The sequence below is a fragment of the Arvicanthis niloticus genome, chromosome X, assembly GCF_011762505.2.
Source record: "Arvicanthis niloticus isolate mArvNil1 chromosome X, mArvNil1.pat.X, whole genome shotgun sequence".
NCBI lineage: Eukaryota > Metazoa > Chordata > Mammalia > Rodentia > Muridae > Arvicanthis > Arvicanthis niloticus.
This window is the reverse complement of record NC_047679.1, coordinates 61,794,173-61,938,351: the sequence shown is the minus strand read 5'-3', so window position 1 is coordinate 61,938,351 and position 144,179 is coordinate 61,794,173. Positions and strand designations below refer to the sequence as shown.

At 37.0% G+C, this 144,179-nt stretch overlaps 1 pseudogene; it reads right to left on the bottom strand.

Moving 5' to 3' along the window:
* Positions 1–72,537: 72,537 nt before the first annotated feature.
* On the bottom strand, positions 72,538–133,166 carry LOC143435592 (transmembrane emp24 domain-containing protein 2-like; annotated as a pseudogene).
* Between the last annotated feature and the right edge of the window lie 11,013 nt (positions 133,167–144,179).

Here is a 144,179-nt window from a genome sequence, read left to right as displayed (position 1 = left end):
AAACCTGGTATGTCAGTTATGGAGTTCAATCAACCAGCTTTTGTTTTATTGCCCTGAGTATCACAGAAACTTGGTTTTCTGAAAAAAAAAAAACAATTTGCAAGTACTAGAAGAAGTGAGTTAGGCTTTAAGCAGAAGCAAGGGGGTAGTGGTTTTGATTATTGTTGGTATAACAGCTTTAACTACATTAATTGCTAGCACCACTGCTTTCTGCAATTACTTTGACATAAGAAGTTAAGATAGATAATTTTGTTAATCATTTAGCAAAGAAAATGTTACTAATATGTTGAATATAAAAGAGGATTTAGATAGAAGTTTGGAACAGAAGAATGATGCTCTCTATCCTGCTCAAATTATTGGAAGGAGGTTCAGAGTTTAAGAGTAAGGAGCCATCTCAAGTGTAGTGCCAAGTACCATTGGATTTGTGTTAGTTCTAAAATTTACAGTGGTAGTCATTTTAATTAGAAAAAAGTTTAAAGACCCTTGCATGTATTTGGCATAATTCTAACATCTCTCTGGATGTTTTAACTTTGCATAGTGAGCTTATAAATTTAAAGAATAATGCTCTGCTGACTGTTGATGAAAGAGATACTGCTAATAAAATTACTCATGGACTGAGGTCAGTATTGTTATTTTGATCAAGCTTCAAGAATGGCACGTATAGCTTGATCATGCTAGCCCTTTTTGTCCTGGGAATACTTTTATTCCTGCCCACCATGTTAAAGCTTGTCTTTAACAATATCAACATGTTGTCAGCCAAACTACATGGCTTGAAACTGAAAATGGACCCCCAGACAGAATTATTAAATTAACAGGCTGGCAAGCCAAGAATGGGTAAGATTCTGAACATAGTCTTACCAACCTAAAACATAAGTGCATTGCTTTTGATAATGCATATTTCATGCTGGGTAAGAAAGGCATTCTTGTCAGAAAGACCTAAGACAGGCTCAATCTTGTTTATAAAATAAAAAATGAGGAGAGGCAGCAAGCTTTTGGGGTTGCTTGGTAAGAATCGGCCAAGGAAGTGGGCTTCAGGCAGGAATCTGACATTAGACTTGAACAAAGAAGTACTTTCAGGCAGGAATCTAAATGTTAGGTTAGAACAAGGAAGTCGGCTTCAGACATAAAAATGACTTTGGGCTAGGATAGGGAAGTAGGCTCGGATATTTTAGTCATCCTGATAAGCCCTTAGAAACAGTGATCACAGAAGTGTTCAAAGAATATTTTTTATTGTCTTGCTTTTCCTTTGACTATTTGTTTTATTGTCTTGCTTGTTCCTTGACTAATTGCATCTATTGTATTGTTAGTTCCTCAACCTAGAACTGACCTTAATACTTTCATGTAATTAAAATGGTATAAAAGCAAATAGGAGAAGTGGGTATGGGATAGGGGGTTTCTAGGGAGGGGAAATAGGAAAAGGAGATGGCATCTGAAATGTAAATAAATAAAATATCCAATAAAAAATAAATAAAATGAGGCACAAAACACCAAAAAACCAACCAACAAAGAAACAAACAGACATGTGTTCAACTTTGTCATATGGTTCTGTAAATATATAGACATGATCATGTAATATTTTTGTCCATGAGTTTATTTTATGGTATACTATATTTATTGATTTTTATATGTTGAACCAACATTTTACCTCTGATGTGAAGGCCAGATTGGTCATTATATATTAATGTGTTTCAGAATTTGATTTACAAATAAATTGTTGAGTTATTTTTTTAGTAAGGGGAATTAGTCTGTACTTTGTTATTGTTTCTGTTATTGTGATGTTTTTACTAAGTTTTGATATGAGGACAATACTACTTTTATACAATGAATTTTGAAATGTTTAATTCTTGAATCAGTTAAACATATTAAAATAGCTTCAGAGGCACCAATATGCATTATTTTCACACTAAGGAAAGAATTCACAGCACTTTTTGTTGTAGTAATATTCAATCTCAACCAGGTGTTTCTACTCACCATTGATTATTAAGTTCCCATATAAAAGACACATACAGCAGCCTTTATATTTAAAATGAGCCTTAGTCAGCACAAGAGCTGAGCAAATATCTGTTTTTTATGCTATTATGTCTATTTCCCAGCCAATGATCCCATTATATAATTTACCATGTTTCTTCTGGGCTGTTCTTAGCTTCAATTAGCCACACACATAGATATTATTTCATGACTCACCTAACCTATGGCACCTTCCTTCTCTATTCGTCTTCTTCTCTCCTTCATGGTTCTACTCCAGTCCAAGCCCAGCAACTCAAAACCCTGTCTATGTCTTTTATGCCCAACTATTGGCTGTCAACATCTTTATTTACTAATCAGAAATAATTTAATAGCAAGGTCACATAGTATCACTTGTGTCTATGTGTGGACTCTAGTTTCTGAGGCAACCAGATCTTGGGGGCCTACACTTAGCCTTACAATACATAGCAACAGACCAAACAACTTTCCCTTGAGTGAGGCCAAGTTTGAACTTTCTACTTCTCTCCTTGTGAGTCTGCCTGTCTGCAATTTGTGGTTTCTGGCTTGTCTGTAAGCTGTCCAATGTGGGGATCTGATTTGTTTCTCTTGTCTGTTCCTTGTCTTTATACATACCTGTATGACTCTCCCTTTCACTGTATGTTTATGTGTTGTGTAAACCAGTCTGATATATACCTGTGAATCTGGCTGTCTAAAAGAACTTTGCACTTTTGCAATCAGCACAGAAAACAACACATGGGGAAGAAATGAGACATTCCCTATAGAAATCTTTAATAAAACTTAAAAAAAATGAGTTATTTACTCCTACCAGTACCATCTCCAAGGCACTTAGGACTGCAAACAAACTCTTGGCAAGTAATATCTATATGCTGCTTTCATCACCTATATTTGTGGCATAAGTTCACTTTTATCCTACTTGCTATTTTCAGCAAATGATTATCATAACCCATATACATATATACACACATGTATTGTGTTGGGAGCTGACTTTTAGCAGAAAGCGGCTATCAGTTTTGCAGACATTTTGAGCCATATACCCTGACATGAGACTTGTATTACAATAGCCTAAATCAGCTGAGCACACTCTGATAACAACTTGCTTTAGATACCCAGGACTTTCCTTGGATGTGTGAGATTAAAGGTGTGTGAGATTAAAGGTGTGTGACTTAAAGGTGTGGCTAGAGATCAAATTTTAGAGACAAGACCTAAGGGCATGACTTAAAGGCATGACCAAAAGGCATGGCTTAGAAGTGAGACATATAAAAGGCGAGAGGCAGACATGAGAGTTCAGAACAATTTGGAGTAACAGAGATTCAGACACTAGGAGTAGGAGTAGACATCAGACTCTTGGAAGAAAATAGAAGGAGTACAACTAGGAACTAGAAGGAGTTCAACTAGGAACTAGGAACTCAAGACTTGGGACTTGGACTAGGAAGAGAGACTGAAGAATAAATGGGATTGAATCACACTCTGTCTGGTCTCCATTCTTCAAGTCTGTCCTCATTCTCTCTCTTGCTGAACCCTGACCTGAAGACCGGAGCAGCAGCTTGGGCCGGGAAACAGTGGCTGCCAAGCATGGAGTGGAGAGGGCCACAACATTTTTGGCCACCCAAAGTGGGCCAGCTCAGGCCTCAACACTTTTGGCCACCCAAAATGGGCCAGCTCAGGCCTCAACAGTATTGCTCTCTGAGTCAGGGCCATGCAAGCATACATATCTTAAATTTGAAGCTTATGAATTAGCTTGTGTTGTAAAATCTGATTATATCTTAAATCCAAGGCAAGTAAGGTTGGTTCTCCTAAAGAAGAGAGTAACCAAAAAGGCTGAGTATATAGTACAGCATCAGTCTTACAGCCTCAAATGACCTCAAGGTGTTTTATCAATGCAGCTATAAGGTCCAGTAAAAATTTTCAGTCTATTTGAATATAAGATATATATTCATAAATTGCATCACCATACCTTTCCCCTTTCTATTTTATGAAACAAAATTAGATGTATTGGTGTTAAATATTCCTAGGATGTTTTTATAGAATTAAGCAATGAATCCATCTAGTCCTAGACTTTTCTTTCTGGGAAGAGTTTTGGTTACAGCATTGGTTGCCTTGTTTGTTATAGATCTCTTTAAGTTTCTTATGTGCTCTGATTTAACTTTAGTAGATCATGTGCAATTATACAATCATCAGTTTAATAGAGGTTTTGCTAGCTTTTTGAAGTATAAGTTTTCAAACTATTCTCTGATGATGCTCTAGAGTTTCTTAGAGCAAGGTGGAATGGCAACCATTTCATATCTAAGTTTGTTAAATTGGCTCTTCCCTTTCTTTCTTTTGATCAATCTGCTATTTCTACTTTTGTAGGTGAGTTGTATGACCAGTATCATTCCAGAAGTATTTATTCACACGAATTAGAAGAGAAACTCCACAGGGAACTAAGGGATGCAAGATACCAATACATACATTTATATTTGTGTCTATAGATAGTCAGACATAGACAGATATAAATTTACTTCCTCAAAAAAGGAAAAAAACAAGGACAAAAATGACTGTTCTGACAAACAATATCTTTGAGACAGGTAGGCAAACATGTTTTTGTTCATCTGCTCTCTGGAGTACCCCACTATGATTTCTCAAAACTACTATTTACCCCTGTGGGGTTTTTTCATTTTGTTTCTATTTCATTTTTTATTGGATATTTTCTTTGTATCCATTTCAAATTTTATCCCCTTTCCTGGTTCCTCCACCAGAAAACACCTATCCCACCCCCTTCCCTCTGCTTCTATGAAGGTGTTCCCCCACCCACCCACCCACCCACTCCCATCTCCCTGCCCTGGCATCTGGATTCTTTCCAGCTTCTGGCTATTATAAATAAGGCTTCTGGGAACATGGTAGAGCATGTGTTCTTGTTATATGTCGGAGCATATTTTGGGTATATGCCCAGGAGTGATGTAACTGGATCCTCAGGTAATACTATATTCAACTTTCTGAGGAACTGCCAGACTGATTTCCAGAGTGGTTTGTACAAGCTTTCAGTCCCACTAACAACAGAGGAGTGTTCTCTTTCTCCACATACTTGCCAGCATCTGCTGTCACCTGGGTTTTTTTTTATTATCTATTTATAGAAAAGAAAGTGGAGAAGAGCTTAGAACACATTGGCACAGGTGAAAATTTTCTGAACTGAACACCAATGTCTTATGCTCTAAGATCAACAATAGACTAATGGGACCTCATAATGTTGCAAAGCTTCTGTAAGGCAAAGGACACTGTCAATAGGACAAAACGGCTACCACAGATTGGGAAAAGATCTTTACCAATTCTATATCTGATAGAGAGCTAATATCCAATACATACAAAGAACTCAAGAAGTTAGACTCCAGAGAATCAAGTAACCCTGTTGAAAAAATGGGGTACAGAGCTAAACAAAGAATCCTCAACTGAGGAAACTTAATTGGCCAAGAAGCACCTAAAGAAATGTTCCATATCCTTAGTCATCAGGAAAATGCCAACAAAAACAACCCTGAGATTCCACCTCATACCAGTCAGAATGGCTAAGATTTTTTTCATCTTAATTACCAAAAATTAACCCAGGAATTTTCATTTTAAAACATAATTCATACATTTTTTATAATTCTTAATTTGACTTCTAATTTACTTTGGCGCTTAATTCTTATTGTTGTCTTCTTGAATTAATTCTTCAAAAGCATTAATTTAAGAATAGTATATTTAGAAGCATCTATTCATTTCATTATCTCATATTTAGATACATTTAGTTCATTGTATGAGTTCCCTATGTTGGCATAGTCAAATCAGTTTTATTGCTTCCTTTTGTATCAGTAAAGAGGTTGCATTTTCTTTTTTTTCTGTTTGTTCTTTCCCTCTAATGGTTCTTTTTTTTATTAGATATTTTATTTACACTTCAGATGCCATCCCCTATCCCCATTCCCCCCCACCCCCCTTAGGAAACCCCTATCCCATGCCCCCTTTTCCTTTTTGCATTTATACATTTTTTTTTAAAAATGTAAATCATAGGCTTTATAAGTTTGGAATTGTTCAATCAGAGGTGTAACCCACTGGCCAACCTAGATATAACAACTATCTTTGACTGGTGGAGATACATGAATATCTGCCTCCCTGTCTTCCCCCTCTTTCTCTCTTTCATCACCTAGCTTCTCCTCTCCTTCTTCTTCTCCTCTTCTTACTCCTTTTCTTCCTCTCAGTACTCCTCCTACCTTAGCTCTTCCTACACATCACCCTTCCTGTTAAAATGAAACTTTTCTCTCAAAATACAATTAGAGCATAATTATGCCAATTTGTACCAGTGAGGTACAGGATAGTCCTAATACCCAGTCCATCCTTTTGTTGACTAACCAGCTCCTCTGTCATCTAGTCTAACTAGAACATTTAGTTCTGAACCTGGCTTTAGGATGAATGTCAGCTGACGACCATCCACTCAAATCTTTTCTCTTAAGGTCAATAGCTATATATGTTTTCAACCCCATCAGAAATCCAGAATGACTGAGTTAACTATAATTGTGGGAAGCACAAAGCATAGCTTCTAAAACTTAGCCAATTTATAGAGACCTCTGAACACCTGGACACTCGCTCTACTTCAATACGTTGTTGGAGCATCTGTTCTTCTGCCTTCTGGCCCAGGATCTTCTGACAGACCTTAGTGATGCAGAATTATTAAGGGCTGATTACTCTGTCTAGGCAGATATAATCAGTCGACTATTCTGCAAGTGTGTCCTTTTCTGGACAGTAATTTGTCTGTAGAAGGAAAGTGGCAATTCTTGCCTAGTGGCTGTCTCACCACAACTGGAGTAACTCCAAGGATGCTCAATTTCTTCTTAGAATTCAATATAGGAAGCTGTCCGGAGCAGACAGGTCTCTAATGAAAATGAACATTAATACTGAAATGTTTGTCATGCCAATTCTAAGGATTTCTGATGTTTTAAAAACCAGCTATCCATGTAAGGTAATCTGGACTGTTGTCTGTTAACTCCACTCAGCTATTTCTAAATAAAACATAGAGAACACCCTTATAATAAACTCCAAGTCATGAATTTGCTATAGTCCCTTAACTTACAGGCTGACCATCTCAAATCAGTTTTAAAAAGTTAAAGAAGGACTGGGTCTAAGCTTTATATTCCTAAATGTGTTATACTGGTACAATGCCTATGAGAGTAACAATATTCGTCTCACTCTTATATCACTAAGAAGCTCATGCCAATGAAAACCTTAAAATTTGTAAACAAAGTAAATTGGTGCCATTTAAGAATTTATATCTTCATCTTGATATTAATTATACAGATTTCTACTAATAGGTTATGGCTATGCAATAAACCCTAGCTAATCCTCTCTATTCCGACAAAACCCACTACTTTTCCCTAGAGAGACAGCCCAACATTTACCACCTTAGTCCCCAAGCCCAGGGAATAGGGGTGCTGACTCTTCATTAGCTTCTTCAAGCTGATTATGGGCGTTGAGATATTAGAAGAGGAGTGTATCATATTTAGATACATTTAGTTCATTGTATGAGTTCCCTATGTTGGCATAGTCAAATCAGTTTTATTGCTTCCTTTTGTATCAGTAAAGAGGTTGCATTTTCTTGTTGCTTTGTATATATTGTTATTTATTGGGAGTAAATAATTTTAGATTATTTCTAGATTATTATTCAGTTACATCAAGCCATCAAAGGGATTGTTTATTTATTTATTTATTTATTTGTTTGTTTGACTGAACTAATTCCATTAGTATATTTCCCCACTGTTGTCTATTTGATGGTTTAAGAACCTGTTTTGTTTCTGTCTACTTTTTTCTTTCATTCACCCTGGCTACTTAAGGATTTCCTTTTTATCAACATAAACCATATTGGTTCAAAGTTTAGATTAAATCACTTGGCTAATTATATTTCACCCTCTAATTTTATGTGCATAGGTTACTTAGAAACTGTTACCATAGTTTCAAAAAAATTTATTTTAACTGCACACCCACACAGACACAAGTAGCTTGGTGAACACTTCTAGGTCACTCCTAATGTAGTAATCAAAGGAACGTGTATAGCATTCTAGAAATTCTGGTATTACTACACTTATTTTGAAACTTTAATTCCTAGGATTTAACCCTACATCAGAAAAGATTATTATCTAATCATTATTTTGTCATATATAGGATTTAAGCCCATTTTCCCAGTGATACTTCCCCTCTGTGCTGATGAATCTATATGCAACTGGAAATGTGTTCAAGTTACTGCTACATTTTGTTCTAGTTACTTCTTATTTGGTATAGGGCAACTTGTACCTTACATTCTCTTGATCTTCAGAATTAACTGTATTCACAGAAGAGCTCTTCCTCTAGATTTTTTTCTTAAACTTCTTGATTGTTAATTTGTTTATTCTGGGAAATTGTCAGCCTCTTTCAAATTGGTTTGCTAACATATCCCAATGTTTTAGAGCACTACTTCTTATGAAATTTTCTAATATCTATTTCAAGTAATTCATTTATGAACTTCTCTTTAATCTTACAATGTGCATCTCTCCTGCTAACTTCATTCTTGGCAAGGAAACATGAACTGTTATTCAAGAACATGGGAAAAAGGACTTGAATATCACCCTCATTCTATTAATGGGTTTTTCAAGGACAGGTATCAACATCACCATCAAAGCTCCATACTCTGATCATTCGAGAGTAGAGGAAAACAGCCAAGTTATCACAGTTTGTACTTACTAGAAATTCATTCACTAAGGATTAACCCAGCAGTCCTCTGTCTTCATATTCCACAACACTGGAGTTATATTGTCTTCATGACCACACCCAGCCTTTAACGCACGTATGAGTATTTGAATTCAAGTCTTCATGTTTGAAACACATATTCTCCAATTTGGATACTTTCACCACCTACTTACATCACACCACCCTGGTGTTCCCCTACACTGGGGCATCAAGCCTTCACAGAACCAAAGGCCTCTCCTCCCACTGATGCCAGATAAGGCCATCCTCTGCTATGTATGCAGCTGGAGCCATGGATCCCTCTATGTGTACTATTTGATTAGTGGGTGGTTTAGTCCCTGAGAGCTCTGGGGGTTCTGGTTGGTTGATATTGTTGTTCTTCCTATGAGGTTACATAGCCCTTCAGCTCCTTCAGCCCTTTTCCTAACTCCTCTATTGGGGTTCACATGCTCAGTCCAATGGATATGTGGTTTGCAGAGAGTAAAATGGGAAAGAGGATAACATTTGAAATGTAAATAAATAAAATATTCAATAAAAATAAAATAAAACAAAACTTAAAAAGAAAATCAAGATGCAAAAAGAAAAGGATATTCTTGTACATACTGAGCCAGTTTTACAGGCTGTGTTCTACATCATTCTTATTTATTTCCTTCTTTATCACATATTCAAAAGGCTACTTGTTTTGAATGATAGCTATAGTTCTTGTCATATTTTCTTCCAAGGAGCACTTTCTCTTGTGTTTCTAAACACATTTACATCTTGATCTCAGATATATAAGTTCTTAAAGGATACAGCTCATATCTAGTGACCAATCTCAGTTGTGATAAATCTTGACACAGGATTTTATTGTATTGAGATTAAAATTAATTTGCTAATATGTGAAAAGGCCTCTTAAACATGCTTCTACAACAAGTTCTAGAATATACATATGTCTAGCATTACATAAGTAACAAATTTTTTTTAAAAAGTATGGTATCAGGTATATTGTTAATATCATTGTTATTATCATTATATAATGAGTTATGAGTCATGTTGTGCTGAAAATAATTGTTAAATATATGATGCTTGGCCATATTTCAACTATATAATTTACCTCAAGTCTAAACTCATTAACTGTCATTAAATTGGTATGTAGCTTGATGGAAGTAAAGAATATCTAGACAAGTAGAAAAGCCAAGGCTTTATATGTATCCCTTATTATGGTGTGATATATCAAATTAATGTTAGTCAAAATTGTTAACAGTCATGATGATAAGTTAACAATGGTTATATAACTTTACCATAGTAACAGAAAATTTCAAATCCACAATGACAATCACTATTTCTGAAGAGTAGGATTATTTCAGCAGATCAAAATCCTAGTCAGTATTTTAAAATAATGACTTAATATAATTAATCTTAGATTCAACTGAAGACTCCAAAATTTGAATGTTTATTTAACAAGTTAGATTTTCATGCAAAGCTTCAACCAACCTTCAACATGGATGGTTTTCAGTCCAGTTATAAATTAACTGCACTTTTACTCTTTGGTTTAATGCATTAGAACTTAGTTGTTAAGCATTTGCTTAGCATGCATTAAAGTGATGGGTTAAAATTCATGGCCATAAATAAAATTTAACTGTCATTCAGGGCAAACCATACACATGATTTTAAAAGTATCTCCTTCCAAATCTGAGGGTTTTATTATATACATATATATTATATACATATATATTTTCACTTTATCTCCATCAAATTATCTCCATCAATTCCTGTCTAAGAGATTATTTTTGATTCTGAGACAAGGACATACTTTTAACAAACACATCACAAAATATCTCATACTCACTAAACCAGTATCTCCAAACTGATGTTTGTGGATCATCTCCAAAGAACCAGCACCGCCAGAAAAAGCCTTCATGATGGTAAATTACGGACATTTCTTCATAGTCTCTCATGTCTTCATCATACTATGATATAAAATATTTAAAATTTTAAATTATGACCCTACATATGACTTGGTTTTACACAAATTGTACAAAGTACTGAAATATCATTTATGACAGCTTAAAAATGCATTTTTAGAATAAGCTTCTGGAATTTTGTTTAATCCAGTGTTTATTTCTAAAGTATACAGCTAAAGATCTTGATGACTTGAATATTTGAATTCATTTTGTCTTAGTAGGTCTCATTATTCTGTCATTTTGAATAAGCATATCAGTAATATCTTCCCTTATAGTTAGTAGACATTAATTTGAATAGTAAAAAGTTATATTTCTTTAATGAAAAAACAGAAAGTGATTAGTATTTTTAAAGTTTTGTGAGATGTTAAGGAGTGATATTTATACATGTTTCTCAAGCCTTATGTCTGAGCTTATCAAAATATTAAATGATGAATAAAGTAGGTGTAGGGAGTATGATAGACAAGGAAGGGGTGGGGGAAGGGCTAACTAACACTGAGGATAATTTTAAAAACCACGTGGAAACAACTATTGTATAAATGTCCTATAGCCACATGTGCCTGAAAGCTCTCTCCCTGTTGACTAGCTTTCATAGTCCCAGAAAATGACATAAAAGATACATGGGAGAAAGGCCTTAACTAGCTGTTCCAAATATAATGGTCATAACAATTGGACTGAAAAGAAAATTCCCATGAATTACACTAGTGGCATGGATATTTTACAGGTAATCAACTGTTCTCTGATTGGATTTAAGGCCTACTCCTCAGAAGGAAATACATGCCTAATACTATAAATCTGGCCAAGCACCCATGGTTGAGGAGCTCATACATCTTAGATATGAACTTACTACTAATTTTTACTTAATGGGCATAGTATTAAACTTATCTCTAAATAATATTCTATCTCCATAGTAATAAATTAGTGTAATTTACAGTCCTCATCAAAAAAGTGTCTATATACTGGATTATGACTAACACAGAGACTCACAACTGGTCAAAGTGAAGAGAATAAATGTCTTTGCTGTGCTCAACTACAAACAAGACATCTATATCATAGCCCATCCTACAAGACTTAGAGAATATTGCAGAAGAGGGATCAAAAAGATTGTAAATGCAATTCATAGAGGAGGTTTGGGTTGGAGCAGTGTCTTCCAGACATGACAAGGCCAGTGTACTAAAAAACCCATGTGGTTTTCTGTATAGAGAAGTTTAAGCTAGTGAACATTCTATCGTGGATGAGATATGGGTAAATTAGGTGTCATCTCCAACACACACCAGCTGAGGCGCTATTGACAGTTGATGACTGTTAGTGGTGAGGAGAGTTAGTTTCCTTTAGTGATATGGTCTCAATATGTTGATCATGATTCAGAGGATATTCCTACATGCATGTATACATGGGTAACAAAATTTGACTTTGGTGGGTCACTTAGAAAAAAAGGACATGAAGTTTGGGCTGGAAACATGGGGAGAGGCATATAGAAGAAATTAAAGACAGACAGGTAAGTATATATGACAGAAATACATTGTTGTGAATACAAGTCTCTTTGATTAGTTGTGCAGCATAAGAAAAGCATGTAAGCAGAAATAGTCAAGGAATATGAGATAAAGTAATAGCTATAAATCAACACTTTTTCTCTGTATGTGTTCTAATTTATGCTTATTTAACAAGATTATAGTATATTATTAGGATAAGATGAAAATATATGCTTGCTCATATAGCTAAAATACAGTTTTTTTCATCCTATGTAATTCTATATCAAATAACATAAACAAATCCACTGTGACCTAATAATTTACTATTTTTAATTCATCATTTTTTATTTGTAGGCAGTCCAACAACAACTACCTCAACTAATCTCAACATGGAAATATTATAGAGAGTGTCCAGAGTAATAAGTAACAGCATCATTCAGAAAGACATTTTTATTTATTTAAATATGAGTTTACTAATATACTAATTAAATCCCTTGATGGTGACTATATGTCAGTATTTGTTAGTAATTTTCCCATGAATGTAAAAGAATCATGATGCAGTATATGCCTAGAAAATAAAACTCATTTTCTTTTTAATAGTTAAGTACATATACTTTTGATAACTTACAAATACACTATTATATAGATAGAAGAAACATTAAATAATTAACAGATTCACTAGTAATTAGATCTTGTTTATGGACCATTGAGTCTAGATCTAATTTTTGCTTTGTTCATACAAATATACAATACTAAATATATCCCAAAGTAATAAAATAATGAAGAAATGCTGAGTAAAGCACTAGGCTATGAAAGAAGAAATTCTAAGCTTTGGCTGCTTCTCAGTTTCATGTTCTATGAGTTCAGGTAAATCCTTTACCCTTTGGAACACCAATATATTCTATGGTAAAATCCATTTGGTAACTAAAACTCATTTCCAGCTACATTTTAGTCCACGTGCTATGTTATAAATGTCAGATGGATTTTGTAAGCAATAGAATAATCCTACTGTGATTAAAAATTAGTGAAATAATTTATACTTAATACTAGTTGAACTAGTTGATTTCAAATATGATACCCAGTTATAACATTCTATTGGGCATCTGCAAGAGTTTCTCATGGCTGACAATTATTATTTCCTAAGAATTATAAGCAATTTCTATCTAATGACAGTTTAAAGGGAGGATATGGAAGCCTAAGTAATATTCTATAAGGGAAACCAGGAAAGTATCACTCCAATAATGTCTCCCTAGTTAAACAATTTTTGTTTAATAATGAATCCATCATTATAAACATATTTACTTCGAGTCAGTCATAGAAGTTTCCACTTGTAATCAGAATAAAGAGACATAGGAAAGAGGATCACGAGTTTGATACTAGCCTGGGTTGTACTATGATATTATATTTCAGGAAACAAGAAGCAAGAAAATAAAAGTGTATACCAGGATCTCTTTAGAAAGAAAATACCCTTAGAAGTGGTTTCACCTTAAAAGTAATGCACACTGAATAATCAATAATTCTGCTGTAGCATTAATCCTAAAAGCCATTAATAATGATAGATGGGATTGTGACAAGTGCATAATAACTAGAAATTCCAGAAATGGAAGATCCTTGCAAAGATAAATCATACAAAAACAAAGAATTATAGCAGTGGAGGTCAAATTGAATTTTTAATAACCAGGTCTGGTATTAACACAATCTCTATCCACACTATTTCATAGTGAGTCATACTCCGGTTTGGTTTTTTTTTTTCTGTTTGTTTCTTTTTGTACTTTGGTTTTTTTTCATTACTGGAGAATTGCTTTAAATGGTAAAGTGTATCTTGAATATGAAGACATTCCAAGGATAATAACACCTTTTTAACAGTGGGTGATGATCAGTTTTATAATATGATTGCATTTGAATTTTATGAAATAGAAGTTGGAGCAAAGCTTTTGGCTCCAATGTAAGCTTCTCAATAAAATAGCTTTTCTTAGAAGACTACAATTACAACACAGCAGTGAAAATGACATATGTCAGGCCTGAAGTGAAAATGATTTTTTTCTGAGCACTCATCTGAAGAAATGTCTTTAAATCTATGAAGTAGACCAAACTTTTGAGTTGTTTTCTCCCTCAAATTTCTACAGTACTTTTAAACAGCAAAATGATTTAAAAGTCAGAGGAAGGACATTTTGCAAACTACTCAACCCAATTAACATGTTTTAGTATGAGAATAAACCTGCAAGAACATCAATTCAACCTAGATTCCTTGCTTCTCAGGTTACCCTGGGTTTCATATCTCTAATGTCTGAATCAACTCAGAACAAAAACTATTAAATTTAAAAATAAACTTTAAGAAAACTAAAACCGAAAGAATCGCTTTAATATGTAAAATTTTTCAAAATATGACTCTCTTTAATGGGTAACTAAAGTCCCACAAATTTTAAAGAATACATTAGATTTCTGGTTACCTCTTCTTCAGTCTCCAAAGTTTCATTGTTAGACGCAAAACTTCCACAAGTCTCCGTTGCAAGTAGCCAATATTCAGTTCCAAATGCTATCAAAAAGAGGATAACGCCAATAGCACCAACAATTCCTGCCACAAGAGCAGTAGTTCCAATCTTCATTATAGAAGTATTATATTCTTTGCTAAAATTGCATGCAGACGAAGCACTGAAATGACCAGTTGCTAAAGCACAGCCTGTGGGTCTCAATAGAAGTCACTATTTTAAGACTAGGATTAACATCTTTTTGTGGTTGGTCTAGATTTCACCAGGCTGTGGGAGAAGAGCTATTAAAAGCAGATGACCTGGTTCAATTAAGCCAATGGTTTATCTAACACAAACCTGTTCCCCCTACACATACAGATAAGCATATACACAGACAGATGAGTTCCATAAAATAAGTAACAGTAGAGGAAAGTAAGCTAGTAACTTCTATCTTCCATCTAAATGAAATTGGTGATATCTATAAATAAGTAATTACCCTGAGGAAAAATCATAGAATGTAAAGATTACCTGGGAAGTTCTAATAAACATCACTGAGTAATAAATGTGTACAAAGAACTACATAATATATAGTATAGAACACAGCACATACATATTGGCTTGGAAGACTCAGCAATACATCTATGAACACAACTTTGTACTAACAGAAGGAAAACTTTAAATTTCACAGTTAAAAGAGGTGATTACCATTTCTCTACTAATAACCATCATTTTCTAACTATAATTTGGTGCAAGAACTAAACTATGCAGATATTAAGAAAAATATGTAAATCAAATTATTGTTTATTTATTCAACTTTTAATTGTATTTGGAAAACAGTTCACAGAAAATCAGTGAGATCAGAGGTCCTCTTTATTAACAGAGATAGACCAGTGTGTGGCAAGAATGTCATAATATTAAGAATAATCTGTATAGTTATCTGGATTTTGAATCTCACGTATTCCACTTACTAGATAATGGCTTTGAACAAGTCTCTAAATTACAATATCTGTACTATTAAAATGCTGATAGAAATAATGCCTTCCATAAATTTGACTAAGTTATGAATCAAATAATATCTGGCACATGATAAGCAAATGATAAATCTTTTTCATTGACTTCCTATGAAAATTTTCTATGTAAGAATGCTGGTTAGCATAAAAGGAAGAATAGCATATTTTATCTGTCTTTATGGTGCCTATTATTGATTAGAAAAAGTTGTTCAATATGCATCAAATAAAATGTTATAGAACATATTATAAAATATTAATAATTATTAGCAAGATAAAAGATAGAAACTGAATTATTTATCATGATGAGTAACATGCGATCAGTTCTGGGTCTAGAATGTTATATAAGAACTAATACCTGAGCTGGATCCCAATTTGGGTCTGTCACTGAGCCTCTTTTCTTCAGGCTCTTCTTCATTTTGGTTCCTGTAGTTCTTTCAGACAGGAACAGCTGAATGTAGGATGGCAACCCTATCCCTCCTCTTGATGCCCTGTCTTTCTACTGGAGGTGGAGTCTACAGGTTCCCTCTCTCCATTGTAGGGCATTTTATCTAAGGGCCCTCCCTTTGAGTCCTGAGAGTCTCTCACGTCCCAGGTCTCTGGTACATTCTAGATGGTCCTGCCACATCCTACCTCCTTAGGCTGCCTGTTTCCATTTTTTCTGCTGGCCCTCAGGGCTTCACTCCTGTTGCCCCTCTCCCCAGTACCTAATCTTTACCTGACACTATTACTGATGCTATGGTATGCTTACAAACAGGGGCCAATCATGACTGCCCAACAAGCAGCTGAAAGAGTCAGATGCAGATATTTACACCCAACCAGTGGACAGAAGTTGATGACCCCTGTGGTTGAATTAGGGAAAAGCTGGAAGAAGCTAAAAAGGAGGGTGACACTAGAGAAAGACCAGCAGTGTCCAACTAACCTGGATCCCCGGTTCTGTCAGACAGTAAGCCACCAAACAGGTACCATACAACAGCTGATATGAGGCCCCCGACACATATACAACAGAGGGCTTGCCGGGTCTAGACTCAGTCAGAGAAGATGCACCTAACCCTAAAGAGACTTGGGGCCCCAGTGTGTGGGGAGGTCTGATGGGATAAGGATGGGGGTGTGGACATCCTCTTGTACTCTGAGGAAGTTGGGGGAGGAGGTGTGGAATGTAGAACCAGAGGGTGAACCAGGAAAGGGATAAAGTCTGGACTGTAAAAAAGGATTAAAGAAAAAATTAAAAAGAAAAAAATCTTATTATAGTTTAAGTAAATTAAAAAAAATAAGGAACTAGTAGCTCTTAATATTTACAGAGAGAGGTAGAGAGAGGAAAAAAGAGACAGAGAGAGAGAGCACAGAAATGTGATATAGAGATTCAAAGAATGTTACAACAGCTCAGAGAACCAAGGGATATGAAGGATTTAGACAGGTGGCAGAATAGAGATGGAAGGATTTGTACAGTTGTCCCAGGAAGACAAGCATTGTCTAAATGCCCCAGGGGACTTGCTATTCAACTTCAATTTCTCATATGATATGAAGAATGCAAACTTTTCCCAAAATTTCCAGGCTGGCCATCTGAAAGCATTTTCAAGTGAAAAGCATTTAGGAATGCCATGTACGAAAAGAAACAATCTAAACCACCTTCAATTAGGAATGGTAGCTTCTATTTTCAGGCCAAGAAAGATTCTTATTGTCATTAAACTAAAATCTTATTACAGAGTCTGTGAAAAAATTTCCGGTAATGAAGTTTATAATTTTCATTATTTCTTAGTATATACTCATGCTGCTTTTAGAGGCTGCTGGTCAAAGTAAATGAACCGAGCAGTAGATTCTTAAAGAAATAGAATATGTGTAAGTGAGGATGTGCTGCTATATGGAAGTTACTTAACCCTTTTTATTAAAAAAAAAAACAACTTACATCAGTATCAAAGTACAGGCAATAAAAGTAAGACAAGAAATACTAGCAGCATGTGAGGAACTTTCTACTGAGATTTGAGGTTTCTTGGGCTTTAGAAATGAGGACTGGCTTACTGTTAAAATTAAAATAGAAATAGTTTGATTGTTGAAAGATGAACCCCAACCTAAGCTGTAGATTCAATGATCTGGTTACCATGTTGAGTTAAAGAAATAGTTTTCCTCTTACCAAAATTTCTCTTTTATACCATTGCTTCTCTTAATAATTTTATCTTCATGGGCTGGAGTAATGGTTGAACATTTAAGTGTACCTACTGCTCTTGCAGTGTTTCTGATACTCTTTTCTGACCTATGTGGAAGCCAGGCACACATGTAATGCACATCCAGGCAAAATAGTACACACATAGAAATAATTTTAAATAGTTATATCTTTAGAATTGGCAATACTGAGTGGGATCACTCACATGAGGAAAGAAAAAATCATGCTTTAAAAACACAGAGCAGAGGCAGCAATTTGTCTCAGTACCAATTGGGGCTTGCAAAAAGGTTTGATGACCTGAGTTTCAATTGCTTTCTTATACCACTTACGACCACTTCCACAGGGGGCGGGGGAGTTAAAACAGACACAGAAGGATTGCCCCTCCCATATCAATCACTAATCAAGAAAATATCCCACAGACTTATCTACAAGAAAACCTGATGGAGGCAATTCTTCAACTGAAGCTTCCTCTTCCCAGATAACTAGTTTGTGTCAAGTTAACAGAAACATTTAACAAGCACACCTAATTGGTTATTGCAGCAGTTTGAAGAAGAATGCCCCCCCACACACACACACACATACACAGACTCATAGATTTCAATACTTGGTCACCAGAGAGTAACACTATTTGAAAAGATTAGGAGGAAATATTGTAAATGCTTTTTATTTCCTCAGAAAAAATGATGAGATGAGACCAGTACTCAAGATTTATGAGTATATGACTTGGGCTGATCCAAGAGCATTCTTTTCTTGGCTCTAAAATCTAATCTTCAGCAAGCTCAGATATTGAAGGCTTCAGCTTCTATCCTCCAGCTGTTAACCTATATCTAGAAAGTTTCTGCCTCCCAGAATAAATTGCTTAATAAACTCACCCTTCTAGTTCTTTCTGAACTATGGCTGGCTGGTTCAACTCAGCTGTTCTGGCTCAAACTTCTCTCCAAGCTGGCTAATTCACTTGGCCTGGGACTGAAATGATCTGCTTGGAAAGACTGCCTCTTTACTTCACAAACTCAACTGTTCTGCTCTGAACTGTGCTCAACTGCATTGCACCAAAGTGAACTACTCCAAACTGAACACCTGAACTAAACTGAACAGAACTGACTCAACTCCCAACAACATTCAACTGCTGTTTACGTAGATTCTCTTTTCTGTGCTGATCTCATGAGATTTGGGCATATCCTACTCTGTCAAATCTTTCTCTGATTCATTAGTTTGTGAGCCTCTCTATTAGATATCACTTTCAAACATGGCTGTTTCCTGTCTGCCTGTTGCCATGCTTCCCCTTGTGGTATAATGTACTAAACCTCTGGAACTGTAAGTGTAGAGTGAAAAATTATAAAGGCCATTTTATGAAATATGTGTAGATTTTTCGCCTTACAGAACTCGGAACTGAAAATAAGATTTCAGGCCTTCACATTCCAGGTGAAGGACACTTGCTGGATTACATTCCCCAAGCCTCGCCCAAGGCAGGAAGGCATTCCTGACTACAGATAAAGATGCTACCACCTAGGTGGGGCCATAGCCCTATAGCCAGAAAAAGTAAAGATAGTAATCTGAAATGGCAGGATAGAACACAATAGCATGGTGAAAACCACATTTTTGAGAAGAATGAGTGTGCAGAGTGATCTCACATGACTAGATCATTTGGGCTGGATTCTCTGAAATGTTCCACTGTTCTTGGTTACCCCTCCCTTGGTCTTCCCAGTGCTATGTTCAAAATTTGTAAAACAACCAATCATGTGTAAGCGCGCGAAAATGCAACCATTCATGTGTAAGCGCGCGAAAAATGCCTTCCTCCCCCCACCCCATGCTATAAAAGACCCTTTAACCCACCACACGGGGCCAAAACCCTGCTCTTGGAGCTAAAGAGCTTGTCGTTTTGACCACGGGCTCCTCCCCTAATAAACCTCTGCTGATTGCATCCAGGTATGGTTTCTTGTGATTTTTGGGTGGCCGCAATGTCCTAAGACTTGAGGAAAGGAAAGGAATCCGGAGTTTGGAGCTCTTCATAAGCAAGTCCAAATTAAATGCGTTCTTTCATAAAAGTTGTAGTAATCATGGTGTCTCTTCACAGCAATAAAGCACTAAGACATTTATCCAATATGTCAGCTATCAGTATATGTAAACTTACACTGACAAAGCAGGTTGGTTTAATGTATAAGTTCTTATGTATACTGTGGTGGTATAAAGAAAAATGGCCCCTATATACTCATATACCTAATAGGGCCATAGGGAGTAGCCCTATTAGGAGGTGTGACCTTGTGGGAGTAGGTATAACTATTTTGGAGGAAATGTGTCACTAGGGGGTGGGCTTTGAGGTCTCAGAAGCTCAAGACTGTCTATTGTGTCACTGTTACTTCCTGCTGTCTGAGGATCCAAATGTAGAACTCTCAGCTCTTTCTCCAGCACTTCTGCCTGCATGCCTCCATGCTTATCACCATGACAATAAGAAACCAAATCAACAACTTGAAAGTATAACTGAAAGCTCCAGAAAAAAAGAAGCAAGCACACCAAAAATGAGTAGAATGCAGGAAATAATCAAAATCAGGGCTGAAATCAATCAGATAGAAGGAAAGAAAACAATACAAAGAATCAACAAAACCAAGAGCTGATTGTTTGGAAAATCAACAAGATAGACAAACCCTTAGCCAAACTAACCAAAAGACAGAGAAGAAAGACAGTATCCAAATTAACAAAATCAGAAATGAAAAGGGAGACATAAAAAGAGACACTGAGTAAATTCAAAGAATCATTATGTCTTATTTCAAAAGACTATACTCCACAAAAGTGGAAAATCTTAATGGAATGATTGATTTCATAGACAGATATCACTTACCAAAGTTAAATCAAGATCAGGTAAATACATATCCCTATAACTTCTAATGAAATAGTAGCAGTCATCAAAATCTCCCTGAAGCCCCCCCAAAAAGCCCAGTGCCAGATGGTTTTACTGAAGAATTCTTCCAGACTTTCAAAAGAACTAATTCCAATACTAATCAAACTATTATACAAAATAGAAAGAACATTGCAAACTCATTCTATGAAGCCACAGTCACCCTGATGCCAGAGTCACACAAAGATTCAACAAGGAAAGAAAACTTCAGACCAATTTCTCTTATGAACATCAATGCAAAAATAATCAATAAAAACACTTTCAAATCAAATCCATCAAAACCATCACCACCATGATCGAGTAGATTTCATAACGTGGAAGCAGGGATGGTTCAATATACAGAAATCTATCAATGGAAACCACCATATAAACAAACTGAAAGAAAAAAAATCCACATAATCATCTCATGAGATGTTGAAAAAGCCTTTGACAAAATCCAATACCCCTTCATATTAAAAGTATTAGAGAGATCAGCAATACAAGGCACATAACTAAACATAATCAAAGCAATATACAATAAACCAATAGTCAACATCAAACTAAATGGAGAGAAATTTAAAGCTTTTCACTAAAATCAGAGGCAAAACAAGGTGGCCTACTCTCTCCCTATCTATTCAATATAATACTTGAAGTTCTAGTAAATGCAATAAAGGAGATCAAGGGAATACAAATTGGAAAGAAAGAAGTCAAAGTATTGCTATTTGCAGATAATACGATAGTATACATAATCGACCCCCAAAAGTCTGAGATCTCTTACAGCTTAAGCACAGTGGCTGAATATAAAATTAATTCAAATCATTAGCCTACGAGCAGAGAAAGAAAATAGGGAAACAACACCTTTTACAACAGTCATGAATAATATAGAATATCGTGGTATAACTCTAACAAAGCAAGTAAAAAATCTGTATGTCAAGAAATTCAAGTACCTGAAGAAAGGAATTGAAGAAGATATCAGAAGATGGAAATATGTCCCATGGTCATAGATAGAAAATGGCCATCTTACCAGAAGCAATCTACAGATTCAATGCAATCCCCAACAAAATTCCAATACATTTTTATAGACCTCAAAAGAGCATGTCTCAGCTTTATATGGAAAAGCAAAAAACCAAGGATAGCCAAAACAGTCTTGAACAATAAATGAACTTCGGGAGGAATCACCATCCTTGACCTCAAGAGGTGCTAGGAATTACCATTCCTGACCTCAAGCTGTGCTACAGAGCAATAGTGATTAAAACCACATGGTATTGGTACAGAGACAGACGTGGAGATCAATTGAATTGAATCAATGGCCAAGAAATAAACCCACACACCTATGGACATGTGATTTTTGACAAAGAAGCCAAAACCATACAATGTAAAAAATGAAAATATTTTCAACAAATTGTGCTAGTCTAACTGGATTTCAACATGTAAAACAATGCAAATAGATCCATATTTATCACCCTGCACAAAACTCAAGTTCAAGTAGATCAAGGACCTCAACGTAAAAACCAGATACACTAATCTTATAAGAGAGAAAATGGGAAATATCCTTGAACGCATTGGTACAGAAGACAATTTCCTGAACTGAATATGAATAGCTCAGGCTCCATTATCAACAATTGATAAATGGGACATTATGAAACTGAAAATTTCTCTAAGACAAAGAAAGGTCACTGTCAATAGGACAAAATGGCAGCCTACAGATTGGGAAAGGATCTTCACCAATTCTACATATTACAGAGGGCTAATATTCAAAATGTATAAAGAACTCAAGAGATTAGACACCAACAACCCAAAATACCAAATTTAAAAACAGGGAAGATAAGTAAACAGAGAGTTCTCAATAGAGGCATCTCTAATAGCTGAGAAGCACTTAAAAATACTAGAAGTCCTTAATGATTGGAGAAACTCAAATCAAAACAAGATGCTGATATTCTCTCTTATACCAATCAGAATGGCTAAGATTAAATTTTCAAGTGATAGCATATGCTGGTGAAGATGTGGAGCAAGGGAACTCTATTCCATTCCTGGTGAGAATGCAAACTTGTACAATCACATTGGAAATTATTTTGGCTTTTTCTCAGAAAACTGGGAATTGTTTTACCTTAAGACCAAGCTATATCAATACTAAGCACATGCACAAAAGATGCCCCACCATCCCACAAAGACAGTTGCTCAACTATGTTCATAGTAGTTTTATTCATAATAGTCAGAAACCAGAAACAGTGTACACATCTTTCAACTGAAGGATGGATAAAGAAACTGTGGTACATCTACACTAAGGAACACTATTCAGCTATTAAAAACAAAGACATCATGAAATTTGCAGGCAAATTAATGGAACATGAGAATATCATCTTGTGTGAGGTAACCCAGTGACCCCCCCCCAAAAAAACATGTATGGTATGTATTCACTTATAGGTGTCATTAGCCATAAAATACAGGATACCCACGCTGCACACCATAGACCCAAAGATGCAAAACAAAAAAGAAGACACAAGGGACAATGCTTGAATCTCACTCAGAAGGGGGAATAAAATAATACTAGGAGGCAGATGGAAGGAGGGAACTGGAAGGGAAAGGGGATAGGAAGGAGAATGAAGGATATAAGATCACGTGTGGGGAGAGACAGGAGAGATAGACAAATAGCCAAAAGAATGAATGGAAATCTGAAACTGATGAGGTATGGAGTTGAGAAGCATCTCCAGGACAAGACAAAGGCCTGGTGTAAGGGAGGCACCCAAGAATCTCTGGGTGACCTTAGCTGTGAGCCACAGCTTTGGAGATATACAATCTGAAGAGGTCACTTCCTGTAGCCAGGCAACAACCCCAGTGGACTGATGAAGGTACAAACTGATCCACAATACTTTCAACCCGAAATTTATCCTATCTACAAGAAATGCAGTGGTGGTGGATGAAACCGAGCCTGAGGGAATGGCCAATCATTAACTAGACCAACTAGAGGCCCATTCTGGGGGCAAGTACCAATCCTTGACACTATTAATGATGTTCTGTTATACTTGCAGACAGGAATCTAGCACATCCTCAGAGATTCCATCCAGCATCAGACAGATACAGAGACCCATAGCTAAACAGTGGATGGAGTTTGGGGACTCTTATGGAAGAGTTGCATGAAGGATTTTGGACACTGAAGGGTTTAGGAATTCCACAAGAAGGCTATCAGAGCCTTGGGACCCTCAGCGTCTGAACCACCAACTAAAGAGTACACATGGGCTGGACCTTTCCCCCTCCCCTGTACATATGTAGCAGATACACAGCTTCATCTTAATGTGGCTCTGGATCAACATAAGTGGAGGCTATCCCAAAAGCTGTTGCCTGTAGGTGGGATATATTCTTCTAGCTGTGTTGCCTTGTCTGACCTCATTTTGAGATGATGGACTTAGCCTTGCAGAGACTTGATGTGCCAAGGTAGGGGGAATATAACCAGGGGCCCACCCTTTCAGAGTAAAGGAGGAGGAAGAATGGCAGGTAGGATTGTGGGGATGAGTGAGTAGGAGGAGAAAGCAATGAGCAGGATGTAAAGTAAATTTAAAAAAAACATAAAATTACATTGTTGCATTTTGGTTGGGATTTAGTTGTGGTTGTTTTGTGACAGGGTCTCACAGTATTGCCTATGCTGGCCCACACCAAGGCCACTATTTAGGACAGGTTGGCCTTAAATGTATGTCAAACTGATTGCCTTGGCCTCCTAGCCTGATGCATGTTAGGATCATAAGCATGAACCATGACCAAATAAAAATTTCATTATTTGCAGATGTCATGTATACAAAACAAACTAATGTAGTAATGTATCTGTGTCCCTGTAGTCCATGTTCTGAAGAGGCTGAGTAGAGAATATTGCCAGAATCCAGGCTATCAAGACAAATATAGGCAAAATAGTAAAGCTTTCAATAAAAACAAAAGCAAAAAAAGAAAAGAGTATATATTGTTAAGATTAATATATCAAATGTGGCTAATTATTATATTAAAGGTTAGCTTATAAAGTTGACTTAATTTTATGAATATTCAAGCTATGCAATTTTCATTCTTCATTAAATTTTATCAGTTAATTATGCAATTTCTTATACATTTTTGCAGATTTTTTCATAAATATTTTAAATGCATATTTATTACTTATCCACTACAGTAAAATCGACTTTGTCAACATAGGACCTTATTTAATCTGTTAATTAAAACTGCAGATGAAATGCAATTACAAGTATATCATAACAAGTCTATCACTCAGTTTACACACTTCATTCAACATATTCTTTGAGGCATTCAAACATAGAGATTAAACTGTCTTCTTTACTATTAATTAGGCCATCTTTGTTTATGACACAAATTATAAAGGGATATATGTCATAAGGTGATATATTATTATATTGTCTTATCTTTAATCTCATATTGGAATTAATTTTTGGTTATAAGAACTTTTGTTGTATTATAGCTGTAGTTTCATGGGAAATTGTGATTGAGTGCATGAAAATAATTTTGCTAGCTCATTGCTCTTAGCATCTCTGGATAAACTGATAAAGGAAAAAATGAGCTTCATGATAAAACTGACCTGCTCCAGATACAAATAAACAATCTAAGTGTGCCCTTGGAAAGAATCTCCTCTCCAGAAGCCATAGAGGTCAAGTTGCCTATTAAGTTTATAACAAGATGTTTGAAGTGATCAAGAAATGATGCCTCGATTTTCACAGTAGCACTTTCTATGTTTGCTGCATCTTCAAGCTGAGCATAGTCAAAGAATATACAAATAATTGTCATCTTGTACAACTTTAGTCTTCACCATTGGCAATAGAAAACAAAGGAAATGAAGTTTCTTTTGTGCTAATTTGAGCCACATAATCAACAATTTATTTTATTACGACAAGAAAAAACTTAATATAATACATTATTTTCCTTCATCCTATAGAAATTTAGTGAATTCAAATGTAAAAGTTATCATTTTTCCTCTACAAGTTTTAGATTCAGAACTAAATAGTAGTAATAATTATTTTTTTAAAAAAAATTTAAAGGACTTAAGATAACTTTAAATGCATTCCTTGGAAATCTTCCTTAACTATAATGCTCTGACAATTTCATAAATATGAATAATAGGTAAGTGGATTTTGGCATGCTATGCAAGCTAAAGGCTAAATCCAGGCTTAATGCCTGTTTGATAAGGTAACTGCATCAACTGATAAAGGTTATTTATACATATAAGCTTGATAAAACTTGAGCACTCACTGGAACTGGTGATTTGAGCCTTTTATCAAGGATTTTTAATGCAAGTAGTATGAAATGCATCATGAAACCTCCTCATAACTTTAATATTTTCAACTACCTCTATAGTATCATTTCTATTAATTTTAATAATTTTCCATTTCTTCTGATTCTTTTGCCTTCCTTCTCCCTAGGCCTTGCATTCCAAACCAATTTTGCTTAAATACACATATTTTCCTGCTACCATACATTTATTCATATTGTTCCTCAGGAGAAGCTGAACATTCTCTTCTTAGGGCTCTCAGAAATGAATTTACTATGAAACTTTACAATTAAGTTTATAATTCTGTCTCACCCACTAAAAGATAAAGTCATTAAAATATTTAAATTCTGAAAAAGGGAGGTTAAAAATTATACAACATACAATTTGCTAATAAATACAATAATGTACATCCAGGTCTATATAAAAAAAAAAAACCCTCAACACTTCTGACTATCTAGTTCTAAAGAAAATTATTAGATAAGCTCCTGACAGTTATTTTCTTAAAATAAGTAGGTACAAAGATTGTTTCATTAAAATATGATATATTTCTGAAGTAAACTGTTAGTTTCCTTCCTGTTGAAAATGATCTAACTCATTTCCTTCTGATTTTCAAACATTCCATGCAGTGTAATATGGTTCCCTAAATTATATCCCCTGAATGTATGACTCTATCAGATGTTCTAAATATTTATATTGAGTATCATATACATTGGGGGAATCTAGTACACTTTAATATCAATCAGTTTTTAAATTGTTCATATTTGTCATGAGACCATAACTGTCCTCTTCTTGGAATCATACAGCCTTAGATCCAAGGAATTTGGGATTTTCTAAGTAAACTGACCTAACTAGTGGAGAATTAATGAGCAAACAGAAATAATATAAAATTTTGTCTTTCCTAAAACAAATTGAGAGGGACATTTTCATTAGTGTTTTCAACAGCAACATTTTATTTCAAATTCCTCCAACCAGGTTTCCCAGTTCTCTATTTTTCTTACATTCAGTTTTTCACGTTTTTTCCCTTATTCATCCTTCCTATAATTTCTTCTTAATATAACTTCCTGTAGTTCATTATTTCATGAACATTAGAAGACCATCACTGGAGTAAACATGTTATGAGTACTGAATTTTCAAATTTACACTAAAATACTTTTGGTCAGTGAGAAAACAACCCCATTGTTCTCAGTTCTCTGTAAAATAAATCAAGCTTCCTACAAGTATTTTGTTTCTGGAAGCACTGTGTCAAATTCTCCTGGGAAAGCAGCACATATACTTCAAGAAAGGCAAATGCTATAGTGCCTTGTTCATCCCATATTTTTTTAATCACATGGTAGAATTGCTTACATATGGTTTCTCTGCAGTACGATTTAACTAGGATTGGAAAGCATAAATGATGAGGAGTCCTCAAACTTAGTACAATACAGTGAGTATTGATTTATAATTTTTGAAGATTTTACAGTGTGAAATGATAATTTACTATCCATAGAAAGGAAGCAACAGCTTCAGTTCTCTGGGAATATTTTTTAAAAAGGATTTTTTTCCATCTTTTATTGGTACTTGAACAGAATTGGGTTCTGCCAGTGAAATAATTTCCATTGCCTTGTGCAAGATTTCTTCAATATGGTCTGAGTTATGTGACACAAGGAACTCCTTCATGAAGCATCAAGAGTGTAAGCTTGAAAATGTATACTTTAAATAGTTCAGTATCTGTTTACCTTTCTCTAGTTTCAGTCCATAAAGGTACAGGGTATGGAAATATATATATATATATATATATATATATATATATATATATATATATATATATATATTCTCTTTTCTAAACCTTTTCAACAATTCTCTTTTATGTTTCTTTTTATACAAATTCATAAATTTTTCCACTATGTTCTAAATAATGTGCCTTGTCTTATTACTAAGCTGTTATTCTAGTATTGAATTCCAATCAACAAAAGTATCCCTAGCATTTTATTGGATCCCTAAAAAGCAACCACTTTTAAAGTTCGTATTGTGAAACTTGTATCAGAATCTTGTCATAGTTTTAGTTATTCACAACTCACAACTGACATCCCAATCTCCCTAAGAAGAAGTGAAATTGTCTTATAAAAGAATGCTTAAATATGCAAAGGTTAAAATGGCAAGAGAAAGACAAAGAATGAGGAAAGAGGGAACGAAAAAATGCATTAAATAGGGCAGGAGAGTTTTTGTGGGTAATCTTTGTGAACTGCTTACCAGAATAAAACTATTAAAATATATTTCCATAAAACCATGCAATGTACAATGACAGCATGAAAGTGTGTTTCAAATATTTTTAAAGAACTGGAACTCTGCAAAGAATTCATTATCCACGCTCAAGCCCAAGCATTTAACAGTTTTCCACTCAGCCGTAGAGTTTTCGACCACCAACAATGGACTTTAACAAAAACAAATGAATAAGTGGAGTTAAAAACGTTACTTGGAATTGTATTAGAACCAGAAAGCAACTGGAAAACGCTTCATGATATTATCCTAGATGTAGTACTTTGCAACAAGGAAAAACAAACATTATTTATTTATTTATTTATTTATTCATTTATTTATTTCCTATCAACCTTAACAATTGGGAGTTTAGATACATGGAGCAAAACTTTAGAAAATTAGATTAAAAAAACTGTTTTTGCAGGTTTGGCATTAGTATGTTTTAGATATTGTGTGTAGGTGTAGGTGTATTTGTATGTGTCAAGTAACAGTTGTATGAAGAACAATGCCACATTTTGAAGTAAGAATATGTAGAAAATTTTATAGATCTATTAATATATTCCATTACTAAAAAGTAGCAAAAACCTAAAATATACCAATAAAAGAAAATTCTATGTTTTACTTAATGACTTATCAATTTTCTTTAATACTTCCTAAAATTCTGAAAGCACCGATTGATTACAACATTACCTTGGAACTCATTTAATGGAAATGTGACTTACATTTAAATGCTGGAAAAGTTCTCATATGTTCTTTAATATAATTTACACATCACTTATTAGACTTAAATTTTGTAACGTATTTTTATTTATGAACTGGTATTGATATTAAGCTATCATATACAAAAGCATAAAAACTACAGGTCAAGAAAACAAAGTAACTTAACTAATCTTAGAGAATGAGAAAATAAAGTAATATAGTTAATCAAATATTCATAAAGATGCATACACATAGACACACAAACACACAGCATTTATTGACATCACCATGACGATGAATTTAAAGCCATTCATTGGCAAATCTAATTCTCAAATTAATAATACCCAAAACCATTAACACATCACTTTTCTCTTGGAGGCCTGCTCTTTGCTGGAGGGAAACAGAGTGGATCTGGGGGAAAGTAGAGGTGGTGAACCTAAAAGAATAGTGAGAGTTCAAACTGTGATTACAATTTAATTGTAAGAGAGAAGAATCCATTTTTAATAAAAATAAAAACGAGAAGTGATTATTTCTGCTGTTTTATGTACATGCACCTTTTTAATTTTGTATTAGTTCTTTGAGAATTTTATTTAGTATGCTTTGATCATATTCATCCCCTCCCTCTATTCCTTGCAGGTCAAATCTGCTTCTCTAACCACCCAACTTTGTGACCTCTTTTTCCCCTCCGTCACCTGTTTTAACTTCTCTAGCTATGTCCTTATGCACTATGTTAAATAGGAGTGGAAAGAGTAGGGAATCTTGTCTTGCTCCAGTAAAGAATGATAACTGAACAAAAAAAATCTTAGAAGGTTGTTATATATATTTACATTTGTTATCTACCTATTATATGTGAAACTTGTGTTTAAAAAAATTAAATGATGGACTGAGAGATGTCTCAATCTTTATGAACCATTTTTACTTTTGGAGAGGAACTAAGTTTCATTCCCAGCTCCAGCAGGTTGACTCGCAATTTCTCTGTAACTTTAGTTCCAGAGGATCTGAAACCCTCTTCTGGTCTTCATGGGCACCAAGTATGCATGTGTTATACATATACAGAAATGAATGCAAAGACTCATACACATAAAATAAAAATAAGTCCATATTGTAAAAGTAATAAGGAACCCATATGTAAATCAAAAGTGATGATTTTCAAACTTGGCTCACTTGTTATTAATTGCCTTGTTGCTACAAAAGATTGTAAAATATAATAGAAATTTTAAAATATATATTTAGTTAGAATTAATTATTTCAATGATTGGGTAGTTTTAATCACCAAATTTGCTCCAATAATCTTGGCTTTGTTCTGATTCATCTTCATTTGCTTATCCCACATTGCTGTCATTCTTAGAAGTAATATAACATTTTGACTTGCAGCAACCGTAGTTTATATCAGAAGAGATAGAATGATCTGCCAAAAATAGAGGCAAGAAAAGAATCAAGATGATCAAAATTACTTATACTAACTGTAATTAGAAGAAAATAAAGGATGAAAAGTTTTTAGTTCTATTTGATGTGAGATATATTTGATCCACTCGTTTTCTTCATGTACTTGTGAATTTGGTCAGGGATATAAATAATGGAGAAATTCTTTTCTTTGAAATTACATCTCAAAGAAAAGCCTGTACTGACTCTTTATGTCAGTATAAAATCGCTCCCCTGCTCTCAAAGGTACACTTCTTAAAAGCTCATCTACACTTCTTCCTCTTCTCTAGAATGGTACTGGTAGAAATAATGTTTGGAATGTAATTTAGGTTCAAAGAAAACTATCACATTTATCATGAAATGAAATTTAAAATGGCTCTTAAGGAAGAGCTCTTTAAATAGCCAGTCAGTAACAATCTAGGAAAAAATGCTGTAGCTGGGCTTTTTAACACCAGTGCTTTTTGTAAAAACTGAACTACATTATTCTTCAGAAATTGCTAATTGCTGTGCTGATACTCCCTGGCAAACAACAGAGGCTGCATGTTAGAAAACCATCACCTACCATACTGTGGATGCTCATTGATTCTTTCTTTGACAACATAATGTGATGTAGATAATAAGCTATTGTAGAAAGGAGGGCCTGGCTTCTGGAGTGAGATTATAACTCCTCCCCTTAAGGATATAAAGGAAACAAAGAATACACACTGAATCTGCCATAAATTACATCTCCATTTATTTCTCTAGGGACTATAAATTATTTACATGATAGAAGTTCAGATGGAAATCTTCTCATCCTATGTGCAAACTTCTAAAATTTTTATTTGAAATACTCTAAATAGAGATCTCCTGCAAAGCATTAAAACACCTTGTCCCTCATTTTGCACTGTAGGTATCCTCTCAAATTTTAAAATAATTACCAGGATAGAATCCTCTTCAGGTAATGTACCAAGTGGCAGAAACAGGAAAAACTCAGCTGACAAGGAGATGGAAGTTCCTGAGCCTCCTTACAAGGAGTGTGAGGATCTCAAAATGATATGTCATTATTTTCTTTTTGTCATCTCTTAATTATTGATTGTTTAAAACAAAACTGTAATGATGACTATTATATTTATTGTTAGTCACTCGTAAAAGAAGTTTCTAATATGAAAAAGAACAGCAGCTCAGATGCCATAAAGTCAGAAAGGATAGTTTTGGAAAAACAGTCCTAAGAGGCACTCACCTGATGAACCAAACAGCAATGTTTACTGCCCATGTTACTCTGTCCTGCTTTGCTCTTTGTGACTAAGCAGTAGAACTACAAAAAGTGAAATAAAAATAGTATCTCTAATTATTTCCAGACATCACAGTATGAGAGAGGTGCCTTTCTCTTTACTCCCTTGAATAAGTGACCATAGGCCACAGACAAGATTTCAAGCTTATTCACAAATCCTTCAAAATAATATGTATGGGTTTATATAATGCCTCAGCTCTTACTTTTGATAAGTCCTGATCTGCTAGCTATTGACAAGGCATTGAAAAGCAAAATGATGTGAGGTAATTTTTGCATATTTACTATTCAGATACAAATACTTCTGTTAATATACTTTGTTTTCTTTTACTCATGTTCATAAAATATACATTCTTTTGTCTCATTTATTTAAGAAAGCACTGCAGTGAAACATCTTGCCATTCAAAATGTCATGCCCGATTAATTTTCTATATGATAAAATGGTGCACAGCAATAGTCACAGTTATACAAATGGAAATCTACCAATTAAATGTGGGCCTACTTTTACCCCTTTATTTGGGAGTCACTATAAAGTAACACAACTGATCATAATTAAAGATGTAAATTTTAACAAAAAGTGATGGTGAGAGTAACAGGCATGCATGACACTAACCTTATGACTGCTAATTTAGATAACTGAGAAAACTAAACTAAAGCCAATAAATCCATTAGACATATATGCATTTTTCAGCTAAAATAAGAATGGGCATATGTAGCAGAGTATTGTCTTATCTGGCATCAATGGGAGGAAAGCCCTTGGCTCTGTGGAGGCTTATGCCCCAGAGTAGGGGAATGCTAGGGCTTTGAGGTGACAGTAGGTGGGGGGAGCACCCTCATAGAAGCAGGAAGAGGGGGGATAAGATGTTTGCGGAGGGGAAACCGGGAAGGGGGATAACATTTGAAATGCAAATAAATAAAATAACCAATAAAAATGAGCCAACATACACAGAAAAATAATAGATTAAAAATAAGATGAAAGAATAAAATTACTATAGACTGGACTAACATCATTAAACAACACAAAAACAACAGAATTTTAGTGAATTGTACTTCAGAAAAAAGCACCTTGAGATCACTACTTTAATGTGCAATATATATATATATTTCCAAACTGTTAAATATTATTAGAAATACTGAAACAAAAACACTGTTCCAAACTTAGCTGAAATACTCATATGTACACACACACACACACACACACACACACATATATATAATATATATATATATATATATATATACATAAACAAGAAAATTTGCTTTTACTTGTTTAAATAAGGTATATTTTAAAACTTTAATTTGTAGAAAAAGCTAAGTAATGAGAATTTACCAACCACCTTGACCTGATACTTCTGAGAATCATACAACTGAAAATGTTCACATGTATAACAAGCAATGGAAATGAAAAATAGTCAGAAAACTCCAAAATAAGAACAGTCCAGGCTCAGTTCCATTGCTCAAATCCATCAGTTCCTTAAATAATCATTAACACATAGTCCCAAAAATAGCACAAAAATGAACACTACGAGACATTTATTAACATAAATGCTATTCTACTGCCAAAACTAGGTAAAAGCAAACAAAGGAAATGAAGAAACTATAGACTCATTTCCCTGTTGAACATGCATATGACATCTCAACAAAATACTTGCAGAAAGTACATTCACTATAATTAACTTGAATTCAATCTAGACATGCAGGGATGGCTCAGCATATACAAATCAACAAACATTACATAACATATTATCATTTCAATATATGAAGAAAGACTTTTAACAAAATACAATATCCCTTCATCATAAAATTTTGAGCAAACTGGATTTTTTTAAAAAAGAGTATAGCTCAACATAATAAGGAGCTTTATGTAGTAAACCTATAGCCGTCATTATACTAATTTTTTTTTAAATCCTCAGACATTTCCATTAAAAGCAGAAGGAAAACAAGTTATCCTTTTTCTCTACTCATTCAACATGACACTGGAAGTGTTAGCTACAGCAATAAGACAAGAAAAGCAAATAAAAGATGTACAATTAGGGGAAAAGAAGTTGATGTATTCCTTTTGTGTCAAACAATAAGCAGTTTTTATTTAATAGAATGGTTCCTGATTGAAGAGAAACTTGTTAAGAATAACATTTAAATGAGTATTTATAAATGGTTACACAACATTGGCCACAAAAGATCCCACATGTGTAGCTAGAACTAATCTTGAATTAATTTTCATGTGTAAGAGATCAGAATATTCCACCATGAAGGTGAGAGTGGCTCATGAACCCTTCCCCCTAACTGAGGAGCCACTGACAGGTTATGGTTGCTGGGAAACTTACTTCCCTTTAAAGGTATGGGTTCATAAGGTTGAACCTATTGGCAGGTCAACTGTACTCCAGTAGATGACACTAAACCCATGAGTACACATATTGTGTAAACTGGACTCCATGAGACATAAAAAAAATGAAGACACAAATTTGGAAAGGTGTGAGAAAGTGGAACTGGAAAGAGTTGGGGAAGGAGTGGAGGTGAAGATGCTCATAATACATCATGTGCATGCATGAAATTTTCAAAAACTAAAATTTTAGTTTTTCAAAGAGAATCAATTTATTCAAGTCCAAATATCAAGTGTCCGTTTTTACTTTTCCCCCCTATCTGGTTATATTTATTATGGTGATATATTTACAAAAATGTTTTTTAAATTATTAAGTAACATTAATCAGAATGTTTATATGAATCAAATATCAATGTTAGATATCTACAGTAGTAAAAGAATAAAAGAAGTTAAATCAAAAGTTAATTTTTAAACCCATACATATAACCTGGATCAGTTCTAACACTGATAAAAGTAAAAAAATAATTACAGAATTAATGTTGGGGAGATGGTCCAGTGGACAAATACTTGATGTGCAAGCATGAGGACCTGAGATCTGATCACTACCTAAAAGCAGTGTACAGTAATATAGAGTTCAATCACAGTACTTCAGGGCAGAAGTAGTGCCAGCAGGATGAAAGGGAGCTCATAGGCTAGCTGAAATGATGAACTCTAAGTTCACTGTGAGACTATGTATACACACACACACACACACACACACACACACACACAGATTTTTTCCCCCAAGACAGGATTTCTCTTGTAACATTGGCTGTCCTGGAACTTGCTCTATAGATGAGGCTGGCCTCAAACTCAGAGAACTAACAAAACTATATCAATAAAAATATTGTAGACATTGATACAGGAAAAGAGCTAATACAGACATCTGATCTCCACATTCATATACATGCAATTATATATATATATGTGCATTTAATTAATTAATGTTTTCATAGAAAATATTATTTACCTTCATTGATTTTATTTCCTTTGCTTTGTGTTTTGGGGAGTTATGTTTGCCTGTAGAAGATAGTTATTTTTAATTGTTTGAAAGTTTCATACGTACATACAATGTGTTCCTAACAAGTCTATTTCTATTATTTCCCCTCCAGTTACTCCCATATCCCCACTGCCACCTCTCAATCCCATCTTCATGTGTTCCCTTTTGATGTAAATGCTTTGTTCTCTTGAGAATTTCATACATGGTTATTGTATTTCTACCCCTCCATTCCTCATCCTAACACCTCCCATGGCTGCCCCAAAATCATGACCTCTACTAAATTATTATTGTTTTTGCATGCATACACATGTTTTACATGCAACAAACACACACACACACATCCTACTGTGTTTATTTAGTACTTTTCATATGTACACGTGTTTTGGGCTGACCACTTGGAATTTGATAAACCATCAGGGTATTTGTCCCTAGAGAAAATGGATTCTGTTGCTTTCAACAGTCAGTGACTGCCTATGGCTTTTCTGCTCTAGCAGTTGAGCCTTACAAAATTTCCCTATCTATACTAGCATGTTTACTGCTGTGGTCATTATGCAGGTCTTGCTTAAGAAACCATGTCATTGAGATTTCTTGGGTGCTGCTTCTGTGTCATACTTAGAAGACATTTTTTCTTATAGCAGGCATGCAGGTCCTCTGGAGCTTAAAACCTTTATGCCTTCTCTTCCAGACCATTTCCTGAGTATTAGGCATAGGGACAATGTTAAAGATGTATCAACTGAGAATAGGTAACATAAAGTCACTTATTCTCATTTGACAAGTTGTGGATCTCTGTGGTACCTTCCCACTAATACAAAATAAAATAAAATAAAATAAAATAAAATAAAATAAAATAAAATAAAATAAAATAAAATAAAATAAAAGCAGCTTCTTAAATAAAGGCTGAAAGCTACACTTATCTGTGTATACAAGGATAAATATTTGGAATTCAATTAGGAATTATACATGAAACTTATTCTGTTGATTCATCACCCATGAATGGAACAGTACATTGTAATTACATTTTCCATAACTAATTCATTGCAAATGCTAGTTGGCCTACTATCAGAATAAATGCAGAATAAATTTACTTCCATGTTTTTCACTACAAATTTAGTCCAAACAATATCTTAGATATTTCAATAACCTCTTTGGGTTGATTTTAGTGACCAACATGTGTTTGTGTGACTTAAGATTGCCATGTTTTACAATTGAAATGCATAAATATATTAATTGGACTGAAATATTCTCTATAATTTCATCTATAAGAGTTAAACTGACTGGGAAATGAAAGAATGAAAAGTAAGATCAATCTCAATGGCAGGGGTAGAGTTTTATTGGTCTGAGAGGGAGACCTCAAGACCCAGTAGCACAGTATCCAAGGGTGCAAAACTCCCTACCCAGAGTCTGAGAGGGGGTTTTGTAGTTGAGGGTAAAAAAGGAGCTGTGACCTTGTGAGAACAAGAAACTGTTTTTTCTGGATTAAATTCTTTTTAAAATTGCACATGTGAGATGAACTAAATTGTTTGTTTTAGTATGTTCCAGGATCCACTGTTTGGGTAGGGATTAGCTGCTTTCCTGAAATTCCATGAGTAGTAGATATCCTTAAAACCTGGGCCTGTTTTAAGAGCCCTGAATCAAAGGAATTTCCTTTTAATCTGGTTGTTGTTGTTGTTGTTGTTGTTGTTGTTGTTGTTGCTCTATTCCAGCACTCACAAATATTGCTATGAATTTTCTTATACTTCTGCTCACCATGGAGGTGGCTCATTGGGTAATGACACTTGCTAGCAAGCCTAATGCCTGAGTTCAATCCTCTAGGACCTACATCTTAAGAAAAAAAAAACCCACTCCTGCAAATTGTTTTCTGACTTCCACGAGTATGCTCAGGCATCCAAGAGTATAAACACATAATCAAAATAGATAGATAGATAGATAGATAGATAGATAGATAGATAGATAGATAGATAAAGATAGATAGATAGATAGATAGATAGATAGATAAAGATAGATAGATAGATGATTGAAAGATAGATTTTTTATTTATTTTATTTATTTAATTACATTCCAGTCCTTGCCCACCTCCTTGTCCCCCTTCCCACAGTTCCTCATCCCATTCCCCTTCTCCTTTGCCTCCAAAGGAGTGCTCCCCCCAACCATGCCTCCCCCTTCCCTGGGGCTTCTAGTCTCTCTAGGATTAGGCACATCTTCCACTGAGGCCAAATCTCTGCTATATATATGCAGGGGGCCTGAGACTAGCCTCTACATGCTTCTTGGTTAGTGGCTCAGTGTCTTAGAGCTCCCTAGGGTCTGGGTTAGTTGAGACTACTGATCTTCTTATAGGGTTGTCCTCCTCTTCAGCTTTTTCAATCCTTCCCCTAATTCAACCATAAGAATTCCTGACTTCAGTTCAATGGTTGGGTGCAGTTATCTGAATCTGTCTCAGTGAATTGCTTGTTGGGACTCTCAAAGGAAAAGCATCTCAGGCTCCTCTCTTTAAGCATACCATAGCATCATTAATAGTGTCAGGCCATGGAGCCCCTACCATGAGATGAATCCCAAGTTGGGCTGGCCACTGGACAGCCTGAAGGAAAGTCCCTGCATTTCATTTAGACAGGAACAATATTGAGTCAGAAATTTTGACTGTGTGTTGGAAACCTTGCCCCTTTACTTGAGGCTTGTCTATCTGCTGGAGGTAGACTGTTCAAGTTCCCTCTCCCCATTGTTGGGCATTTTGGCTAAGGTCACCTCTATTGAGTCCTGAGAGTCTCTTACTTACCAGGTCTCTGGTACTTTCTACAGGGTCCTCCATTTCTCTCCCCATGAGGCAGTGTATTTCCATTCATTCTCCTGTCCCTCTGGGCTTTTCTCCTGTCCCCCACACCATATCTAATCCTGTTTCCTCCCTCCCCCTTCCTTTTCCCACCCAGTTGCCTCCCTTCCTCTGCCTCCTGTGGTTATTTCCTTTCTTCTTCTAAGTGGAATTGAAGCACTCTCACTTGGGCCTTTCTGTTACAGTTCTTATGGTCTGTGGGTTGTATCCTAGGTATTCTTTTTTTTTTTTTTGTCTAATATCCATTTATCTACAGATTCAATGCAATCCTGATCAAATTTCCAACACAATTCTTCAGAGACATGGAAAGAGCAGTTCTCAACTTCATATGGAAAAAAAAAACAGGATAGCCAAAAGAATCTTGAGTAATAAAAGATCTTCTGGAGTAATAACCATCCCTGACCTCAAACTGTACTACAAAGTAACAGCAATAAAGACACTATGATATTGGTACAGAGAAATACAGCTCCATCGATAGAACAGAATCGAAGACCCAGAAATAAACCCACACACCTATGGACACTTGATCTTTGACATAGAAGTCAAAACCATACAGTAGAAAAAAAGAAAACATCTTCAATAAATGGTCCTGGTCTAATTGGCGGTCTGTATGCAGAAGAATGAAAATAGATCCATATTTAACACCTTGCACAAAGCTCAAGTCCAAGTGGATCAAGGACCTCAACATAAAACGAGATACACTGAATCTAATAGAAGAGAAAGTGGGAAAGAGCCTGGAACTCATTGGCACAGGGGAAACTCCCTGAACAGACCACCCATGGTTCACGTACTAAAATCAAGAATTGATGAAGGGGATGTCATGAAACTGAACAGCTTCTGTATGGCAAAGGACATGGTCAATAGAGCAAATAGGCAACCTACAGATTGGGAAAAATATCTTCACTAACCCATTATCTGATACAGGGCTAATATCCAAAATATACGAAGAACTCAAGAATTAACCTCGTAAAAAACCAACCCCAAATAATTCATTTTAAAGATGGGGTACAGAGCTAAACAAAGAATTTACAACAGAAGAAACCCAAATGGCTGAGAAACACCTAAAGAATCATATCTAGGGCTAACTATAACTCATTTCACAAACACACACACACACACACACACCATTCTGAAACACTATATTGTCCTTTAAAGTCCATCAGAGTTCTTTTCCAGTTTAGAATTTGCATGTGAAAATCATGTAGTCCGATGATTGATTGTTCAACAACACCAGCATATGGGAACTATGCTCATCCTTCATGCCTAACTTTTTTGTTGCTCACTCAGGTAAGCCATTCTTACAATACTAAATATATTTTATTCAACATAATATTCTCATTAATTATTTGGGATTTTTTTACAATCCAGCTCCCATTCCTTGCTTCCCATTCCTCCCAGTTCCACCCTCCTTCCCTCGTGTCACATACCATCAACAAAAAAAGGGTCAATTTCTATTGTCCATATACTTATTAGAGAAGGGTCGAAATCCCAGTAGCCAGTCCCTTGAAGAAAACTGAGCTCCCCTCCCCACCAGGAGCCATTAACTGTGAAGAGCTATCACATAATCATTATCACTTTTTAAGGTCTCTCTCCACAAACAGTTCCTGTCTAGACTGGTTTTTTCCTTTTAGATTTTGAGAACAGGGGAAGGCTGTCACAGAAGACTTCAATGTCTCTCATTCTCATTTGTGAGTCTGCAGTTATCAATTCCACTGCAAAAAAAGGTTCCTTGCCCACAGCAGCTGGTTGCAGCATGGATCATGGACTTCAACAATGTCCCCAGTGGCAGAACAGAGGACAAACATCAACATGGTCTTTAGCTGTGTCATGGATAATGAACATCAATATGGTTTCTGGTGGCATAAAAGACTCTGGACATTAGTGTGTACTCTCTATTATCTAGTTTTCATTGTTTTCCATTTCATCCTAGACTGCTCAACATTTTGTAATATTATTAATTCTTTTGCTTATTTTCTGCATTCTCCATTATGCTATCATAGTAAGTCTCAAAATAATATTAACCTTAATTATAGTGTTCATCAAAGAATATATAACTAATAGAGAGTAGCCACTTAACAATGATCCTTTGGAAGATCGCCATTTATCTGTTTCCTCTCATTATGTATTATTTTGCATTATCTAGAAATATTTTTAAATATATTTGTAGAATACTCAACTGTGTGAAGTATTCTACTGAGTATACATTTTAATATTTGTTAGTATTATGTCCAATAGTATTTTATTTCTTTTTATCTCTGAATATTTCATTGTGTAGATATACCAGAATTTGATTTTACATACATGTATTGATGGACATTCAGGTTATTCCCAAATTTGGTCTACTATAGATCAAATTGTCATTAACATTCATATTCAAGTACAAAACATGTTTTCTTTACTCCTAGAAAAATATCTTGCTGTGGAATTCTTGGGGCATATATTAAAACTTATTTTAAAACATTGAAAACATATTAAATGGTATAGTTGGACTGTTCAAAATATGTTTTAATGACCTCCCAAATTGTTTATATAGCATTTTATATTCCCAGAAACAGTGTATCAGTTTTATAGTTGCTACACCTCATTGCCAACATTTAAAATACTTTTTTTTAATTTTACTAATTTTATTCATCATGTAGTCTTTCTATGGTGATTAAACTTTAAATTGTAATTTGCTGATATCTAATATAATGCTTCTTTTATTTATTAGAAATAATTATAATTTGTTTAGTGTGTTACATATTAAAATATTATTTTCCATGTTCACTGTCTAATTATTTTATTAACAATGTATATATTTGTTAAGTATGTTGCATTAAAATATTTTTCATGTTAGCCATGGTGACACATACTGGCAACCCTATTAATTATATGGCTAATGTAGAAGATTAAGAATTTTGATGCCAGCTTGAGTTACATTGGGTCTTTCAAGCAAGCCTATGACTCAAAATTTAAATACAATATTTTGTCTATATGTTTTCAGATATCTTCTTGAGTCTTGTGTCTAATATATTGGGTGGCAATATTTTTCTTGGCCTTTCCTATTTTAGAAATAGATACATTTATCATTATATATTTCTGTTATAACAACACATTTGTCAGTAAAAATGTCACTCTTTTTCACTCTAGTACTGTGCTTTGTCTTGAAACACATTTTATCTGATAGTAAACATCTACTCTACCATTTACAGACATAACACTTCTAAGACACCATTTTCTGCTATTTACTTAATTTTGTCTATGTACATGAGTTTGTCTCTTAGATGTAGAATAGAGTTCTGCTTTTTTCTATTCTCAGTTATGACCTTTGGAGAATTTATATTATCATTATTTAATACAAATATTAACACTATTCATTTATGTGTATAATTATAGTATTGATTTTCTCTGAGTTCCCTGAATTTTCTGTTCTTGTTTCCACATCATTTTCTCTTTCAAAATACTGTGTTGTTGTAGACAAAAATGGCATCAATTTGATTCAAAGAAGGGCCATAATGATAGGAAAAATACTCTATAGAAAACACAGGAAGAGAAAAGGCAGTGACTATGTTCACCAAAAATGTAGAGAAAGAGACAAACAACACATAAAAATGAAGCCAAGCAAAACATAGGTTCAGTAGTGCAGCTCCCCAGTGGGGGTATAGAAAGAAACCTGAATCCTTATCCAAAACATAAGTCAGGCAGCCTTGTTTAAAAAGAGAGAGGTTTAAAGCTAACCATCAAGTCAACCTCTCAGCCCTCACAAAACTCAAATTCAATTTCAGATTTTGGTGAGACTGATTCTCATGTTAAATGGGTCATCCATGAAAAGGAATATCACTTTGTCACTATATATGAATTCTAGGACAGAAGCCAGTTGCCTTCATAAGAGAGAAATTATCAGTGATTAAATGACCCTGGGACATAACAAGGAACAACCACGCTAACCCTGGATTTCATCTGCCATAGCTCCCCAACAGAGACAGCACAATTGAGAGGCAGTTGTGGTTACTGAGAAGGTGTGACTTAGACAAACCAAAATGTTAAGATAATATCAGAATGGATTGAAGTAATAAAATGCTTAAGGTAATGCAGTCTTGCCCTTCCTTGGTCACCAGCAGAGTTGAACAATTGAGAATCACTCTGGAGTTTGATGTATCAAGCCCAATATCAAAGTAAGATTAACTTATGGAATGATTCTGGAATACTATAGAACCTGAAACCTTTGAATCTCCAGTGGGCTACTTGAGACTCACACTTGTATCTCTTATTTAGAATAATTAATACTCAAGATACCTTCAGAATGTGAAGAGAGATCCTCTGCCTGGACAGATCTCAGTAAAGTTACTGTTCCCCACACTCTAAGAATGCTTAGAGGACAACCCACATTTAGAAGACATTAGCCACTGCAGGGGATCCACCCCGGGGAGGCTCAGATAATAAGATATTCTGCCCAATTAACAGGCAGCACAGCTTATTCTGGGAAGCAGAGTTCCTCAGTGTGGTTGTTTGAATGAAAATGGCACTGTTAGGAGCTATGTCCTTGTCAGAGTAGGTACGACCTTGTTGGAGGTATTATGCTATTGTGGTACAAGCTTTAGGTTTTAAAAACTCAATCCCAGCCCAATGTCTCCATGTGTCTTCCTGATACCTGTGGATCCAGATGTAGAACTCTAAGCTACTTCTCCAGCATCAAGTCTACCTGCATGCCACTATGTTCTCCACCGTGACAACAATGGGCTAGACCTCTGAACTGCAAGACAGCACCAGTTAATTTTGTATCAGAGTTGCAGTAGCCATGCTATCTCTTCACAACAATAGAAACCCTAACTAAGACAGAATTTGGTACCAGGAATGGAGTACATGTGTTATAGGCCCAACTATACTTTTGTTTGGAGGAATATTGACACTTTGGCACTTTGTGCTAGAAAAGCAATTGGACACTTTAAGTGGGCCTTAGTGGGCCACAATAATACGATCATGAAAGACAGTGGGGAGGAGCATCTCAAGAGGTTTCAGAGGGAAAGAATATTAATATGTGGCAGGAAGATCATTTTGTAATATTTTGGTGAAGACTTTGGCTGCTTTCTGCCCTAGACAAAAAAAAAAAAATCTCCCTGAAGCTAAATTTAAAAGTAATGTATTAAGAGCTTTGGAAAAGGACATTTCCAAACAACCTATCATTGACTGTGTTACATGGCTATTAGTGGCCATGCATATGCAGATCTATAATAAATAAGAACAAGATGAGTAAGGAAAAATACACAATCTACACTTGGAAGAGAAAAAAACACCAGGAAATGTAAACAGATCAAAGAAAAGCCTAATACTATGTGGAATAAAGGGAGTAGTGACCTGAGAGTAAGACCCCATCTTATGAAAATGAATTAAAGCAAAGTGAATAGGAATTTTAAAAAGGCTTAGGGCCAGACAGGGTGGTACACATCTTTAATCCCAGTACTGGGAGGCAGAGGTGAGCAGATTTCAGAATTCAAGGCCAGCCTTGGTCTACAGAGCAAGTTCCCAGACAGCCAAGTTTAGGCAGTGAAGAAAAGCATCAAGAAAGCTAGTCCAAATGCATTTAACAAGAGGTGCTATGTTCCATCCCCAGCAAGCAGCATAACTTGGGAGCTTTGGCCATGGAGTTCTGGTTTTAAAGTCAAGGATACAAAAAAAAAAAAAAAAAAAAAAAAAAAAAAAAAAAAGGATTATGGAATGTCCTTCTGCAACTAAGGAAAGCCACTGAGGCCAGGTATGTGTCAGGGGTGTCCCTGCACGGAGGCCCAGAAGGAGATTGCAATGAAGCTGTGAAGGTGAAGCCTGGATTGCTCTCGAGAACCCAAGATATTAGAGACACCAGAGTCATAGTATACCTGCCAAGGAGAGCGGAGAGCTTGGGAAACCACCGAGAGAGAGAGAGAGAGAGAGAGAGAGAGAGAGAGAGAGAGAGAGAGAGAGAGAGAGAGAGAGAGAGAGAGAGAGAGGTGTTACAGTCAACAAATATGAAAGGAATTAGAGCTCTAAAGAGCCCTTTGATATCAGACATGGAGATGCAGAGTTTAGAGTTTGCCTAGCTCATTTGGTAGTGTTTTAGTTCAATATTTCCTCATTGGACTTCTTTTCCTTCATTTTGGAATGATAATATATATCTTGTGACATTATATGTTAAAAGTACATTATCTGTTTTTCATTTTAGTTTTGCAAGGGATTTTAGTTAAGAGATTTCATGGCTCTCAGAAGAGACTTCAAATTTTTGAACTTTTTTTTTGGAATGCTTTCTTTTTTCTTTTTTTTAATTGGATATTTTATTTACATTTCAGATGTGATTCCCTTTCCCCATTCCCCCCCCACCCAGGAACTTTTTATCCCATCCCCCCTCTTCCTGTTTCTATGAGAATATGTGCCCAAACACCCACCCCCTTCTACCTCCCCACCCTTGAATTCCCCCACACTCTGTGCCTATCCTTCATGGGACCAAGGATCTCCTCTCCCACCTATGCCAACAAGACCATCCTCCCCTACATATACACATATACACATATACAGCTGGAGCCATGGGTCCCTCCTTATGTGCTCCCAGGCTGGTGGTTTTGACCCTGGGAGCTCTGGTTGGTTGGTATTTTTGCTCTCCCCATGGGGCCACAAATCCTTTCAGCTCCTTCAGTCTTCTCTCTGACTTCCCCATTGGGAACCCCTTGATCAGTTCAATGGTTGGCTGTGAGTATCCACTTCTGTATATCTCAAGCTCTGGGAAACCTCTAAAGTCTATCAGGCTCCTGTCAACATGCACTTCCTGGGATCCACATCAGCTTCTACCTTTGGTGACTGCACTTGGGATGGATACCCCTGTGAAACAGTCTTCAGATGACCCCTCGTTCAGTTTGTGTCCCACATTTTGCCTTCATATTTGCTCCCATGAGTATTTTGTTATTCCATCTATGAAAAACCAAAACACCCACACTTTGGTCTTCCTTCTTCATGAGCTTCATATGGTCTGTGAGTTGTATCTTGGATATTTCGAGCTTTTGGACTAATATCCACTTATCAATAAGTGCATACCATGTGTGTTCTTTTGTGACTTGGTTACCTCACTCAGGATGATATTTTCTAGTTCCATCCATTTGCCTAAGAATTTCTCGAATTCATTGTCTTTAATAGCTGAATAATGTTCCATTGTGTAAATGTACCACATATTCTGTATCCATTCCTCTGTTGAAAGACATCTGGGTTCTTTCCAACTTCTGGCTATTATAAATAAGGCTCCTGTGAACACAGTGGAGCTTATGTCCTTGTTATATGTTGGAGCATCTTCTGGGTATATGCCCAGGAGTGCTATAGCTGGGTCCTCAGATAATGCTATGTCCAATTTTCTGAGGAACCGCCAGGCTGATTTCCAAAGTGGTTGTACCAGCTTGCAATCCCACCAACAATGGAGGAGTATTCCTTTTTCTCCACATCCTTGCAAGCATCTGTTATCACCTGTGTTTTTGATCTTAGCCATTCTGACCGGTGTGAGGTGGAATCTCAGGGTAGTTTTGATTTGCAGTTCCCTGATGACTAAGGATATTGAACATTTCTTTAGGTGCTTTTCGCCATTCGAGTTTCCTCAGTTGAGAATTCTTTGTTTAGCTCTGTATCCCATTTTTAATAGGGTTATTTGGTTGTTTGGGGTCTAATTTCTTGAGTTCTTTGTATACATTGGATATTAGCCCTCTATCGGATATAGGGTTTGTAAAGATCTTTTCCCAATATGTTGGTTGCTATTTTGTCCTACTGACAGTGTCCTTTGCCTGATTGTTCTGAAGTTTCCTTTCTTTGTTTTCTTTCTGTGGTTTAAGTATGAATGTAATTGTGGCTTCATAGAACAAATTGGGTAGTGTTCCTTCTGTTTCTATTTTGTGGAATAGTTTGAAGAGAATGGTATTAGGTCTTATTGGAAGGTCTGACAGAATTTTGCACTAAAACCATCTGGTCCTAGGCTTTTTTTGGTGTGGAGACATTTAATGACTGCTGCTATTTTTTAGGGATTATGGCACTGGTTACATGGTTTATCTGCTCCTGATTTAATTTTGGTACCTGGTATCTGTCTAGAAAATTGTTCATTCCATCTAGATTTTCCAGTTTTGTTGAGTATAGGCTTTTGTGGTGGGATCTGATGATTTTTTGAATTTCCTCAGTTTCTGTTGTTATATCTCCCTTTTCAGTTCTGATTTTATTAATTTGGATACTGTCTGTGCCCTCTGGTTAGTCTGGCTAAAGGTTTATCTATCTTGTTGATTTGCTCAAAGAACCAGCTCCTGGTTTTGTTGATACTTTGTATATAGTTCTTTTTGTTTTTACTTGGTTGATTTCAGCCCTGAGTTTGACTATTTCCTGCCCTCTATTTCTATTGGGAGTATTAACTTCTTTTTGTTCTAGAGCTTTCAGGCGTGCTGTCAAGTTGTTAGTGTATGCTCGCTCCTTTTTCTTTTGTTGGCACTTAGAGCTATGAGTTTTCCTCTTAGTACTGCTTTCCTGGAGTCCCACAAGTTTTGGTATGATGTGTCCTAATTTTCATTAAAATCTAGAAAGTCTTTAATTTCTTTCTTTATTTCTTTCTTAACCAAGTCATCATTGACTAGAGCATTGTTCAGTTTCCACGTGTATGTGGGCTTTCCGTTGTTTTTGTTATTACTGAAGACCAGCCTTAATCTGTGGTGGTCTGATAGGATGCAAGGGATTATTTCAAACTTTTTGTACCTGTTGAGGCCTATTTTGTGAAGAATTATGTGGTCTATTTTGGAGAAGGTACCATGAGGTGCTGAGAAAAAGGTGTATTCCTTTGTTTTAGGATGAAATGATCTATAGATATCTGTTAAATCCATTTGGTTTATAAGTTCTCTTAATTTCATTGTGTCTCGGTTTAGTTTCTGTTTCCATGATCTGTCCATTGTTGAGAGTGGGGTATTGAAATGCCCCACTATTATCGTGTGAGGTGCAATGTATGCTTTGAGTTTTAGTAAAGTTTCTTTTATGTATGTGGGTGCCCTTGCATTTGGGGTATTCAGAATTGAGAGTTCATCTTGGTAGATTTCCCCTTTGATAAGTATGAAGTGCCTTCTTTATCTTTTTTGATTACTTTTGGTTGAAAGTAGATTTTAATTGATATTAGAATTACCACTCCAGCTTGTTTCTTGGGACCATTTGCTTGAAAATTGTTTTCCATCTTTTTACTCTGAGGTAGCGTTTGTCTTTGTCACTAAGGTAAGTTTCCTGTTTGCACAAAATTCTGGGTCCTGTTTATGTATCCAGTCTGATAGTCTATGTCTTTTTATTGGGGAATTGAGTCCATTGACGTTAAGAGATATTAAGGAAAAATGATTGTTGCTTCCTGTTATTTTTGTTATTAGATTTGGAATTATGTTTGTGTAGCTATTTTCTTTTAGGGTTGTTGGAAGATTATTTTCTTGCTTTTTCTAGGTTTTAGTTTCCCTCCTTTTGTTGGAGTCTTCCATCAATTATTCTTTGAAGTGCTGGATTTGTGGGAAGATATTGTGTAAATTTGGTTTTGTCATGGAATATCTTGTTTTCTCCATCTATAGTGATTGCGAGTTTTGCTGGGTATAGTGGTCTGGGCTGGCATTTCTGTTCTCTTAGGGTCTGTATGATATCAGTCCAGGATCTTCTGGCTTTTATAGTCTCTGGTGAGAAATCTGGTATAATTCATATAGGTCTGTCTTTATATGTTACTTGACCTTTTCCCCTTACTGCTTTTAGTATTTTCTTCTTTGTTTTGTGCATTTGATGTTTTGATTATTATGTGACAGAAAGAATTTCTTTTCTAGTTGAGTCTATTTGGAGTTCTGTAGGCTTCTTGTTTGTTCACAGACATCTTTTTCTTTTGGTTAGGGAAGTTTTTCTCTATAATTTTGTTGAAGATGTTTACTGGCCCTTTAAGTTGGGAATCTTCACTCTCATCTATACCTATTATCCTTAGGTTTGGTCTTCTCATGTGTCCTGGATTTCCTGGATGTTTTCGGTTAGGAGCTTTTTGCATTTTGCATTTTCTTTGACAGTTGTGTCAATGTTTTCCATGGTATCTTCTGCACATGAGATTCTTTCTTCTTTCTCTTGTATTCTGTTGGTAATGCTTGTGTCTATGACTCCCGATCTCTTTTCTAAGTTTTCTATCTCCAGGGTAGTCTCCCTTTGTGATTGCTTTATTGTTTCTACTTTCATTTTTAGATCCTGTGTGGTTTTGTTTAATTCCTTCACCTGTTTGGTTGTGTTTTCTTGCAGTTCTTTAAGGGATTTTTGTGTTTCCTCTTTAAGGGCTTCTACCTGTTTACCTGTGTTCTTCTGTACTTCTTCAAGGGAGTTATTTATGTCCTTCTTAAAGTCCTCTATCATCATCATGAGAAGTGATTTTAATTCTGAATCCTGCTTTTCTGGTGTGTCCAGGGCTTGCTATGGTGGGAGAACTGGGTTCTGATGATGCCAAATAACTTTGGTTTCTGTAGCTTATGTTCTTGTGCTTGCCTTTTGCCATCTGGTTAATTCTAGTCCTACCTGTACTCACTGTCTCTGACTGGAGCCTGTCTTTCCAGTTATCTTGCTTGTGTCAGAACTCCTCAGAGTCCAGATATCACTGTGATCCTGTGGCCCTGAGCTCCTGGGTAGAAGAATTTCTGGCACTCAGACTGCCTCTGGGATCCTGAAATCCTGCTGCTTTGAGTACAGTGGTTCCTCTAGGATGGCTCAGGATATGGTGTCTTCATGGGAGCAGACCAGCTAGGTTTCTGTCCCAGTCAAAGGGACCAAGTGAAGGACAAAGGGGAAGTGGTATCCAAAGTGGAGGGGTTTGGTGGCAGATGGGTCCTGAGTGCCCCAGGCATCCAGTTGTAGCTCTGGGGCATAGGGTAGTGGGAGAGGATTCTTACCTACTGCTCTGAGTGCAGTGGCTCCTCTAGGATGGCTCCTGATATGGTGTCTTCACAGGAGCATACCAGCTAGGTCACTTTTGAACTCTTAAACAAGTTTGAGAATATTATGGACTAAAGGGATTTTTTTAAAGTTGAACTGATTGCTTCTTGCATTATGATATGATATGGCTACAAGCCTGTGGGGACCAGGGAGTGAACTCTGGTGGCTTTAAATTAAATTACCCCCATTAATCCATAGGGAGTGGCACTATTAACTTATGTGGCTTTATTGGAGTAGGTGTGGATTTGTTGAAGGAAGTATGTTACTGGTGGCAGGCTTTGAGGTATCAGATTCTAGAGCCTGGACAAGTGTAACTCTTTCTTCCTGTTGCCTTCAGATCCAGATATAAACTCTCAGCTACTAGTCCAGCACCAAGTCTGCCTGCATACTGCTATGCTTCCCACCATGATGGCAATGGACTAAGCCTCTGAACTATAAACCAGTCCCAATTAAATATTTTTCTTTCTAAAAGTTGTCACTGTAATGGTATCTCATTACAGCAAAAGAAACCTTAAGACAGTCAGTGTGCAAAGAAGGAAAGCTTCTAAAGAGAAGAAATCTCTAGCAAACTTCAGAACTATAAGCCATATGGAAGACATGAACCCACAAGTTCAACTGACCCTACCCACTGCATAAGTGGCATTATAAAAATTTAAAGGATTCATAACAATTTTTCTTCAGGCCTTCATCTTACGGTTTTACATCTTGGATTTTTCTTCTCTTTTAACTTTGTAGTGTACTTTTGGCAGTAGTTTTTTACACTTTATTTGTATTTCTATTTATATACCCATCTAATTTCATTTCTTTTCATTCTTATGCAATCTTCTTTCTTACTTTTCATACTTTTTTCTTTTTTACTTTTCCCCTAGGTATCTTAGTTTTCTATTATTATTATACTGTTATCAGTATTTTTATTTTATCTTATTGGGTGCTTGGTTTTATGACTTCTGTCTTAAAAACATCTTTTATTCTCCTCACATTTATCTGTTCTTTACTATATTGTTACTGAGAACTTTTTCCTTTTATTTACTTGTGGGAAGCCATGGCAAGGTCTTACTCTTGGCAAACACTCATTCTTGGCTCTCCTATCTACTATTCTTCTTTCTGCTTACCTTCCACGGTTCACTTGTCAATTCTAAGAACTTCAAACAAGGCCTCATAGCACCGCACCTTAGTAACCCTTCCTCCTGATCTCTATATTTAGCCAACATCCTGCTAGATAGATGTTTTCAGAACCCCTGGTAATGGCAAGGCTTTGTGAAAACAACAGGTATAACTTAGACCCTGCAGCTGCAGCTACCTTTCTCCACCTGTGAAGCCCTCTTACCTTTTTTGCCAGCTTGATCAGACTTCTTGACTTGCTGTGCCTTTTTATTTTCTGGTGCATCTCAGTCCTCTCCACAGGGTCTAGGGCTCCCACTTGATTGTCCAGCTGGCCTGGACACTTACTCTTAAACATCTTTTCTAATTTCTTGCTCTTTTCTTTCCCTCTGTATTAATCTCATATTGAATCTTTTTCCTTTTATTCAGTTAAACATTTTACTGCATTTATTTATGATGGGATCATGTGTCATGATGTGCTTGTAGCAGTCACAGGACAGTGCACAGAAGTTGGTTCTCTTCTTTCACCTTATGATTTCCAGGGATCAAGCTCAGGTCATTAGGCCTAGCAGCTAAATGCCTGTACCTGCTGAGACATCTGGCCAGGCCATTTCTTTTTTCAGTTTTAACCTACTTTCTCATGTATTTATTTTTACCATTCTCCAATTCCTTCATTTACCTCTTTCATTTATTATTTGTGGATTTATTCTGAATAATTGTTAACTTCACGCTACATTCTACAATAGTTTTTTTTTTTTTTTTTTTAATTTGGGGCTTATAGTCACTGGTAATATATTAGAATGTTTTAATAAATTTAATGTATAATTCTATCCCTTCTGGACCTCATGCTGTTGTAATAATGGTCTTTTTGTTCTTGATGATTGGTACTGGTGATTGAAGTCCATCATAGAATGGCACACTACAATAAGATCCCAAAATACACCATTTTTCTATCTGCACAACTATAGCTTAGTTTGAGAACTGGCCTAGAAACCCCCTTTGTTTGTGAAATTCCTTTTGAAGATATGTTTCTTCTTCTATGCCCCACTACTTTCTTTCTCCTATTTTTTCTTTCTGCCTATGCCAATCTCTGTACACACAGGCCTAGGATCATCAGATCTATGGCCCTTAATCTTGGTTTGTTCAAGAGCCACCGCTAGCTGGTAAAAGACTATTGTCCTCTACTATTTCCCTTTCTGACCACTACCATCTCTGAACCCACAAGTCTAGCTCAAAACACATAGATTGTGAACCAACTTTGTCTGATCCAGTTAAAAACTCATCTAAAATCTTTACTTTGCCTACTTCAGGTTGTGAAGCTCCTGTATAGTCCCAGTAGTAAGAAAGTCAGAGTATTATATCAGATATACAACCAAAAAGAAAAGTCGACATGACCATGACCAGGTAAAATGTTAAAAAACAAAACAAGAATGGCCAAAACAGCATGTCTCAAATTAAGTCCACTAGTCCTATAGAAGTAATGTCTAACAAGAAAAACTTAGATGATTTTTATTGATTCATGAATGAAAAGGGTAGGGGGGAATTGTGCCATCATAACAAAATAACAGAAATCAACCAACACTGCTTATTAATAACTCTCAACATCAATGTTTTTATTGGATATTTTATTTACATTTCAGATGACATCCCCTTTCCCCATTTCCCCTCCCTAGAAAACCCCTATCCAATGCCCCTTTTCCTTTTTGCTTTTATACAATTTTTTAAAATGTTAATCAAAGGCTTTATAAGTTTGGTAATGCTCATTCAGAAGTGTAACCCAATACCCAACCTAGATATATCAACTAGCTTTGACTGGTGGAGACACGTGAACCTCTGCCTCCATGTCTCCACCCTCTCTTTCTTTCTCTAATCACCTAGCTTCTCCTCCCCTTCTTCTCCTCCTCTCCTTACTCCTTCTCTTCCTCTCAGTACTCCTCCCACCTTAGCTTCTCCTACATATCACCTTTCCTGTTAAAATAAAACTTTTCTCTCAAAATACAATTAGAGCATAATTATGCCAATTTGTACCAGTGAGGTACAAGATAGTCCTAATTAATACCCAGTCTATCACTTTGTTGACTAACCAGAACCTCTGTCATCTCTCCTAACTAAAACACTTAGTTCTGAACCTGGCTTTTTTTCTTGGCTTTAGAATGAATGTCAGCTGAAAACCATCCATTCAAATCTTTTCTCTCAAAGTAAATAGCCAGGATTGGCTATGAGACTATATATTTTCAACCCAGTCAGAAATCCAAAATGACTGAGTTAACTGAAATTATGGGAAGCACAAAGCATAGCTTCTAAAACTTAGCCAATTTATAGAGACCACTGAACACCTGGGAAGCCCCTATACTACTGAACGTTGGAGCATCAAATCTTCAGCCTTCTGGCCCAGAATCATCTGACAGACCTTAGTGATGCAGAATTATTAAGAGCTGATTACTCTGTCTAGGAAGATATAATCAGTAGACTATTCTCCAAGTGTGTCCTTTTCTGGACAGTAATTTGTCTGTAGATGGAAAGAGGCAATTCTTGCCTAGTGGCTGTCACACTACAACTGGATTAACTCCAAAGATTCTCAATTTCTTCTTAGAATCCAAGACAGGAAGCTGTCAGGAGCAAACAGGTCTCTAATCAAAATGAACATTAATACAGAAATGTTTGTAACATCAATTCTGTGGACTTCTGACGTTTTGAAAACCAACTATCCATGTAAGGTAATCTGGACTATTGTCTGTTAACACCTCTCAGCTATTTCTAAATAAAATATAGAAAACACCCTAGCAATAAACTCCAAGCCATGCATTTGCTATAGGCCCTTAACTCACAGGCTAACCATCTCAAATAGAACCAACATCTTTAATAAAATGTCAGCCCTCTTAAAGAAAAATTATCTTATCTTGATACTAAAATTTGTTTTGAGGATTGTATATTGCAGAATACACAGCCTTGGTGTATCTACTCATCAGGCAAGCTTAGAAGACCTGCTCGAACCTCTGATGTCCTGGAATTCCATCTAGATGCAGTGAAGACACAGTGTCAGAGGCTTATCAATTTACTCTCCCTCCTGCCCCTCTTCTATTATCTCAATGACTGTAGTCAGCTTGAAGTTGTTAATGAAGAGTCAGCACCCCTATGCCCTGGGCTTGGGGACTAAGGTGCTTAATATTGGGCTATCTTTCTAGGGAAAGGTAGTAGTTCTGTTGGAACAGGAAGGATTAACTAGGATTTATTTCATAGCCATAACCTAGTGGCAGAAATCTGTATAATTGTTATCAAGATGAAGTTATAATTTCTTAAATGGTACAAAATTTACTTTTATTTCAAATTTAAGGTTTCCATTGGTACGAGCTTCTTATTGATATAAAAGTGAGATGAATATTGTTACTCTCATAGGCATGTGCCTGTATAATACATTTAGGAACACAAGGCTTAGACCCAGTTCTTCTTTAACATCAATGCTTTTAATCTCCCAATAAAAAAATACATGTGCTAACAGATTGGGCCATCTGTGCTATTTCATTACACAACTGAACATGCATGACATAGGAATGTAGACCACTAATCACCTGTGACCCCTTAGCACCCACCAATGAAATTTTAGATTACCTAATCCTTCTAGTGAGTTCCCTGGTTCTCTATAAGAAGGTCTGCTTTCTTTTATCTGGGGTCACTATTTCAAGGAATGGTTGACCCCTGAATCCTGTTTTTTTTCTGCAGAATAAACACTTTTTGTTTCTGGATACTATCTGAGTCTGGGGTTTTCCTTCAGAGATTTTAGGACCCTACCACATACTAATGAACAATACAAGACCTCTTTTGTTATTAAATATACAAACAGACTAAACATTATATTAAAGATATTGATGTACGAAATGACTGGAACAAACCATAGGGCAATATATTAGCATCATTTTTGTTGCTGTGATACAATACTATTTAAAATGTAACTTATGGAAGAACATTTATTTGGGTTTATAGTACCAAGGGATAAGAGTCAGTCCATGAAGGCAGGGAAGCATATCAGCAAGAAGCAGTCATGGCGAAATGTGGCAGACATGGCAGTAGATCCAAGGGTTTGAGAAGAGGCATCTTCAATTATAAACACCAAGCAGAGAGCATGACCTGGAAATGGAGTGAAGCTCTAAATTTGCAAAGTTCTCCCACAGCTAATGAAATACATTTTCCAACAATGATTCACCTCCTAAAGTTTATATAACCTTCCCAAAATAGCACTGTCAAGTGTTCACATTTTTGAGCCTATGGAGAGACAATTCTCATTCAAACGACTACAGGTAATAATCACAAATAATTGCTTATTTAATGGGGAAAACCAAGTGGTCAGGAGGTGTATGAAAAACCTCAACATTCATTATCATCAAGTAGATACAAATCACACTGCATCCTCCACCCAGTAAAGAAAAGTGTCCACTACTAAAATAACTAAAGATATCAATTTCTAGCAAGAGCAAGAGAAAAAGGAAAGTAACACATTAGTAACAAGAATACAAAAATAGTCCAGGAATTCTGGAAAATATTACAAGATTTCAAATAAATAAATACATAAATAAATAAATATTATCACATTGTAGTAAGTCTAGGCACCTTCTCACCTATTATTTATACATGAAGCAACCTAGTAGATGGAAAGGGTTCCCCCAGAACAGGCAACAAATTCAGAGACAGGCCCTGCTCTCACTAGTAGAAGTCCCTTAAGAAAACCAAGCTACACAACTGTAAGTTATGTGCAGAGGGCCTAGGCCAGTACCATGCAGGATCCCTGGTTGGAAGTGAAAGGGAGGAACTGAGAAAGGAGGAAGGAAACTTCAGTCAAGGTGTAGTTAAACAAATAAATACATACATAAATTTAATATTTTTAAAACTTTCATTGATTCTTGTGAATTTCACATGATACAACCCATTCCTGTTCATCTCCCTGTCTGCTTCACCCTTGACAACTCCTCCCAGAAAATAGCACACACAACCAACAACAAAAATAATACAAAGCATGAAAACATTTCATTGTGGAAGCTGTAGTATGTCACGGTGTATCCCATAGTATATTTCTCTGTCCACACATTTTTACTTGCAAATGTTCATTGCAATGATTCTTTGGTCTGGTTCAAGATCTCTAGCTTCTATGACCCCATAAACATTGGATCTTCACTGGGACTCCTCCTCGTTATCCTGTTGTTGCCCTGTGTCATAAAGATCCTGCAGCTTTGGAACAGCAGGGCTGGCCCCTTCACACACCTCAACCATTCTCAGATGATACAGATTTGGGGGTGGGCCAATTCAGAGCCCTGGACCTGGGCCTGAGTGGGAGTCCTCCAGTACAGCTCCAGCTAGGCCACCCAGGGCAGCCATCAGCAGCAAGAGGCAGGGCCAGCTTTCCTGCTTTCTAGACCTCTACCCACACCTTCAAAGCCAACTCCATTGTGCTGCTCAGTGTGATGTGACAATCACAAAATTGCACACAGTGATAACTCTACTGCAGGCTGGCCATGCAGCTAGCATGTCCCTGAGTGACTTCCTCCATCCATGGTGCAAGGCATGGTGGGGAGAGAGTGTCTATGGCCTGCTTGTGCCACACTAGAAGGCAAGTCTGTGGGTGGCATGGCAGTCAGCAGGTCCCTATCTGTGTTTCTCCTCCTGCTCTGTACTGCCTGGATTTAATTTGATTTGTATGAATCTTAGGCATAATACAGCTCTGGCCAATAAGCCAGGTATCAAGCTAGGATGAACAATGATGAATGTCATCTGCTTTGTCCCTGACCACTATAAAAATAACAACAATGATGATGACAACAACAACAAGTCTTTTTTGCCCATTGCTAGGGGGGATTGAAGATTTTTAAAGCTGAGTATATAGTACTACTATATGACCTACCAATCTCACTATTGAATATATATATATATATATATATATATATATATATATATATATATATAATAATATTACTGATACATAGTGGAATTGTATTCACCAGGAAGAACTGTGAGATTGTCTCATTTGTTAGAACATGAACTAGAGCAAGGATTATTATGCCTAGTGAAATGAACAAGTACTACATGATTTCATTAAAATTTGAGATTCAAACATGTTCATCTTATAAAAGTTGAGAGTAGAATGCTGGCTACCCTATACTGGAGGGAACAATGGAGAAAAGTTGATTAAGAGTGCTTAGCTATTGTTGGATAGTAATGCGAACTTCCATGTACCATTACATAATAGATTGACTATAAATGATAATGCTTTGAATATTTCTAAAAGTAGAACTATATGTTTACTATATGTTTTTACCACAGCAAAGATAAACATTTGAGATGATAAGTTGGTTTTAATTTGAGCAATATACAACATACAAATTTGCCACGTTAATATGTAATACTTGTGTTTTGCATGGAAATTCAGAATGATTTTAATTTAAAATTTAAAAACACAAAAATATGCTAATAGAAACAGAAGTGGAAGATACTACCAAAAAATAAATTTCATCAATGAAAATTGAAGTTCAATGGTAGAAAGTTATTTATATGTGCCTTTTAAAAATATATTACTTATTTTATTTTATTTGTGTTGTATGTGGCTTCTTGCATGATTTTTTTTTCACCACATGCATTCAGGAGACCACAAAGGCCAGAAAACAGTGTCACACTCCCTCGACCTGGGGTTAAAGGTGTTTGTGAGCTACCATGTAGGTGCTAGGAACTGAAGCCAGGTCTTCTGGAAGAACACTATAAACTCTTAATAACTGAGACGCCTTTTTGGCCCCTACTTGTGCCATTTTAAGCACATTGCAAGTAATAAATAATTACTATTTGTCTAATATTACATATGAGAAGAAAATAAATGAATTGTTACAATATTATTTGATCATGTAATATAATAATGTATTTATCAAGGCTTCTAGAAGAAATAGACTTTTAGCTTTCATGTACTTTCTTATGCTAAAAGAATAGATAATAAGCTTCATTTTTTTAGATTTCCAGGTTATAAAAATAAAGCATAAGGTACCATTTAGAGATATGCTTTCCTTTTTTAGGAACATGATTAATGCTTACCTTGTACAAAATCATGACAATCTCTTTTAAGATGTTTCCTTGGAAAGACAAAGAACTTGAACCTTGAATGTATAAAATATAGATATTGTTTTTTTCTGTTTTACATAATGAGCAGTAAGTTCTTATTTAAGATACATTCAATTGAATAAATTTTAAAATCGTGCAGTTCTCAAACACCCAGTTTCAAATTATTTTTTCTCTTTATAATCCAAATTCTAACAGTTCCATCTTGTGGTGAAAATCAGAATAGGTTTTGTGCATTTTGTGGTTTTATTTATTTTATTCTCTTTTTGCCTATAAAATACATAGTTAAAAAGTTAAGAAATTTTCTTTTTCTCTACATGCCCGAATATAGTTTTTTATCCAACAAAATCCATAACTATCAGGGGCATAGTAATCTCATAAAGTATGGATATATGAAAAAAGAGGTTAAATCAAGGAGTACATAGAAAACATCTAGTGTTTTGAACTAAGAAACATTAGATATAATATAATATGATAAATATTTGGTTTATCATAATATGATATGATAAACTATTTGGTTTATATTCCAGGACCTGACTAGGGATACTGAGCCACAGTTACATGAATAGAGAAAACAAATGCTAGAAATTATTTTTTAGACAGAAATTAATAGGCACTCAAAACTGCAATCAAAGTGAATGGGTTAATGCAAATGTCAGGAGTCAGCTAGAGAGTTAAACATAGGACATATATGCAAGAATATTCTGGTAAGGAGCAAGAGTAGACACAGAGGTGAATGAGGAGTGACTTGGGCACTTTCTAAAGATAGTCAGAGCTGTTGAAATAGGGATTGGGAGGGAGAACAGAGAGCCCCAACTTCAAATATATTTGGCATTTTAAATTCACCATTTGAAGCACTACTGTCAAATAAGCATGAAATACTATTAAATAAAAATGTAAATATTTAGCATACATTCAGGTCAAAATAGAGAAACTATCTTGTGAGTCAATATATTAGTAATCTGTAGATAAAAATTTAGGATCTGCCGCTCTCTGAACTCCAAATCATGGAGATGTAGGCTTTAGTCACCAACAGGTTCCTGGCAGATGGAAATGCTTAGTTATGTTTAGAGAATAGGACCAGACTTAAATCACAAGAGTCAAGATCAGAGATATCACACCTCCAACTCATTAAGAAGATTGAAAGAATGCTATCAATATTTGCCAGAGGCAGATTCTTTGGAGTAGCCCACTTTTAGAAACTTGAGAAGACATACCACAGAATTATGGACAAAAATTGAGGCAAGCCTCTATAGACTTAATGACTGAATTTGAAGAATGTTCAACATGAGTGTGCCAACTTTTTCTTAGTGCTTAGTATTGAACCACAGTCTTGTATCTCCCAGGCAGGGGTCTACTACTTGCCCTTGCATATGCACAACAACCTCAACCTGACCAATAAATAACAAACACGGAACCACTAATATGTATAGCAAATACTGTGTATGTCCCACAATTATCTGGCTTCCAAATATTTAAAATAGTAATTCTGTATGTAAACATTTTCTGCATTGGAAGCCCCATATAATGTCCATATGTTAAAGTAGAAATACCTAGGAATTAGTGTGCCCAATAATAGCCCTCAAACAATGTCTGAGACACTTTGATGGTAATATCCGCATCCTTCAATCCTGTTATACAGGGAGGGGTGGAAGCAAATTGAAGAAGGGTCCAATCCAATGTTCCAAAAATATATAAAAAATTAAACAGTGTTAAAATAAGTATGTTTAAAATATTCATATGAATAAATTAATGAAAATGACTAATCATAGTAAAGAAAATAGTAAATAAAAACAAAATAAGGACATTTTTCTCAGTTAAGTTTCTATTGCTGTGATAAAACACTTACCAAAAGCAAATCAGGGACTGGGTAGTTATTTCAGCTTACAGTTTATAGTCCATTATGAAGGAAAGTCAGACAAAGAACTCAAGCAAGAATCTGGAACAAAAGAACACACAAGGTATGCACTCATTGATAAGTGGATTTTAGCCCAAAATCTCAGAATACCCATAATACAACCCACAAACCTTATGCAGCTTAAAAAGGAGAAAGACTAAAGTGTAGATGATTCAATCCTACATAGAACTGGGAGCAAAATAATCATAGGAGCTAGAGGGAAGGAGGGACAAGCTAGGGAGAGAGGATGGAGAGGGAAAAAATGGGGGCTGGAACAGGTATTGGAAGGGACAGGAGAGAAGTACAGAGGATCAGGAAATTGAATAGAAACATGTAGCAATGGGGGATGGGGAACTGGGGTAGCCACTAGAATGCTCCAGACACCAGGGAAGCAAGAGGTTCACAGGACTCAATGGGGATGACTTTAGCCTAAAAGCCCAAAAAAGAGGAGATACAACCTGTAACGATCACCACCAGTAAATAGGCAGGGCCCCCAGTTGAGGGATGGGGCCACCCACGTATCTCAAAATTTTAAACCCAGAGCTCCAAGGGCCAAAACCACCAACCAAAGAGTATACATGGAGGGAGCCAGGACTCCAGATATGTATGTAGCAGAGGATGGTCTTATCTGACATCAGTGGGAGGGGAAGGAGGCTTGATGTCCCAGCCTAGGGGGATGCTGGAAGGGTGACGTGGGAGTTAGTGAATGAGTGGAGGAACATCCTCACAGAAGCAAAGGGGCATAGGATGGGGGTTAGTGGAGGAATAACCAGGAAAGGGATTGTCATTTGAAATGTAAATGAATAAAATGATTAATAAATAAAAGAACTTAAACAGATCATGGAAAATGCTACTTACTGGCTTGCTGCCCATAGATTTCTAGCCTGCTTTTTCATACTACCCAGCATCACTAGCTTGGGGGGGTGTGGCCAGTGCACACCATGATCTAGGATCTCTCACATCAGTCATTAATCAAGAAAATACCCCCACAGATTTGCCTATGGGCTAATCTAATGGAGGCATCTTCTAAAATGAAGCCTTACTTTCCCAAATGAACCTGACTGTGTCAAGTTGACAAAAATAAATAAAACCCTATGATAACTTTTATATTATAAGTTTAATAAAGGATCATCTTAACAACTTATATTGGAAAGAATTCGCAGTCATATTAAAATGTGATGGGAGTGAACCGGCGGTGGCGCAGCCCGTAAGGCGTCTGCCTGCAGAGGGCGCAGGGCCCCTCTGAGCTCTCTCTCTGACCCGCGGCTCCGAGCGTCTCCTCCCACGTCTTGTGGGGGGAAAAAATGTGATGGGCACGGAAAGAGAATGTGAAAACTAGAAGACTGGGAAGACAGGGATAAGAATTGTTTTTGTAATGCACTAAGAAAAAGGCCCTAGGGTGCAGGAAAAGATTATTTCAATGTTGTATATATATTTAAAATATTTAATCACCAAGTTATTAGTCCAACTAGGATGATTGTTTTCTCAAATAAGTAAAAGGAGGGTCGACCTAATTAAATACTCTACCTCAAATCATAAAACTTGTGCTTGCTAAAATTGGAATATAAATATAATCAACTACATATTGTTTCCTACCATCCTTTATTGACAATTACCTATTAGTTGACAAATTACTAATAAAATCAAATACAAAAAAAGAGTGAGTTGTCACTAACTTATAGTTTACATTAACTTGTTTGTATTCATCTTCTTGAAACTGATTAAGTATGAGTACTCCAGTTTACAAAAGCTACATCATAGATATATCATGAGGTATCTATCCAGTTTACCCTTATCCTTTAATCTCATGCCTCTCCTATATTATTTTGTTCTTTTTGCACCTGACAGTGTAGTATAAATCTTGGTCTCCAGTCCTTAATTCCTTCCTAGAAGTTTTTATATGGTGGGTTTTGTTGGGTTACTGAGCATCCAAGAACACAATGTCTATTTAATATATCCAATTATATAAGCTTGGCTTTGGGACAGGACATCTAGTGAACTCATTAATTTAAACACAGGTTCAAAGATGCATAATTCTTCTGTCTAAATATATACCAAGTATAGGAATCTTCTATCATCATTCTCATATATTCCTAAACCATGCTCAGTCATGTATACCCTTTGCTAAAAACTAAATTTCCAATTACAATTTTGAGCTTTCCATTCAAAGCAAGAGGAGATGTTCATTGTTGTTCTTATGGTAGAAGCTACTTCTTGATAGAATACCTAACAAGATATAGAGAGGAATATAAAATAATTTAAAATCAATCACTGGGCTTTCAAATATATCACAATGGTAAAATGTCTGCCTATAATTCGTTAACCTCTGAATTCAATTCCTAGCACTGTAAAAAAAATAAATCATGTATTAATGTGCCTAGGAGTCAAGTAATTTTCTTTCAAAGCAGTATGCAGTAATTGTAAAAACAGTAGAATTTTCCCATTTTTCTCACATTCTTGTTTTTGTCATATCTTTTTAAAAATTATATATTGGATATTTTATTTACATTTCAGATGTAAATCTTTTCCACCCACCTAGAAATCTTCTATTCCATCACCCCTACTCCTACTTCTGTGAGGATATGCCCCCACCTATCCTCCCACTCAAACCTCCCCACCCACAATTTTCCCCACACGGGGGCATACAGCCTTCACTAGACCAAGTACTTCCTCACCCACCTTGGCGTGACAATACCATTCTCCCCTACATATACAGGTGGAACCATGGGTCCCTCCCTATGTGCTCCCAGGCTGGTGGTTTAGATCCTGGGAGCTCTAGTTGGTTGGTATTGTTGCTCTCCTCATAGGGCTGAAAACCCTTTCAGTTTCTCTCTCACTCTTCCATTGGGAACCCCATGATCAGCTCAATGGTTAGCTGTGAGCATCCACCTATGTATATTTAGGCTGTGGCAGACCTCTAAGGAGACAGCTATATCAGGCTCTTGTCAGCATGCACTTCCTGACATCCATATCAGCATCTACCTTTGGTGACTGCACATGGGATGGATACCTAGGTGGAATGGTCTCCAGACAGCCCCTCCTTCAGTTTCTGTCCCACACTTTGTCTCCATATTTGCTCCCTTGAGTATTTTGTTACTCCTTCTAAGTAGGACCGAGGCACTCATACTTGGTCTTCCTTCTTCATAAGCTTCATGTGGTCTGTGAGTTGAATCTTGGCCATTTCAAGCTTTTGGGCTAACATCCAATTGTCAGTGAATAAATACCATGTGTATTCTTTTGTGATTTGGTTACCTCACTCAGGATGATAATTTCTATTTCCATCCATTTACCTAAGAATTTCTCAAATTCATTGTCCATTTCATCCAGATTTTCCAATTTTGTTTTGTGACCAATTATTTGGTCTATTTGGAGAAGGTACCATGAGGTGATGAGAAAAAGGGTATATTCTTTTTGTTTTAGAATGAAATGAAATGTTCTATAGATATCAGTTAAATCCATTTGGTTCTTAACTTCTGTTAACTTCACTATGTCTCTGTTTAGTTTCTGTTTCCATTATCTAGAACAAAAAGAGGCAAATACACCCAAGAGGAGTAGATGGCAGGAAATAATCAAACTCAGGGCTGACATCAACCAAGTAGAAAGAAAAAGAACTATATACAACGTATCAACAAAACCAGGAGCCGGTGAGGAGGTAAGGGTTAAATGAGAGTGATAGAGTAACATGATTAAAGTGGCTGCTATACATGTATGAAAATGTAATAAAACCTATGATTTTGCACAGTAAATAGTTTTTCTAATTTACAAATAATTGATTTTATCTCAGAATCTTTCAATTATGTAATGTCTACTTTCATGCATTACATGTCTTATTTTTGTTGGGACCAGTGCCAAAATAAATGAATAAGGACAGTTAGCTCTGTTATATGATTCTTTAAGGTACAATAACTATAGGTGCTAAGCTGGATCTTATGAGAACACTACATAGTTATATGTAGAGTGTTTGCCCATGTACTATACTGGTTGCATGATCAAAACATTATTATTATTTTGTAAGTCACTGAGTTTAATTCAGGTAGCTTACATGAGCATTGTGGGGGATTATTTACTAGAGCATGAGCCAGTGACTACAACTACTGTAGAAAATGACCTCTTCTCTCAGAGTAGCCATTAACTGTCAAAGTCTGTCAAGGAAAGGTGAAGCCTTCCAAGCCCCTTACCCATCCATGATGGAGTATTGAGGTGTTCATGCTCATGTAAGACTTGTGAAAGCAACAGTGGCTACTGTGATTTCATGATTGCAATGACATGTCCACAGGACAACATTTATATAGCTTTCCTCATCATCATTTGGATCTTAACAACTTTTACACAATCTGCTCAAAAGAAGATTTGAAAATGGGAAAGCAACTTGTTGGGAAGAAAGGGCTCAGCGAAAGTAAGAGCAAAATAAGAAAGGAAAATGGCGGACTGGAGAGATGGCTCAATGGTTAAGAGCACTGACTTCTGTTCCAGAGATCCTAAGTTCAATTCCCAGCAACCACATGGAGGCTCACAACCATCTGAAATGAAATCTGATACCCTCTTCTGGTGTGTCTGAAGACAACAACAGTATACTCACATACATAAATAAATCTTTGAAAAAAAAAAAAGAAACAAAATGGGCATTGTATATGATCAAAGCACAATATGTGCCTGCATAAAGATGTCAAATAATAAAAATTATCTATAACTTTAAAATATCAAATATACTATATAACTAAAAACATCTTAATTTTTTAAAAAAAATGTTCATTTGTATATTCTGTTTTTATGTTATAGGTATGGGTATGCATATGTCTGTCTGTACTGTGTGCATACCTAGTGCCTGCAGACATCAGTAAGAGGTGTTGGATCTCCCAGAACTGGAATTATATATATTTGTAAATTACCATGTGGGTGCTTAGAATCAAACTTGGGTTCTCTGGGAAGAAGACTCGGTGTTCTTATTCACTAAGGCTAAACAATTTTCTAGCTTTGAATGTTGTTCAACTTTAAAAAGAAAGTAATCACAAGTGGGGAGGGAGGGAAGAACCTGGGAAGGAAAGTGGATGAGGGTTGGGGTTGAGGGGATAGGGGAACCTGATCTGGTATAGGGTGATGGAAAAGGACTGTAGCCCTGAGGGCCAGCAGAAAGAATAGAAACAGGCAACCTCGGGAGGTAGGAAGTGGGAGGACCCTCCAGAATGTACCAGAGACCTGGGAGGTAAGAGACTCTCAGGAATCAAAAGGAGAGACCTTAGATGAAATGCCCAACAGTGGGAAAGGGAACTTGTAGAGCCCACCTCCAACAGAAAGACAGGACATCAAGTGGAAGGATGGGGTTGCCATCCCCCAGTCAAAAATTCTGACCCAGAATTTCTCCTGTCTGAAATAAGTGCAGGGACAATAATTGAGAAGAGCCTGAGGAAAAGGAGGGCCATTGACACGCCCAAATTGGGATCCAGCTTGGGGGTGAGGGTGGGGGAGGCCCTAAGGCCTGACACTGTTACTGATGCTATGTCCTTACAAACAGGGGCCTATTATTACTGCCCTCTGAAAGGCCCAACAAGCAGCTGAAGAGTCTGATGCACATATTTGCAGAATGGACAGAAGCTGCTGACCCCTGTGGTTGAATTAGGGAAAAGCTGAAAGAATCTGAGGAGGAGGGAGACCCTCTAGGAGAACCAGCAGTCTCAATTAACCTGGACCCCTGAGACCTCTCAAACACTGGACCACTAACCAGGCAGCATACACCAGCTGATATGAGGCCCCCAACACATATACAGCAGAGGACTGCCGGGTCTGTGTTCAATCAGAGAAGAGTCACCTAATCAAGAGACTGGAGGTCCCAGGGAGTGGGCAGATCTGGTAGGGTAGGGGTGTGGACATCGTCATGGAGACAGGGAGTGGAGAGGAGGTATGTGATGTGGAACGGTCGAAGGGTGTACTGGGGGGGATAAAATCTGGAATGTTAATAAATAAATTATAAATAAATATTTAGATATCATTCCTGAAATATACTCTGCTGATGTAAAACACATGTAAGCTCCCAGAGTTTCTTTCATGTGTGTGACTATAATTTCCCAGATTCATCTAATAAGCATATTATAGTTTTATCAAAATATATAGAACCATGTTGATCTTGTGACCCTGAATGTCACTGTACTCTAAATTTAGCACAAACATTGGAGAAATGTCTCATTCAAAACCTTATATAAACTTGTTGAGTTTCACTTCAAACAAGGCAAATGTGAAGAGATACTTTTGAGATGAAGATAAAGTTAAATATAAAAGCTTTTTGGATGACAATGAGTACAAATTGTTAATTGGGGATGTCATAGATGTAATACTAATGCTGTTAACCTGATGAAAAATATTTGTGAATAAATGATATGCCTGTAGCTTGTTTTGAAGTTACTCTAGAAGAAAAAGTTAAGAGTGGGTAGGAAAGAGAAGAGAACAGGTATATTCAAAATTGCAAAGGATCTGTAAGTAGTTAGCCTAGGTTAAACATAGGTAATGATTCACTGCATTACCTACTTTATGTTTTAGAAAATGAAAGTATAAAATGTAAATGAGGCATTAGGTTAGTATGCCTATGGAGAATAGAAAACCTCCTCCCTAGTACTTATGAGACACCTAGGGAAGTATTTTTACTGTGGAAAACATTTTGGTTGATAATAAATTTTCAAGTTATGATATAATTTCCCTGGATTAAGGCTAGCAGATGTAAATTCTGGATTACTGACTGTACAACCTTGAGAAAATTATATAACTTTATAAAACCTATTCCTTCTCTGTGCTTTAATGGAAATAATGATGGTAATAACTGCATGGAGGTATAATGAAATATTGCTAAAATAATCCTTATAAAATGATAGTACAGTGTATGGTGCATAATAATGGTCAAATAAAAGTTAATTGTCTTTGTTAATCATCAATTTAAGGCACCATTGTAAAAGAAGAGATGAATGTTCAAATTACTATGTGTAATGTAACATCATACAATTCCAAGACTGGATCTGATGTGCAGAAATCATCTGATACCTTTACATAGTTTGACACCTAGCTCACCAAAAAGAATTGTCTATTGAGGCACGCACACACAAAACCAATAAGTATAAGAACTACCTTATTTCACTAATGAGATGAATGCATTGCATTTTTATTTCAGCTGGAGAAAATAATTTGTATTTTGTATGAATTGCCATTAAAAACACTGCTTATTATTAAATATTTGCATTTCACTCTTTTCTTTATTAGATCAAAGGGATTTTCATAACAATTGAATATATGTTTCATATGTTTCTAAATCAGGAAGACTTTTCTGTCCAACATACTACCACAATAATTTTTCCATGCCTATATAAACTAGTGCTTCCATTACATATATATGTTTGTAGCCTTACATATGTAAGTCTGCTAGTGGCATAAATTTTTTGAGTAAATATAGAAAGATAGGATTCTGATGTGCCTTAAGTATTCCTGTATTTTTAAATTAATATAAAATACTATCTAAAATCTGATATATATAGTCGCTATTTTTTCATGGTCTAAATCTATTAAAGGTTGAATTTCACAGTTCCTTGATAAAAAAAGAACAATTAAATATTAAACAGCTCTGTAATACATCAGTTACCATAGGGTTTCCTGTAGAAAACTAAACACTTAAGAAAATGCCATTATCTTTCAGCAGCCTTGGGTACTATGCACTGGCAGTGAATTAAACTGTTAAAGCACTTTCCCAGGAATAACGAAGTTTAACTATAACCTATATAGTGAATTTTCATTTTTTTCTCCATGTCAATATTCCTGCAACATGTATAAGCCTAGGTTCATTTGGAACTATCAAAATTAAGTACCTCGACTCACTACACTTATATAATAAAGCGATGTTTATTTGGCAAATATTACCACTCTCCTGAATTTATAAAGGTTTATGCTCAACGTTTCCTGACTATGAGTCATAAATTTCTGGTTCTGAGTAATAGAGGATGGAATTACCTGCTGTTTTATGACTATGGCCAGAAAAAAATCTAGGCTTCTTATATTCATTTAACACATAAATACATAAATTTAATAAACATATTCACAAAAGCAAAAACAAAACAAAACAAACAACAAAAAAACAACAACAAATTTTCTCCAAGGAAGCTTTCAAAGGCTTATTGAGCATAAAAGGGGGAGTAAAGAGTATAGAAAAAGCATTGAGAAGCAGAAATGTGATGGGCAGTGAAGGGGCTCTAACAGACCCACGCATGACAAACACAGCAGCATGTGGAAAAAAACGCAGATGGGCTTTGCCCTTTGCCCTTCCCTCTGCCTTGCTGAAAACTTAGATTACAGACTGTGGTTAGCTCCAAAGTTCCATTCTCTTCTTTTGCCATTGATTCATTCTTGAGACAAAATACCAAGGTCCATCAATCAAAATTCAGTCAGGATTTACTAACTCACCCTCTCATGGACTCCCTGCTGTTCCCCTTAAAAAAAAAAAAAAAACCTACACCTGTAAAAACACCCTCTATCCTCTCTGACTTCTCTTGCTTTCTTGCTTTTCCTGCTTGCTCGTGTTGCTGTTGTTGCTACCTTTGAAGCTTCCCATCTCAACCTTTTACACAACACACAAACACACACACACACACACACACACACACACACTTGCCTCTCCAGAGTAATAATACAAAATCCTTCGTGTTGAGAATTTGGTGGTGTCTGGGTTCTCTCCTCTAGTGATTCCCGAAGTGGGCAAGGAGCTGGGGCAACCTCACTTTCAGGCAGGGTGATGCATGCATGAAATCTCAGACAGGAAAGTTGAGTTCAAGGAAATACTGGACTACCAAAAACATCCTTTGTCAAAATCAAAATTTAAAAAAGCATTAAAAAATAAATTCAGATACTGAAAGAATATTTAAATATATATATATATATATATATATATATATATATATATACTAATAGATGAGCAGTTCTTTTATGAAGGCTAAAAATTATAATTTAACTACTGCATATTCCATATAAATCAAAGTTGTATATACAATAGTAATAGTAATAATACATTGCACAAAACAATTTTAATGCAGATGTTGCTAAAATTCCTTCTTGAGGGTGGAGAGGGGGAATGCAGGCAACGTCTACCCTTTCTCCTAAGATTCCAACAACAAATCAAGGCATGATTCCACCAATGTTCACTCTGTGCAATCCATCAGCTTATTGGACTTCCTTACAGGAGTGTGGATCCTCCTCCCTACAACATTCTGTGCCTAGAAAGCCTTATCCAACAGGAATGAGGGCTTCTCCATAACAGAGTAGGAGCCCTCTACTCTCACCCTCCAAGGCTGATAAATAATCTAGTCCCTCCCCCAGGCCATGTGCAGAGTTAACAGCTGGTAGGGAGCAGGTGGATACTTTCAGGAGATGTAAACTGTCAACAAGCCAAGCTGGGACAACTACGTGCAAGGAGCACAGCTGAATGCCCCAAGATGACAGCTGCTTGGCTCATAGGATGGTCACTCACAACAGATGCAGAAGGAACACCTGTTGAAATGTCATTTAAAGCACTTACTCATTTAGCAAGAAGCATGAAAATTATGATAAATATGATCACCTGAGACCAAGCAAACATTATGCTTCTGTATCCTACTATTTCAAGGAATTGTGGTTTATTTTTAAGTCTGTCACTACTCAATAATAATTGAACTGACTTTTACTCTTTATACTACTTTATAACAGCATTGTTGTGACAATCATGTAATACTTTATTTTCCTTTTAAATCTTGAAGGCAGTAAAAGGATATCAAACTCTAAAAATAAACGTGTATTAGTCAGGGTTTTCTTAACCAACAAAACGTACACAATGAATCTCTCTCTCTCTCTCTCTCTCTCTCTCTCTCTCTCTCTCTCTCTCTCTTTTCCCTCTCTTCTCTCCCCCCTCCCCCTCCCCTTCCTCTCTCCCCTCTCCCCTCTCTCCTCTCTCCTTCCCCCTCCCTCCCTCCCCTCTCCCCTCTCCCCTTTCCCCTCCCCATCTCCCCTTCCCCCTCCCATCTCCCCTCCGCCCTCCCCCCTCTCCCCTCTCCCCTCTCCTCTCCCCTCTCTCCCCCTCTCCCCTCTCACCTCCCCTCTCTCCCCTCTCACCTCCCCTCTCTCCCCTCTCCCCCTCCCATCTCCCCTCCGCCCTCCCCCAGTCCCCTTTCCCCTTTCCCCTCCCCATCTCCCCTCTCTTCTCTATCTCCTGGAATGCCTTATAGGCTGCAGATCAGCTAATCAAGTAATGGCTGGCTGTGAATGGAAAGTCCAAGAATCCAGTAGTTGTTCGGTCCACAAGTCTCAGATGGTCTTCAGTATATGCCTGAATCCCAAAGAAGTAGTCTCTAATGCCAGCAAAGGAATGGACTTGCTAGCAAGGATAGGACAAATAGACCACTTCAACCAAGAAAAAAAAAAATCACAAGCAAGCCCTCTATTTCTGGATTGTAGTCCATTCCAGCTATAGTCAAGTTGACAACCAAGACTAGTCATCAGAAAACTTATTTCCTCTCCTACTGTTAATGCCAAGTTTGAATTATTAAAGCAAAGACAATAAATTTCATGGTCACTAGAGACAATGATGAGAGACAATCTGTATAATGTAGATATAATGAAATTTATATTTAGGCTCCTAAATGTAAATTTGCTCAAATACATCAAAGTTATATTAAGCCTTCTATTATGCCTTAATTGTATAGGCCTGGCAAGATAAATAAAAATATTAATGATAATTACTAATCGTAAATACATCCAAAGCCTAATTTACTCTGGTATTTACAGCAGACAGTGTGCAATCAATACCCACTTATCTTTCCTTCTCATACAGCTAGCAGTTCCCTGCTTCAAAGATCCCACTGAGACAATTTGCAGCAGAAGCGGTCTGTAGTATTCATCTGGTGAAGTCCACATTTAAAGGGTGAATAATAACCCAACAAAAAGTTTGTTTGATATTAATGAACAGTATTTTACCATCTTGTTCTAGCAATTAACTTTGCTCTTTCTTAAAATGATCACACTTAATTTCAGACAATTGTTTAGAAATTCATAAAGATTCTCAATCTTGAATTTAGAATGTATTTGCTCATTTTTAAGTTGGATTCTACTTTCTTTAATTCTTAGAATTTCCTTTCTAAATGCTTTTATGTTTCTTGTTAGAAAATTATATATCCACACTACCAACAATGTATGTTAAACAATACCCAATCATTTATTTCACCATGGGAAAAATCTATTGAAACTTTACAGTGTGTGTAAACAAGTTTTTATACACACATATAGACAGTTATGAAACTTATTTTCTATGGGTCCCTAGGTAAGAAAAAAATTGATTTCCACCAAATGATAATGCTATACCTTTTGTTTTCCAAAATTTTTATTTCACTCAACAATATAGTCTACACAAATTTTCATATGTATATTATTTCATATATGTACAGCACTTTATGGGTTGTTATATTATAGACAATTGTTGCTGGACAAATATTATAGTTTTAGGCATTAATTTTTGAAATTAGTGACATGAGATGGTCAAATCAATTATTGATCAACTTCAAAAAATGAATGCATGCAAAATTAGACAATCATTTTATCTTGAGCTAAATATGCAATTGTAATGAATTCATACCATTTAATATAAATTATACCTGAGTATTAAATATTCTATAAATTTTTCTAAATAGTTCCTCCCAGATTATGTCATAATCCAAAAATAATACATTCCTTTACTCAAATAAATATTACATTCTTATAAAAATACCGTATACATTGAATATTTATATTAGTCTTCACATTACTTTCTACACTCAGATGACCTTCTTTCTAGATTTCTCTTTTTGTGTTGATAAATGTACAGCCAGGAAAGATCAAACTATTTTGTGCACATGGTAAACAAACATACATTCAGGCAAAACACCCATACATATAAAATAATATTAAAGAATTAAAGGTGTGTGCTACTACTCTTTCAGGTAACAAAGATTTTTTAAATAAATATTTCAATCTATGCAAGAAGCAAAAAGACAGAAATCCTAAGAATTAATTGGGGCAGGGGGCTTTACAATGCAGTCTAAGGTTCCAGACCGACATCACGTATTTGTCAGTGAAGAAATTCTAAACAAGTTCAACTCAGCAAAGTCAAACAGGGGAAGGCAAATCAGATCATGAAGGAAAGAGAGAGAGAGAGAAAATTTTTGTCAAATAGGATCTACATTACAGAGAAACCCATGAAACAAAAGTGTACTGGATACAATGTATATGCAAAGAATTGGGTGAGGCACCTTTGTGAACACTTTGCTTCAAAAACCTGGATTTAAGCTTACAAAATAAACATAAAAATAAAAGGAAGTCATGGTAATTTTCAGCTTCACAATCCTGGATGAAAAGGTTTTTTGAGTATATATTTGTAGTTCCTAAGAAACACTGTAAAAATTTAATGTATTCTGAAAGATTTTATCAAGGTCTACCTCTATAAATGTTATGCAGGTTAAACAGCATATTGAATATCCCAAGGGTCTTAGAATTTTCTTGCATCTAGACTCAAGTTCTCATCCTGAAATGATTTTGGAAAGACAGTAGGTGGCAGTATTAGGCTCAAAATCAAAATTGGTCTAAATTGTTGCAGTAGCAATTTGTATTTAAAAGAAATATAAATGAACACAAAATTTATGGGGCTTTAAAGAGATATAATTTTATAAGTTGTCACTATATTATATAAAGATAAAAGCACGAGAGAGAAAATGAAAAGGAGATAATAAAAATCTGTTTATCCATGAAATTTGCAAGAGTATTGCAGTTCCTCACAAAATTCACTGCACGAAACCACATAAAATATATTCAAATAGTAATGTAATTAGTTTATACTACTAAATCGCTTGCCTAGCTTGCATGAAACCATGATTTTAATCTCTGGTGTTGCAATCAATCAATCAATTAATCAATAAGCAACAAAATACCTAATAGTTATATGTAATTATGAGAGTTATATATAGTCAATTGACAAAATAAAGAAATGTTAAAAAATAGAAAAGATCTCTGAAGACATGACATTTAAGCTAAGATAAATGGCAAGAAAGTAGTAGGCATGCAATTATCTGGTAGAGGGAACAATATGAACAGACATTAAGGTAAAAATATGCTGCACTTGATGGGTTGAAGAAATAAACAGAAATATAATATCCCTGCAGTAGAAGAAATGACAAAAAATGTTATGAGAGCACTGATAATATTTTAGCAGTTCCTTGGTGATACAGAGTTTTGTATTAAATTATTTAATTATGATAATAATATAACCTGATGTAAAATCTTTTTCTCTAAATCTGTGAATAGTATACTCAAAAGAAATAGATGCCCTGAGAATCTTAAAAAACATTGTTTAGTGTAAAAATTTGAATTTGGTATCAGTCATATTTTGCATAGCATGTAAAAGCAAAAGGTTAGATGCCTGCCTTTTTTACAAGCCATCTTTTTATTGCACATGGATGAATAATAAATGAACTATGCCCAAGAAAAACATAAATAAAATGGACCAAGATATGTATCTAACTATATACCATATATGAAGAACTTTGTCAATTACTGGCAAACAAAAAGATCATGGGAGAGAGAAGATAAATTAGAACATAAAATATAATGACACAGAACAATAGGCTCACAATGAATACTTATCCTTCATGCACCAAATTTTAAAAATTAATTTTAACAGAATACATCAAAGATATCATGGAAATTACTGATTTCATCTAGAAGGCTTATATTTAATGAAAGCATTTGAAAGGGTCAACTTATACAAAAAGTTCATATCTATTTGCTGTCATATGAAGCATTCAGTCATCTACCAATATCTGGACACTACAGATGAAATAAAAGAGACATGTCTCAAACTTTCGGAGAACTGAGAAAAATGACAGAAAGAAGTAGATAGAGATAAATTTCAAATGTTGCATGACTATGTTCATAAATGCTACAAGAAAAACAAATTTGGAAAACAGTAAATGCAAGGAGTAAGAGAAAGCCTATGTGAAAATGTGCACTGTCATACAGGCTATGATAAAGTGTAGATAAGCATAGAAAAATGAAGTCACAGGGTATAATGTGGACATCATGAGTGCAATGTATGAAAGAAAAAAAAGAACCTTGTAAGCAAATTATGAAAAAGAGATACTGGAGAGAAATGAGACAAAGGTGGAGAAAAGAGAATAATTAACAACGGGTTTGAATACTAAAATCAAACATTTAACTTTACATGAAATTATAAAATTATATAACCTAAATTTGTATATGAGGAAACAAACAAGTAAACCAGACTTGAATGATGATCTGTAAGTATTTATTTTAAAATGCCAATGTTGTAATAGAATAAAAATCTGGAATATAATCTCACAGTAAAGGGGGCTAAAGTATGTTGACCAGATACAATGCATAATCCTAAATCAATATAAGATCAATGTAAAATGTAGTTTGAAATATTTGACACATTTTAATAAGTAATTACATGACATCATTGTACTTATTTTGATCTATCTTGTTAAATAAATTTTGATAATACACTAGAGTGTACTGTCCTGAAAATATTGTTGATGTGTACAGAATGCACTGTCAAGAAATCTACAACTTAAGAGTGATTAAGCACATGACAATGATAACACTCGCATGTATAAATAAGACGTGCAAAGCAAAAGAGTCAAAGTAAAACAATTTTATCTTATCTGCATACAATATAATATACAATCATTAAAACAATCCCTTCAGGCAGATCCCGGGATGCAGCTCTGCATCACAAAACCCAGAGAAAGCAGAGCTCCCAGGAGCCCTAACCCAGGCAGTATCTCAGGTAAAAATGAATCACCTGTGATGGCTGCTGTTAGGAGTTCTAATCCTGAAGCTGGCCTCCAGACTTATACTACTCAGACCTTCGATGGGCCTTTGACAAGGACATCAAAGAGCTAGAGCTTGACATCACTAATCAGAAGAAATCCCTTGTTTTGCTGTCTGAAGTGATCTCCAAAAATTGCAAAGGACTTTATTGGACTTGATTTACTCTTTTACAATATAAAAGACTGTGTACAGCTTTAGACTGTGCACAGCCCTTAAAGAAGAATGTTGCCTCTATATAGACAAAACAGGGATGGTTAAAGAGAGCATGAAAAAAGTCAGAGAAGGCTTTGAGAAAAGACAGAGAAAGAAAGAGAAAAGTGAGCGCTGGTACAAGAATTGATTTTCAACCTCTCCATGGTTGCCAACCCTACTTCCCTCCTTCTTGGGATCATTAATTGGGTTGTTTCTGCTTATTTCTTTTGGACCCTGGGCCTTAAATAGGCTGACTAACTTTGTGAAACAACAGATAGATAACCTGATAGCAAAACCTATTCAGATACATTATCATAAGTTAGCTATGGAGGACCACAAGACTCTAGATGAGGTTGTTACTCTATCCAGGGTGTTCCCAAATCCCATCTCCACCCAACCTAAAAGAGGGGACTTCTGCCCCTAGACCAAGCAGAGAGGGGCCACCCAGAACCCCCTCTGTCTGGCGATCTGAATTCTTGCTTAGGCTGCAAGGCTAAGCACTGCAAGAGAATATAAATAAAAGTTAAAAATATGTTTCTGGGTTCCCTGAGGGAGAAGCCTGACTGCATAGGAGTTGATGTCAAAAGTATCCCCTCTCCAGGAAAAGGACATCAGGATGGGTATGGCCCTCATGCCTCACTGGACAATGACAGGAGGACTGGAACCATTACAAGGTCCCCTTTAATTACTGGAGGTCAGGCCTCTATCCCCACCTTTACAAGATTAGAATCGCCATGGCCCTTCTATACTTGGAGAAGGGAGGAGATGTCAGGTGCAGCCCTGCTTATACATTGAAGGCCTAAAATCAGCAGTAGGCCTGACATACATGCATGCTAACACAAAGTCTTGGGTCTCTGTGGAAAAATACTGAAACATATGGCTATAAACGATTGTAAACAGGCAGCTTCTGTGGAAATTTACCAGCCTGAGTAGTCATAGACTGTGTAAATAGGCAACCTTGGCAAATAGTAGCAACTTAGATACGGACAATGTATCTTAGAGTCATAGTGACCTGTTCCCTGATACCCTGTTCTAAAAGATATCTGTATTCCCCCTGAACACCTATGCTCCTCTGTCATCCCCCTCCCCACATCCTGCCTTTTTGTGTTTATAACCCCTGTGTGAATAAGTAAAAATTACAATTTGATTTTTTTTAAAAAGTAATAAATAAAAAGAAAAAAAGAAAAAATAAGCATCCCTTCATATACCATAATTAGAATGCAATGATATAAATTTTCTTCAAATTGTCCCAAAAGCAACATTAAATGACAATACAAAGATAATCTAAATTCCAGTTTATAACTTGATCAAATAGTAAATCTGAAAAAAATTCAGAGTTGAATTAGTCATATATATATGTATGTATATAGATAGATAGATATAGATATATATTTATATAGATATATGTTTAGATGCATGACTACCAATAAAAATGTTTTCTAAGTATAAAGTCATTTTGTATGCTAAAATGTGTCCCAGAAAATTATGAATTGCTCCAAATTGATTTTCTAGGTATATAAACAATAGTTGTAAAATGCCAAATGAAAAATAATCACAAGTTATAAAAATTATTTGAAGTCTAATATTACAACTTATTATGAAAAAGAATTAGAACTCACACAATAAGTATGTGCAAAAATCATCATTATGTTTATTCAATCTCAATACACTTTGAAATTCATGTGAAAAAAATTATTTTTCACTTGGAGTTGGAGAGGTCTTTCTTCTTATTGTTGAATCTACTGAGATCAACAAAAAGACATGATTCCCCCACCCCCTACAAAATGACAAAGTAAAAAACCATATTATTTTCATACTAAATTAGTGCTTGGAGATATCCATGGTGAATCTTTATGTTTGTCTGGCAGGGAAATGGGGCAGAGAGGCATGAGTCTATTTGTGTTTATATCTGGTAGAATAGATAGATAGATAGATAGATAGATAGACAGATAGATAGATAGATAGATAGGACCAAATCATTCCTATTAAATATATATATATTTGATATAAATACATATATATATATTTATATATATACATATATAATACATATATATTTATATATACATATTTATATATATAAATATATATAAATATATATAAATATATATTTGTATATATATTTATATACAAAAATCATTCATATATATGATAGGAATGATTTGGTCATAACACTAGGCAGAAAAGCTGTAAAAATTTATTAGTTTTGTTATTGTTTTAAATTAATATATAATTATATTATTTTCTCCTCCCTTTCCTCTTATTATTCCAACTCTTCACATTCCCATAATCAACCCCTCTCAAATTCAACATCTAATGAGATTATTGTGTGATGTTTTCTTTCATTATATGTACATAGTGATTAGATTCACTGATTTTCATATGTTAAATCATTCCAGCATCCCTGGTATGAAGCCTACTCGATCAGGGTGGATGATCTTTTTCATGTGTTCTTGGATTTGGTCTGCAAGTACTTTGAGTATTTTTACATCTATGTTCATAAGGGAAACTAGTCTGAAATTCTCTCTTTGTTGAGTTTTATGTGGTTTGGATATCAGAATAACTATGACCTCATAAAATGAATTTGGCAGTGCTCCTTCTGTTCCTATTCTGTAGAATAACTTGAGGAGTATTGGCATTAACTGTTCTTTGAAAGTCTGGTACACTAAAACCTACACTGAAGTCTGACATTGAAACCATCTGGCCTTGGGCTTTCTTTTGGCTGGGAGACTTTTAATGACTGGTTCTATTTCGCTAGAGTGAATTCTATAGGTCTATTTGAATTGTTGATCTCCATTGGAAAGTCAGGAATAATTCTAATAGGTCTGCCTTTATATGTTACTTGATCTTTTTCCTTTACAGCTTTTAATATTCTTTCTTTATTCTGTATGTGTAGGGTTTTAATTTTATGTGGCAAAGGGATTTTCTTTTCTGGTCCAATCTGGTGTTCTGTATGCTTCTTCTACATTTATAGTCGTCTCCATTCTTTTAGGTTAGAAAAAATTTCTTCTATGATTTTTTTGAAAATATTTTCTGGGCTGTTGAGCATGTTTTCTTCTCCTTCTTCTATTTCTATTATTCATAGGTCACATCTTCTCAAAATGTCCCAAATTTCCTAGATGTTTTATGACAGGAATTTTTTAAATTTAAGATTTTCTTTGACACATATATCTATTTCTTCTATTGTATGTTTAATGTCTGAGATTCTTTCTCCATCTCTTTTATTCTGTTACTGAAGCTTGCTTCAGTTTGTGTTTTCTTCATTACTTCATTACATTTGCAGATCTTGAACACTTTTGTTTCCTTCAACTGTTTGGGGTTTTTTTTTCTTGGCTTTCTTGAAGATATTTTATTCATTTCCTCCAACTGTTTGTTCATGTTTTCCTTGCTTTCTTTGAGGGATTTATTCACTTCCTCAAATTGTTTGTGTATTCCTGGCTTTCACTGAAGGATTATCCATTTCCTTCAATTGTTTCTTGTGGTTTCTGTATTTGTTTAAAGAATTTATTAATTTCCTTTTTAAGGACCTTTATCACCTTCACATACCTGGTTTTAAAGTCCTTTTATTGTGCTTCAGCTATGATAGACTGACTCTATAAGGTCTGCTGTGGCAGGATAGCTTGGCTCTGGTCTTCTGTCTGCTGTGGCTTGTTCACCCTCTGAACTCTTCAAAGGACCTGTGTAATTATGTAACATTTAAGTAAGAATTATAGGACAAACATATGTCAATTTTTCACTCTAACTTTCCTAACCAGGCTTTTCCCTATGCCTATCAATCACAAAAAAAAAAAAAAAAAAAAAAACATAAGTCATGAATGTTCTCAAAATAAAAATGTATAAACTAATGACATTTTTATGACCAAGGTGTTTGGTAAACAAATGAATCATGAATTGGTATTGATAGGAAAATAACTTTTCAACAGCCCTGTGGACTTCAAAAAGTCTCTTTCAGTAGTATATCTATTCTAATGTCATGAAAACTAGAACAGGAGCATTGAAGGACAAAAGAACTACTCTGCTGTTTGTATTGTCATTGGTGGCTCATTCATTTCTTCTAGCTTGTTCTGATGAGCCTCTGTCTCACCCTTTGGGAGCATTCCCAATGTCAATAGTGAACATTACTATCTTTGGAGTCATGGTAGACATCCTATTACTAGAGCAGAACTTGTATGTCCCAGATTATATGTGTACTTCTAGCTGGCCTCTCTGTCTCATTCATAGGGTCCTTTATTTTCTGGTCCTGTGATCTCCACAAATGTCCTAGACCTTCCTAGTTGTCTAGGAAGGCATCTTCAAGAACCTTGATCATGAAGTCCATCTTGGTACCTGAGGTGACCAGCTTGAACAAGCACTCCTTGACATATACATCAATTGATACTGACAAAGAATTGCAAGGCAATGTTCAGGAACTAGGCCAGCAACACCAGCATTGCTATGATGAAGCAAGGTTGAAGTGCAGGGCCTCCAGAGCTGCCACTACTGCAAATGGTGCTGTTTTTAATCTTATTTTAGAAATATAGAAAGAAACAAATGATAATTTTTATTAATATTGAGATTAAAACTTAAAGAAAATGGTGTCTTGGGCTTTTATCAGCTTTTAAATTCCTTTAAAATGAAACAAGCAACTTCTTGTTCAAGTTTCTTTAACATACAAAAAGTACAAGTAACCCCCAAAGCATCCTTGCTAGTTTAGAATTATGTAATTTTTAATGCATTTAAATTGCTCAAAGTCAAGGGATTATTCTATTCACATTGTTTCTTGAAGCTATTTGTGCTATTCTTGCATTTTCAGTGACATTTAAGTCACAAGGTTCCACTAAATGGATTCTGACATTTGAAAAAATTATCATCCAATGTTTTCATGCAGGATGCATTATTTTAATCATACTCATCACAGGAAAAAGCTTCACAGTTTAAGGACATCTGCATAATGACCTTGTCTTTTTAAAGGCCGGCTTCTTATTTGTGTTTTTAAACCTAGCCACTCTATACACCATCTTGCCTTAATTTATTCTGCTTGTTCTTCCTGGAAGAGAGCATAATGAATGCCGTCTAAACATAAAGATGACAAACCAACAAGTTTCAGCGACACTTCCACACATAATTAACAGTATTTATTTATTAATATTAGCCTTTCTACTTGAAGATGTAAGAAGCATTCATGAAACAATCAAAAAATTTCCCTATGGTTGATATGTGTAAAAAAATATGTATATATTAAAAAGAGTATTTATGAGATCAAAACCATTATATATGTAAATTTTTCATAATTCCCATATGAAATGTATTAATAGACTCTACATATTATAGAGTATCTCTCTATCCAATATATATGTATGTATATATATTATATATGTATATATATTTATATATATACTGACTTATTTCTCAGATCATTATTGCATATTTCATTTGATCTGTGCATTGAAGGAATATGCTGTCTACTACAAGAAACAGGCATTACATATAAGAAAAACAAAATAAGAAATAGATTATTAATAGATAGATGATAGATAGATAGATAGATAGATATTAGAAAAAGTGATACATATTCTAAAAAGAAAAATCAACCTAAGGTAAAGTAATAGAGAAACACAAGGAAGTAGAGCTCCATGTAAATAAAATGATCAGAAAAGCTTCTCTGTAGAGATTATTAGCTTTCAATTAAAGAATAAGAGGGTTTTAACTTATTAGAGTATTGAAGGATCATAGGAAACCACATAAGAAAGATAATATAAGTTTTATGAAATATTTTCTTTTATTTTTGAGATTAATATATCATTTCCCTTTACTTTCCTTCCTCCTAATGGTCCTATATATTTGTTTTTTCTCTGTCAAATTCATGACCTTTTAAAAATTGTTGTAAATGCATATATGTATGTAAATTTCTATAAATAACCTGCTCTGTCTGAATAATGTTACTTATATGTATGTTTTCAGGACTGACTGCTGGGTCCCACATGTGGCCTTGGTGAGGAAATAAGAACAGGGTTCCTGCCCCTAGGACAGGGTCAACAGACATAGGCTTTCACAAGCATCAATTGCTGTCATGGACATAAGGCTTGTTTGTGTAATAATGTATGTATTTTCACATTCCTCTGAGGAATGTCCTTTATTTTATTTTGTTTATATTTCAGATGCCATCCCCCTTCCCCATTTCCCCTCCCTAGAAAACCCCAGTACCACCCCACCCTCCATCCTCTCCTTTGCTCTCATACATTTCTTTTAACTGTTAATCAAAGGCTTTATAAGTTTGGTATTGCCCAATCAGAAGTGTAACCAATACCCAACTCAGATATATAAACCGTCTTTGACTGGTAGAGACACATGAACAGAGGAATGTCCTTATGTTAACATTAATGACTCTATGGTAATCAGACAGCACAAGTCCGGGTGGCAAGATGTGGGTAATGTCTTAGCAAAATGGTAAACACTGAGATGTTCAGGACAGGCCTTAAGGTGGTGGAAAATAACTCTAAAAACTTGAGTTAGAAAATATGTAATTTCTCAACTATACAAAAATTGAGGATTCAATATGAATTACATGATGTACTTCATAAATCTAAAGTAACAAGCAGCTACACTATGGTCCACCTTTTAAGAAAAATACTAAGGAAGGAGATAAGTGGCCCCATGGGGAGAGCAACAATACCAACCAACCAGAGCTCCCAGGGTCTAAACCACCAGCCTGGGAGCACATAGGGAGGGACCCATATGCTCCAGCTGCATATGTAGGGGAGGATGACCCTGTCAAGCCTAGGTGGGAGAGGAGGTCCTTGGTGAAGGCTGGATGCCTCAGTATAAGGGAATTCTACAGCAGGGAGGTAGGAGTGGGTGGATGAATGGGGACACACCCTCATAGAAGCAGGAGGAATGGGGATGGGATGGGGGTTTTTGAGTTGGGGGAGGAAATGGGAAAAGGCAATAACATCAGAAATGTAAATAAAATATCCATAAACAGAGAGAGAGAGAGAGAGAGAGAGAGAGAGAGAGAGAGAGAGAGAGAGAGATTTTGTAAGTGGTTATTGCAGAATATCCCACCCAGCTAAGATTTTTTTGTTTATGCTTACAAAGACAGACAGATTTCTGAGTTCAGGATAAGCCTGTGACAGAGCAAGTTTAGGCCCAGGTGTGGTAGAAATGGTAATTTCCAGACAGGGTCTCACCCAGCTAGCTTAGCATCTGTACTTAACAAAGGTAGGCGGATCTCTAAATTCTTTTAAAATGTTAAAAGAAACTGTGGGCTGGAGAGATGGTTCAGTGGTAAGAGCACTGAAGGCTCTTCCAAAGGTCCTGAGTTCAATTCCCAGCAACCACATGGTGGCTCACAACCATCTATAATAGAATCTGATGCCCTCTTCTGAAGGCATCTGAATTCTGAATCTGTCTGAAGACAGCTACAATATACTCATATAAATAAAATAAATAAATCTTTAAAAACAGAAAAGAAAATGTGTGCTTGCTGTCTCCTAAGAATGAAGGGTCTGGGTTCTCTAGATGCTAATTCTTAGGATGATCAAGAAGAAACCTAGAGAAAATGACTGGTTTGATAAGTAAAATAAAAGACTGGGTTTACAATCTGCAGGAGATGAGGTAAAGAGAGGGTTTTTACAATAGCAACTAAAAGCTGTCTAAAGCAGAACAGAGAGAGAGAGAGAGAGAGAGAGAAGAGAGAGAGAGAGAGAGAGAGAGAGAGACTGAGTAATCTGGAAAGCCAGCTGAGTAGAACCTAGGCCACCAGCTTCAACCTAAGATTTGACTTCAAGTTGTTTGTTTTCCCACTCCCAAACACCCCTCTTTCAGGAACCTGAACCTAGCCTAGATTGATGGTCAGTTGATATTGGATAACCTGTCAGTGTATTCTTCCCTATAGAAGATTATTTTTCTACGCTCCTTCCTTGGTTGCCTGTAGTTATTTCTGTAAGGTTGAAATTTTGCTGGCTTTCCTATACACTTTGACATGTCTGTTTCCATTGTACATGTTCAGGTCATGTTTACACAGTCCTGGTAATGAAATTTCATGAGTATATGTACTGAAATTACTAGGAGACATGATCTTAGAGCATACACCCTGGTTTTCTGACTCTTAAATCTTTCTGTCACCTCTTCTGCAATGTTCTCTATGAGAAGATATTTTAAAGAGAAGAATGAAATGTTTGAAAATCTCAAAATATGAAAATGTTTATAAGGTTTGAGTAAATGATAGATGGTTGTATATCACAATGGACAAATTGGGTCCAAAAACTGAGATTGCAAAAGCATATAGGAAGTATTTGCCTTCAACTCATTGCTATACTAAGACAGGAGTTTACGTAAAGTTACAAAAGAAATAATGGAAACACTTTTGAAAGGTAAAAAATAAAACTGGTGATTTGGCCCTGTAGAGATTTAAATAGGAAAAGAAATTGAAAGTTTTAAGTCGTGGTTCCTTCCGGTCTGGGCCAGAGCACTGAGCAGATCTTGGGTGGCAGCTCTGTCCCCAACCTCCAAGAACCCAGAGGAAGCAGGGATCCCAGGCGCTCTAACTTGGACAGTGTCTTAGAAACTAGTTCTCAGATCTGAGGCCTGGATCAGACCTCTGCCAGGTCTGCTGTTGTGTGGACCCTGGATTCCACCTGAGACTTACTGGAAGGTCCACTCAACCCAGAGCCACAGAGGAACAATTGAACTCAGAGCGTCAGACAACATATCCTGAGATATTCTGGAGGAGACACTGCACCCAGAACAGCAGACACCTAGCTGGACTGCTACCTTGGAGGCACCATATCCTGAGGCATCCTAGAGGTACCACTGTAATCAGTGCAGCTGGAAAAGATCACAGAGACATCTGGACCCCTAGAAGATCAGACACAAGCTAGATAACTGGAAAGGCAGGCTTCAGTCAGAGACAGCAAGTACAGGTATCACTAGAGTTCACCAGATGGCAAAAGGCAAGAGCAAGAACATAAGCAACAGAAACCAAAGTTACATGGCATCATCAGAACCCAGCTCCCCCATCAGAGCAAGCCCTGAACACCCCATCACACGAGAAAAGCAGGATTCAGAATTAAAATCACTTCTCATGATGATGATAGAGGGCTTTAAGAAAGACATAAATAACACTCTCAAAGAAATTAAGAAGAGCACTGGTAGACAGATAGAAACCCTTAAAGAGGAAACACAAAAATCCCTTAAGGAATTGCAAGAAAATGCAACCAAACAGGAGAAGGAATTAAACAAAACCATGCAGGATCTAAAAATGGAAGTAGAAACAATAAAGAAATCTCAAAGGGACAATACCCTGGAGATAGAAAACCTAAAAAAAATCAGGAGTCATAGACACAAGTGTCACCAACAGAATACAAGAGATGGAAGAGAGAATCTCATGCGCAGAAGATACCATGGAAAACATTGACACAACTGTCAAGAAAATACAAAATACAAAAAGCTACTAACCCAAAGTATAAAAGAAATCCAAGACACAATGAGAAGACCAAACCTAAGGATAATAGGTATAGATGAGGGGGAAGACTCCCAACTTAAAGGACCAGTAAATATCCTCAACAAAATTATAGAGGAAAACTTCCCTAACCTAAAGAAAGAGATGTCCATAAATATACAAGAAGCCTACAGAACTCCAAATAGTTTAGACCAGAAATGAAATACTTCCCTCCATATAATAGTCAAAACATCAAATGTACAAAACAAATAAAAAATACTAAAAGCAGTAAGGGAAAAAGGCAAAGTAACATATAAAGGCAGACCTATAAGAATTACACCAGACTTCTCACCAGAGACCATAAAAGCCAGAAGATCCTGGACAGATATCATACAGACCCTAAAAGAACATAAATGTCAGCCCAGACTACTATACCCAGCAAAACTCTCAATCATTATTGATGGAGAAACCAAAATATTCCATGACAAATCCAAATTCACACAGCATCTCAACACAAATCCAGCACTTCAAAGAATAATTGGTTGAAAAATCCAACACAAGGAGGGAAACTACAACCTAGAAAAAACAAGAAAGTAATCTTCCAAAAGTCTTAAAAGAAGGTAGCTACACAAACATATCTCCACTGCCAATAACAAAAATAACAGGAAACAACATTCATTTCTCCTTAATATCTCTTAATATCAATGGACTCAATTCTCCAATAAAAAGACATAGACTATCAGACTGGATACATAAACAGGACCCAACATTTTGCTGCATTCAGGAAACACACCTTTGTGAAAAAGACAGGCACTACCTCAGAGTAAAAGGTTAGAAAACAATCTTCCAAGTAAATGGTCCCAAGAAACAAGCTGGAGTAGCAATTCTAATATCAAATAAAATCATTTTTCAACCAGAAGTAATCAAAAAAGATAAAGAAGGACACTTCATATTCATGAAAGGAAAAATGTACCAAGAGGAACTTGCAATTCTGAACATCTATGCCCCAAATGCAAGGGCACCCACATACATAAAAGAAACTTTACTGAAGCTTAAAGCATACATTGCACCCTACACAATAATATTGGGAGATTTCAACACCCCACTCTCAGCTATGGACAGATCATGGAAAAAGAAACTAAACCGAGACACAATGAAACTAACAGAAGTTATGAACCAATTGGACTTAACTGACATCTATAGAACATTTCATCCTAAAACAAAAGAATATACCTTCTCAGCACCTCATGGTACCTTCTCGAAAATAGACCATATAATTGGTCACAAAACAGGCCTCAACAGATACAAAAAGATTGAAATAATCCCTAGTACCTTATCAGACCACCATGGACTAAGACTCGTCTTTGACATGGACAAAAACAACAGAAAGCCCATGTACACTTGGAAACTGAACAATGCTCTACTCAATGATAACTTGGTCAAGGAAGAAATAAAGAAATAAAAGACTTCTTAGATTTAAATGAAAATGAGGACACATCATATCAAAACTTGTGGGACTCACTGAAAGCAGTACTAAGAGGAAAAATCATAGCTCTAAGTGCTCACAAAAAGAAATTGGAAAAAGCATACATTAACAACTTGACAGCAAACCTGAAAGGCTTAGAACAAAAAGAAGGTAATATACCCAAGAGGAGTAGACGGTAGGAAATAGTCAAACTCATGGCTGAAATCAACCAAGCTGAAACAAAAAGAACTATAAAAAATATCAACAAAACCAGGAGATGGTTCTTTGAGAAAATCAACAAGATAGAAAAACCCTTAGCCAGACTAACCAAAGGGCGCAGAGACAGTATTCAAATTAATAAAATCAGGACTGAAAAGGGAGACATAACAACAGAAACAGAGGAAATTAAAAATATCATCAGATCCTACTACAAAGGCCTATACTCAACAAAATTGGAAAATTTGGATGAAATGGACATTTTTCTAGATAGATACCAGGTACCAAAGTTAAACGAGGAGCAGATAAATGATCTAAACAGTCACATAACCCCTAAAGAAATAGAAGCAGTCATTAAAAACCTCCACACCAAAAAAAAAAAGTCCGGGACCAGATGGTTTTAGTGCAGAATTCTATCAGACCTTCCAGGAAGACCTAATACCAATTCTCTTCAAACTATTCCACAGAATAGAAACAGAAGGAAAAATACCCAATTCGTTTTATGAAGCTACAATTAAGCTCATATCTAAGCCTCACAAAGACCCAACAAAGAAAGAGAACTACAGACCAATCTCTCTTATGAATATCGATGCAAAAATACTCAATAAAATTCTCACAAACCGAATCCAACAACACATCAAAGCAATCATCCATCATAATCAAGTAGGCTTTATCCCAGGAATGCAGGGATGGTTCAATGTTAGGAAATCCATCAATGTAATCCACTACATAAATAAACTCAAAGAAAAAAAACCACATGATCATCTCACTAGATGCTGAGAAAGCATTTGACAAAATACAACATCCCTTCATGTTAAAAGTCTTAGAAAGATTAGGAATTCAAGGTCCATACCTAAACATAGTAAAAGCAATATACAGCAAGCCAGTAGCCAACATCAAACTAAATGGAGAGAAACTTGAAGCAATCCCACTAAGATCAGGGACCAGACAAGGCTGCCCACTCTCACCCTACCTATTCAATATAGTACTGGAAGTCCTAGCTAGAGCAATTAGACAACAAAAGGAAGTCAAAGGGATACAAATTGGAAAGGAAGAAGTCAAAATTTCACTATTTGCAGATGATATGATAGTATACTTAAGTGACCCTAAAACTTCCACCAGAGAACTCCTAAACCTGATAAACAACTTCAGTAAAGTGGCTGGATATAAAATCAACTCAAACAAATCAGTAGCCTTCCTATACTCAAAAGATAAACAGGTTGAGAAAGAAATTATGGAAATGACACCCTTCACAATAGCCACAAATAATATAAAATATCTTGGAGTGAATCTAACTAAGCAAGTGAAAGATATGTATGACAAGAACTTCAAGTCTCTGAAGAAAGAAATCGAAGAAGATCTCAGAAGATGGAAAAATCTCCCATGCTCCTGGACTGGCAGGATTAATATAGTAAAAATGGCCATCTTGCCAAAAGCAATCTATAGATTCAATGCAATCCCCATCAAAATTCCAAATCAATTCTTCATAGAGATAGAAAGAACAATTTGCAAATTTATTTGGAACAACAAAAAACCCAGGATAGGGAGAACTATCCTCAACAACAAAAGAACTTCTGGGGTAATCACCATTCCTGACCTCAACCTATACTACAGGGCAATAGTAATAAAAACTGCATGGTATTGGTACAGAGACAGACATGAAGATCAGTGGAATAGAACTGAGGATCCAGAACTGAGCCCACATACCTATGGTCACTTGATCTTTGACAAAGGAGCTAAAACCATCCAGTTGAAAACGGAGAGCATTTTCAACAAATAGTGTTGGTTCATCCGGAGGTCAACATGTAAAAGGATGCAAATCGATCCATTCATATCTCCTTGTACAAAGCTCAAATCCAAGTGGATAAAAGACCTTCACTTAAAACTAGATACACTGAAACTAATAGAAGAGAAGGTGGAAAAGACCCTTGAATACCTAGGCACAGGGGAAAAGTTCCTGAACCAAACACCAATGGCTTATGCTCTAAGATCAAGAATTGACAAATGGGACCTCATCAAATTGCAAAGCTTCTGTAAGGCAAAGAACATTGTCAATAAGACAAATCGGCAACCAACAGATTGGGAAAAGATCCTAACCAATCCTACATCCGATAGAGGGCTAATATCCAAGATATACAAAGAACTCAAGAAATTATACTCCAGACAACCATATAACCCTATTAAAAATGGGGTACAGAGCTAAACAAAGAATTCTCAACAGAGGAAACTCGAATGGCTGAGAAACACCTTAAGAAATGCTCCACATCCTTAGTCATCAGGGAAATGCAAATCAAAACAACCCTGAGATATCACCTCACACCAATCAGAATGGATAAGATCAAAAACTCAGGTGATAGTAGATGCTGGTGAGGATGCGGAGAAAGAGGAACACTCCTCCATTGTTGGTGGGATTGCAAACTGGTACAACCACTCTGGAAATCAGTCTGGCGATTCCTCAGAAAGCTGGACATAGCATTACCTGAGGATCCAGCTATACCACTCCTGGGCATATACCCAGATGATGCTCCAACATGTAATAAAGACATATGCTCCACTATGTTCATAGCAGCCTTATTTATAATAGCCAGAAGCTGGAAAGAACCAAGATGTCCCTCAACAGAGGAATGGATACAAAAATGTGGTACATCTACACAATGGAGTATTACTCAGCTATTAAAAATAATGAATTTGAGAAATTTTTAGGTAAATGGATGGATCTAGAAATTATCATCTTGAGTGAATTAACCCAATCCCAAAAGAATACACAGGGTATTTACTCACTGTTAAGCGGATGTTAGCCCCAAAGCTAGGATTAGTGAAGACTCAACCAGCAGACCACATGAATCTCATGAAGAAGGAAGGCCAAGAGGGGATGTCTCAGTTCTACTTAGAACGAGAAATAAAAATGATCAAGGGAGCAAATATGGAAACAAAACATGGGACAGAAACTAAAGGAGGGCCATCAGGAGACCACTCCACCCTCAGTATCATCCCATGTACAGCCACCTAAGCTAAACACTGTTGTGGATGGCTGGAAGTGCATAATCTGAGGAACATGATATAGCTGTCTCCTTAGAGGTCTGCCAAGACTAACACATTCAGAGGACGATGCTCACAGTTAACCACTGATATGATCAGGTTCCCAATGGAGAACTTAGAGAGAGGACTGAAGGAGCAGAAAGGGTTTGTGACCCAGGTGGAAAGCAACAATGCCAAACAACCAGAGCCCCCCAGGGTCTAAACCACCAGCAAGGGAACACATAGGGAGGGACCCATGACTCCAGCGGTATATGTAGGGGAGGATGGCCTTGTCGGACATAGGTGGGAGAGGAGTTTCTTGGTCCCATAAAAAAATAAACACAGAGTGGGGGGGAATGTGAGGGTGGGGAGGGGATAGTTGGGGGGGTAGATGCAGTCACTGCCTCATAGAAGCATGAGGGAGGGGGATGGGATAGGAGGTTTCTGGGTGGTGGGAGGAATGGGGTAAGGGGATAAATCTGAAATGTAAATATTACAACCAATTTTAAAAAGGGAGAAAAAAGAAAAGTTGTTAGAACAAACATCTTTAAAAAATGTCAGGCCCCTAGGATGGAAATTTTTTTTTTTGATACTAAAACTTGTTCTGAGAATTGTATATTGCAGAACACACAGCCTTGATGTATCTACTAATCCAGCCTACTGAGCAGACCTGCCCAAACCTCAGATGTCCTGGAATTTCATCTAGATTCAGTGAAGACACAGCGTCAGAGGCTTATCAACTTACTCTTCCCCCCACCCCTCTTCTAATATCTCAACATCCGTAATCAGCTTGAAGAAGTTAAGAAGAGTCATTGCCCCTATTCCCTGGGCTTGGGGACTAATGTGGTTAATAATGGTCTGTCTTTCTAGGGAAAAGCAGTGGTTTTGTTGGAACAGGAGGATTAGCTAGGACTTATTGCATAGCCATAACCTATTGGTAGAAATCTGTATAATTATTATCAAGATGAAGTTATAATTTCTTAAATGGTACAAAATTTACTTTGATTTGAAATTTAAGGTTTTCATTGGTATGAGCTTCTTATTAATATAAAAGTGAGATGAATATTGATACTCTCATGGGCAATGTGCCTGTATAACACATTTAGGAATATAAGGCCTAGAGCCAGTCCTTCTTTAACTTTTTTAACTGATTTGGACAGTTAACCTATGAGTTAAGGGACTATAGCAAATTCATGGCTTTGAGTTTATTGTTAGGAGGTTTCCCATATTTTATTTAGAAATAGCTGAGAGGAGTGAACAGACAACAGTCCAGGTTACCTTACATGGATAGTTAGTTTTCAAAATGTCAGAAGTCCATAGAATTGACACTACAAATATTTGTATATTAATGTCCATTTTGATTAGAGACCTGTCTGCTCCTGAGAGCTTCCTGTCGTGGATTCTAAGAAGAAATTGAGCATCCTTGGAGTTATGCCAGTTGTGAGGTGACAGCCACTAGGCAAGAATTGCCTCCTTCCATCTACAGACAAATTACTGTCCAGAAAAGGACACACATGCAGAATAGTCGACTGATTATATCTGCCTAGACAGAGTAATCAGCCCTTAATAATCCTGCATCACTAAGGTCTGTCAGATGACTCTGGGCCAGAAGGCTGAAGATTTGATGCTCCAACGTTCGGTAGTATAGGGGCTTTCAGGTGTTCAGCAGTGTCTAGAAATTGGCTAAGTTTTTGAAGCTATGTTTTAGTGCTTCCCATAACTTCAGTTAACTCAGTCATTCTGGATTTCTGATGGGGTTGAAGACCTATAGTCTCATAGCCAATCCTGGCTATTTACTTTGAGAGAAAAGATCTGAGTAGATAGTTTTCAGCTGACATTCATTCTAAAGCCAAAAAATAAAAATAAAAATAAAATAAAAAAGCCAGGATCAAAAGTAAGTGTTTTAGTTAGAAGAGATGACAGAGGTTCTGGTTAGTCAATAAAATGATGGATTGGGTATTAGGACTATCTTGTACCTCACTGGTACAATTAGGAATAAGTATGCTCTAATTGTATTTTGAGAGAAAAGTTTTACTTTAACAGGAAGAGTGATATGTAGGAGGAGCTAAGTGGGAAGGAGTATTGAGAGGAAGAGATGGAGTAAGGAGAGAAGATGAAGGAGAGGAGAATCTAGGTGATGAGAGAGAAAGAGAGAGGAAGCATGGAGGCAGATGTTCACAGGTCTCCACCAGTCAAAGATAGTTTTTATATCTAGGTTGGGTATTGGGTTACACTTCTGATTGAGCATTACCAAACTTATAAATCCTTTGATTAACATTTCAAAAAAATTGTATAAAAGCAAAAAGGAAAGGGGGGAATGGGACAGGGGTTTTCTAGGGAGCGGAAATGGGCAAAGGGGATGGTATCTTAAATGTAAATAAAATATTGAATAAAATTTTTAAAAAAAAAAGAAAAAAGGAGGCATACATAACCATTAATGGAAGTACAGTTTGTAAAAAAAAATAATGAAGTAAAAAGAAATTACAAAAATACTATATACAAACTGAAAAAAATCGATAAAGTCCTATGTGATCAAAATGTGTTAAGTTATAAAACAGAAAATAGTCAAGAAACTGTAGCTACTTAGAAGAATATTAATAAGCACCAGTAAGAAATAGGATTTGTACTTATGGTCCTAAACCAGAGTCAAATATTGTCCCCAACAATTCTACCACTTCCCCTGAAACTGCTAAGGGATCTGAAATTCCCCAAAAGCCCAATATGCCTTGCATTGCCTGGTTTCAGGATTGAACCCACACTCAGGGTTTACTGTTTCTAAAAATATGACCCAGACATAGGACCTTTACTTGCACTTGTTGGTCTAGATATTTTCTTTAAAATTTAAATACCAAATTTTACATATACTGTATATATATATTTGCAGAACCTAATAAAAGGGAACTAGCAATTTGACAGAAACTAGTTATGTGCAAAGGTCAAAGAAATAAAGAAAATATTTATGTAATGATGAAAATTTGTGCTCTTCCCCAGGCTTGAGCATGCCTGAAAGACCTTGTTTACTACAGTAGACCAAATAATAGGATCCAGTTGGTGTTACCTACCTTGGCTACACATACACCCTGTTACAGGAACTGAGAAGAGTAGACTGCCTGCTGAGCTTGCCTTGAGACATTTCCAGCAGTGACCAAGGATGGGTTCCCCCACCCACCTCCAGCTGAATCAGGAAGGGGGTGGGACTTTCCCTTTAAATTGAGAGCTGAACATTAAAACTTGGAGCCTTGATCAGGATACTTGTCTTGGCTACATCTTTTCTCACCCTCTATCCCTCATTCATTCCCAGCCCTCCTTTAAGATGAACACAGTTATCTGTGGTGCAGGTGGCTACAGACTGGCACCCACAATGAGGGACCTGAAAACGGGGAACCAGCTGAAAAACATTGTCTTGGGTAGAGCTCTACAGAAAATGGAAGAAGAAGAGTATCCTGAGCACTTGGTAAACAACAAACAACATCAATACTAATATTAGTTATGGTTATTCTTTGAAGGCTGTGTTTGCAGGAAATGTGTTTAAGGGGATACAGTCTAGGTTGAATAGGTGTTGACCCAGTGCTGATTTCACCTAGGAAGTGACAGTGAATTGTGGGATAGGAGAATTCTGAATAGGCATTTTTCCCACAGCCTAAGAGCTGCCCCAGGCAAGAGGAGGAGGGTTAGAAGGAATTAGAAGACTAAAAAGAAATGAAGCTTAGATCTTAAATATCAGAGAGAAAAAGGGTTTCAGAACTCTCTGGGCTGTGTCAGCAAAAAAGAATGAAGAGGCTATTTCAGAGGTCTCCTAGGAACAGGAGATGTCCTTCAGTTTCTTTCTGACTTCCACAGGAGCTGCTTTCTTTGTTTATTGTCTGTCCTTTGTGCACCAATGTCCACATGTGTTAATTGTCTGTCTTTTGTTTCATTTTCTGAATGATTGGTGTTCTTTTTCATGTTCAAAAGACAAAAACAGTTAAAGCTGCTATGTATCCACCCCTTAATCTAGTTTAACTTGGTTTTAAATGTAGACTTAATATGCACAACAGAGACTGATAAGTTACCTTATACCTGTAGCTAAGAGTCAAGCTGAGCTGGAGAAGACTTTCCAGGACTTGATTGTAGGCATGAGCTGCTTTTACAGGGACCAATAGCTTTTTGGATTCTATAAGGAAGCTAGAGTTATTTTTCCTAGAAAAATCTCTGTGACAAGGTGCCTTTCTCTTGAAATTACAGCTAGGAAAAGCAAGAAATTTTGTTTAGTCTAAATATATAAGATGTGTTGTTATATCATTTTTGTTTCTGATTAGTTTTAAAAGTATATGTTATACATGTCTTGGTTATAGATTGTCAGCCTATAATTTATTGGGTATGATTAAAAATTTCCAACTTTGGTAACAGAAAGTTAGCTTAAAACTGGTAACTCAGGGTTAGAGTCATTCAGAAACCAGATGTATAAAGATAATATTTAAATACAATGTCTCTTTACTGAGATAGTAAAAGCTGCACTATCATGCAATTATATATAAGAACTGGTAACAAAACTTTGCAACATAAAGGTAATCTACTTGGTGTTGATTTTAGAGAAAATGGATTGCTTCCATTGTTAAAAATTGGTTTTGTCCCCCCCACACACACTCCTCTTCTAATATCTTAATGCCCATATTCAGCTTGAAGAAGCTAATGATGAGTCAGCGCCCCTATTCCCTGGGCTTGGGGACTAAGGCGGTAAATGTTGGGCTGTCTCTCTAGGGAAATGTAGTGGTTTTGTCGGAATAGAGAGGATTAGCTAGGGTTTATTGCATAGCCATAACGTATTAGTAGAAATCTGTATAATTAATATCAAGATGAAGATATAAATTCTTAAATGGCACCAATTTACTTTGTTTACAAATTTTAAGGTTTTCATTGGCATGAGCTTCTTAGTGATATAAGAGTGAGATGAATATTGTTACCCTCATAGGCATTGTACCAGTATAACACATTTAGAAATACAAAGCTTAGACCCAGTCCTTCTTTAACTTTTTTTAAACTGATTTGAGATGGTCAGCCTGTGAGTTAAGGGACTATAGCAAATTCATGACTTGGAGTTTATTATAAGGGTGTTCTCTATGTTTTATTTAGAAATAGCTGAGTGGAGTTAACAGGCAACAGTCCAGATTACCTTACATGGATAGCTGGTTTTCAAAACATCAGAAATTCTTAGAATTGACATGACAAACATTTCAGTATTAATGTTCATTTTCATTAGAGACCTGTCTGCTCCGGACAGCTTCCTATATTGAATTCTAAGAAGAAATTGAGCATCCTTGGAGTTACTCCAGTTGTGGTGAGACAGCCACTAGGCAAGAATTGCTACTTTCCTTCTACAGACAAATTACTGTCCAGAAAAGGACACACTTGCAGAATAGTCGACTGATTATATCTGCCTAGACAGAGTAATCAGCCCTTAATAATTCTGCAGCACTAAGGTCTGTCAGATGATCCTGGGCCAGAAGGCAGAAGAACAGATGCACCAACGTTTTGAAGTAGAGCGAGTGTCCATGTGGTCAGAGGTCTCTATAAATTGGCTAAGTTTTAGAAACTATGATTTGTGCTTCCCACAATTATAGTTAACTCAGTCATTCTGGATTTCTGATGGGGTTGAAAACATATAGCTATTGACCTTAAGAGAAAAGATTTGAGTGGATGGTCGTCAGCTGACATTCATCCTAAAGCCAGGTTCAGAACTACATGTTTTAGCTAGAATAGATGACAGAGGAGCTGGTTAGTCAACAAAATGATGGACTGGGTATTAGGACTATCCTGTACCTCACTGGTACAAATTGGCACAATTATGCTCTAATTGTATTTTGAGAGAAAAGTTTCATTTTAACAGGAAGGGTGATGCGTAGGAGGAGCTAAGGTAGGAGGAGTACTGAGAGGAAGAAAAGGAGTAAGAAGAGGAGAAGAAGAAGGAGAGGAGAAGCTAGGTGATGAAAGAGAGAAAGAGGGGGGAGACAGGGAGGCAGATATTCATGTATCTCCACCAGTCAAAGATAGTTGTTATATCTAGGTTGGTCAGTGGGTTATACCTCTGATTGAACAATTCCAAACTTATAAAGCCTATGATTAACATTATTTTAAAAAAATGTATAAATGCAAAAAGGAAAAGGGGGCATGGAATATGGGTTTCCTAAGAGGGGTGGGGGGGAATGGGGAATAGGGGATGACATCTGAAGTGTAAATAAAATATCTAATAAAAAAAAGAAAAAAATTGGTTTTGTTTCTCAAAATTATGGTTATACACTAATGTTGCAAAAGAAACGTAAAAATATAGTTAAACTGCCAGTATTCCATTGGCTGCAGCTGGAAATTCCATCATGAGTTTGGGATTTTTTTGACTTGCCCATGATTAAAGAAAAGAAGATACAACAGGTAGAGTTAAATTAAAGTATTTTAAACAACTGTGGCACAGTACAGGCCTACAGGAAAGATAATCTTTGTACCAGGCCTCAGGATATAAGCTGAGATTAAAAACATTTACATTTGAATTAAGACAATGCAGACTGAGCTCAGAAGAAGCTTGGGTGACAAACATTCCTTTTGTCTTGGTCCTCAAGACCAGCTCCTAGAAAGATGATTTCCAAAAATTTGTTTATTGCCTTGCTTGATTCTTGTGGGAGAGGGGTAAATCTCAGACCCCAAAACATTCACAACAAACAGTTTATGGGCCAGGAGTTATAGATATTGATTATGCTAGAGAAATTAAAATTATGGCTGCTTCTCCCCATAGCATTGTAACTGTACCTGCTGGCAAAAGAACTACTCAACTTGTTTTAGTTCCTTTGCATCTGCTTCCTTCCAAATTTGTTAAGAATGAAAGAGGACAAGATGGCTTTGGTTACTCTGATGTGTATTGGGTTCAATCTATTACTAGCAAGAGACCTAATCTTAGCTAATAATTGAAAGAAAAAGTTTTGAAGGATTAATAGATGCTGGGACTGATGTAACAATTATTAAAGAACAAGATTACCTTCAGCTTGGCCTTTATCTGATATCAGCCAAAAGAGGTTGGTTATTCAATTAATCCAAAACAAAGTTCAAACTTAAGATTTATAAAACTAATGTGACATTACAGCCTGACTTGCCTATTCCAGCTGCTATTCCAGTAAATACATATAAAATTATTATAGATCTATAAGATTGTTTTTATACCATTTTTTTACATTTCTGGTAAAGGTGGAAGGTTTGCATTCAGTGATTTTGCTCATAATTTTTGAGAGCCCATGAAGCGATATCATTAGAAAGGCTTGCCTCAAGGAATGGCTAATAGACTTACATTATATAAGCAACTTTGTTGTTGCTTTAATACAAAAAAGAGTTTAAATCATTTGGTATATATTTATATATACTGAAATTATGTATTTCAGTATATATTATATGTAATCAATTTTGGCAAATGGATGTTACTCATTTTTTATTTTAGAAAATTAAAATATGTACATGTGACTTGACACCTTGTAGGCTTTTTAGTTGCAATTGCTTTAACAAGAGAAGCAACTAAAAATTATAATTAGTTATCACCTACATTATTTTTCTATACTTGGTGTTCCATATCAGATTATAGACAATAGAACTGGCTATTACAGTCAAACATTTGAGATGTTTTGTTTACAATTTAATAGTATCAATATTACTGAGATTCCTTATCCTCAAGGACAAGAAATTGTGAAAGAGAAATTATAAAAATTTAAAATAATATCTTCATAAGTCTCTGACTATGGGAAAAGCAGCTACTGGTACTTCTTCCTTGGTTTTACAAGGAACTCTAAAAATTGGCTTTTAAAACTAAAAAGGGAGAATTATATCCCCCAAGGTCACCAAAAGCACACCTTGCATTTGTCTTGTTTTAAATTTTCTGCAAACTGATGCTAAAGGTCAGTCTGTAGCAAATCACCACTGGCATCCAGTCACTTCCAGCTCATTTGCCAGGGTCATATGGAGAGACCCCTTGAAATGGTCTGTTTTAACTTGTGGTCATGGCTCTGTCTGTATTTTTTCAAAAAAAGAAAATGGAGATCAATGGCTGCCTGAAAGACTGGTCCGTCAAGTAGGCACAGATCTTCGGCCTAATAATTATGATTCTAATGATGAAAATGGCTCAAAATCCTTATCAGCCAGCTCATTTAACCTGGCATGTAGTCTTCATCAATACCTAAAGCCACCCACTATATAACTGGTGGCCAGACTTGTGTCTGATCCCTGTCAACCAGCAGTGGGATTAGATACTAGAACATTTCCACTTTCAACCTTATTTTCTACATTGCTTGGATAACCATGTTGCTTTTAACCTTTGAAGCTTATATTTTAAGCAGATTGATTGCCCTCACACAGGATTGCTCTCAGCAAGCTCAGCTATTCACCATGGCAGTTACCCATTGCTATGAAGAACTGCATTTAGTACATGCCCATAGGTCCCTTGGTCTAAATGTGGCTTTGGTCTATATGGTAAAGAGTGTGCCAATGATGGCCAGCCAGTTAGTCAAAGATGGATAAGAGTGTTCTTGAGCTCCTATAAACTTAAGACGGAGGCATACATCAATATGCTATGTATGTTTTCCTCGAAGACGGGTAATATAGGAGCAATATAGACACAGACCTAAGCCAGGCACAGTTGCCCAGCCACTCGCTACCCTAGATGGGATGAAATCTTGTGCCCTGTCCAGCTGCTGGCACTGCTCATCTTTATAAAACTAAAAAGGGGGAATTGTGCCCTTCCCCCAGGCTTGAGCATGCCTGAAAGACCTTATTTACCGCAATAGACCAAATAATAGGATCCAGTTGGTGTTATCTACCTTGGCTGCACATACAGCCTGCTACAGGAACTGAGAAGAGTAGACTGCCTGCTGAGACTGCCTTGAGACATCTCCAGCAGTGACCAAGGATGGGTTCTCCCACCCATCTCCAGCTGAATTAGGAAGGGGGTGGGACTTTCCCTTTAAATTGAGAGCTGAACATTAAAACTTCAAGCCTTGATCAGGATACTTGTCTTGGCTACATCTTTTCTCACCCTCCATCCCTCTTTCATTCCCAGCCCTCCTTTTAGGTGGGCTTTCCACCTTTCAGGTGAACCCAGTTATCTGTGGCACAGGCGGCTACAAAAATTGTCCAATTTTTAATGAACTTAAGCCCCACTACATCATTTTTTCAATAGTTATTTACTTTTATCTTTTTTATTATTTTGTTAAGAGTACAAAATAATGATTTCAATTCCAACAAAATACTATTATGTTACTAACCCACCACCACTACTTTCCCTCATTCCTATTTATTTGTTCTATGGGTTCCTTCTTAAACCTAGATCTAGATTGTTCTCCTTAAATACACACACACACACACACACACACACACACACACTAAAGAAACATAAAATATTTTAACTTTGTTCCCCTTCCCATAACCTTCTCTTTTTTGATGTCCCTTTAAGCCTTTCCTCCATCAATAACCTCTATTCTACTTTCACATATACAAATATATAAAGATATTCATATATTCAATGTAATATTTATCTTTCTGAGTCATTTTGCTTGGCATGAACATCTGAGTCTAACCATTTTCTATAAATGACATAATTTCATTCTTTATGACTCAATAAAATGCCATATAGATATACATATATACATATATGTGTATATATATATATATATATAATATTTATTCATTCATCAGTTAATAAATATCTACTAGACTGGTTCCCTATCTTGGATATCATGAATATCACAGCAAATAAACATGAGAGTAATATATATTTGTGGTATGGTATTCTGACTGTACTGGGTAGGTTTTTGTCACCATAAGACCAGTTAGAGGCTTGATAGAAGAGACCACAATTGAGAAAAAGACTCCATCAATATTGGCCTAAGGTCAAGTCTATAAGGGCATTTTCTTGACTAATAGTTGAGGTAGAAGAAGTTGAGAGCCCACTATGGACAATGTCATCTCTAGGCATGTAGCCCCAAGTTTTATAAAAATTTACGTATTTAATCTTATCACTCAGAGGCAGAAGCATGTGGATCTAAGCCTAGAGTAGCTTCTGATACAAGCAAATAGAGATTATGTCAGTGAAGAGCCAGAGATAGTCTCAGACCAGGGTCAAGAGAGGTTTGTGAATGGGACTCAGGAAACTGTCTTACTGAGGTCAAGGACGACTCTCCAACAAAGCTTGAGAGAGGTCTGTGATGAAAGCCGAGTAGTCTCTTATGAAGGCATAGTGAGGCTACAAAGAGAGTTGGGCCAAGGAAGTTACCAATTACTCCAAGGAAGATCTTAATACTTAAACCAGAGTAGATGATGATGGTGTCCAATTAGAAACAAATGAGGCAATGCCAGGAGCAAAGAAGTTATTAAAGGAGAGAGGGTGGTTTACAAAGGTAGAGAAGGATGCAGGCCCCCAACAAGGACAAAGGGTTGTTTTAATAAGGGTAAGTATAGTTTCCCACAAATGCCAACGTATGTCTCCAGTGTAGTTACAGGATGATCTTCTACCTGATGTAAGGTTTTTCATTCGTTCTGAAGTAGGGAGACCCAGACCAATGTCTATGGAAGTTCCTACCCAGATAGAGGATAGTCTCAGAACAGGGTCAAGGATGGTGGGTTTTAAGAGTGCTTAGTGGGGTTCCCAGCCAGGGCTGAGGGAGGATTCAACAGGCAAAGGTCTGTGAAATATCTCTGAAAAGGGCAACAGGATACTATAAGGAGCAACCAAAATGTTCTCTGACAAGTGTTGAATGGAAATTTATCATGGTCCAAAACCTGGGAAATTTGGACCATGGCTTATTAGAGATGATGACAAAGGCCAAAGTCAATCTGTGACTAGAATTCAGGGAGATTCTTAACAGGGTAAAGGGTGAATTTTCAGTAAATTTCTTAAGGGGACTCTCTAAAACTAAACATGTGGGAGGATTTAGTTGATATGAAGGAGGCTCCACTGGGACAGAGGAATGTCTCTAATGATAGCCCTATGGGAATATCTGGCCAGGTCATGGCCAAGGGTGCAAGTGTTATGGCTACAGCTCTAATGGAAAGGTATTCTGGTAGTTTGGAGCCAAGAAGCACCACAAAGTCAAATCACAAAACAAACTTCACACAGGGACCAGGGAACTTTGACCAGAACAAAGAAAGCCTCCAATGAAGAGTGAATTGGGCTTCCATGAGGCCAAAAAGCAGTCTCTGAGCCCTGAGAGGCTCCAACTGGGATAAAGAAAAAACTCTGACCAGGGTTAGGGAATTTTCTTAAGAGGGCCTTAAGGCAATCTCTTATTAGGTCTAAGGAAGACATCAAATGGGCTAAGGGAGGCCTTGATAGTGCCAGAGATGTGGTTAAAAGCAGTCTCTGAAGAGGGTAGAAGAAGGCGTCAAGAAGTGAACCAAGGTGACCTCTGACCAGGAAGAAGGGAGAATTCCACAAAAGTCTAATGAAGACTCTGGTGGGGGATAGAGTGTGTTAAAAGCTAATGGTAATTCTAATAAAGGTAAAGGGTGGCTTGGGCCAGGCACCAAGAAGTCCTCAACCAGAGCTTAGAGAGTTGTTTCTGGATAAGCTTTGAAGTACATCTTCAAACAAGGCAAACAAAGTAGACTACCCAACTATTGAAAATGAGTCTCATGACAGCTAATGTCAGTCTCTTAACCAGGGCTGAGGGCAGGCAGCTTCAATAAAATCAGAGGGGCATACTCTATCAAGGATCAAGAGATGCTCTCAAGTGGCCCTAGATGAGTCTCCCATCAGACCCTGAAAGAGGCTTCAATGAGGTTGAGTTCAGTCTTTGATTGATCAGAGTTAGAAGACCAAGCCATTCTCTGACCAAGAAGAAAGAGTGAGGCTTTGCCCACAGCTTAGAGTAGTTTCTTTCTTATTTTACTGGTTATTTTATTTATTTACTATTCAAATGTTATCCCCCTTCCAAGTTTCCCCTCCACAAACCTCCTATCTCATCCCCCTTCCCATGCTTCTGTGAGGCTATTCTCATTCCCACCTTACTGCTGTAGCATCCGTGTATACTGTGGCATCAATCCTGAACATGACCAAGTGCTTCCCCTCACATTGGTGCCAGATAAAGCCATCCTCATATGCAGCTGGAGCCATGGGTTGCTCCATGTATACTCTTTTGTTGGAGGTTTAGTCCCTAGAAGTTCTGGGGTGGGGGGGTCTGGTTAGTTGATATTGTTGTTCTTTCTATGGGGTTGTAAACCCCTTCAGCTCCTTCAGTCCTTCCCATATCTCCTCCATTGGGGTCCCCGTGTTCAGTCTGATGGTTGGCTGCTTGCATCCACATCTGTATTTGGTCAGGCATTGGCAAAGCCTCTCAGCAGACAGCTATATCAGGCTCCTGTCAGCAAGCACTTCTTAGCATCAGCAATAGTGTCTGGGTTTCATGGCTGCATATGGGATGGATCCCAAGGTAGGGCAGTCTCTAGATGCCCTTTCCTTAAGTCTCTGCTCCAATCCTTGTCGCTCTATTTCCTTTAGACAGGAGCAATTCTGGGTTAAAATTTTTGAGATAGGTGGGTGTCCCCATCCCTCAACTGGGGGACCATGCCTAACTTCTGGATATGGTCTCTCCAGGTTCTCTCTCCCCTTTGTTGGGTATTTCAGCTAATTTCATTCCCCACTGGGTCCTGGGAGCCTCTTGATTTCCTGGCATCTGGGACTTTCTAGGGGCTACCCACAGTTCCCATTCCTGAGTGCCACACACCTCTGTTCAATATCCTGACTCTCTGTACATCTCCCCTGTCTCCTTCCACACCTAATCCTGCCCCCCTTTTCCCTTCCCCCTCCTTTCTCCCTCTCAAGTCCCTCTTTCCCTCTACCTCCTGTGATCATTTTGTTCACCCTTCTAAGTAGGACTGAAACATCCAAACACTTTGGTCTTCCTTCTGAACAAAGGACAGTCTCTTACCAGGCCCAAGTGAACTTAGGACTAGGTAATAATTCTTTCTTTGACCAAAGCTGAGAAAAGGTTCATGGAAATTCTCCAATCAGCTTCCAGGGAGCCTTTAAGGGCAGCCTGACAGACCTGTACCAACAGAAGGCAATCTCTGACCAAGGAGGCTCTAAGCAGGTCCAAAGACAAACTCTGACTAGGTTCATGAGGAATTTTTAAAGAGCCTAGGAAAGTCTATGAAGTATCTAATCAAGCCTGAGGAAGGCTTCAAGGAGACTGAGGGAGGTGCTGATGGGGTTGAGACTGGATCCAAGTGTATTCTCTGAACAACAAGGAAGAGAAAGGCTGTGAGAAGCGGCCAAAATATACTCTGACCAGGGTGAAGGGAAACTTTCACCATGAAAAGAGGGTCGCTGAAGAGGCTAAATATGTTCTCCAACCAAATCCCTATGAAACAGTGAACAGGGCATAAAGTGTTCTCTGATGAAGGCAGAGGGAGACTGTGCCCAGGGACAAAAGTGGTCTCTGACCAAAACCAGGGGATTCTACTATTAAAGTCTAAAGGCAGTAGTTTGGATGTGTCTCCTGGTGGGGTCTGAAGACCTTTCTCTGAAGAATGCAGAATATAGCCATGATTTAGGTATGAGGGAGATCTCCAAAGGAATCAGTGGAATATCTCTAACCAGGGACCAGAGAAGATTCAGTGATGGCTAAGGAAAGCCCCAACCAGTACATAAGAAAGAATCTGAGCAGGAACATGTGGGCTTTTAACAGAGCCAAGAATTATCTCAGGCTAGGCCTATGGGTGGCTTTAAAAGGGCTGAGAGAGGTGTTAATGGGACTGAGGGTAGTCTCTCACTAGGCCAGAAAGAGAGTATGAGAAAAGACCAAAGCATTCTCAACTAGGGTTTCAGGAGGCTTTGACCAGGAAGGAGAGGAGTATTCCAACTGCAACAAAAGTCAGTCTTCTACCAGGCCTAAGGGAGGCTGAAACAAAGATTAATGGTTTTCCTTACTGATGCTAAGGGAGCTCTCTCACTAAGGCAGAGGGACATTTTAAAAAGGGTTAAAGGAAGTTCCTTCCAGGGCCAAAAAGTGATCCTCTTAGGTAAGCCCTTGATCAGGGTCAAGGATGGTTTCCTGTAAGTCTTTGGGTGGTCTCCATAAGGTCAGAGAAAGGCTGCAAATAATGCAAAAGTACTGTACTATGATGGTCTTAAGAGACTGCAATGAGGTTCAAGATATGTTCATACTAGAGCAAAGTAGTATCAAAGAAGAGCATTCAAAAAGTTTGAGAGGTCTCAATGGAACTGAAGATAGTCGCTAACTGGTCATAATGAGAATGTGAGAAGGAACCAAGATATTTTCTGACTAGATATGTGGAAATAGATTGACCAAGGACAGGGGTGACTTCTGACAAAGGCAGTCTACTATTAGATATCAGGGAGGCTTGGGCAAATGTCAAATGGTTTCTATACCCAGGGCAATTGGAGTCTCTGATCAGAGCTTGGAGATGTTGTCTTTCAAACAAGATTTAAGGGCTGTCACCAGCAGAACACAGGGAGGCCAGGAATAGACTCAACTTCTCCAGAGAAGTTAGAGGAAAATCTTTGGCAAATGCAGAATGAAGGATTCTTGGGAGCTATGAGTGTTTTCTAACTGTGGGGCAAGGTCACTCTTCCAACAGAATCTGGCCTACAGAGGAAAGGGAGGATACTATGAGGTTCTAAGGCAGTCTCTATTCAAACAGTACCTTCATCAAGGAAGCTCCCAACTCAGCAGAAGACAGTCACAGAACAGTGTCAAGAACAGATCTTAAGCAGGCCTAAAGGTTTCTCTGACAAGAGCAGAACAATTTAAAGGGGATGAATGAGACAACTGCCAAAGTTCCATGGGTGATCTCTAACAAGGGTAAAGAGACACTGTGAAGAAGAAACAAGGATTCTTTGACAAAGGAACACTAATCCCTAGCTGTGGGTGGTCTCCTACCAAAGCTCTAGAAATGCAGTACCAAGGAAATCAGAGGAAGGATGAAACTAGGGACCAAGAAACTCTCTGAACAGAGATGAGTTAGGCTTTAGACAGTGCTTGGGGAGGTCTACTTGTAGGTTGAGAGCAGCCTGACTAAACAAGGCTAAGAAACACCATAGTTAGGGTAAAGAGAGGTCTTCCAAAAAGGCAGAGTGGGACTATGATGGGGACCACAGTTGATCTACGAACAAGGCCCACTGAAGCTCCCAAACAGGCATAGGGGAAGCTTTCAAAAAGGTCAAGGGACAATCTTAAGATAAAGGCCCCTATGAGAGTGGAAATGAAGAAGGCAATGGGGTTGAGGGATGTCTCTGATGGTGGTCCTAAGGGAATTACCAAACCACAGCACAACTGAGAGAGCTTGAGAATCTGTTGGCCAAAGGAAACTTCCACCAAGGAAAACAGAATCTGCTGTGAGGAACATAAGAAATCTGTGACCATAGCATAGGAAGTAGTCACCAGGGCTCAGAGAGTGTTGACAAGACCCAAAGGAATTCTCTCATGAGGGTAGAAGGCCATCTATTCAGGTCACAGCAATGCTCCAAGCAGGCCAGAGGGCAGATCCTGACTAGGGTAAAAGTAAGCTCTTACACCTAATTTTCTCTACTCAGGTTTAAGGGAGGTTTATATGACAATAAGGGAGGTTCAGAGGGTATTGGGAATGTGACTAAAGGTTATATGTGAGGAGAGAATAATAAGGCTGTGAGGAATCACCAAGAAATGTTTAAACAGAGCTTCCAGAAGCTTCTATTGGACAATGGGAGGACTCTGATAGAGACTGAGAACATTCTCTGACCAAAGCTTGAGTAACTGTATAAGACCTATGGGTCTCAGATAATAGCAGAACAAAGGCCAAGGAACTTATGTATCTCCAACAAGGGGCCTGGAAGATTCAACTAGAGTACAGAGCAGTCTCAGACAGAAAATACACAAGCAAAGAAAAGTCAATAAGGCAGTCTCTGGTGATCATGAAGGAAGACTGAAAGGGACAGAAGGCAGCATCCAACCAGGGAAAGGGAGGCAAAGAAATCAATGACAGACAAGAAAATGGTCTAGGACCAGAGACAACTGAGCAGAAATGACTGCTACCAAAGCAGAGAAGTTCCAAGCAGAGCATAGGGCATAGGGCAGATTGAAGGGGAACAGCAGTGACTGTTAAGTGAACATAGGGTCGTTTCCCACCAGGCCTACATGAGGGAGTTTTAAAGGCACTGAAAGGGTCTTTAGTGGGACAAAGCCAACCCACTGACTATGGTTGAGAGAGAGTATGAACTGAAAGCAGCACATTCTCTGACAGGGATATGAATATTTGCCAAGGACTAGGGTGACTGGGGCTAAGGGAGATTATAAACAAACAAATAGCAAATTCTGAACAGTGTCAAAAAGAATGTCTTAAGAGTAGCTAAAGACCTTGTACCAGAGCTTGAGGGACACTCCAAGGACAAAGAGGGAGGCTCTGTATAAATTAAATTATCTTAAGTGGTAAGGGTGTAGTTAGAGAGTAGAGAATGGGGGACTCTGGGAAGGCACAAAGTGCTGCTCAACCAGGGCAAAGGGAGACCACTAACAGAGACAGTAGAACACTGTGGTCCAACCTTATGATATCCAGAGTGCTGGGAAGCAATGGTCAGGGCCTTTAGCCTACATGGATAGAGGCAGGTAGTTAAAGGGACCAAGATACTAAAAGCTCTTTTACCATGGCATGGAAGGCTTTGATCAGAGTAAATCCAGCTTGAGGCAGGGTATGAATGCTGTCTCTCAACAGAGCTGAAGAAGACTGTGAATAAGACTGAGAGGGCTTTCCAACAGAGGAAGAGCAACTGGTCACTAGGGGTGTTACAAATGAAGATGAAGTTTATCAAGGACCAGCACAAAGGAAAGCCCTGAACAAGTCAGAGGGAAGCCTCTAAGCAGAGTAAAGAGAGGCTTTTAGTATGGTAAAGAGAAGCTCTTAAGTGGGCCAACAGAAGATTCCTACCAGATCTGAGTGAAAAAGGTCCCAAAGAGGCTCAAAGAGGGTCCAATGAGAAAAAAGATAGTCTCTCTCTATACTCAAGTAAGTCTGTAGGACCAGGCCAACACATTCTCTGACCATAAATATGGAAGTCTTGTTGAGGGACCAAGGTTTTCTCCAGAAGGAACAGAGAACATTCTCCCACAAGAAGAGAAGAAGCCTTGAACCAGGGGAAAAGGTAGTATCTGAACAAGGCAAAGAAAGTCCTCCATCAGGGCAAATGAAAATAGACCAGGACTGAGCCTGGTTTTTGACCACTGTCACTGGAGTCTATTAGGATGGACACAATCAGAATGTGATCAGAGTCAAGAGATAAGACTGAGGTTGGGCTCAGGTGTGGACACTGTAGTGCTGTAAGTAACAGGAAAAAAATCTCAGAAAAAGGTTTCAGGGAGACTCCAACTAGAACCTAAACATTCTCACACCATAATAGGAAGATATCTCCAACAAGAAATGGGAGACTCTTAGGTAGGTCCGGTTTCTGACTAGGTGGCTAGAGCTATCAGAGGACATAACATTGTTTTATGGGAGTTGTTAGTTGATAACCCAGAGGAGAATTCAATTCTGGCATTGTTGGGGGTATCTGGGAACAAAGAAAATCTTTAATCAGGGATACAGGGACCCAGAAGATATGTGATCAAGGCCCAGAATGGAAGTGTCCACATGGGTCCTAGGATGGTAGTCTCTAGTGAGGACTGATTAAGGCACAGATGAGAATAGAAGGCATTCTAAGACCACTGGATAAGAAGACTATGGCTGGGGTTGGCCCATTTGCATTCTCAAAAAGAGCCTTGAGAGGTCTTCTGCTGCTGTACAAGTTGGCTTTCATGAATGCAGAATGGGCTCTATGACCAGCAACCAAAGAGAGTACAAGCAAGGCAAAGAGCAGACTCTGAACAGAATCAAAGGAAGCTCTAAAAGTCCCAGATCTCTTAAACTGGGGTTTGAAGAGGCTTCAAGAGCAGCAATATGGGGATCTGAAAGTGTTGGGTCTTGGTACAGACTCTGAGTTAGCCAGGGGTGGTTCAGAGATGAATGATGTGAGGCCGTGAAAAGAAAAATGGGTGTTCTGCCCAAGGCTACTGGTAGCATCTAGCAGAGCAAAAGGAGTACTCTGAACTGGGCCTAAGGCATTCTCTGATCCAAGCCATGGGAAGCTATTTGGTTCATAGGGCCTGTTATATAAAGGTGGAGGGATAAACAAGCCAGTAAACAGGAATTTCTCTTATACTCATAGAAGGCTTTGATCAATGTCTGAAAAGGTTGCTAAGCAGGGTATAAGGGCAGTTTATCAACAGGGCTGTAAATGAGTCTAAAAGGATTATCTTATAGAGCAGAACATTGTTTGGAACTGAAGACTAGGAAGGCTGCCACCAGAGTAGAAGTCCATGTCTGACCATGGCCAAAGGAAGCCTCCAGAAGTGCAGAGAGAAGACCCTGAACAGAGTCAATAGTTGCTCTTAAGGGGGCCTAGGACTCTCCTACCAAGCCTGAATGAGGAGGTTTCAAAGGGTCTCAGAGAGGATCCAGTGGTGCCAAGGCAAGTCTGTCACTAGGTAAGAGTGAAGGTATGCATTTTCTGTTCACAGGCATGGCAGGTTTGCTCAGAGGCAAGGATAGTCTCCAGCAGGGGAAAGGGCACTCTCCCACTAGGGCAGAGGGACTCTGCGAGAAGGGAACAAGGTAGTTTCTAAACCTAGCATCAGAAAGCCCTCTATTATGGCAAAGAAAGCTCCATCTTGAGCCAAGGAAGGTCTCTGTTCACACTCCTTGATCTCTATTAGGATGGTTACAGCCACTATCTGATCAGAGTCAAGAAAGACTTCTCATGAGACTGAGGTTGACTAAAGTGTGTGCATTGTAGAACTTCAAAGAACACAAAAGTAGTCTCATACAAGATTATAGGAAGATTCTATCTAATGGCTAGGGGTTCTCACACCAAGACAAAGAGGTATCTCTTACAATGATAAGGGAGTTACATCTCTCAAGAGTGCCAAGTAAAGTCTTAAACTGAGTGAATTGAGCTGCCAGAAGATATCATAGGACTTGAAGTGGCTACAATGGTGCCTGAGGAGTTGTCAGTTGGTGACATAGAAGAGAACATGACTCTGGCATGTATGGGAACTCAGCCCAAGGAAATCTCTGACCCAGGCAGACAGAAGCTGCTTGCAGAAACCCAAGAGGAGTGTCATCATCAAGGCCCAGAAGGTTTTCACCAGTGTAAAGGGAAATGTTTACCTGGGCCTAGGTAGATGGTCTCTCTGATATAGATTTAGGTGTAGGTGATGATAGAAATCATACTTAGACCAGTGTTGGTGAAAGCTTCATCTAAGGCCTAGAGAAAGCTCAGAGTTTGGCCAATATCAGTGTTAGTGGAAATACCATGGAAGAGAGAAGTCCTGACTGGAGCCAAAGATAGTTTCTAAAAGGAGCAAAGGCAGCTCTGCTTCTTGAACAGATCATGAATTTGATAGGTGCAGAATGAAGTGTTTGACATGGACCAGAGAGAATACAAGCAAGGCAAGGCAAAGAGGAAGGATTTGAGAGAGACAGGACTTGGTACAAATGAGGTGAGTTGGTGTAACTGGGTGATGGGCATTGTGTGAGACTTGTGACAAAGCAAAGGGATGCTTTTACTAGGGCCAAGTGTGGCTTCTTACATATCCCCCAAGTAATACTATGATTTGGATACTATGACTTGATCACACAAAGATGATGAAAATGAAGGGACTGGAGCCAAAGGCAGTTTCCAACAAGGCCTGGGGAAGTTCTGCTACTGGTGCAGGTCATTGTGATGGGTGTGTAATGTGTTTTGTGACCAGGGATCAGGGAGGATACACAAAAAAGCAAAGAGAAAACTCTTAACATGGTTAAAGGAAGCTCTTAAGAGGGCATAGAGTTTTTTCAGTAGGGGTTGGAAAAGACTTAAAAGTCAAAGAGGGAGGATATGAAGAGATTAAAGCTCAGTCCCAGTACAATACTTCAGTGGCCAAGGATGGCTGGTGATTTGGAAGTAGGAGGACTGTGAAAAGGTAAAGGCTTGCTTTTACCAGTTCATGGGCGGAATCTACCAGCAGTGAAGGAACACTCTAATCTTGGCCTCATGTAGTCTTTGGCTCAAATCTTTGTTATCTGTGGTGGTTTGAAAAAAATGACCCCCTCTCCCACAGGCTCATAAGGAGTGACACTAATAGGAACTATGGCCTTTTTGAAGTAGTTGTGGAATTTTTGGGGTAAGTGTGTCAGTGGGGATGTGCTTTGAGATTTCAGATGCTCTCACCAGGCCTCTCCCTCTCTCTCTCTCTCTCTCTCTCTCTCTCTCTCTCTCTCTCTCTCTCTCTCTCATCTGTCTCTAGCTCTGTCTCTCTCTCACTCTCTCTCTCTCTGTCTCTCTCTCTCTCTCTTCCCCTCCATCCCTCCTCTCTCTCTCCTTTCTCTCTCTTCTCTCTCTCTCTCTTCTGCATTTAGATCTAGATATAGAACTCTCAGATACCTCTTCACCACTAGGTTTGTCTGCACATCACCATGCTTCCTACAATGATGATAGTGGACTAAACCTCTGAACTGCAAACAAGCCCCAATTAAATGTTTTCCAATATAAGAGTTTCCATGGTTAGGGTATCTCTTCACAGCATAGAAATGCTAACTAAGACAGAATATGAGATCAGGGAGGGCCTAGAGCCTGATTTCATAAAGTTGTGGTTTACCCAGCACAGGAACCATGAAGGTCCATGACAATTTTGATCAGAGTCTGAGTAGGCAAGGTGTGAGTGTTGTCTCCCAGGCCTGAGAGTGGCTATGAATAGTACTAAGAGGGTTTGTGAATAGGAACAAAGCAAAGCAAGGTCTGGGACCAGTGGCTTGTAAAGTTGCCACCAAGGTCAAAGTTTATCCCAGACCAGGGATAAGGAAAGTCAAGTTCAAGGAAAAGGTGGACTCTAAAGAGGGTCAAGGGAAGCTTTTAAGTGGGCCTGGGAATGTCTTTAATAAGTTAATAGGATTTCAGAGTTGTTCAGAGAGGCTGCCATGAGATAGAGGATAATTTCTGATTAGAAAAGAGTAAGGCCCTGTGTGTTTTCATGCCAGGGCCATAAAAGTTTTGATAAGGGAGTGGTGTGATTTCTGACAGAAGCAAAACAAAGTCTCCCACCAGGGAAGAGGGAGCCTAGGAAAAGGAAGTTTCTGAACAGGTCAGGGTAAGTCCTCTATCTTGACTGAGGGATGCTCAACCCAGTTGCCAAGACAGTACTCTATCCATACTCCTGAGAGTCTATTAGAATGTTCAAAGGCAGAATCTATTTAGAGTCAAGAGAGCCTTCTAACGGGACTGAGGCTGATCACAGGTGTAATGGTGTGTATATGCTTGGCCTAGGGAGTGGCACTGTTGGGAAGTGTAGCTTTGTTAGAGTAGGTGTGACCTTGTGCGTGTGGGCTTTAATACTCTCATCCTAGCTGCATGAGAGCAGGATTCTGTGTAGCCTTCAGATGAAGATGTAGAACTTTCAGCTCCTCCTGCACCATGCCTGCCTGGATGCTGCAATGTTTCCACCTTGATGATAATGGATTGAACCTCTAAACCCAAAGACTAGCTCTAATTAAATGTTGTCCTTATAAAAGTTGCCTTGGTCGTGGTATCTGATCACAGCAGTAAAACCCTAAGACACCAGGTATGAGCACTGGTAGGCTTCAAAAAAAATAAAATGAAATCAATCTCTGACAACATTCTGTGGAGACTACAACCAGGATCTATAAACTTTCATACCAGGCAGAGAGTTATCTCTGAGCAGGAAAAAAGACAGCTACAAGTGAAACAGAGAAGGTTCTCCAACAGGCACTGACAAAGATTTTGGACTGGGGAATATAAAAGCTGCCAACCAGGGCAGAAAGCTATATCTTACTGGATTACTGAATATATCAGATGGCAGGCTCTGAACAAGGTAAAAAGAAGCTATTAAGTAGGCCTAGAACATCTCACCAGGCCTGACTGAGGAGGCATTTAAAGGGTATTAGAGAGACTACAATAGGACAGAGTCCAATCTCTGACAAGGTTAGGGTGAGGCTATAAAAAGGGACCAGTGTCTTCTTTGACCCAGGCCATAGGAGTCTTCCATAAAGAGCTAGGGAGGTCTGTCGTGGCCCGAGCTGGCCCACGTTTGGGGGCCCAAATGTCTCGGACCATTCTGTCAATGTTGGAACCTGCACTGCCAAAAGCCTTGGGGACTAACTTGTTAGCCCGCACTGCCCCAAGCTGCTCAGGTCCGAGGGCTGGGGTTCAGCAAGAGAGTGAGGACGGATGCTAGGAATGGAGACCAGACAGAGTGTGATTCAATCCTGTTTATTCTTCAGTCTCTCTTCTTCTCTCTAAGTCCCAAGTCTTGAGTTCCTAGTTCCTAGTTCCTAGTTCCTAGTTCCTAGTTCCTAGTTCCTAGTTCCTAGTTCCTAGCCCCTAGTGCCTCCAAGTTCCAAGTTCTTTCTCCCAAGTGCTAAGTGCTAATGTCTAATGCCTAATTCTCTGTTCTTCCTCCAAGTACTAAGTGCCTGATAACTAATAAGTCTTCTTCCTCAATGCCTAATTCCTACTCCAAGTTGTGCTCCAAGTTGTACTCTCTAACCTAATTCCTAGTTCCAAGTTGTACTGCCTAATGTCTAATAACTAACTCTCTGTTCCAAGTCATACTCTAAGTTGTACTCTCTAACCTAATTCCTAGTTCCAAGTTGTACTGCAAGTTATACTCTGAAGTGTCCAATTCTCTGTTACTCCTAATTGTTCTCTCTAGAGCCAAGTGTCTTCTACCTAATGTTAAGTAATCTGTTGCTTTCTCTGTCTGCCTCTAGCCTTTTATATGTCTCACTTCTAAGCCATGTCTCTAAGTCACGCCTTTAATCATGCCCTTAGGTCTTGTCTCTAAATCTGATCTCTAAGTCACTCCCTTAAGTCACACACCTTTAAGTTTCACACACCCAAGGAAAAATCCTGGGTATCTAAAGCAAGATGTTATCAGAGTGTGCTCAGCTGTTGTAGGCTAATGCAATCAAGTCTCTGATCAGGGTATATGGCTCAAGATGGCTGCAAGGATGATAGCCACCTTCTGTTGGCTCCCCACAGAGGTCCCCAACAGGAGCACAAGTCAGCACCCTACTAGTCAAGAGAAAGAGTGGCACAAGGTTATAAGGCATTCTCTAACCAGGGCTGAGTGTCCTTTTTGGCCATGGCTAAAGAGTTGGTCCATGGCTGAGCAGGATTTATGAGGTATTATGTAAGCAAGGCTTAGGGAGTTTGTTTTTACTGAGACGGTGGTAGTCTCTATATAAGGTCCATGGATGCATATAGTAGTGAGTCAGCCTAGTTCCTACACATGGTCAATGGTGCCTCTTATCATCATCAAGAAAATATTTTAGATAGCTTAGAATATTGTCCCTGCAGGGCTAAGGTGTTACTAGGCAGAGCAGGGCAATCAGAGTAGAAAATGTTATGGTAAGAAAGACTTTAACCAGGGTCAAGGGAATTCTTCAATGAAGGTAGAAGTCTTTGACAGGCACTCAAGGCATTCTCTGACAAGGGCCCAGGAAAGGTCTTCTCAGGGCAAAAGGAAATGGTGATCCCTGGCAGGGTCAATAATGACTCTTAAGGAGGTTGGTTAAGGAGTTTCTTTTGTCTGGGCAGAGCAAGGTTCCAATGGTGCCTAAAGAAGTTTTCCACCAAGCCCATTGGCAAGCTCTAGCCACAGCCAGTTAGATCTCTAATAATGACAAAGAGAGGCTATAAGGAGAGACCAAGCTCTTCTCTGACCAGGAATAAGTAAGGTTCCAAGTATGCTTGAAGGACAATCTCTGACAATGGCAGAGGGAGGCTGGGAGAATGTAAGAAGGCAGTTTCTGAAAAGAGTTCAGAGAGGCTCCACTAGTTCAGAGAAGGAGAGTCTCTGACAGGGAGAACAGGAGTGTTCTTGTACCAGGGTCAAGGGAGACTCCAACAGGGCCTTTGGAGGTCATGGTAACCTGAGAGCAGTTTCCAACCATAGCTAAGGAATGTTTCCGGCCAGAGTAAAGGGAGGCTGGGATGAGGACTGAAGGCTGTTTATAATCAAAATTAAGGGTGGTTTCCTACCAGTGTCAAGGGAAGGTCTTCAGTCAGTGAAGCCTCGTGTCTGCTAGGGCTGAGGAAGGCTCAACCAGAGCTGAGGAAGTCTCAATGTGATTGAGGTAGGTCATAGACAAGAGTTTATGGAACCTTCTATCAGGGTCAAGGCAGTTCCCAGATCATGACTGAAGGCAGTCTCAGAAGAGTGAGGAAGTCATTTTCTGGAGATGACAGGAGGATCACAGGAGGATCAAAGGTTAGCATTAATTAGCCAAGACAAAATGAGGTATTCAATGGAAGCCAAAAAGGGTCTATAACAAGGGTCTGTGAAAGCTTGGACAAGGGCAGTGGGAGGTCTATCATGGATGTATAAGTCTGTGTGCAACCAGGTTTCAGGGAGGCTTCATGAGGGCTGAAGGAGGTCTTCCAAGGCTCCTGATGAAGGTGAAGGGCAAATAACTAAATCTGATGGTAATATCCAATATAAACCAAAAGTTGCCTCTGAACAGAGCAGAAGAAAGATCCAACTGGGGCCAAATCTTCTTTTTTATAGAAATGGAGTGTGTATGGCAGAGGATGAGGGCTATCTGCAACAAGGAACCAGGGCTGATCATGTTCCTGAGTAGAGGTGGAAGACAATCTCTGACCATGGCCAATGAAGGTACTTAAGACAGTCCAGGGTAGACATGAGCTGATGGAGGCTTTAGTGGAATCCAGGATGGTCTTTGCCCAGATGGAATGGAAACATCAAGTATGTCAGAAACCAGAATGCATTTTGTCTTCAACAATTGCTACTCAAACTAACTGAAAGATCAGATTTTATTAATATGAATAATTATTGGGAAAACATGTTTTAAAGGATACATATAAAATACAACCTCCAATTTATTTTATACTTAGCAGAATATTGAATGCTATAAAAGTTTTCAGTTTCTATAGTAACCAACAGTTTATGAAACAACACAGGTCTATGCAGCACACTTTAAATGTCATTGACTTAGATAACATTCAAATATTTCACACTGTTAGAACACAATTTATTAGTCTATCACAGTCCCTTTTTTTGCAGAGTCACAACAATACATGACTTCTCTAGATCATTCCTGGGAGAAAATTCTAACATCCAAGCATGATTTTAAAATATAAAATGTTTAAGCATCTTTCTTTTCTAATATATTTAACCTTGATTTTCATGGGCTATCTTAATTTTTCATGTTTTTTTTTCCTTGCTGATTCTCAGACTCATTAAGATCAGAGTGAATTTTAATTAAAAGTTACAAGTATTGACTTGCCACATGAGTTTGTTAATAATTAAATTCTAAAATAAAATGTTGTGTCTGCCATTGACTCATTACAGATCTTTAAGAAATTCACTTTACCTTCTTGCTTAAGTATAAGAACAAAATGTCATCTAATAAGTTCTTAGATTTATTTTCTATATTGCAGGATGTATGAGTCATAAAATCATGAGTAATATTTGTAATTTCTTTCACAGAAATAGCCTCATGATAACCTATTTAGAACTCTGCTAGTCATTCATACACTTAGTTTTAAATTCATTTTTAAAAATGACAGGAACCATTGTGTGGATCTGAGATGGCTTAATGGCTAGAGACCCTTGCTTCTCAGCCTTGTAGACTGGTGGAATGAGTTCATTCCCTAAGACATACATGGTAGGAGAGAACCCACTACTGAAAGTTGCTCTGTGATCTCCACACTCATTCTGTGGCACACACATATAAACACACACACACACACACTAAATTCACAAAATAAAGTTCAAAAATTACCTACTGTATGAAATTCTTGCTCCAAGTCTTGTTTATATTGTGCTCTGGAAAAAGCAGTTGCTCTTTTCTGAGAACATCATTGGAATTGTAAGTCCACCTACTGAAGGAATTAAGCAAACCTAACTCTTTACTAATACTTTAGTAACTAAACGGCTTTACTAAATACCAAAAAAAAGATACCTTCCTTTTGTCCTCCTATTAGGTTGCCTTGTTCAACCTAAATATGAGGGGAGATGTCTAGTCTTACTGCAACTTGACATGCCCTATTTGGTTGATATCCTTGGGAGGCCTGCCTTTTTCTGAAGATAGGAAAGGATGCGGGTAGGGCAGGACAAAATACTACTGGAAGGAGAGGAGGGAGCAGAAATTGTGGTCGGGTTGTGATATATGAAAGAAGAACAAATTAATTTTTTTTAAAAAATAGTAGATACTATTCTGGTCTTGGGAAGTTTGGATTGAAAAGGGCAACTGGTGTGTAAGAGTAACCTTGTAATTACCTGTTGTTTTAGTTATGGTTTCTTGTCCTGTAATGAAATGCCATGATCAAAATCAGCTTGGGAAGAAGGGGATTATTTCATGTTACAGTGTATTTTTATCCAGGAAAATCAGGGCAGTAACTCAAACAGGGCAGGAACTTGGGGGCCATGAAGGAACACTGCTTATTGGGTTGCTCTTCATGGCTTGCTCTGCCTGCTTCCTTATAGCAGAGGCACTGCCCAAAATGAGCTGGGCCCCCGCACATCAATTATGAAAATAAATCACAGGTTTGCCTTCAGGTCAGTCTAGTTGTGAGCATTTTCGAAACCATAGTTTCCTTTTCTAAAATGATTGTAACTTGTGTCAAGTTGACAGAAAGCTGGCTTAACTGCTTTTTTTCTATAATTGTAAAAGTATTTCTTTAGCTCCTCCAAAGATAGAGACATTTCACCAATGCCAAAACCTGAGAATGTATTTTTATGATATCATATGATTATATTTGGTAGCTTTAAGCATTCTCTTAACTAGGAATATCTATTATTAAAATGAAATACATGCTACAACTATAATTTCTAGTTTTATTTATTTTTTTACTGTGATTCCATCTTAATTTAAATTTTAGTATTTAAAGTATATAATTAGGCTAGAAAGTAAATATAATTGATATAGCACCTACTAATAATAAGAGATTACTATTGGCAAGTAACATCTGTCTGTGACATAGAAGGCAAAACCCTTCCTAAAGTGGAAAGTGCTATGGGCATATAGTGCTCTACCTATTTTGAAATAGGGAACACCCACTATCTTCCAAGTTTGAAAGCTAGGCATTGTTACAATTCAGAATGGAAACAATTTTATGAAGTATCTTGTTCTGGTTATAACACTATTTTGATAAAGTATTATTATACTGTAATGCTTATAATAAATTTACCAAATAATTCTGTTCAAACTCATCATAGACCTGCCATAGAGTATTTTTTAAATTTTAGTGCCTTGGCTTTATATAATAGTTCACTCTAAATTCACAAAATGTCTTTATGCTGTATTTCTGATACTACAAAAATAGCATTTGTCATAAAAAGCATCTTTATGGATCCTAATATTTTATAGGGAACACTACTTTTGGTATGGGGAATGGGTATATACAAAGAATACATTTTAAGTATTTTAACTATAATTTAAAAATTACTTTCATTGAAGTATACAAAGACACTTATCCAAAATTCTGAATAAGAATCACAAAAGCTTATCATTTGCCTACAAAGATTTACAATATGAGAGAACATAAAAAATGAGTTGAACTGCTAGTTTCTGCACTGTTACTTTGATATATTAGCAGTTTTCTTTGGTGAGGAAAATTTGCATATAAGAATATCTTTTGAATATAACTGTGATTGAAGAATTATTTTTCATTAAAGTGTAAAAATATAATTTTTCAAAATCCTGAATTGAAATCAGAAACAAACTTATTACAAAATAATTTTCTGTAGAAAGCATGACTCAAGGACTTTTATGATTTTAAAGGTAACAAATATAAATAAAAAATTGGTGTGTGGCTTTCTCCTCTTTTGTTTAGATATGTTATTTATGGAACGAGTGCATAGTGCATTTCCCTAATTGTATCTAGAAGTAATACCACACATGTGCAGTTGCTCCTCTGTCTCCTCTGCCAAGAAGTAGTATCAACCTGACATTTAAATAACAATGTCAATTCTAGTTTCTGAGAAGCTCAAGAATAGTATTAGGCAATTAAAGTAATTAACAAATGTTATCCTCCTTATTCTAGTAGGCAACAAAAGTAAAATAGCAAAGTTTCCAGTCTAAAATACAGAAAACTTTGAAACACTTGGAGAAAAACATTCATGCTTTGCAAAGTCTTAAAACAAAATTTCAAGGTGATTAAAAACTATTAACAAGTTTCTAAATAAAAATCTAACCTTAAATATTAATCTAAAATTACTACTTATGGTTAGTAATTAATAATTTGAAGATATCTATAATGCCATTTTATTATAACAAATTTATTCATAAGTAAATTGCATTTGTAGCAATTAATGGTGCTGGTGAGGAAATTCATTTCTTTAAAAAAATGTCTAAAGTAGGAGATTATATACTATCAAAATATAAGTACATTTAGACTTAGAAGTCTTTAGAAACAAACAAAAAGGAATAAAATTATTTTCAATATGGAGGCAATATAGCACTACTAAGCACGGCTCTCATGAAGGCTGGACTCTTCGGACTTAGGCTGAAAACAGTGTTCAGTCTCATATCTCTCCTAATAGAGTTTTAATTACTTTTCACACAGTACAGTGGCTTCATCCCCATCCTCCAGCACACACCAAAAATACAAATCAATCATGGTATTGACCAGTCTCAGAACTAATAATTCTCCAGGGAGAAACTTATTCATGCACAAGTCATTTCTGAAAAGGTGATCAATGCTTAAAGTAAATGTAGGTGTTTCATGCCTCAGTTCTTCAAATTATCAAATAATAAAATAACCCAAAATGTGGAGAAACTGTTTTCTTTTTTTAAAGACTTATTTATTTTATGTATATGAGTACAGTGTAGCTGTCTTCAGACACACCAGAAGAGGGCATCAGATCCCATTACAGATGGTTGTGAGCCACCATGTGGTTGCTGGGAATTGAACTCGGGACCTCTGGAAGAGCAGCCGGTGCTCTAAACCACTGAGCCATCTCTCCAACCCGAGAAACTGTTTTCAAAGAAACATTATGGCCACATTACATATTTGCTCAGGTTTTTTTTTTTTTTTTACTTAATTTTTTTTTAAATTTTGGAACATGTTTTTTTCTTCTGCCCAGCTCTTCCTAGATTTCCCTCTTCTCCTTACCAACCCAACTTCATTCTCTCTCTCTCTCTCTCTCTCTCTCTCTCTCTCTCTCTCTCTCTCTCCCTCTCCCTCTCCCTCTCCCTCTCCCTCTCCCTCTCCCTCTCCCTCTCCCTCTCCCTCTCCCTCTCCCTCTCCCTCTCCCTCTCCCTCTCCCTCTCCCTCTCCCTCTCCCTCTCCCTCTCCCTCTCCCTCTCCCTCCCCCTCCCCCTCCCCCTCTCCCTCTCCCTCTTTATGTCTATCTCTATCTCTATAGAGCCAAAAGCAAGACAAAAAGTCAAAACAACCAATAGGATCAAAAATATTTAAAAAAATGATTCAAGATATAGCTACACAATGACTGAAAATTATTTTTGTATATGCCATTTACGATATGATACCAGTTACTATAAATTTTTATTTTATTATACTGAAAAATATTATTATAGACAGCTAACAGATAAAAGAACTGAAGCTCAGTTTGGATAGAGTCATTACATTTCCATTAGAAAAAAACTAAATGTATTTATGGCACAATAGCATTAGTGAAGCTGTCTGTCTAGAGGGACACAGGGTACTAGAAGGAGTAGATAGTTTTGAATTATCATATATACATTTAATTATGCATTTGATTGGTTTTATAAATCTATATAGATTTAGGTTTTAAGATGGTCCAAATATCAGTTGTATCCTGTGTGTGTGTGCATGTGTATGCATGTGCATGTTTATGTGGTTTCTAGAAATCAAACTCAGGTTTCTAGGCTTGTTCAGGAAGCACCTTAACATACTGAGCCAGTATTGGTGCTCAATTTTTTTAATTCAGTAATTTCTGTCTCATTTTCTAATTAATGCAATGTCTCTAAATATATTTAAATCATGCTTGTGCTCTTTTTGTACTTCCTTCAAAATAATTGGATATTAGGTAATACATAGTTTTACACATAAACACGGTTTATGCATGTGTACATTTTAAAAGGATATTAATATCACTTTCAAAAATAAAAATGCAACTAACACATCAACTTAAAAATAGTCTAAACAAATTCTAAATTATTTAAAAGATTCTGTTAAAAAATCTCCATGAAAAACAAGGGAATTTCTCTTTTTCATTAGCTTTTGCAGACAAAAATCAAGATTAGCAGATCATAGGCATAAAGGGATCTTATAAATCTAAGTAATAGAAAATATGCTGTACTTTTAATAAAGATAAGCCTCCGGAGATTTATTTTCAGAGGAAGAAAGTAGACTCAATAATAGTGTGATCTGAAAAACAAAACTCAAAAAAGAACTGCCAATAATTTCTACACTCTCAGGAGCTCAGAATATGTAAGATAACATTTTAGACACTCTGGACAGTCCCTTGAGTATGACTGAATTTAAATTTTTACATTGAAGTCTATATGTACTCTGACATTTAAAATCTTTTAGAATAAATACCTTACTGCAGGCAGTAAAAGCTAGTCCATTGAAAGACCACACTATATTTATTAACAAGTATAGATGTTAGGAATACAAGGCTTAGACCCAGTCCTTCTTTAACTTTTTTTAAACTGATTTGAGATGGTCAGCCTGTGAGTTAAGGGACTATAGCAAATTCATGGCTTTGAGTTTATTGTTAGGGTGTTTTCTATATTTTATTTAGAAATAGCTGAGTGGAGTTAACAGACAACAGTCCAGATTACCTTACATGGATAGTTGGTTTTCAAAACATCAGAAATCCACAGAATTGACATGACAAACATTTCTGTATTAATGTTCATTTTAATTAGAGACGTGTCTGCTCCTGACAGCTTCCTATATTGAATTCTAAGAAGAAATTGAGCATCTTTGGAGTTACTCCAGTTGTGGTGAAACAGCCACTAGGCAAGAATTGCCTCTTTCCTTCTACAGACAAATTACTGTCCAGAAAAGGACACACTTGCAGAATAGTCAACTGATTATATCTGCCTAGACAGAGTAATCAGCCCTTAATAATTCTGCAGCACTAAGTTCTGTCAGATGATCCTGGGCCAGAAGGTAGAAGAACAGATGCTCCAACGTTTTGTAGTAGAGGGAGTGTCCAGGTGTTCAGAGGTCTCTATAAATTGGCTAAGTTTTAGAAGCTATGCTTTGTGCTTCCCACAATTATAGTTAACTCAGTCATTCTGGATTTCTGACGGGGTTGAAAACTTATAGCCTCATAGCCAATCCTGGCTATTTACCTTGAGAGAAAAGATTTGAGTGGATGGTCATCAGCTAACATTCATCCTAAAGTCAGGTTCAGAACTACATGTTTTAGTTAGGAGAGATGACAGAGGTTCTGGTTAGTCAACAAAATGATGGACTGGGTATTAGGACTATCTTGTACCTCACGGGTACAAATTGGCATAATTATGCTCTAATTGTATTTTGAGAGAAAAGTTTCATTTTAACAAGAAGGGTGATATGTAGGAGGAGCTAATGTGGGAGGAGTACTGAGAGGAAGAGAAGGAGTAAGAGGAGGAGAAAAAGGAAAGGAGAAGCTAGGTGATGAGAGAGAGAAAGAGGGGGGAGACAGGGAGACAGATGTTCATGTATCTCCACCAGTCAAAGATCGTTGATGTATCTAGGTTGGGTAGTGGGTTACACCTCTGATTGAGCAATACCAAACTTATAAAGCCTATGATTAACATTCTTAAAAAATGTATAAATGCAAAAAGGAAAAGGGGGCATGGGATAAGGGTTTTCTAAGGGGGGGGAATGATGAAAGGGGATGGCATCTGAAGTGTAAATAAAATATCTAATAAAAAAAGAAAGGCACAAACACCAAAAAAAAAAAAAAAGCAAGTATAGATGTAATTGTCCAGGCACTAAATGTATTCCTTCCTTTCAACCTAGTATAGTACATTTCGGTCTAAAATAAACTAATTGCCATCTATAACATGATATTTATTTTTCACAGCAAACCCCTTTTGAATGTAGATTAGTGTAAAGGCATTTGCTCTTTGGAAAATAGATTAATCCCTATTCACCTTCTTAAACTTCTGGAATGCCTACAACATTTGAAATCATCATTTTATTTTCTAATACACGAAATGAGATGCTCTTTCTGAATCATAACACACTGTTTAGATGTTAGCATACTCCATGGTCATTCAGCTTTATTTTTTTTACCGTTAAAATGAGTGCTCATCATCACTCATTAAATGTCAGTGATGATTTAGGAAAACAACCTCCACTATGTGGTTGATAAAAGAAGTAATAAAATCTTGTTAGTGTTATGGCAGAAAGTTCATGTACATAAGAATATCTGATGGTAAAATCACACCGATGGTATGTCATCTGACTTACTTACCACAGCGACTCTACTGTGTTTAGACACAGTGTGATGGTTTATATATGCTTGGACGAGGGAGTGGCACTGTTGGGAGGTGTGGCCTTGTTGGAATACTTGTGGCCTTGTGGGTATGGGATTTAATACCCTAGTCCTGGCTGCCTGGAAATCAGTCTTCTTCTACAGATGAAGATGTAGAACTCTAAGCTCCTCCTGCACCATGCCTGCCTGGATGCTGCCATGCTCCCGCCTTTATGATAATGGAGTAAACCTCTGAACCAGTAAGCCAGCCCCAATTAAATGTTGTCCTTATAAGAATTGCCTTGTCTGGGCAGAGGTGGAGCATGCCTTTAATCCCAGTACTTAGGAGGCAGAGGCAGGCAGATTTCTGAGTTTGAGGCCAGCCTGGTCTACAGAGTAAGTTCCAGGGCTACACAGAGAAACTCTGTCTCGAAAAAACCAAAAAATAATAATAATAATAAAGGACTTGCCTTGGTCATGGTATCTGTTCAGAGCAATAAAACCCTAACTAAGACACACAGTAATCTGTTAGAAAAAAAAATGTTGGCTTAGGGAGCTGTATGTCGTTTGCACAAAATTCTCATTTCATGAGGGATTTATATTTCTTCTCTCCACTGTAGGAATGGTAGTCAGTACGTAGTAATTCAAACTTTGTATGGAGCCCATAAGTTTGATTATAAATCACACTTGCAGTAATGTGATATTCTATTACAGGAAATCCTAGAACAGCAAAAGCAAATGATAAGATTGTCCCCTAGAAGACTTACAGTGGGAAAATGAGACTGAATCCCTATAAGAAATTATGTGCATCAGAGACTTCTTCAGATACTAATGCTATAATCCCCGAGAAACATAATATGTCAGGGCTCAGATAGGAAGGATAACTGTCTTAAACTATGAAGCACTAATCTGTTATACTATGGGAGAAGCTAGTGGTAAAAGCAACAAATGTGTCAAACAAGAGGTCAATTAAAATTCTTCCTATTCCAACTAAAACGAAATTTCCTATCACTCCAGAATATCTTCCAGTTCTATCCATGAAAATTAATCAAAAGACTTGGGTTCCTTGTAGAGCACCCACTTGAGAAAGACAAAGCTACTGTAGCAATCAAAAAAGTATCCAGTTGTGATCTTTTTACCCTTTGCTTTTGGAAGTTTTCATCTCTCAAGTCCTCTAACTCCCCATTCCTACCCAATATAAGAACATAGGAAACTTCTCCCATAACAAATAATATTTCTGCAAATAATTTTCTCATGATTTTATGTGAGAAGTTTCTGGTGGCTTAGGAAACTTTTATGGCTGACATATACTTATCTGCCATGACTGAACAGAGAACACTTTCCAGATGATTTTTATCTCAGTCTTCAACTAATATTAGACTTTATGTATGAATATGGTAGCAAAAAAATGTACTATAGCTTTTAATAATTGTTAAACCATACTCTCTCAAGCTATACACTTAATTCTAAGACAAATCTTGTCGATAATGGCCTAAATCAGGATTCCACTATTATCTAAAATTTTTAAGTTAATTTTAAAAGAATTCAGGAAAGTAAGAAGGGAGTCTCCAATACCAAATTAGGAAGCTTCTCATTAGTATATGTTTCTTCAAATATAGCCAGCACACCCACAATTAAACTACCAAACAAAGGTTAGGGTGTAATAACATGGAACAATGACACATCTTGAAATTTGAAGTATTTCACTTACCAGCCACAAAAAGAATGGCCTATTCCAAATGCATTTCACCTTGTTGCAACTACAGCATATGACAGAGTGCTGCCTAGGTTTTCAAAAAGGGGCAAATTGGCCATAAAATATATTGCCTCAAGGACTATTGGTGGAAGTAAATATAAAAGATCTTAGAAGAGAGAAGAAAATAATCATGGGAAGCAGAGGGAAGGAGGGATCTGGGTAGGAGAGGGGAAGGGGGAAGAGGACAAAGGGAACAGGATCAGGAATGGGGGTGGGCAAGAGAGAACCCCAGGGGGCCAAGAGAATGAATGGAGATAGCAGCATCAGGGGGTGGGAGGTGGGGGACCATCTAGAAATTACCAGAGACTCCAGAGTGAAAGGCTCTAAGGATTTAATGGGGATGACCTTAGCCAAAATGCCCAACATTAGGGAGAAGGAACTTGAAGAATCCACCTCCAGTAGACAGGCAAGGCCTCAATCAGAGGGACAGAGTTACTAACCCACAATCAAAATTTCTGACCCAGAACTGTTACTGTCTAAAAGAACTGCAGGGACAAAAATGATGAAGAGACTAAAGGAAAGGTGGTCCAATGACAGGCCCAACTTGGGATTCATCTCATTGGAGGGCACCAAGGCCTGACACTTAGTAATGCTATGATGTACTTACAGACAGGAGCCTGGCATGGCTGTCCTCTGAGAGGCCCTACCAGCAGCTGACTGAGACAAAAGCAGATACTTACAGTCAACCATTGAACTGAAGTCAGGATCCCTATGATTGAATTACTTAAAGAATTGAAGAAGCTGAAGGGTAGAGTGATCCCATAGGAACACTCACAGTCTCAACTTACCCAGATCCCAGGGAGCTCCCAGAGACGGAGTCACCAACCAGGAACATACACTGGCACAAATATAGCATAGGTCTGCCTTGTCAGACCTTAGTTGGAAAATATGCTATTAATAATCCTTGAGAGACTTGAGGCCCCAGGGAAGGGGGAGGCCAGGTAGGGGGAGCATCTTGTTGGAGGCAAGCAGGAGGATGAATGGGATGAGTACAATGGAAGAGAGAATGGAGGGCAGGAGCAATGCCAGGAATGTAAATAAATAAATAAGTTTCTTCCATTTCTAATAGGTATTTGTCATTTACAGTGCAAATTACTCCTTTCATAATGAGACCTAAAATGCCAAGAGGCAGCTTTCAGGTACAATGGTAGGCATCTTATGGAGGTAAAATCATGGAAAACAGAAAAAATAGCATATTTATTATTATTCATTTCTATGCCATTTTTGTGTCAAGCCTCATGACTTAAGAAAATTAGCTTCTCAGTCATTTGATATTTTCCATTTTTATAATGACTTAAAGATTCAGAAGCATGAACAGAGACATCTGCCTCTATAATAGAAAAATATTTACTAATAGAGTAAAAGTATTCACAGTTAATAACATTATTCGTATGCCTACTGACTCATTTTCAAAAATGGGTACATATTTTAAAGTAAAACCAATACAGTTGTCATCTGAAAATATCCTTTGCTTTTGCTCATAATCACAGTGATATATATTTAGTAGTTTAAAAAGTACATAACAATCCAAATGTCAACTTTGAGTAAGAAGTCCTGAAAATACCATTTGGTAATCACAATTAATTCCTCACTAATAAAAATATATATAACTACTTATGAAGGAATGAACAACAAGGAGGAAAGATAATTCTGGTTACAGATACACAGCAAACAAGTATCATTGGTGTGATATAAAAATAGAATCCCTGGCCAGTGAGATGAATTCATGGGTAAAAAGGGGCTAGCTGCCAAGCCTGACTATCTTGAGTTCAATCCCAGAGACCCAATGATGAAAGGAAAGGACTTACACTACTTGTACTCTGACCTTCACACATGCTATAGTACACATAGCTCCCTCAATAAACAATAGTTGTAAATAAAAATCATGAAGTGGTTTCTCTTACAAGCACATGAGTTTTTTTTTTTTTTAACTTCTGTGGGAAATCCAACTACCAGCTCACCTGACAGAAGTTCTCTGTTTTATTTTGTATTCTTTCACCTTTGTCCTGTATTCTATGCAACACTATGTACTAGCTTACATTAAACCCATAGACAATAATCTTAATTATGACAACCTCTCTTTTTTATAGCTAGACCTTAAGGCCTCTTAGGATAATCATCCCCTTCCTTGCTACTTAATCCTGAGCAGCATACTACTGAAACTCTTTTCAATAATAGCAGCTATTTTTCATAGATTGAGGCTAACATTTCTATTCATCTCATAGCAAAATGCTGGCACATGAAAATAGCTGAACAGACATCTATCAAGAAAATAACAAATACATTTTTAGAAATAAATCCCAGCTGGTTTCTGAAAGATATTCAGTTTCTCAGTGGTTGAAAGAAGTATTTTGAAATGCATTCTCCCATTTAATTTTCTCAGTACACCAATATAAGCCATATTCTGATATTCTCATTTTCAAATTATAGAAAAAGAAAATGAAGCATTTAATCAATGAATACACATTTATTAATAATCTGCCATACACTAGGCACTGGTTCTTAAATAGGCAAAAACACTAAAAGTAATCTGTATTTATCCATCATAACCTCCCACTTCTCTCTTGATCCCCCACAAAAAAAATTTCCTTTCTTCTGGATATTGGAATAATTTGAAAACTCTTCATAATAAAAATAATTAGTTCTATAGCCCAGAGGCCTAACATAGTATTTCACATATAAAATGTGCTTGGAAAATATTTTTGAACAAATAAATGAGTTAACAAAGCTAACAGATTGTTTTATATTCTTAAACTTTTAAAATGTACATTCTCTTTCTAAGGTGACATACTATATTATGACAGTTCCATTTAAGTGAATGTGGATGAGTATCTCTTAGGTGTTCCACTTTGTCCTATGATCCTGAGTGTTGCCATAATTACTATGTCTAGTCCTGCAAAACATAAAAGAACCTCAAGTATTCATACATGCTATAATTACTCCAAACACATGCTTTTGGGAGCAAGGAGTCAGAAGATGAGCACTAGTGAGTTATAAATGTGTCGAGGTCTCAGCTCTCCCTAGGCTTCAGATACACTATCTATAAAAGGACAATATATGGAAATGAAGAAATTGCATGAAAATGGTCTCTATTAACCAATAGAGAAACCAACCTTTCTCTGATACTCTATCTGCATACTGTGAATCTATGGGCAGTGTTTCAAAACTGAATAATATTTTTTGTTATTGTTGTGATATTTTTATACTTTGGCATGCAAAGTAAGATTTCTTTTAGAACTAACATTTTATTGATTTATTTATTTATTCACTCTATATACCAGTTGCTGCCCCTACCCTCCTCTTAGTCCCCACATCACAAGTCCCTCCCCATCTTACCTTCCCTCTTCTCCTCTGATAGGGTAGAGGTCCCCCCTGATATCACTCAGCCCTAGCACATCAAGTCTCTGCAGGGTTAGGTGTATCCTCACTCACTGAAGCCAGACAAGACAGCTCAGTTAGGGGAACAGATTCCACAGGCAGGCAACAGCTTTAGGGACAGCCCCTACTCCACTTATGGGGATCCACATGAAGATCTGAGCTTCACATCTGCTACATATATATGAGAGACCTAGCAGCTGGTGTATGCTCTTTGGTTGGTGGTTCAGTCTCTGGGAGCCATGAAGTGTCCAGGTTAGTTGACTCAGTTGGTTTTCCTATCAAGTTCCCATCCCCTCCAGGGCCCTCAATGCTTCCTCTAATTCTTCCTTAAGACTTGTCTGAGTTCTGTCTAATGTTTGGTTGTGGGTGTCTGCATCTGTTTCAGTCAGCTACTAGGTGGAGCCTGTCAGATGACAGACATGCTAGACGTGCATGTCTGTAAGCATATCAAAGTATCTATCATTAATAGCGTCAGAGACTGGTGCCCACCCATAGGATGGGTTTCAAGTTGGGCAGATTAATGGTTGGCTGTTGCCTCAGTATCTGTTCCATATTGTCCCTACATTTCTTGTGGATAGGAAAAATTTGGGGTCAAAAGTTTTGTGAGTGGGTTGATGTCTTTATCTCTCCACTGAAAGTACTGCTTGGCTACTGGAGGTGGCCACTTACGAGAGATAACCATGTTGTCATCATTAAATTCCACCTTAAATGGGGAGAATGAAATATAAATAAATTAAGCACACATACCCAACATGTTTGGATTTAGCAGAAGAGTGGACTCCCCAGATGCTCCTTGGATTAAATCATAGGATTCTCTGCCCTGACCTGAGATTTAGACCCAAAAGCCAGGAAAGAAAGTTGTGGAAAAATCATTGATTGACAATTGAAAAGGATTTTAGCCTCAGTCACAACTATCAAGAGAGGGGATAGAGTCACTGAAAACTGAATTCTCCCTACTGAGAAACCAGGGTTGTTGTTGGTTTTATTTTCTTGCTCTTTTAAATTATTCTAATACAATATATTTTGAACATATTTTTGTTACAGTAATACATCTTCATTCTCTAAATACTGAAAAGGTATTCCTAAATCAGTCAAAGATTATCAAGGCCTCTGCACAGAAGAGCACTAACCCTGTCAATAACACTTGACAGGAAAGAGCTTTGATTCAGAGCTCCACTGCCTGGCTCGGTGTTTTTACAAACAGAGGAGTTCCACTGTGGCAGACATGCCCTGACTTAATGAACACAAAGGTCAGTGAGAATTTTCCAGTAAGGCTGTCATTTAGAATATTTGCAAATCTTCTCTACTGATGCTGTAGCCAGCAGTTTTTCTACTGCTTTTCCCTCCACTGAAGAACAGGGAAAAGGGATAACGAGGCAGAAACAGACTTATTCAAGTCTCAGATTGAGGAAAGTTAAATAGACCTTTCATTTCATAACCTTCATCTTAGGGGTAGATTAGGTTTTGATGGACTATAATGGGACAGTAACCGGGAAATCCCTTGCTCATTAGAAAATGAAGGCATAAGTGGCTTGTCCCCAATTTACACTGTGTATCTAAGCAGATCAAAAAGAAATGCTTTTTTTCCTCAGGCAAATCAGTACTTGGAAGACTTTCTTATTTCCCATATATCCTTTAAGCATCAGAGAAACATTGTAATTTATTTTTTATCTTCTCTGTTATAATATTGTCTATATGAATCTCCAGCTTTATAGTGTTTCTGCTACAGTAATATCCTCTTCATTTTTCCCAACTCCACAAAGGTATAATTGATAAATAAAACATTCATATTAAAGCTGTATCATGGGACAATTATTATATGCATACATTATGAAGTGAACTTCACATACATATACATAAAAATATTATCACTTGCTAACAATAATATTGAATTTTCCTGACAATTGTATACAATACTGCATCTTAATATTTGTCATGAATTACCTTAAATCCAACATCTATATGGTTACTTTTCAATAAATGTGTTATTTTTTAGCTTTTAAAATTAAAACATACCAAGATGAACGTAGCAGCTCATGACCGTAATCACAGCATAGGAGGAATATAATGAGGTTGAAGGAACTGCAAGTTACATGGTGATTTCCAGACCAACCTGTGTTGGTGGAGTGAAGCCTTGTCTCACAAAAGAAAACAAAATTAAAGGGAATATAGCAGAATAGGGCACAATTTTGCAGAATATTGCAAAATTGCAAAGTAAACAGGCAAAAACATTTTCCCAGGAATGTCTTGAATACTAATAAAGCCAGGTTTTCCTATTCTGATAATGGACTAACACAGAAATAGAGGAAGAAGAATGAAACAAAGAAACTAAGGGAATACAGGAACAAAATGAGTAATGCATCTAGCTAAGTCACAGATAACACTGGTAATGAAAATATAGGAGCCTGAGGTTACTGCACACAAGTCTTTTCACTGAGGATCATCTATGAGTGGCTGGCTTTATTGAGATGTAACACTTGGAAGAATTCTCTCTACTGAAGTATTCACCACTGGATCTTGGACCCATTTGGCTGGCCAGGCTCATGCTGCCACTACTGTCTTTGCTGCTGGCACTACTGACAAGAAACCTGGGACCCTGGCTACCAGTCCTGTGCAGACCAACCTAACTTCTTCACTTCTCTTCTAGGAGCTGTAATACTCCAGGCATTCCCAGCCAGACTGGAGTCCAGTGGAACTTATTAGTCCCTGGCTACATATTGCCGTCCTTGGTCCAGTTTGGCATGGAGGTTTCTGATACCCCAGTAAGAAGCAGAAGGACAGGGGACCACAATACAATGTAATAGCAAAAGGAAAAACAGAAGGAAAGAAAACCAGTCAGCTCAAATGGAGAGCTATTTGAAAATGCAATGTCAGAATCGAAAAGAATAAAAACAACAAAAGTGTGCTAAAATGTTGGGATGGTATAAAAAGAGCCAGTAGTCAGTTTATGGGTTTCAAGAGGGCCTGAGTACATCAATGGGATAATGCTTATTCAAAGGAATAACTGATAGAAAAAATTTAAGTCATTAAATACAGAAAGTTGGAAAATCTGTAAACTGTTTTAATTCAACAAAGTCTACCACAATGCAAATTATAATTAACCTTTCAGAGGTACAAGCTAAACAAACAATTCGTTGGTATAAAAGAATAAATATAAGGCTCAGGAAATGACCCAGTTAATAAATTGAAAGACCTGGATTCTTCTAAAGTTTCATTTCATTTCATGTGTATGAAGGTTTTTCCTACATGGATGTTTGTGTACCACATCCCTAATGCCTGTAAAGGTCAGAAGGTGTCAGGTCTCTTGAAACTTGAGTTACAGGCAGTTGTAAGTTGCCTGACAAGGGTACTAGACACACAAATTCAGGTATTTAGGAAGAGCAGCCAGTGCTCTTAACCACTGAGCCATCTCTCCAGCCCCAGCAAATGAATTTTTTAACTCATGTAAAAAGAAATGTGTAGCAGTCTAGCAAATCAAAGAGCTCCAGATTCAGTGATAGACTCTGTCTCAAAATAAGTAGATGAATCAAATGGAGATATGAATGAGGAAGATAATTGACATTTATATCTACTTCCATGTAGACACGCAAGCATAGGTATGTGCAAATGTGTGCAAGGTGCCACAACCACATGCATATGTAAACACATACAGAGAGAGAGAGAGAGAGAGAGAGAGAGAGAGAGAGAGAGAGAGAGAATAATTAAAAAATTGTCATGTCAGAAATTGAGCATCCTTGGAGTTACTCCAGTTGTGTGGTGACAGCCACTAGACAAGAATTGCCTCTCTCCATCTACAGACAAATTACTGTCCAGAAAAGGACACACTTGCAGAATAGTCGACTGATTATATCTGCCTAGACAGAGTAATCAGCCCTTAATAATCCTGCATCACTAAGGTCTGTCAGATGATTCTGGGCTAGAAGGCTGAAGACTTGATGCTCCATCATTCAGTAGTATAGGGGCTTTCCAGGTGTTCAGCGGTGTCTATAAATTGGCTAAGTTTTAGAAGCTATGCTTAGTGCTTCCCATAATTTCAGTTGACTCAGTCATTCTGGATTTCTGACAGGGTTGAAGACCTATAGTCTCATAGCCAATCCTGGCTATTTACTTTGAGAGAAATGATCTGAGTGGATGGTTTTCAGCTGACATTCACTCTAAAGCCAAAAAAAAAAAAAAAAAAAAAAAAAAACCAGGATCAAAAGTAAGTGTTTTAGTTAGAAGAGATGACAGAGGTTCTGGTTAGTCAACAAAATGATGGACTGGGTATTAGGACTATCTTGTACCTCACTGGTACAATTAGGAATTAGTATGCTCTAATTGTATTTTGAGAGAAAAGTTTTACTTTAACAGGAAGAGTGATATGTAGGAGGAGCTAAGTGGGAAGGAATATTGAGAGGAAGAGATGGAGTAAGGAGAGAAGATGAAGGAGAGGAGAAGCTAGGTGATGAGAGAGAGAAAGATAGAGGGGGCATGGAGGCAGATGTTCACAGGTCTCCACCAGTCAAAGGTAGTTTTTATATCTATGTTGGGTATTGGGTTATGCTTCTGATTGAGCATTACCAAACTTATAAATCCTTTGATTAACATTTAAAAATTGTATAAAAGCAAAAAGGAAAGGGGGGGCATGGGACAGGGGTTTTCTAAGGAGGGGAAATGGGGAAAGGGGATGGCATCTTAAATGTAAATAAAATATTAAATAAAAAAATAAAAAAAATTGTCATGTCCCATTGAGACAGAAAATAAATACTAATAGTTAAACTGCTAGAAGAAAAGACCTAGCTAACACTACAGACCATTTTATCTATCCTCTTCTGAATATACATTTTCCATCATCAGTTTCTATGTAACTAACCACAAAATATTACTAAATATTTAGAATATTTATTTAGAATAATAGCAAATATCTTTTGTAACCACAGTACAATAAAATATCAATAAACAATATATTTTAAATTATATAAATGCATAGAATAAAAGAATAAACCTGAGAAGCCAATTAGTAAAGGACACATTTTAATATAGAAAATAGAGACAAGAGATATCAAAACAAAAGAGAGAATAAAACTAGAATTAAGGGGGACGTTTATAGCAATTATTGCTTATTACAGAAAAATAAAATCTTCTCAAATAAAAATGTATTGCTGTATCTAAAGAACCTAGAATAAAAGAACAAACTAAACACCAAATTAATAAAAGGGAAGAAAGAATACATATCAGAGAGAAATAATGACGAAGATAAACATTATGAGATAGCGATAAAACAAAGATCTTGTTCTTTAAAAAAAGTTGACAAAGCCATGGCTAACCTAAGAAAAAGACAGAAATCACAGAAATAAATGAAATAAAATCAGAGACAAGAATAGGAGAACTTACAACAGATTACACAGAAACAAAAATGATAATTAAGGATTATAATAACAATACCTATAAATCTGCTATCCAGATAAAAGAAACAAATATCTGTATGCATACACCTTACAAAAATTTAGTTATGGAAAAATACAATATCTTATCAGAATAATAAGTAATGAAATTGAATTAGTACTAAAAATGTCCACCACCAAGGAAAAGCACGTGGTCAGATACTTTTACTACTAAATGCAAACATTTACAGAAGGACAAAGATCAACAGTTGTCAGCTTATTTCAAAAACAGAAAGAGACAGAGTTCTCAAAACACACTCTACAAGGCAAATGTGTTCCTGACATGAAAAATATTGCTAATATACCATTAGATTTAATTTATTAGTGTTTTATTGAGTTTTGCATCTAGATTCATCAAAAATACTAATAAACTAAAAGTAAAGGCTTACTAAAATGTTAGCTTTTATGAACTGGAATTGATGTCATTGATTCAAGGATGGTCCATTTAAAATAAAAAAATGAATCATATAATTACCATACTACCTACAGAAAAACTAAAAATTAAGTCTTTCATACTAACATTGAACAAGTTAGATCTAGAAATAGCATGACTCAACATAATAAAAAGCTTTGAAATAAACTCACATATAATATTTATACCAAATGAAGGAAAACTAAGATCCCCACTTTTACAGTTTTTAGTCATCATATTGCTGAAAGTCCTACCTACACAACCAGGTAATTGCTCTCTTTCTGGAATTGGAAGTAAAGACTGAGAGGTAAGGTATGTCCTATGGATTTCATCCTTTGCAACATACAGTTTCTCCTCTAAATCATTTTTGAGAGTTTTTTTGTTTTGTTTTGTATTTTGTTTTGTTTTTTTTTTTAGGTTGGCCTTGAATTCATACTACTGCTTTGTTTATTTCAAGAGTTGGGATCACAGGTATGTGCCGTTATACCTGGATTTCCGTAAGTTTAATTTTTTTTACACATCAGATGGCTCTTCAGACTTATTAGAAAATCAAACCACCAGTACAGAGTAACAAAAAAGAAAAAGCCAATACTCAATTAAGTATGACCAACATTGCAGACATTACTGTCCTTTTCAACTTGATATGGTAAAATTGATTGCAAACTGTGACTCAGCATGATTCTATTCAAGTGTCTCCTGTTGGTGTTATATGTGATTTGTTACCAGTTTTCACTTGGATCGATTGAGAATCCATTGCATTTTTAATGAGATGGCTAGCAATGTCTTAGTCTTTTTTTTCCCTGTTGTTCTGATAAAATAACTCAAAGTAACTCAAGGGAGAAAGTGGGGATTGGTTTACCACTCAAGGGTACAATACATCATGGTAGGTAAAATAAGACTGCAGAAGCCTGAAGCAACTGGTCACAGTAAACTTACTATCAGGAAGCAAAAAGTCATGGTTAATACTGATGATTAACTTTTCTTTCACCTGTTACATAGGTTCAGCACAGCTCAGTGAACCAATGAGTTTATTGGGGTTACTTATAAGAACTCAAAGACAGCAGCACCATCAAAGCTCACAAGAATATGGGTGATGATTCAGGAAAGCTGGAAATCTGGAGCTCACAACACAACTTGCAGGGCATGCAGTTCAACAAGTTGGAGTGTCCTTTCCAGGCAACTCAGTTGGTCTGAGCCCCTTCCAATCATCTCATTAGGTCTTTGCCACTTGCATGCAGCTCGCTTATCTAAGAATGCCTCTATAAATACTCAAGGAAGGAGGGATTACTATAGCTGGTCAGTTTCAAGGATTTCTTAAAGATTCTGAGTTCTTTAGTTCCTGAGTCTTAAAGAATCTCCATTTAGAACATCTTTAAACTAAGGAGTTTCCCTGAAGGATGTAATGTTTCACTATGATGAAAATAGCTACACAATAGGCACCCTCTACTTTCCCTTGCAAGCTCATTCTTCTACACAGAAACTAGGCTGCCCTTGAACTCACAAAGATCCATCTGCCTCTGCCTCTGCCATTGCTTCCTGAGTGCTGGGATTAAAATATGTGACACCATGTCTGATAGATTATATTTTCATACATGTACTTAATGTATTTCAATCACACTTGCCCCTTGTTGTAGTGGGAAATCTCCAACCCAAATAGGACCGGTCAAAGAAAACACAATTCAGTAAATATGAATATAATCTGTAAGCCTACATTGGGCAGATACCCCTACACTACTCTGTTCCCCAGCTATGAGACCCTTATAACTTGAGGGTTTCCTAGACCCTGCATTTGTCCTTCTACCTCCTGCTCCCCAGTTGTTGTTGTCTTCATTGTCTTTCTCCACCATCGTCATCCTCCAGTTGTCTTCCAGTCGTCCTCCCTCTCTTTCTTCTCTCCCCACCCTTTATTTCTCCACCTCCCCTTCCTCTGCCCAATCACTGGCTTCAGCCTTTATTTTACAATTAAGATGGGCAGGTTTACTAGAAATCACTTGTGTAATTACTCACACCTCCTCTGCAGTCCTTCACAGGAAAGGGGAATTAGTATCAAAATACAAGGCCTGGGCTATCCACAACACCTTGTGACCTTTTCTTGTCCCCTACACACACCGACTAATCTCATTACTCATCTTAACTAGTATCCCTTGCTTATTTATTTTTCCCCTTTATTTTGGTGATCTGGTAAGTTTCATTAAGACTGCTTACATAGACATGAAAAAGGGGTTTCGTTCCACAGGAATAGCAACACATTTGCAGTGGTTATACCAGTTTTAATGAGTAAAACCCTCAGGGAGGGGTGGGATCTTATAAGCCCTCCCCCCCCTTTTGACAGGATATGGATGGACTTCATGTTGTATAAATCTTATGCAGGTAATCACAGCTGCTTGAGTTCAAGAGTGCAGCAGGCACATCATTACTGAAAGCCAATGCTTCACACCTTTCCTCCTGCCCTTAAGTTATGTCCACACTTTCTTCAGCAGTGTCCCCCCCAGCACTAGAGCTATAAATGCCCTAGTCATGTCATATCACTTATTTTTCAGCACTGGGGCTCATTATTAGTTTCTGCAATTCTCACTGCATAAAGAAGCTTCTCAGAGTGACAGCAGCACTAATCTCTAGTCACAAATATAGTTATTTAGAATGCAATTTGACAGGTAGATTGTGTCTATTTGCAAAACAGCAGTTACTTCTCCAGTGGGGCATATGACCTCTTCATCTATAGGCTTTTGATTAAGTTTTTATTAGCATGTATGAATTTTCTTTTGTGGAATGGACCCCAAATCTAATCAAAAGGCAGTTAGTTACACCTATAATAGACTTGACATTATTGCACCACTGGGTAGCTTTCCTGGATAGTCATTATTATCACACTCAAAGGATGCATCTGAGTAAGACTTCTCATGACAATTTTTTTCCTATTAGCTTGCACACTTCTTGACCCTATGAAGACTAACTACTAGGAAGGTAGCCTTCAGCTTAATAAAAAGCCTCCAGCTTGATGTTTCTATGTCCTGCAGCTGCTAAAAACAGATTTATCCACCCACATGAGGTAACTCCATTCAAACCCTTTTTTAAATTTTGTGTTTAACTATCTAACCAAGTATCAATTTCCCTTAAAGCTTTGTAATGCATTGTTCATTTTGGCTGACCATCTCCTCCACTCTCTGCTCTGCCAGTCTCCTGGGATCCCCCTCACTACTTAAACCTATTCATTCACTAAACCTATCATACCAAGTATATCTCTTTTCACCTTTATATCACATACATTGTACTACTTCCCTCCCCCTTAAGGGATCCTTTTTCCTCTCTTATGTGCCCTTCTTAGTTTCAAAGGCTCTACACACACTCACTCCTACATAAATGCACATACATAAAAAAATAGAAGCTAGAATCTACATATGAAATACAGCATGTAGTATTTATATTTCTGAAGCTGAGTTCCAGGACTTAATATATTTTCTAGTCCCATCCATTTCTTGAAACTTTCTTCCTTTCATTTTTAAGGCTGAATAAAATTTCATGGAATGTATGTATGGTGTTTCCTTCATCTGTAGGCTTGTGTTTTTCTAAGCAAAAAATTTCCACTTCAATCATCCTTTCATTTGTTGATGGATATCTAGGTGGATTCCATCCATATCCTTCCTATTATTAATCGAGTAGCAATGAACATGGATTTCCAACTTTGTAAGTATATGTATGGGTATAGGGACACCCATGGACATGTAGGCAACATATCTGAGGCTGCTGATTCTCTTCCCCCACAGACATCAACTTTCAATAGCTCCTCAGCTAGAGGTGAGGGCCTCTTCATATGCCCCTTCTCTACCTATGCTGGGTCTGATTTTATCTCATATGGATCCTGTGCAAGCAACCAAAACTAGTCTGAGTTCATTACTGCAAAACCCCTGCCATGTTCAGAACACACTGTTTCATATTGGTCCTCTCTAACCTTTGGTTCTTACAATTGTTCAACCCCCTCTTCCTTCATAGCCCCTAAGCCTTATGGGTAGAAGGTCTTGTTTAGGGTTGAGTATTTTATAGTCACTTATTCTATGTACTTTGTGAGCCACTGTACTATGCACCACTAAATGTTCCATTGCAAGCTTATGGCACTAGAAGGTACTAGCATATTTGTAAGATGGGGTCTGGTAAAAGGAAGTTAATCTATTGGAGGCATAACCCTAAAGGGGATATTGGGAAACTAGATTTTTTTTCTATCCTGGTTTCCCATCATGGAGTGAGTAGCTTTCTTTTGCCACACACTATTCCATGAACCGTCTAACTACAGGCCCAAAACAAAAGAGATAAGCAGCCATGGACTAAAATATCTAAAATTATGAGATGAAAAAAAAACTAATATGAAAGTCAAACCCAAATAGGTCTTAAGTATCTCTAGCATCAAATAAAATTTGTATGAAATGAACAGGCATCGAGTAAGGCATCAATATTCTTTACCTTTGGAGACTCCTTGCACACTTAACAAACATCTATGTGGTGGTTTGAATATGTGTGGGCTTCATAGATAGATTTGTGTGTTTGAATACTCAGCCCAAAGGGAATGGCACTACTAGAAGGCTTTGCCTTCTTTAAGTAGGGGTGGTCTTGTTTGAAGACATATGTCACTGTTGGGGAAGGCTTTGAGGTCTCCTATGCCCAAACTCTGCCCAGTGTGGCAGTATCCTTCTGTTTGTGGATCAAGGTGTAGAACTCTCAGCTTATTTTCTAGTATCATGTCTGCCTGCATGATGCCATGATTCCTGCCATGATGATAATGGACCAAACCTTTGAAACTGGAAACAAGTCCCCAATTAAATATTTTCCTTTATAAAAGTTGCTGTGGTCACAGCGTCTCTTCATAGCAATAAAACCATATTTAAGAAAATTTATGAAAAAATAAAACAAAAAACATCAATTGATCTGTATCTAATTTTAGAAAGGAAAAGAGTGGTGATTAGCTAAGGTTACATTAGATTTGACTTAATGATTTTAACTATAACAAATGAAGTGCTTTTTCAAAGAGGAAAACAATGAACAGACCGCATCAAAGACTTTTGATTATGGACAACTAACTCTTCATCACTCCTAAAACAGAAAGGAACTCATAAATAAACTCATCAATCAAGAAGAAAAACTTCCCCACAAGAGGCTAAGAAAGCACAGGTACAAAACTATTGTTTCAGGCTCTATTTGGACAGGAAATAAAGAGATTTCATTATGAACCAATGTTTATTTTCTATTTTATGCATGTTTTACTTGTTAGATTACAAATGAATACATTTATTTAATTCATGCAATGTAGCAGAGGACTGCCTTGTCTGGCCTCATTGGGAGAGGATGTACCTAATCTTGTACAGATTTGATGCCCCAGGGAAGGGGGATATGTGGTGGTGAGGTAGGGCTTGGGTGAGTGGGTGAGGGAGGTGGGGAGAGCACCCTCTCTGAGACAAAGGAGAGAAGGGATGGGGTATGGAACTCTTGGAGGGGAACTGAGAAGGGAGGCAATATTTGGAATATAAATAAATAAAACAATTTTTAAAATTTGCATGCATGGAAAAAAGACAGAAAAAACTTGGATTTTACCTAAAAACAGCTTAATGAATAAATTATAAATTGGAATGCTGTTTCTCAACCTATATCTTCATTCATCAAATTTCATATTTCTTGGTTTTTCTTTTTCTTAACTTCACCCCACAAACAGAGGAATGAATAAAGCCTGGTGTTTAAGACTACCTGTCTTGGAGTCAAAAAAAATTGGATTCAAAATCTTAATCTGCTTCTTCCCAAATTATCTATCAACTGTGGAAATGTTATTTCATTCCAACAATCCTCAATTTGATACACAATGAATAGTAACAGTAATGCTTTAAATGTTTAAATGAAATGGTGCAATGTAAATACTCAGTAAATGGTATCTGTTATGATATGATTAAAATATGTGTGTCTTCTCTACTCAAGTATCCAAAAGGTTCTTTTCATTATAAAAAAAAAAAACCAGAAAACATGTTTGCAGTATCAACATAAGATAATACTAGGGAAAATAAATCACATATTAATCTTGATAGAAACTTTTTGAATGTTTATTTTCTTGTCTAAATTAGAAAGGAACATGTAGTAATCAACATGATCAACTAGGAAAGAAAATAGATTCCAGGCTAGCTTTAGTTATTTCACTCTTCAGGATTAATTTACAATTTCCACTTTGTCCACTAGGTGACACAATAGGTAAAATAGTCTAGCAATTTTGCCAATATTTTACAAACTGTAGCATGTATGCCGATTTTTTACTGAGTTTTAATCAATTTTAAAAACATATAATGAGAGTGAGAGGAAAACAATAAACAAATAGTATTGAGGTACAATTAAATGAGTGAATTTGCAAAATTTGGAGCAACAAAAGAGAAAATATCACTTAAAGAAAGAAATGAACTCAGATCATAGGTAGATGAGGAAGTCCTTGGTCCAGTGAAGGCTGGACTCCCCAGTGTGGGGGAAAATCCTGGGTGGGGAGGTGGGAGTGAGAGGGTGGGTGGGGGCATATCCTCATAGAAGTAGTAGGAGGGGGATGGGATAAGGGGGTTCCTGCGGGGGGGATTGGAAAAGAGGATTACATCTGAAATGTAAATAAAATATCCAATAAAAATTTTTAAAAAGGGACTTCCAGTCTGGGCCCAAGCACTGAGCAGATCACCGGAGGCAGCTGTGCACCCAACCTCAAAAAACCCAGAGGAAGCAGGGCTCCCAGGAACTCTAACCTGGGCCTCGGGTAAGGAAACAGCAACACTCACACCAAACAGAGAGTAACTGGGACCCACTGGAACCCAGAAATTCACTCCTGGCCCATAGCACTGGTACCTTCCGGTCTTGGCCTGAGTACGCAGCAGATCCCAGCAGATAGCTCTGCAATGAATCTCACAGAACCCAGAGGAAGCAGGGCTCTTGGAAGCTCTAACCCAAGCAGTAGCTTTGGTAAGGAGGCAGCAACACTCACACCAAATAGGGAGTAACTGGGACACACTGGGACCCAGGAATTTACTCCTGGGCAAGAGCACTGGTACCTTCCAGTCTGGGCCTGAGGACTGAGTAGATCTTGGGCCTCAGCTCTAACCCCAGCAGCAACACCCATCACAACACAGTTCTGACACAACCAAGATAATAGGAAAGACAAGGCTCGAGACAGAGACTGCTCAGGTAGCACCAAGGAGATCCTGATGGCAAAAGGCAAGCGAGAGAACACAAGAATCAGCAACCATGGGTACTCGGCATCATCAGAACCTAGTTATCCCATATTAGAAAGTCCTGAATTACCCATATCACTAGGAAAGCAAGAGTCAGATCTAAAACCACTTCTAATGACTATGAGAGAGAACATTAAGAAGACATAAATAACACTCCCAAAGAAATTGAGGAGAACACAGATAAACAGGTAGAAGCCCTTAAAGAGGAAACAAAAAAATCCCTTAAAGAATTACAAGAGAACACAACCAAACAGGTGAAGGAATTGAACAAAACCATCCAGTACATAAAAATGGAGGTAGAAACAATATAAAGAAATCACAAAGGGAGACTACCAGAAATATAGAAAACATAAGAAAGAAATCAGGAGTCATAGACACAAGCATCACCAACAGAATACAAGAGATAGAAGAGAGAATCTCAGGGGCAGAAAATACCATAGAAAATATTAACACAATTCTCAAAGAAAACACAAAATCCAAAAAGTTCTTAACACAAAACATCCAGGAAATTCAGGACACAATGAGAAGACCAAACCTAAGGATAGTGGGTATAAAAGAGAGTGAGGATTCCCATCTTAAAGGGCCAATAAATATCTTCAACAAAATTATAGAAGAAAACTTCCCTAACCTAAAGAATAAGATGCCCATGATCATACAGGAAGCCTACAGAATGTCAAATAGATAGACCAGAAAAGAAATACCGCCCGTCACATAATAATCAAAACACAAAATGCACAAAACAAAGAAAGAATTTTAAAAGCAGTAAGGTAAAAAGGCCAAGTAACATATAAGGCAGACATATCAGAATTACACCAAACTTCTCACCAGATACTATAATAGCTAGAAGATGCTGGACAGATGTCATACAGACCCTAAGAGAACATAAATGCCAACCCAGGATACTATACCCAGCAAAACTCTCAATTACCATAGATGGAGAAACCAAGATATTCCACGACAAAACCAAATTTACACAATATCTTTCCACAAACCCAACACTACAAAGAATAATAGCAGGAAAGCTCCAATACAAGGAGGGATATTATTCACTAGAAAGAGCAAGAAAGTAATCCTCTTCCAACAAACTCAAAAGAAGATAGCCACACAAACAATACCTCCACTGTTAACAAAAAATAACAGGAAGCAACAATCCCCTCTCCTTAATATCTCTTAACATCAGTGGTCTCAAATCCCCAATAAAAAAAAAAACATAGGCTAACAGACTGGATACCAAAACAGGGCCCAGCATCTTGCTGCATACAGGAAACACACCTCATTAACAAAGACAGACACTACCTTAGAGTAAAAGGCTGTAAAACAATTTTTCAAGCAAATGGTCCTAAGAAACAAGCTAGAGTAGCCATTCTAATATCAAATAAAATCAACTTTCAACTTAAAGCTATCAAAAAGGATAAGGAAGGACATTTCATACTCGTCAAAGGAAAAGTCAACCAACATGAACTCTCAATACTGAACATCTATGTGCCAAATACAAGAGCACCCACTTTCATAAAAGAAACCTTACTAAAGCTGAAAGCACACATTACACCTCACACAATTATAGTGGTAGACTTCAACACCCCACACTCAGCAATGGACAGATCAAGGAAACAGAAACTAAACAGAGATACAATGAAACTAACAGAAGTTATGAACCAAATGGACTTAACAGATATTTATAGAACATTTCACCCTAAAACAAAAGAATATACCTTTTTCTCAGCACCTCATGGTACCTTCTCCAAAATAGACCATATAATTGGTCACAAAACAGGCCTCAACAGATACAAAAAAATTGAAATCATCCCCTGTATCCTATCAGATCACCATGGTCTAAGGCTGGTTTTCAATAACGACAAAGACAATGGAAAGCTCACACTCACATGGAAATTGAACAATACTGTACTCAATGATAATGTGGTCAGAGAAAAATAAAGAAAGAAATTAAAGACTTTTTAGAATTTAATGAAAATGAAGACATATCATACCAAAAGCTATGAGACATAATGAAAGCAGTGCTAAGAGGAAAGCTCATAGCTCTAAGTGCTTACAAAAAGAAACTGAAGAGAGCATACACTAGCATCTTGACAATACACCTGAAAGCTCTAGAACAAAAAGAAACAAATACACCCAAGAGGAGTAGATGGCAGAAAATAATTAAACTCAGGGCTGACATCAAATAGAAACAAAAAGAATAATACAAAGAATCAATACAACCAGAAGCTGGTTCTTTGAGAAAATCAACAAGATAGACAAACCCTTAGCCAGGATAACCAAAGAGCACAGAGACAGTACTCAAATTAATAAAATCAGAACTGAAGAGGAAGACATAACAACAGAAACCAAGGAAGTTCAAAAAATCATCAGCTCCTACTACAAAAGCCTATACTCAACAAAATTGGAAAATCTGGATGAAATGGACAATTTTCTAGACAAATACCAGTTACCAATGTTAAATCAGGAGCAGGTAAACCATCTAAACAGTCCCATAACCCTGAAAGAAATAGAAGAAGTCATTAAAAATCTAGTCACCAAAAAAGTCCGGGACCACATGGTTTTAGTGCAGAATTATATCAGACCTTCAAGGAAGACCCAATACCAATTATCCTCAAACTATTCCACAAAATAGGAACAGAAGGAACACTACCCAATTCATTCTATGAAGCCACAATCACGCTCATACATAAACCACACAAAGACCCAACAAAGAAAGAGAACTTCTGACCAATCTCCCTAATGAATATCAATGCAAAAATACTCAATAAAATTCTCACAAACAGAATCCAAGAACACATAAAAAAAATTACCCATCAAGATCAAGTAGTCTTTATCCCAGGAATGCAGGGTTGGTTCAATATACAGAAGTCCATTAATGTAATCCCCTATATAAACAAACTCAAAGAAAAAAACCACATGATCATCTCACTAGATGCTGAGATAGCATTTGAAAAATTCAACACCCCTTCATGATAAAAGTCTTGGAAAGATCAGGAGTTCAAGGCCCATACCTAAACATAGTAAAAGCAATATACAGAAAACCAGTAGCCAACATCAAACTAAATGGAGAGAAGCTTGATGCAATTCCACTAAAATCAGGGACTAGACAAGGCTGCCCACTCTCACCCTACCTATTCAATATAGTCCTGGAAGTCCTAGCCAGAGCAATTAGGCAACAAAAGGAGGTCAAAGAGATACAAATTGGAAAGGAAGAAGTCAAAATTTCGCTATTTGCAGATGATATGATAGTATACTTAAGTGACCACAAAACTTCCACCAGAGAACTCCTAAACCTGATAAACAACTTTAGTAAAGTGGCTGAATATAAAATTAACTCAAACAAATCAGTAGCCTTCCTCTACTCAAAAGATAAACTGGCTGAGAAAGAAATTATGAAAGTGATGCCTTTCACAATAGTCACAAATAATATAAAATACCTTGGTGTGAATCTAACTAATCAAGTAAAAGACCTGTATGACAAAAACTTCAAGCCCCTGAAGAAAGAAATCGAAACAGATCTCAGAAGGTAGAAAGATCTTCCATGCTCATTGATTGGCATGATTAATATAGTAAAAATGGCCATCTTGCCAAAAGCAATCTACAGATTTAATGCAATCCCTATCAAAATTCCTACTCAATTCTTCACAGAGATAGAAAGAGTAATCTTAAAATTTATTTGGAATAACAAAAACCCAGGATAACGAAAATTCCTCTCAACAATAAAAAACCTTCTGGGGGAATCACCATTCCTGATTTCAAGCTATACTACAAAGCAATAGTGTTAAAAACTGCATGGTATTGGAACAGAGACAGGCAAAAGGATCAATGGAATAGAAGACCCAGAAATGAACCCCCACACCTATGGTCACTTGATCTTGGACAAAGGAGCTAAAACCATCCAGTGGAAAAAAAGAACATTTTCAACAAATGGTGCTGATTCAACTGGAGGTCAGCATGTAGAAGAATGCAAATTGATCCATACTTATCTCCTTGTACAAAGCTCAATTCCATGTGGATCAAGGACTTTCACCTAAAACCAGATACACTAAAACTAATAGAAGAGAAGGTGGGGAAGACCCTCGAATACCTAGGCCCAGGGGACAAGTTCCTGAACAAAACACCAATGGTTTATGCTCTAAGATCAAGAATTGACAAATGGGACCTCATCAAATTGCAAAGCTTCTATAAAGCAAAGGACACTGTCAATAGGACAAAGCGGCAACCAACGGATTGGGAAAAGATCTTTACCAATCCTACATCTGATAGAGGGCTAATATCCAAGGTATACAAAGAACTGAAGAAATTAGACTCTAGACTATCAAATACCCCTATTAAAAATAGGGTACAGAGCTGAACAAAGAATTCTCAACTGAGGAAACTGGAATGGTTGAGAATCACCTAAAGAAGTGTTCATCATCCCTAGTCATCAGGGAAATGCAAATGAAAACAACACTGAGATTCCACCTCACACCAGTTAGAATGGCCAAGATCGAAAACACAGGTGACAGCAGATGCTAGAGAGGATGTAGAGAAAGAGGAACACTCCTCCATTGTTGGTAGGATTGTAAGCTGGTGCAACCACTATGGAAAGCAGTCTGGCGGTACCTCAGAAAGTTGAACATAGTGTTATGTGAGGACCCAGCTATACCACTCCTGGGCATATACACAAAAGATGTTTCAACATACAAAAGGAACACATACTCCACTATGTTCATAGCAGCCTTATTTTTAATAGCCAGAAGTTGGAAAGAACTCAGATGTCCTTCAACAGACGAATGGATACAGAAAATGTGGTACATTTACACAATGGAGTACTATTCAGCTATTAAATACAATGAGTTCATGAAATTCTCAGGCAAATGGATGGAGATTGAGAATATCATCCCGAGTGAGGTAACCCAATCACAAAAGAACATACATGGTATCCACTCACTGATAAGTGGATATTAGCCCAAAAGCTCACAATACCTAAGATACAATGCATAGACCACATGAAACTCAAAGAAGGAATAAAGACCAAAGTGTGTGTGCTTTGGTTCTTTTTAGAAGGAGTATCAAATACTCTACCAGAGCTCCCAAGGTCTAAACCTCCAGCCTGAGAACACAAAGAGAGGGACTCATGGCTCCACCTGTATAGGTAATTGAGGGTGGCCATGTTAGGCTTCAGTGGAAATGTAGGGCCATGGTCCCAGAAAGTTTGGATCCCTAGTGTTGGGGAATATGAGAGCAGTGAGGTGGGATTGGGAGGAGGGTGGGAGCACACCCTCATAAAAATTGGAAGAGAGGGTATGGGATAAGGGGTTTGGGGGAGAATGGAAGAGGAGATAACAGTGAAAGGTAAATATGCAAAATATCCAATTTTATAAAAACAGATAATGAGTCTGGCAAAAACGATAGTTTACTTATTTCAAATGATTTTCAAAAGTTTCCAGGAGATGCTTATTGACCAAGATCTTATTTTAAGCTCTTCACAAAAGAATTTAAGTCTCTGTTTAATATTCTCAAGAGAGATGCAAATCATAATTTCCCTCAACAATTAATTGACAAAAGAGGAGTAATTTTACAAAAAGTAGAAGAAGCTATCATTAATATATTATATAGATTGATTAACTGTTGGCTATTTTATAA